This window comes from Sylvia atricapilla, chromosome 2 (assembly GCF_009819655.1).
Source record: "Sylvia atricapilla isolate bSylAtr1 chromosome 2, bSylAtr1.pri, whole genome shotgun sequence".
Lineage (NCBI taxonomy): Eukaryota > Metazoa > Chordata > Aves > Passeriformes > Sylviidae > Sylvia > Sylvia atricapilla.
The window spans coordinates 11,384,556-11,528,734 of record NC_089141.1 but is presented as its reverse complement, the minus strand read 5'-3'; the positions used below and the strand labels follow the sequence as shown (position 1 = coordinate 11,528,734).

General features: G+C 40.7%; 4 protein-coding genes across 9 annotated transcripts; 2 read left to right on the top strand and 2 right to left on the bottom strand.

The window, feature by feature from the left end:
• Positions 1 to 36,305: 36,305 nt before the first annotated feature.
• Positions 36,306 to 49,917, bottom strand: NSUN3 (NOP2/Sun RNA methyltransferase 3). The gene is made up of 6 exons (XM_066338178.1): positions 49,539 to 49,917; positions 49,040 to 49,211; positions 47,838 to 48,181; positions 46,471 to 46,625; positions 45,822 to 45,943; positions 36,306 to 36,944 (listed from the first exon to the last, which is right to left on the bottom strand). The coding sequence occupies exons 1-6, from the start codon at positions 49,915 to 49,917 to the stop codon at positions 36,674 to 36,676; spliced, it is 1,443 nt and encodes a 480-aa protein (XP_066194275.1). The 3' UTR covers positions 36,306 to 36,673.
• Positions 49,918 to 52,715: 2,798 nt separating this feature from the next.
• ARL13B (ADP ribosylation factor like GTPase 13B) lies at positions 52,716 to 82,934 on the bottom strand. Of its 6 annotated transcripts, none has more exons than XM_066340819.1 (11): positions 82,776 to 82,934; positions 81,714 to 81,784; positions 79,628 to 79,877; positions 63,411 to 63,516; positions 60,952 to 61,154; positions 59,864 to 59,957; positions 58,666 to 58,882; positions 58,198 to 58,314; positions 57,695 to 57,763; positions 53,324 to 54,711; positions 52,716 to 53,293 (listed from the first exon to the last, which is right to left on the bottom strand). In XM_066340819.1, the coding sequence occupies exons 1-10, from the start codon at positions 82,832 to 82,834 to the stop codon at positions 54,635 to 54,637; spliced, it is 1,263 nt and encodes a 420-aa protein (XP_066196916.1). In that variant the 5' UTR covers positions 82,835 to 82,934; the 3' UTR covers positions 52,716 to 53,293; positions 53,324 to 54,634. The 6 variants fall into 6 exon arrangements, with proteins under 6 accessions (XP_066196916.1, XP_066196917.1, XP_066196921.1 ...); XM_066340820.1 differs by lacking the exon at positions 52,716 to 53,293 and adding an exon at positions 56,923 to 56,966 and having other exon boundaries at positions 54,618 to 54,711; XM_066340824.1 differs by lacking the exons at positions 52,716 to 53,293; positions 57,695 to 57,763 and adding an exon at positions 56,923 to 56,966 and having other exon boundaries at positions 54,618 to 54,711.
• On the top strand, positions 66,061 to 76,434 carry STX19 (syntaxin 19). Its single transcript, XM_066340825.1, has 2 exons — positions 66,061 to 66,353; positions 74,623 to 76,434. Exon 2 carries the CDS (start codon positions 74,738 to 74,740, stop codon positions 75,614 to 75,616), a length of 879 nt encoding a protein of 292 aa, XP_066196922.1. The 5' UTR covers positions 66,061 to 66,353; positions 74,623 to 74,737; the 3' UTR covers positions 75,617 to 76,434.
• Positions 82,935 to 86,121: 3,187 nt separating the features above from the next.
• PROS1 (protein S) lies at positions 86,122 to 107,996 on the top strand. The gene is made up of 15 exons (XM_066340818.1): positions 86,122 to 86,189; positions 89,767 to 89,924; positions 90,345 to 90,369; positions 90,740 to 90,826; positions 92,168 to 92,290; positions 92,505 to 92,627; positions 94,440 to 94,565; positions 96,673 to 96,794; positions 98,323 to 98,441; positions 99,865 to 100,054; positions 100,714 to 100,881; positions 101,899 to 102,067; positions 102,521 to 102,669; positions 103,384 to 103,597; positions 105,634 to 107,996. Exons 1-15 carry the CDS (start codon positions 86,129 to 86,131, stop codon positions 105,777 to 105,779), a joined length of 1,980 nt encoding a protein of 659 aa, XP_066196915.1. The 5' UTR covers positions 86,122 to 86,128; the 3' UTR covers positions 105,780 to 107,996.
• Positions 107,997 to 144,179: the final 36,183 nt, after the last annotated feature.

Sequence of the window (144,179 nt, the reverse complement as noted above, 5' to 3'; positions counted from 1 at the left end):
AAGCTGAGCAATTCAGGTCCCTTCAGGGACAGTGACAGGGGCGGGTGGGTGTGGAAACTCTGCTGGCCCAGCAGACCTCCATTGGCTCTGGGGATAGGGAAGACACTCGTGTCTGAGCACGCTTATTTTTCGTGCTCCAGTGCCCGTTTCCCGACAGAGGCTGGCCATTCACGTGAACTGTGGCCTTACAATCATTGGCCATGTGATTTGGCCGTCCACACTGTGCACAAAGAAACAAAGGTTTGGTCCCCTTCTTCCCTTTCTTCCCTGTCTTCTTGCTGGCCGGAGCCTTTGCCTGCTTCGGCTTCCCACCCCGCTTCCCCTTCCAGGTCGGCTGCAGGGTGGTAGCCACGGCAGCCACTTTAGCACGTACAGTGCTCAACTTGGCACAGGCCTCGGCCATTTGCAAAAGTGAGGGATCACCTGGAAGGGCCTCAATGATCCTTCTACACTCTGCATTGCAATTGCTCCTTGCCAAATGTTTGAGCAACATCATTCTGGTATTAAAGTCATCCACCTGTCGCTCAACCGAAGCTGTCAGCCACTCCGCGAATTGCAGAAAGGATTCGTCAGTCCCCTGAAGAATCGTGGCAAAAGACTGTTTGGGTGCAGACAACTCCATTGTCTGTACCAATGCTGCCATGCCAACCTTCTGGCACTGCTCCAGTACCAGGGGCTCACAGGTGATCTGCCTATTAACATCAGCAAACTCACCTATACCCAGCAGCATGTCTGGCCCGACCCCATACCTAGGGTCATCTGGACGAGCCAGCAAATTCTCTGCTGCAGTCTTTTCAGCCAATTGAGACCACTTGGACTCAAAGAGGTCATATTCGACCGGCTGAAAGAGAACCTTGCCCAAACACCGAATGTCATAAGGAGGCAACACGTCTGTGTCTATCAGCCGGAGTACCTGCATCATCTCCGGAGACCCCAGACCATATTTACCAACCCTATCTCGGAGATCAACCAAAGCCTGCCAAGACAAATGGGCATGTTTCTTGCGACCAGCTTCCCGAAGCACAGGGAAAGCTCGCAGACCGCCCGTGGAGGCATCATCCTCCAAATCCTGTCCCCTAGACTCCATGGGGACAGAGTCAGGTGCCTGTCTTGCAGGACCTGCAGAGCTGGGGAATTCATCCCTGCCCTTCAGGGGGCGCCGTGCCGAACCACGGCTACCCACGGCATCAGCCTTGGATCGGACATCCTCCCAAAAACGTGCTGGATCCCGCGGCCGGACCGTCACCTGACACGGTGGCAGTGTCCAATGGGCACCCGAAGGTGACCTGGTATCCCGGGACCCCTTGCCATGGGAGAACACCGGCCTGTCGCCAGCTGCGCCGTCCCCCCTAAATGTAAAAACTGCGGAGCTGCTCCGGCTCAGCGCGGGGGGGGAACGCAGCGCCTCGGGGGACTTGCCGTGAGGCAGCGCTGGTCCCAAGGACACGGGCGATCGGGGGGGGGGAAGGCACGGGGGAAGGAGGGGGGCTCGCAGGGGGTGAAAGACTCGCTGGAGAGCCAGGCTGTACAGCCCGAAGGTCACCCGAGCGCCACCTCCCCCACGCATCTCTCGGCGGAGCCGCAGCTGCGGGAGGGGCTGCCGGTACCGCTCCCAGCATCGTCCCCCCGGCCGCTCGAATTCCAATGGTGGGAGGCCCCCCTGCCCTCTCCGGGGCCGTGCCCCCCCGGGCAGATTTGGCTGGCTGCCCGGAGCCGCACCCAGAGCCGCGGGGGGACTGCGGGTCCCCGCCGCGCGGGTCCGGGGCCGCTTCGCTCGGCCCCTCGGGACGGCACAAACCCACGCCGTCCTCCTCCACGAAATATTTCGTGGAAATTCCACAATGAGGGCAGTCCACTGTGACCGCCCCCCCTCCCCGGTCCGAACGCGCTCTTGGCGCTTCCCGCACCGGGAATGCACGGGGAGGGGAAGGGACCTTCTGCTGCCGCCTCCGCGGCACCGGAGTCGGCGGCGCTGGAAGCGCCGGTCCCTCTGGGCTTCCGCAAGCCCTGAGATCCCCCGCACTCCATCGCCTGCGGGGTGCGGGTACGGGCGGGGTCCGGTCCGCGGGCCCCGCGCCCTCCTCAGCTGCTGGCATGAGGGAGGACAGGCTTTCCCCACTCCTGCGCCTACGTGGGGCGGGAATCGGTGTTCCCGCCGGCCCCGTGCGAGCGGGGGTAGGGGCTAAATCCCCTCCGCTCCAGCGGCGCGTCCGCGGCGCCGGCACAGGAGAAAAGGCACCACCATCTCCTCTGGCACCTAGCCCGGGAGACAGCATCAGGCTGGAGCCATCCTCTGAAGCCCCAGAGGTGGGAGGCTGCATACCAAAAAGTACGTTTTGCAGCCTTTTCCAGGTTGTTAACAACCGCAAAAGGTCCACCCCAGAATCCACCTCAAACTCGTGCAGGAGGCGGGACCCTAAGGCCCGCCACTCCAATGTGGAGAAAGCAGCCTGAACGGTAGAGAAAAAACCATGCATTCTAGCATAATAGAAAAACTCTTGGATATCCTCTCTAGATACAGAGGATCCCTCCTTCGCCAGGACCTCAAACCAGAGGTCCATCATGCAGGCATCTTCCGAGGACGGGGTAGAGGTCATCATCTCTTACCACTGTTACCTCAGACACACAGAAGGCTGAATTCTGGTCCACCGAAGGGGTCACCAATTGTGACCTCAGACACAGACGGCTGAATTCCTTTCTCACCGTCGGGGTCACCAATTGTGACAGAGGGTCACAAGTGCGGCTGCTGTTAGGAGCACGAAAAGACGAGGCAGGCCAGCAGGAGGTGAAGAAGGAAAAGCTTTACTTTATTTTTCTGACTCCATATATATACAAATTTACAGACAGGTCAAGATTGGCTACACAGGTAGCCACCTCTTTGACCTCATTGGTGAACATCACCTTCAATCATTCATTCTCCTCCTAGAGAGGAAAAATGCAAACAATTCTAAGAATAACCATAGTTTACTTGAAGCTGCGTGAGAACGAATGCAAGAAGTGAAAAACAGGCCAACTTGAGGCAACAATGGAGTGTAATACATTATGGTGGGCTGCATTACTCTCATAACTTACTCTTGTTTTAGTAAATGTAAATTATCCTTCAGTGCCTTCTGCGAAGAGTTGAAAGAACTGATCAACCACCAAGGAGGAGTCCTCCTGTGCGTGGGGAGAGATTTCCTACAAGTGGGAAGGAACAAGCAGCTTGTGCTGGGAGCCAACTCACTGCAAAAGCAGCTTGGCAGAAAATGAACTGGGGGTCCTGCTGGACAGCACAGGGAACATGAGCCAGGAAGGTGTCCTTGCAGCAAGGAAGGCTGACCCTAGGCTGCAGAAAGCTCAGGGGAGAGCAGATTAGTGAGGATAAATACCTGAATCATAGAATCATTTGGGTTAGAAAATGTCTTTATGTCTTAGAGTCCAACCCTTAACCAAACACTACAGAGTCGGTTGCTAAACCTCTTTAAACACCTCCAGGGATATCAGCTCAACCACTTCCCTGGGTAGCCTGCTCCAGGGCTTGATGACCCTTTTGGTGAAGAAATACTTCCTAATATCCAACATAAACCTCCTCTGGGGCAGCTTGAGGCTATGTATTCCCATCCTATTATTCATTGTTTCCACCATCCTGAAGGGAGGGTGTGGAGGAGACAGAGCGATGCTCTTCTCAGCAGTGCCCAGTGACAGAACAAGAGGAGATGGGCATGGGCTGAAACACAGGAGATGCTGCCTGAACATCAGGAAACACTTTTTCACTGTGAGGGTGACCAAGCACTGGCACAGGTTGATCAAAGAGGTTGCAGAGGCATTTATGGGCCCTGGAGACATACAAGAGGCATCTGGACATGGTCCTGGGCAGCAAATATATTTTCACAATCCTATGAACCTGTAGGAAAATCTCTTCCTAAACACAGGTTATTGCAAATTGTCTTATGATCTAAAGCATGAGGGTTTATATCCTTCAAAGTCTCACCTCATTGCTAACTCTTGCACTTTCCATCAGGGATGAGGCCAGAATAAAGTGAGTTAGCAGAGTCCTCCTCAGTCTGGTTGTTATATTCAGCTTAAAATAATACAAAGATGAAGATCTTTGTCAGCTTTGCACATCTGGGGAAATGATTTTTTTCTGATACAGGTCTAAGCAAAGAGAAGGAAAGCCTTAGTTTACAATGTTTTAAAACTACCAGGAATGTCCTTTTTTTTTGTATGCTACACACACACACAACTGGGATCAACTACCATGCGCATTTCTACATATATATTTTATTACTTTTTCTCACTCAAAGATTGCTAACGTTTTAAGAACTGCTTCAGTTAAGAGTGCAGCTACTTTGGCTGTTGTAAAGCCACTGAGATATCTGGTTTGGTCATCAGAATTGGCCAGCTTTAGAGGCTGCCTCATACAGAGCATTGAGAGGTAAGGGGAAAAGCCACCTTCTATGAATCCCATAAGGTCTTACAGTAAGTCATATCTGACATCCCATTTGTCATCCTGAAGTCCTGAGAGCAGAAGACAAATAGCCCTCAAAGTTGAAGGGAATCCTTCTGACAGAATTCACTTAAAAAGTAATAAGTTAATAAAGTCATCAGGCTCATGAGCTGGGGTTTTGCTCAGACCTCTTTAAATAACTCCCTAGATAATGAAGAGAATTTAATTTTCCTGATAAAATTAGACCAATTAATCAGACAGCACAGCAAAGGATATATTTCCCTTCTATAAGGGGACAACCAGCTATGTTAAGATAAAGAATTTATTACCAAGAAGAGTTCTCGATAGACTTCCTTGGGAAATGAAGGGCAAGCCAATAGTAAAATATTTTAAAGCTCATTGAGGGCTTTTGGAGTACTGGTGAAATGTGCACTATCTATCAAGATTATTAAGATGAAACTATTAACCCTCTGACAGTTTAATAACCATTCTTTATGTTAAAATAACAAAGGGCCCCTTCGGGATCAAAGTTCCAATTTTGGAAGCACTGTCCATCATTTGTCGAGAAAACTGAACTTTTTTGTTGAGCAAAAGAGCAACAGGACCAGCCTACCCAAACTTTTGCTCCCTAAAGTACAGGACCTTGCAGTACAGGTCCAGGTTTCTCTCTTTCTAGAGACCTTTTAGGGTAAATAGAGCCATGGGGTCAGCTCACTTCTTGGGGGATCACAAATCACTGGACCAAGGGAACGAATCTGAAAAAAGATGAATGAAGTGTGGCCCCACAGATCTCAGCACTCCCGCAGCTCAAGGAGGTTTGGGTCATTTCTAGAGTTGACGTGTTGATGTTCCAAACTAACATCCAATCCAGCACAGCCATCTGCAGGGTAACATGCCAGCATTGCCCAAAAGATTGCTACCATAACAAGGGTGAGAAAAATTCCTCCAGACAGGCAATAATTAGTCCTGACAGAATGCAAAGATTCCACTGAAATCTCTCTTGCAAGCTTGTTAATATCCTTGTAGCTAATGCACACTCATAGTGTATCCTGTATGTTTTGCTTTATCCTTGCGAATATTAAGGTTTGCAATGCAACCAAGAATTCTGCTCCCCTAAGAAGTGGCAATGCATGATTGCCCAGCAAAGGAGCCTTTTGTAGAAATGTCATTGCAGCCATGTTAAAGTTTCAGCCAGATTGATTCCCAGGCTGTTTCTGTATTAAAGCAAAGTGCTTTGCTGTCAGCTTGGTTTCCTTACCCAATTCATCCTCAGCTGCCCCAGCTCAGCATTTGCAATATAAGTCTTTGAAGGGACAGTGTTCTGGTTTTGGATGGGATAGAGTTAACTTTCATCCTAGCAGGTGGCGCAGCACTGTGTTTTGTATTTAAAATGGCAATGATGTTGATAACCCACTGCTTTGATTGTTGCTGAGTAGTGCTGGCTCCCCACCCCACTGGGAGCTGGAGCTGACACTTTGTTGTCCGGGTTAAAGCACCACAGACAACGCTCAAGATTCTCCTTGGATTTGGATCTGAGGTTTACCTGAGCTCACCAGAAAGACAGTGTTGATCTGGAGGCTATGCAATTTCCAAGAAGGAAAAAGAAGTAACAAGAACACCTATACTTTTGCTCAAAAATGATATTTAGATTTAGTATTAGATAGTATTTAGATATTTAGATAATATTTAGTATTTAGATAATAGCTTTGTTTTTCTCTCATCCCGCTCACCCCTTTTCTCTCGCCCCTTCAGATTTAATTTTCTGCCTCTGTTATATCAGGAGGGTAGGTTGGTTGGTTTATCCATTCAGTCTTCCATAAATGTCTGTTCTTGAAACACTTCCAGCCCCATTCTGCAAACCAGCTGTACCTGGGCATCCTTCAGGTGGTGAAAGAAAACTCTTTCTTTCACCCCCTGAAAGAAACACTTTCTTTCACATTCCAGGCACTAAAGTCAGCAATGAACAACGTAAGGATACCCCTGCATTTTTTAATACAGTGGCAACCTCCAGGTGTTTCTCCAGCATCAATCACCAGCAAACTCTCAGCAAAACCTGTGCTAGCAGTCAAGGGAAGAGCTGACAACAAATAGTGGGAAGTAAAAGAAATCAAACCTGAATACTCCTGAACACCGAAAATGCCAAGGAGAGAGGGGGAAGGGAATGGGGACATACACAGGGCAGGAAGGATGAAATTAGAAAAACTTGGCCCAAAACCAGAGGCCCAAATAAACAGAGGTGATTATACTCACAGTCTGCTGGAGATCTGTAATCAACAGTCCTCAAGAGGCACCTTTTTTCCTCCTGTAATTTTTGCTGACTTGGTTTGTGTTTAAATGCAGAAATGACTCCAACTTTCATAAAAATTTGTGCATACCAGCATTTCTAACGTGCACTTTTGGCCCTGTGCCTAATTTGATGTAGTTCACATCTGTAACCTTGCTACTTTTTGAGAATTCCACCCTGACCTTCATCTATTCCTTCTCCAATGCAATTCAGTTTTCTATCCTACCCTACACTTGGCAAACCTGTATTGTGTTCCTGACTGACAGTCCCACCAGATGTCTTTGGGTGACCTCAGTACCCTTCTGCAACTGTCAACTCTTCCCAAGTTTCTAATTTGAAACATCTCCCCCCAAATCTCATCAGTGTTCTGTGTCAGCAGTCTAGGAAAAAAAAATTTAAAAAACCACCACACATTTGCATAACCTTTCCTTTCTGCAAGGATCTGAGTGTCTGATAAGATACTGAGGATCTTCCTAATGTCATCTTCCGTCCTCACGTTTAGGCAAGGTCAACTTGGGCTTTCCCACTGAACTGGGAACATTTCAGAGGAAGATGCTGATGTTTCCTCCCTTCCCCTCCACCCCTGAGAGTTAAGTGCAGCTCCCCAAAACCCTCGCCCCAGCTCATCACCCTAATTATAATCAGAGTTCCTTAGAATCCTTGCAAATCTAGCGATTTTCTTTTTGATGTAGTTACTGAAATCACTCCCAGAAAAATACTGCATTTCAAACTTGATGTCATGTGGGAAGTCACCTACAGCATCCAACTGGTTTATCAGTGTTTTCAAATTTAATGCGAATGCTCAATTTTTTCATCAGAGCTCTTGATGACTGCTCTCTTTTGATCTGAATTTTTAGGCTTCAGACAAAAAATGCCAACATAAAACTTATGCCATTGCATCCCACACTGGATGATGATGCTAAAACGACTCCCTCTCAGTGCAGTCCACTCTCCTTACATCAGAAGTAAAGAAATCTGATGCAGCCAGCGCCTCTTCCTCCCACCAGCCTTTTCTCCTCTTCCAGGCCCTGAGAATTTCTGGAGTTTTGCCCGCAAGATTAAAGGAAGAGAAGGAAGATTTCTCGTATTCAAAGTTTTGATGGGTTAGGTGTTTTAGTAGTTCTTTTCTTCAGCATGCTCTCCAAGAGTTCGTACTTTGTGCTACTCTAATTGACAAACTTGCTCTTAATTAAGCTGCATGAGAGCTTTGGCTGTGAGGAACACGGGCACTTATTTTAAGTTTCCCTTTATTCCAAGCTTTTAAGAAGGTGTTTTTCAACTTGAGACAGGCATTTAAGCTGCATGAAGCTCAATGGCTTTTAAGAACCTGTGTTCTTTGCTGAATACAAAAGGATTTGGAGGCATCCTCAATTAGTCTGATGAAATTGGAGCTGGAAAGAACAGCTTATGCTAATTTACTCTGACTTTCCCTAAGTGTGTACATTTTCCATGAGAGGCACACGAAAAACTGCAGAGCCCCTCATAATTTGCCATCCTGGTGTGTTTTAAACTGTCATGATTTATAAAGTATCCTTGGAATAGAAATCTGGATATGACTTTTAGAATAGGAATAAACGTTTTGCAGATTACAAGACATTAGGGCACCAAGAAGCCCACAGTAAAGATCCCATGGGTCAAAGACCAAACAACTCACATTCCTTATTACTTAAATGCTGACCATGTCTATAGCTGAGCATCACCAAGTGGTGTAAAAAAAAAAAAAAAAACAAAACAACAACAACAACAACAAATCAAACTGTATACAGTTCATTAAAGCAAAGAATAAAAGAGGCAAATTACGTTGAAGAGGCAGAGAACTGAAATTAGCAGTCTAAAAAGAGCACTATCAAAATGACCCCAGTTCTATATAATAATGTTTTGCAGCAAACTCCAAAGCATTTAATTTCCTGTGAAAACTTTCAGACAGCCTGCAGGCATTGTTTTACCAGCTGTACAATATATCAGCTAAATGTCCTCTGAGTGAATAGATTCTCCCAGCAGAGGCACCTGCAGGATGTGTAACTTGTATTTCACACATTCTTTCAAAGCAGCCATGCAGCTCCACTGCCTCATCGTTTGTGTTCTCAATGGACAGCTGGCATCACCCAAATGAAACATTACATTTGCTTTTGATGACAAAGAAATAAAAAAGCCACCAAAAAAAACCCCCCAAGAACAATAAAAACAGCAACAAAAAAAAGAGGAGGGGAGTGTCTTCAAAGATTCTTCCGGATTCTGAAATGTTTAATTGGACTTTCAAATGACAACAAATCAAAATATGCAGCTTTTCATGTATAATAAGAACTAAGGAAACAAAAAATAAACCCTTGCAATACCCCGGAATTCCAAATAGATGAGCTTGCCAAATCAGGAAGTTTGAAGAGGGAAGTATAATTATCTTAAGTGTCTGCTTCATTAACAGACCACGATGCAACAGGAAAGTTAACCATATGTTGCACTTGGCTGAGGGAGAGGAGAGAACAAAACAGAAAGCCTGACACAGTCTCCTAAGCATCTGCTGAGCTCTGCAGGGTAAGAATCCTCCCCTTGCTTGTGTGAGTGAAAACACATCTACTGACTTTTAGATGTGGTCATGGACTTGACACCACACAGGTCCCAGTCTCCAATCTGAGGTCACCCAATGATGATGGTGCAGACACCACTGATTCTTGTTCTTTTTAAATCCTGTTAACCTGCAAGGCTGGAATTTGTTACTAACACACACATTGTAAGTTCTAAATTTGGGGAATTGCATATAAATAGGATGTGGGAAATTCCATTGGTTCAAGTGTCATTTCCAGGGGTCACTTCACAATAGGAGAAATTGCAGCAAGAGAGATCTCAGCCAGCAGTTCTGACTTACCTTGAGTGCTCCTCACTCTGACAAATGCTGCCTGAAAATTTTCAGCTCCAAGGCTTCTGCACCCAGTTTGGTGTTGTAGAACAGTTCTCCAATTCTGTCTTTATCTCTGTGCCAACAAAAAGAATGTAACTTCTCCCCATGATCCTTTGGTGGAAGAAAGATTTATGACAATAAAGAACAGGCTTAGCTGATTACACCAAGCAATGCAGCTTTCATACAGTGAAGGTGTTTCCCTCCTTTTGATGGACAGGCACAATGAAACAAGAAGAGGTTTTAAATAATGGAATTACTTCAATGGATGTCTATGCAATAGAATGCATCTTTAAACAGGTAGCCTGATAAAAAGCACAATTACATCCACAGTGAACAGAAGACACACTCCAGCTACTTCTTATCCAGGTGTTTCAGTGCTTTTATTTTTCTTACCTTTTTGCTATAATACTTCAAATGCAAAAGTGTCTCTATACTTTTATTCCAAGAAATATTTGTGAACATTTCTTGCCATGCTCCCATTGCTCTGCTCATTATTCTTTGGTAACTCCTCATCAGGCCACTTTTGTGATCTCATCTTGAATCTAGAACTTGGAGCTAAACACAGTTTCCTTCTCCAGTACTGATCCCTTTAATCTCATATTTACCCCTCTGACCTAAATCACACCAAAAACACTGGAGTGTGGAGATGAGGGAAACTAGACTGAAGCTAGACTGAGTGTAGCATTCAAGAATAAATGCTGCAGGCAAGCTTAGAAATGTGATACACTCAAATAAAAATAAAAATTAAAATATAAACCAGAAAAATAAAAAAATAAACTGTCTTTTTTTTTTTTTTTTTTGCATGTCTGACAAATCTACTGAAAGCAGCATCTTTAAAATTAATGAGAAGCACATACTGGAAATATTTAACAGCCTAGTGAGAGTTATGCATCTTTCCTTTGGATTTTCAATGGAGCATGGAATCCAAAACCATTTTCTGCCTTGAACAAAACTTCAGTATTATTCAAAATGCTGAGATCTGTGGAAATCTTGGTGCCTTCTTCTTCTTCTCCTCAGCTCTGATGGCCACATTTATCAATGGGTAAAGAGACTTGTGGCTGCACAGATCCAGCAGTTCTCAGTCAGCTAATGCAGATCTAATTTCCTGGTATTGTGAGGAACTGCTAATTGTTGTTATCTCTCCCTTCGGTGCTATTAAGAAAAGGTTTAAACTGCTTCAAACATCCGGACTGGTGAATCTCTTTTAAAAGCCACTTATTTAATCCTGGAAACATCAGGGAAATGCTACCAATGATAAAGTCCTGCTGTTAAAATAAATATTGAATTCCGGTTTGCATCTGTATTTATTTTTAATGTGAACTGCTAAGGACTTGTTCAGCAGTGAGAGTCTATTTATCTGCATAATGCATGCTCTTGTTTACACATTATCACTTGTTAAGCGTTATGTCTGCATAGAAACAGACAAAAGAAAAAGCTGGTCTGAAACCACATGAATCTGACGGGAGCGCTCTTGACAGAACAGACAAGGTTATGGGGTTTTAGCACACCCTTTTATGAATTGCCAAGTGATGACAATAGCCAGAATTTTATTAAGGTTTATAAAGGCACTGCTGCACTCTGCTCTTAATCAATGCGGTGCAAATGTTTGCATAAATAACACAAAATCCTACACAGGCTGATTCTCAGCACAAATCAGTTCTGCCAGAAGAGAGAGAGTTTTCATCCAGTGAGAGAAGAACCTCTGCATTTTAGCAGGAATTGCTAAGCCCATGTCTAACCCTTTCTTGCCATGACAATTTTGGGATGGGATTTTCTAGCACGTTTATTATTGACATGACACCTTCAAAACCCATGTCTCAATTTTGCCCACGTTTAAAACACAATTCTGAATTCTCCAGGAGGCCACATATACCTGGATGCAGCCACAGCTTCATACCTTTCATCCATGTGATACTAAATCACTCAACAGGCACCTTCCACTGGCTGATTGTGACGACTTCCAGTAACATGTAATTCCTCATTTCATATAAATTTTACAGGTAAAATATTAATTAGGATTAAAGATCTGCTCTTAATCTCAAAGGAAGATTTTTAATTCTTCTGTAGCTGGAAAAGAGACATTTTAATTTATACCATCACTTTTCATCATGTATTCTGCTAAATGTATTGCTGTTATTTTATTATTGTGTTATTTATGGACACACTATAAAGCATAGCTCTGAATACTCTGTTAGGCTTTGCTGAGAATCCATTTGCATGCAAAGTTTTTTTCCATCACCCCTACAACCCAACCCAAGTCTGAAACAAGCAGTAGTGAAATTTTCTTTTGAATTACCTAACACTATTTCAAATTTTATATTAAGTGTAGGCTTCTTTTCTTTTTATATGTAGTTTTTGGTTTACATTGCACTAAGTCTGAAAACCAGTCTTCTGTTTACCACGGAAAAATAGATATAATGTTGCTCCAAGGCAGAAACATATGGCCCAGTTTTGTGGAATACAACAAATATAGCTTGAAAGAAGCATCTGAATGAATTTGTATAAATGGCCACCTCACCATGAACTGCAGTGTGACAGGGTCACGATCTCCAAATCTTGCACTTCCCTTCCTTCAAGCACTGCCAGTCTGAGCTCCTTGTCCTGGCTAAAGGGACAGAACTGGAAAACAGAAAAAGTGCAGTTTCTGTACCAGCTATCCCATTTCACACAGAAAAAGACTCTTTTAAATGCCAAAGAAAGAAATATGCATGAAATTTATGCCCCTCAGGTACTAGTTCAGCCAATAACTTCCAGGGGACTCTTTTTGTCCATTTGGGGAAGGCATTTACTACTTTAAGTCTGCCAAACAGGAATTTTTTTACTTTTCTATTGAAAATCATCAACATTTCTATTTTTGGTCTGTTCTCAAGGAGCTTTATGAATAAGAGGATTTATTACAGTGTAGAAATCCTATGTTAACAATTACATCATATTAAGCACATAAGTGCCTATTAAACACAACTACCAGCATCCTGCAGACACGGGCACATCCATTACAGCCTTCAGCTGTGTTAATACAGAACATTAACTGCAAAGCAGAACATTTCTGTGTAAGGCAGCAGATGGGAGCTCAGCGCCGTGTGTTCTCTGCTCTCAAATGGAGTTTGAAAATCCACCTCCTCTCTGAGGGAAATCCACAAACCACCTGTAGAAATGCAAAGCCTGCAGCCAACCAGTCTTTGTGCCAAGAGAGGCTGATGTAACCCCCCCTCAGCTTTCCAGCTCCCTGCAGGTGGGATGGGTCCAGTTGTCCCACAGGAATTCTGGAGCCTTGGTGGGTGCTCTCCTGGCTCCTGGGCCAACACTCACTGTTGGAACCCCGGTCACTGGGAATTTCAGACTTTCTGGGCTGACAGGCACTGATCCCCAAGAAAACACTGCATTTGACCTGAGGCTGTGGAGAAGGCTTCCAAAATTGAATGATAAAACTGGAATTATGAATGTGTAGTTTAAATAGAAGTGTGTACTATCAGATGGAAAACTTAAAGTTTTAAAATATAATAATATATATATATAGCAAGAAGAAAGTTTTAGGGCAGAAGCCAGTCCTTCTTTTTCACCTTCTTCTTCATGAGTCTAAGTAGCATTTTGTAATTAGATAAAAAAGTCCACATTGCAGACCATGGGTAGTTAGTTATTAAGTTAAAAAAAAAAAATTAACTGTCATTTCTTATTGGACAGCTTATCATTAAAAGTCCTTGTAAAGGGAGAAATAGGACTCCATTTTTAGTTTGTTAGCTAGAAGTGCTGTAGAACTCACAGCTTGTGAGACTGTAATGTAGGTAAAAATGAATAAACATCTGAGTCCAAACAAGAAATATTGTTTCACTCATTTAATCCCAACTCTAGCAAAAAAAAAAAAAAACAAAACAAAAAACCCATAACAACTCCTCACCTCAGGAGCTGCACCCCAGACACTGCTACTCTTCTCTCTCCTCTCTTGGGTGGAGTAGATTTGGTTATCAGGGGAAATTATGGAGATTTGCTCTTTGCCGTATTCTCGGACTGCCTTAGATGTTTTTACCATTTTCATTCTCTTCCCTCATAAACCAGATTAGATTAGTCTAATCCTAATCTCTTAATGTTGGGCTCTTCATAGAACAAAGGACAGGGAAAGATCTCATAGATTCCATCTCACTTAATAACCACTTTCTTTCTCCCTAACATTAGGGTGAAGCTGAGGATGAAAAACCTGTCACCCTTCTGGATTCATCTCATATTCCTAGATTCTTTGCCAGTTTTATTAATTGAACAGATTTTTTTTTATATAGAATAATTTGACGAGGTGTTTGCTTTACTGTTTCTTCTGTCTTATTAGCATTTGGGAGACATTTGATGATAGTCTTATTATATCCATCACAGACATTGCAAAATCTGACATTTCCTGGAGGATCAGATGGAAATTAACTTTGGAGTACATTGTGATAGGCAGCACCCTGTGACATGCTGCATAGATGGGAATCCTTTCTGGTGCAGATTTGCCCACCTCTGGTGACACCAGTGAATTTAAGCAGACCAAAATTTGGCCTTTACCTGATAACTGGTGTTGTGGTTTGAAAAAAAACCAAGTGAGAGGCTCTAAGTCAGAAATAAAATTTAATCAAAAGAAAAGAAAAATAAAATAAAATAAAAGCAACAATACAAAAAGAAAAACCAAATACAGAGTCAGAATACAACCTGATCAGGGTGATGGAAGCAGTCCAGATGAGGAGCTCTTCCTGAAGCAGTGATCTCGTAGAAACGTCTGGTACTTCCAGTCCTCTGGGAATCCAGTGGGTGAAGGCTGCTTCCACTGTCCCAAATCCCAGCTTATATCCAGGTGAGAATGCTTGGCTCCTCCCCGTGGGCGGAGCAGTTCACGATGGGATGATGAGTCATAGAGGAGGTCCTTGATGGCCCATTAAATCTCTGAGTCATGCACAAGGCATTGATGGGCCATTAACTGAAGATGGTGATAGAATACATCCTAAACTACAACCCAGGACACGTGGCTAAGGAGGCAAAAGGCTGTCATTCTGAGCATAGAAAGCAGAGCTCAGGCCAGCCCCTCACAGTTCCCTGTGCTTCTTGTGTGCCACGGGGCACAGAGCTGCCTTCCATGGTACCCTGCAGAAAAAAGTCCCAAGGAAGAGCCCAGCTGTGCAGAAGGGTTCTGCCAGAGCAGAGGTCTGAGGACCTTGTACAGCCTGGGAATCCACTCCATTCCCTTCCCTTCTTGGGGAATGCATCTGTGGACATTTCAAATGGGATGCCACCTGCAACATCCTTGAACCGCCTCCCAGGCTGGAAAGGAAACCCATCTGCTTTGTGCTCCATTCTCTGCCCAAGGAATTGCCAGTGGACTTCACACCTGCTTCCTCTCTGTAAATATTTTATTCCCAGGAAAGCCAGGTTGTTTGTTTTTCTTGACTGTAACAGTGCTGCTCTAGAATGCTTTTGAGCAAAAACACAGAGTTACAAAAGCTTTAGATGATCAGAGCAACATAAATATGGCTGATTCAGAAAAGCTATGCAAGATATCTTACTGCATCACTGTGCTGAGTGATCCAAATGTTTGCAGCTTTTATAATTTTCTAAGTTTCTATCAGTTGTTTGTAGATTTTATCATTAAAAAAAAACCAATACAGATGAGAATAAGTCAGTGCAAACACATGGAAGCAGTTACAATAGCACAGGACAATGGAAAAGAAAAAAGCAATTACTGGGTTGTTGGTTTTGGCACATGTTTGAGAAATGTCTAATACCATCACATCTCAAAATTACACGTAGCTAACCCCTACACTGAATGGAAGCTCCAGAAATATCCAGCATCAGCTTCAATAACTGCTGCTGTGCAAACATATATGTATACAGAAGCACACAAATTATTTAAGCAACATTACCTTAGAGTTTAATGTGTTTGCATTTCTTGCTGCAGGCACACCACAAGGCTGCTCTCATAAAATATCCCACACCTACCAATTCCTTCTCAGCAGCTGGGTAGTTCCTTGAATTCCAATTATCTAGGCAGCCTTCATGTTGAAGGTGCTACTCATTTTTGCCTTATGATTCCATATTTCTTCTTGTGACATGAGCAGCAAAAAAGTCTCCCACCATTAACTGTAACTATCCAGGTTGGATCAGCACAGTACTTCCCTCTTCTCCAGGTCAAAATTTTCTTTGTTTTAATATTTCATGTGTATGGTGGTGTAAGTTTAAGGTAGTTTCAGTACTAAAGTCACTCCTATCATTGAAAATTATTATGTCAGGACTAAACATTCATGAAACATAAGCCACAGAGTTGACTGCAATAAATGCAGAAGCCAGTGGCACTTTAAAATTATTTTGGTGAATTATCTAAATCTGTGCTTGTATACACATTTGACATATTTTCGTGTATTTGTCTCGTTTACTACGGATCAATCTCTTTGAAGTAAAAGCATCAGGAAAGATAGAGACCCAACATGAATGATCACCTTGAAAATTAAGATGGGAAATCCCTCAAAATTATCATGTTTGTACAAATTTCTCATTAAAATTTTTTGTTAAATGTTTCGTGTTAAAAATAAGTCCATGAAAAAGTCAGAGTAGGCCACTATGTGGCAGTCACTGTATCTATAGACCATTTAAGGGATTCTTCAAGCTTCTCATTTACCAGTGAGAAGAAAAGGAAATCTAACATATGAAATGTCATCATAAATGAATGTGATGGTCCTTTCATCACTCTTTTCCCTGAGCCTTAAACAGAAAATAAGCCGACCATCTCTCCTCTGTATAGTGGGGGAAAGTGGAAAAGGAACATCTGAGGAAAAGTGCACCCAAGAGATAGAAAGTAATGGGAACAGATTTGTTCGTTTGGGGTGTGCCTGGGGCCAGAACTATGGCTTTGGGGGAGTATTTGAACACATAGATAGTCAAAAGTGTTGCAACTTTTGAGGCTTTGCTCAGTGATACTTTTAAAGGACTTAAAATTCACCAGTTTATACACTCAAATCTTCACCAGCTTAGCTAGAGTTGCCTAGGACCCATAACTTCCCCACAGATTGTTTTTAGAAGTGTTTTCCAGATGCTGTGGACTTTTCTGGATTCCCTTACTTTGATCCCAAAACCAAACACCCAAAATATTCTGAAAAATTCACTGCTACATATAATTAGGAAATGGATGTTAGATACAGCTCAAGGCCTTGCAGTTCAAACACAAACCCTGGCTAAATCACTCCTCTGTGCCTCAGTTTGTTTAAGCAGGAAATCAGAATAAAGCCTCTCCCTCCACAACAGCTTAGCCAACAGGTTTGCAAAGTGTTTGGAGATCTCAGGGGGCAAGTCAAGCACATAAAAACATAATATTTTGATTGCAAGGGGCAGGTATATTTTATCACCTGCTGGAGAAGTCAGAGTGCAGAGGATAAAAAGCAAGTGCATCAAAGGAAAAGTCTCCATGTCCGTGAGCTGCGGCCCATGTAAATGCAGGTAGCCACAGTCTCCTCACGCCTCAGCTGCTTTATAAAAGGCACACAACCAAGGCACCACTCTCAGCTGAATGGCTCCGACTTATTAATTGCTCACGGACAATATAAGGAGATAGGAAACCTCTGAAGCATGTCAATGCCATTGTTTGAAAGTGTAAGGCTGCCTAACCCTGCAGGAGTCGTGCCAGATGTTTGGAGCTCTCTGTCGCACAGACACATCCTAATTTTTTGATTTGGTTTGGTTTTTATTTGTTTGTTTGTTTTACTTCAGTTTGCCTCGAGATAAGGAAGAACTCCCCTCCAAGAGCCAGCTAAACAATTTGGTGGTGAAAAAAGTGGAGGAAAAAAACCCGGTAACAATCCACACTTCAGTAGTGGTAGAAACTAGAAAGAGCAGTGGCCAGCTTTGTGAAGCAGCTGTGAACAGGACAGGGATTTAGAATAATATTTTTATATTTGCCAGAATTGAGCATGAAAAATCACACAGTTTTCATAACTAACCAGGAATTGAGAGGATGTGTGATCCCGCTATCAGCAACTTGTGTCCTCATGTATGCTGGAGTCCTTTCCAAGGCAGGAGAAACTGTCTCTCTTCCCCCGGTCCCACACAACATCTTCAGAGACACTCCAAAAGTTTGGAGCAATCTTTGCCCTTCCTCAACAAAAACTGTTCATTACAAAAGCTGTTGAAAGCTCACAGAAGTTGAAGCTTGATTCTGATGACCTTGGGATAGAATTTCAGAAATCACAGAAGATTTACTGGCCTGAGCAATTTTACCTGGATCATTCTCTGGACTTTCCCTAAAGCAGCAACCAACCATCCAACCCAATTGGAAGCAGCAGTTCATCCAGAAATAGTAATTTGTTGCTGACAGCCAGAATTACTATGCAATAAGCAGAATTCTTTTCTCATCTGCACTGTTTTTTTTACAACTCAAGTCACAAGTTCAGTGAAAGAGCTTCTGATTTACAGCAACCAGTAACAGAACCAGGAGAAAACCTCTTTACAGTAAACCCCTCAGACTGCTAAGTGCAGCTAACAGAGCCATAGAGGAGCAAAACAGAGATAAATCACACTCATGTTCTCTATTTCAGTAAAAACACATCCTGCTTTGCTCCATGACTTCTCCTCACCAGGTGCAGATGTAGATGAATTCCACTGATAACCACTCCAGTACACTGGTCCACGGGAAGGTAAAGCCAATTCTTTGAGGGGTGTGGCTTTTTTTGGATGTTTTGTTTTGTTTTCTTTCAGACTGGTTCCTTAGGCTCCCCTATTTCTCTAAAGCAGCTGCTTTAGCAGTTCAGCCACCACTGCGAAGACAAAGTGGTTCTTGAGGAGAGCCTGAGGAAGAAATAGGTGTGTAGCTTCCTGAAATGTAATCAGGGGAATCAATAGTTCTGGGGAATCAATACTATCAAAACAAAACAGTGACTTGTTAACAGACAGTCTTGATTCAGGATGGCAGATCAAGTGATGATTACACTTTTTAGGTTCATTCTTTGGATAAGCAGAGCATTTAAACTTGTGCCACGGCTGAGTCTGTAAAGGCACTCACCTGCTAGAATTAACTCAAACCAGATAGAAATCCCCTCATTATAAAAACCTGAACACATAAGGGCATTACAGTCCTCAGAAAGGAAGGAAAAGGGCTGGAAAGAGAAAACAACACGTGTTTCTGGGTACACCACGAGCTGTTGAAAACATAATAACTCTTCTCTGACACCACTGCACGCTGAAAGGATTTGGGATTTCTATCATTCAGTCAAACAGGAATCACTCAACCCATTTTGATTAGAAACACAGTTCAGTGCTCCAACAGGCAAAAATTCAATATATAGAAAATGCAGTAAACCCATGGATGAACGAAGAGAAAGAAGCATCTCCTTCACAAGGTAAGTAAAGGGTGGCAAAACAGACAAAATCTTGTGGACAGAGAGTAACTGAGGCATACGTTGGATTTATGTCAGCATATCTTTGCCAGTGTTAGTCCCACCCACCAGCTGATCATCAATTTATTTTAATTGTGAGGGGCAGAGGTGACAGATTCAGCTGTCACATTCTCAGAACAGACATCTTTCCTTAAAAACAGTTAGCAGGATCATCTATCCGTGCATATGGTCTCTCTTCAAGCAACATTTACTTCTGCAGATGAAGCATGAGAGAAGCAACAGAATCTTTTCACTTACAGGACACTCAGCTTCACTTAAAAAAAAAAACCACCAAAAAAAAATTAGGGCTTCCAAATAGCAAAGATACTTTTGGAAAGCAAGCATTCTACATCTTGTAGGTATTATTTTAAAAAAGGAAAAGGAAAGAATGTAGTTAGTACCTGATGGTAGGGAAATTATACACGTGCAACAGAGATGTGAGAGTGCACAAAAAGACAGCAGAGAAAAGTATTGGGGAGTTTTCTGAAATCAGAGCAGATTTTGCAACAGAGTAGAGATTCTTAAAACAGAAACCAGAAATAGCAGGAGTCTCAGCATTACTGTCCCTACCAGTCACTTCCACATGTGACAAAAGCCACACAACCTGCTTTTGCTGCTGAGTAAAAGAGTGCAGGGGGTTAAAGAGCACGCCAAGAGAGCCTGAAGCTCCCAAAATGTGCTCAGTGACCTCCCTGGTTGCTCCTGCAGATCAGGCCCTAGTGCTCAGTGAGAGCACATTGCCTTTAAACCTTTCTCTGCTTGTACAGTATAAATATCTGCACCCTCTGCTTTGCTGGTGTCCTAAAGATGAACCTGGCCAGGATAATTGATTCTCAATCTTCCTGATATAGTTACTGAAAATAACTTCATCTAATGTAATCTCTTTATTACTACTGTAAAACACTTCACTCCTTCTGCAGGTCACAGGCAGAAGGGTGAGCTCTTTGCATGCCTGGCATGGACTCAGGAGCACAAAACTCCAGCAAGCACTAATAGAGCTTCATATATAATCAGCACTGTTCTCAGCTGCAAGGAAATCTGATTTACATCAGGCTACCACTGCAGCAAAGCCAAGAAAGGTCCTGCAGAGATGCAGGGCTCCAATAAATTCAGATGCCATTTCAGAAATTAAACTGAGGGTCCCATTCTGCTCCTGGTAAGGCTGGAGAAATGACCCTGCATGCAGTGGAGTTATTCCTGAGTTATGTCATACCTGGGAGCATAATCTGGCCATCAGTCTCCTGAACCAGGCTTCATTCTCTGGAGAACTTTGAAGTATTTTTAAGGTTGTTATTTTTTAAGTTTGCAGTAACAAAAAACAGAATATGGGCTTTTTGGAAGCAAAATATTTCCTTCTCCCTAATGAAGGTGTTAAAAGCAGGTCTCCCTTTTTTGCCTCTCAGAAATATCCAAAGCCAAGTTGAAAGCAGGAAGGAAAAGCAAAATCTGCAGGAGTCTGATGGGCCATAAGCCATCACTTTTCAGATTATTATAGTCAACTTCCACCAGGGAAGTTAGAAAGAAGAAAAAGACAAAAAAAATAACTTATAAACAAAACCCCACCCGCTTTCTACATCCATTTACCACCAACAGAGATGCTTGGGAGTGGCTGTGAATTGTGCAGGGTCAAAGGAGCGTGAAGTGACTGCAAAGTTCAGCACCTGAAATGCTGATCTAACCACAAATATTAATCCTTACACTCATTTTATGGTCTCAAGTTACAGTGGAGAAACTGCACTAGTTGGTTGCCTCCTGTCTATTGATTACAATAGCTGGCATCTCATCAATGCATCATTTAGAATCAGATAAATCACCAGGCAAGGCTATTTAAAACAACCCAAACAAACACAAAAAAAAAAAAAAAAGAAAAATAAAAATCCCTTCTATGCTATACATTCTTGTGGAATATGAAAAGTGTTATAAATATATATTATAAAGTTGACTTTTCACAAGATGTGTGCTATATGATTAATAATTTTCTGGTAAGGATGTAAGTTTTTATTTCTGCTGTTAGTAAAGAAAATTAGGCATAGTGGTAGTAGTGATATAGTATGCTTAAACTGTCTGTTTGGCTGGGATAACATCCAGTGAACATGTAAAGAAGACTCTGCTATTGATACACCAACTATCAGCATCTCCCATCTGAAGAAAGCCTGGACCAAGGCCCAATCTGGAGGTGATAATGAAGACACAGCCAAGAAACACGCAGTTCTAAAAAGGTGGACCCAAGAAGGGGCCTGGAAAAACAGTCCCTGGAATATGGAAACTAGTTTATGGAAAAATATGAATATGCAACAGATTGATACAATAGAAAGGGTCTTTAAAGAAAGTCTCTGAAATAGCAGGGTGTGGACTTGGCTAAGTGCCAACTCACCCAGGCTGGCCGTACTTTGCTTTTTTTCTATCTCCTAATTGTCCTATTTTCTATTAAATCTATTTCTTAAAATTTACATAGAAAGTAAACCTCGTTTTTCACAAAAAGCAAGGAAGAAAAGCAGATTGCTGCCTGGAGAGCAGAACTTTTTCTGTCCCCATCCCAGCTGCGCCCTTGTTTTCCAGAAGCGGGACAGGTCTGTGTCCTCCTCTGGTGCTGAGAACTGGAACAGCCTCACAGGGTCAGCCTGCAGCCAAACGAGGTCAGAGCTGCAGCAGGATCTATCCAGACCATCGTGGCTGTTACACTGATGGGCCACTTCTCATTTCCTATCTCCCAGCCAGAGCCAAACTCACAGAGCTGCTCTGGTTACATCCATCCTTTCCTTGGAAAGGCAAACCTCCTTCCCTCCAGCCACTTTCATCTGGAACACTCTGCCCTCAGACTCTTCTGACACTTAGGGCTTGGGACTGGGAGCTGGGTCTTCTAATCAGAGATAAAACAATTGGGAAGTCAAACAAACAAGCAACCAACCAACCATCACCTCTTCAGAGGTCAGAGCTTTCCCAGCACACAGGGGAAAGGAAGCCACAGAAAGTGTGACTCATTTTATGTTTACTGCTCTAGTGCAGTGCCTATCCACAGGTGATGCTGGGCTGTATCTAATATCGATTTGTGCTGGATGTTTTGATCTCACCCCATTACTCAGAGGAAGGAAAGCCTACATTTATATCAGACACAGCAGAGCAAGAGACCTCCACTTGCTGTGTTACAAATCACAGTGCAATTAAAATGATTCATCATAAGTGATCCCCAGGATTTCATCACAGACGAGTCAAAGGAAAAAATAGAATTATTCTCACAGAGGCACAAGAAAACCGCTGTGCCAGGACATAGACGCAATATGTTTTAATCAATATTTTATATTATCATTTTTATGGTAAACCTGAACGGAGAGATACGAAACCCACTGAATACTACAGCCAGGAGTTCAATCTGAAGGGGACAAAGCTCAAACTAAACTTTGTTCCTATCATAGACATTAGTAGATGCCATAATTTAAAAAAAATTAAAAACTTAAAAAATTAATGTAGTCAAAATGCACACTGCATGCAGACTGAAAAAGCAAAAATTTGGGTGTAATCTAAAATGGATGAAAAATATTTTTTCCTAAAGACAACAAAGCCATAAAGCAAGATCGATTATAACAGTGTAGCCTGAACTAATTGTCTGAGAAAGATGATCCAGAAGAATCCTGTCCTTACAATGACACCTTGGCAAGGAACAACTGCACCTCAACAGAGAGCTGCAAAGGCAGGGAGAGGAACCTAGAACATGCCTGATCTTTAGGGTGGAGGGAGTAGGAAAAGTGTTCAACCCCAGACTAATTTTAATGAATAAAGAGATTTTTTTTCACATTCACAAGTCAGATTTGAAAATGGGGAGAGATGGATGCTTTACCTGACTTTCAGTAAAGTGTGTCCTCTCAATTTTCTACGCCCAGTTTCCAGGAAATCACCACAAAAATATTATGGGTAACCCTGAGCATGGATAGGTGTGCTGGCTGATAAAAACAGAAAGATTACAGAAGCAAGATACTGTGATAGTAATTGTTCATTAACAAAACATAAAGATGGAAAGTGGATTGAGGCTGAAAAGGAAAACAATACAAAAGAAGAAAGATGTATAAAACCAGGAGGAAGAGAATATCCAAAGGAAACCTCACAGGAAAACCTTGTTCAGGTACAACTCTTCCCTCATTTCAGCAACTGGGTTTCGAGAACCATCTGGCATCTACAAATGGGAACCTCTCCAGCCACAGAATTTCAAGGACAAAGTGCCACCATTATGATGCCAATCCTGTCTTTTATTATCTTAATAACATCCAATATCTTAATCCTTCTAAGGTAATCGGATACGAACACACAACCTTATATTGATCCACATAGGGCTAAATTTATGTTTACTATATACCTGCCTGACAAGCAATTTTTTTCTGACCTTTTTGTTCAACTGTCTCTCACATCCAGTATTCCTTCATCCTGCAAATTACAGAGAGCCTACAGATAAATTGATTTAAGATGCCTAAAAGAGCTGCTGGTGGCTCTCAAACCACTACTTATAATCTTCTGCCTCCCCACTGAAAGAGTTAGGATTAAACGTGGGGTGTCACTGATGCTAAATAAGTTTCTTTTTACCAGGTTGGAGGTAATGAACTGCGTGGAACCCTTTCAAACCAATCTGTCAGGGTGCAATAGGCACAGGTTTTATTTCCCTCCACCAATAAGTGCTTGCTGTACTTGCAGCCATATGTCTTGCATTCCTCACAGAAGCAATTTCCCCCTTCTACCTTTAAGAACAGCACAGAGAGATCCTGTCAACACTGGGGTGACATTGGCCCAGGGGACTGAGGCAGGCAGCTTTCCTGCAGTGCTGCTTGGAGTAGCACTGTGCAGGCTGCATGGAAAAGTGAGGAAAATTTACATTTTAGAAACCCATTGCTAAGTGTAACCTTAAATGTTTTTCTGTGATAAACAACAGGCAGAAAAAAAACACTAAGATAAAATTATAAAAGCAGCATGCAAGATTAAAATCTGGATTATTAGTGCTGCACCATCTGAGTTTAGAGATACAGAACTTGGTCCATAGTTTGAAAACTCTTATAGGCAATCAGGTGTTAGAGTTCCAAGTCACTAATGGCAAACCACTCTGCATTTATGCAACAATAAAAATACATGTGGGTATTAGATGCTACTGATCATGTTCTAAAACATTAAACATCCCAGATAAACAGCATTAAGAATAATGGAAGATTTTGTGTAAATGGATATAAAGTGGATGTCAGTGGGAAGGGTTAAATAGTGCTAGGGGACAGGGGGTTTGGGAAAGGGGCGGTAAGTAATTTGGGAGTGACCATCCCAGTGGTGTGAGGGATGTGACCACGAGCTGAGAGTTTTCATCAGGTGAGAGAAGGTGAGGGCCCAGGCAGGCAGGATGCAGACAGGGAAGGAAGAGCCCTGGATGTCTGGGGCAAAACCACTGAAATGTCATTGCTCCATTCTGACTCCTGCCCCTGGGCATCTCTATCAGAGGAGGGCTGTAGCAAGCAGGGGAAAGGCGAAGAGCGATGCTGTTCCCTCCTCACAGGCTCCGAGAGGCAATCACAGCTACTTGGAGTTACAGCTACCTGGAATTACAGCTCCTTGGAATTACAATTAGTATTAAAGTGAACCTGGCTCAGTGCAGGTGAGGCTACCACCTCCCAGTCTGGATTTAGGCCAACCTTTCTAAAAGAGAAGGCAGATGGTTTTTAGCTTAATTCTCTGACAAAAGCAGAATCTTTAAAAATGATGCTGTGCAAGAGCCCTGTAAGGCATTTGTTTATGAGCACTTTCCTAAATAACACTGCTTACTGTTTGGAGAAAACAGCATTTCTGAACTGTTCTCACCTTTCAGAGGATACGTGCTGCAGTCATGGTTCTTCTTATTGTTGTTTTATTATTTCTGCAGACAGAGGACAGAACATTGGATAGTAAATGGTGAAACATCCGAAATAAAGATGAGCTAACACTCACAAAAAAGAATCAAAGAACAACAGAACACCGTGTACTGAAGCAGTAGCCTTGCATCGTTGCTAGAGCACAAAGTTGACTAGGGGACAAGGGGTTTTTTTCATTCACCACTGCAAATTAGCAAAGACTTCTTGTTCTGATGAAGGGCAAGAAAGTTATAGATTTCCAAATGAGAAAGGAAAAGCTTTTCTTTTCAAAAGTGCCAAACCCCCTCACATTTACACATCAAAGCTGATGCCTTAAGTCAGTGTAGTTGTTTCCTTGATTCAGCCAGCTCTGGATCACACATCATGTGTTTGATTTTCTGAAAGGCAAAGCACATATGTTTAATCATTGATGGATATGAAGCATATACATATGTATATTAAAAAAAACCCCAAAATTAAGAGCTCCAGCTCAGATGGAAATCACATCTCAAGCTGTGATCTGTATATTTGATTCAACACATTCAAAATACAGTTCATTATACAGAATAAATAGTTGTAAAGATTTGTGAAGTAAGCTTCTTCAATTTGTATTGCAAATTCCTGTTTATAGGGTGATTCCTTCAGTGAGGGGCTTTGGTTCCATTTAGAAAGTTTCATTCAATATTTATACCCTGGAGTTTTAAAAGCAGGACATGCACACTCATCTTTTGTTAGACACACATGACTGCTTTCATTGTCTTTTGACTTCTTGGCTTCAATTTACCAATTTTCTGACAAGATGTTTTAGTAATAAAATCTTTTTCCAGTTTAGCAAATGAATTATCCATTATCACGCTTGAGTAGAGCAGATTGAGATCAAAAATACCTAAAAGCCTTCGAGCAACTCTACCTCAAAGCAGTGTATCCTCTTTCCTAATTCAATTTTGCATGCTTAGTTCAGAATCCAGAAAAGAATTACATGAAAACAGATCCTGATATGGGGAATAGCTGTGCATATCCATGTTCTCCTAAAAAATCTAACCAATCAACTAACCAACCAAAAATCCCAAAACGACCAAACAACCCCAAAAAATCATCAAATGAAGGAGTAAAGCAGCCTCTCAGGCTCTGTGTTTGTGTCCATTCCCAAACCTGTCGTTTACTGATAACCTGCCTTAAACATTGCTTTTCTAGAGCATGTGAAATAAGCTGCAAAACTAAAGTGTCTTTGTCACACTGCTGTTAAACTTTAATTTGTTACCTATGTGAAATCAATTGTTCAAGTCTTTAGAAGGTGTGTGTGGAGGCAAAAAAGGTTAATTCTTTCTATGCCCTTACTTAGAAGGCTTCTCTATATTTAAAGAACAACCATTTAGCTAATTACTTTCATCATCCTGAGCTTGAAGGATCAGAGGCCCACGGAAAACAGTGGGGGAACACTGAACACAGAGACAACTGTCAAACCTTACACAGCAGGTCTGGATCCTGGCTGACAGCTGGAAAAGGACAAGGGTGTTTAATCACAGCCAAGAATGTGCAGAACCGGGTATGGGACAGTGTTTAGACTTTAAAGATAAATATTTCTTTGCCATGACAAATTGGACATTTCCAGCCTGCGTTTTTTCTGATTTTAGAATTATTATCTGAATGAGGTCATTCTCTCAGGATTAAAATTCTGCTCGATCTCTGCTCTCAAATAGCAATTCTCATCTCATTGGATGTCAGGATTAGATATGTTCATTCTTAGCTACAGCCAGAAAGATACTTTTTTTCCATGCAACGTGGTAATCTGGGGGCAGATCCAAGGAAAAAAAAAAAAAAAAAAAAAAAAAAAAAAAGGGCAGCTTATTCCAGCAGTGCTCGCCTACTTCCCCATCGGCAGGAATATATTTCACCAGGTGTGCATTTCCCAATATTCAGATGTGGAGCTGTGGGTCAGAACCCAACAAGGTCAGACTTTGCAGATAACACCAGAAAAGGAGGACAAAAGGTGGCAATTGCCCTGGAAAGCCCCATACAATGAATGGTTTGGCCTCAAAACTTCGACCTTTTTTCTGGTGTTTCCCTTCCAGCTCCAGATTTATTTGCATCCCCTTCACTGCAAAATTCTTGGATGAAGGGAAATAAAGCCATGATTCAAAATATTCTGCCACAATCTTCTGTGAAAACACACACACACACACAAAAAAAAAGCCCTCAAAAAACAGCATCAATAACAACCAAAAAGAACCTCACAGAAATACAATACCAGAACTTAAACTAAGTAATTTATAGGAGAATATTTGCAGCATATTTCTAAACCACTGCAGTAGGGAAATTCATGAATAATATTAGGAGCATTTATGTGATCCACTTTCCTCCTGTACAGTGTTTGTCCAACATAATGAGATCTGGATTGGCTGAATATAATACAAATTTGAGAGTGTTGTACTTGAAATTGATCATGCATGTTAGAAGGGGGGGAAAAAAGGCAAATGGAGCATTTTTAATGCATATAATCACATGTGTGAATATTGACACTCAGCTGCACTAATACAGGTTATTGCTACTGAATTAACAATGCTCACAAATTAACAGCCAGAGAAGCTCCATGGATTACACTTGCATCTTCTGTATAAATATTTTTTTAACATTTGTCTCTATTCAGGTCAAGGCCATGACATTCTAATTTCATTGGAAAAATTCAAGTCCCATTTTCTGAGGCAGGCAATGTGGGGGAACTATGACCAACAGAAGACGGGTTTGATTTATCTCCGAAATTGAAGTGAAAATTACTTTTGTGTCATTATATTTTAAGACAGTCTCCTGTGAATATACATACCAATATACATCTCACTCTCTTTATTTATATATATTCAACTTATTACCATTCCAGACACTAAAAGTTGAGGTTACAGCTGCAGGAATTCAAATAGGATTAGACAGAAAACTTTTACTTGTTTGCAAGCCCTGCATAAATTTTGAACAGCAGTTTTCACCAGGAAGAGAGCATAAAAGCCTCTTCCATTCTGAGAAGAAAGCCAAAAAATATTAGGTGGGATAGGATGGGTAGGTAGATCTGAAAAATTTCACCCCTGCTCATGCCTGATCCTACTTCATTCTTTGTAAAAATAATCCATTAAATAGTGTAAACCAGCTGCAGGTCTTCCAACAAAACTTTACCTTTGCTTTTCCAATACAGGTCTACACAATATTTTTATTAAAATCACCCCTAGCAGAACAATGAGACTTTTCTCCACCAGCAGTTGTGTACTTGGAAATGTGTCTTACAAAACTGAAACTTTTTCCATTTTGAGCATTAAATTTAATATTTTCAAAGTGCTGAAATTATTTTGAAGGACTTTGACAGGGTCACTAAGCCACTTGTTAACCTTGCAGACAGGCTAAAGGGATCATGTAAAGAGGGAAAGGGAATTCTCATTTTCCTTTTAATTCAACAGAGGATGTGATTTCCTGAGAAGTTTTTATACTCTCCTTCTTTTACAGCCTATTTCAGAAACAGCAGTTTCCCACTGTCTTTTCCTCAGCAGAAAGAAAAAGGGAAAATAAGAAACTTTAGACGATTTAAGAACTTTAAGATACTTCTCCCTAGCATAGGTTTGTTTCTTTCCAAATGTTCCACTTATTCAAAGTCTATGAAGACAAATCAATAATCAAACAGGTTCAATAAAACAGGCAAACCAAAACATACCCAAATTTTAATGACAAAGAACTGCTGCTTGCATATTGTTAAAAGGCCACAGCTACAAATTTATGCAAATCAGACCATTGAAAGGGGACAAACCCAGAAGTTCAGAGTTCTGTTCCAAATACTCTTAAGACTATTTTTTCAAAGTTTTCTGACACTTGAAAGCACCTGGAAATAACTGGAAAATAGATGTTCGAGCCATTATTATAATTACCTTAATTTTCTTCTTTATTAGATCTTCTCAATAGCTGTTTCACTCTACAATATTTTGTTTCCAGCACGGGAAATCTGGGCTCAGATCACATAAAAATTCCATTTTATGTGTAATTTTCTATTTCATGGGTCAAGCATCAATAACTTTAAAAAGCAGCTTATATCTTAGACTAAAGCAAAGCTGAGTTCAGAAGCTAAAGCATTTTGTATTCTGCAAAAAATAGTAATTAAAAAAAAGGAGGCAGGCTTTTGTCAGAAAGCCAGGCATCTATGCTTTGAGGTTGGTGATTGTTTTGGTTGGTTTGTGTTGGTGGTTTTTTTTCTGCTGTTTTTATTTTTTGTCCAAGAAATAACATTTTATACAATTTTTGTTTAACAACTTGGACATATTTTAATCTTTGTCATCTCTGGACATAGTGTATTGCCAACAGCCACTGTGACATCTGCTAGGGAGGGCAGAAATGATTTGCAGGTTACTGACAGCTGCTGTGGATTGCCAGACTGTCATTTGAGAGCATACATTGGAGAAAAAAAAAAAATGTGGTAAAAGCTTTCTTCATCCCCACCCTCTGCTATTAAAGCATTGTACATTCTCAGCAAAACCAGTGAATTCTGTAAGCACAGAATAGGAATAGCCTTGTAACTTAGAAAATAAACTCCCAGATCAGCTGTCTTCTGAAAACTGGTGGAGTCGAGCCAGACCTTTGCAAAGGTGTGAATTGCAGCAGGGGAGGCTCAGGCTGGAAATCAGGAAGCATTTCCTCACGGAGAGGGTTGCCAAGCGCTGGAACAGATATTTCAGGGAAGTGGTGGAGTCACCATCCCTGAAAGTGTCCAGGGAGTGACTGGATGTGGCACTTCGTTGAGATTCAGTCAAAGTTTGGGATCTGTGATCTTGGAGGTCTTTTCCAGCTCCAGTGATTCTGTTAAAGTTAGCAAACGCCACTGGGGCAAGCGTGGTTTTGTTGCTCCAAGATCTGTATGGCTCACTTGTGTGCATGATTATCAGGAGACAGAGGAAAAAAATCAATCCTGGAGACTTTGAGGGCAAACCACCATACGTGCTCCAGTAAGTCTTGACTGTTTCCAGGTAAGGCAACGGGAAGATCTGATTTTTGATAGCACTTAGGCCTACGCTAAGTGCTTTTAAAAATCCCCAGAAACAAATTGCCAAAGGAAATAATAGAAAAAGGGGACTGAGCTCTGACCCACCGTGAGCCTCTCCACAAAACCCCAGTGGTGGTTTGCAGGTGCTGTAGAAGGAATGGTGCTGTGCTGCACAGCTGAGCACTGGGGACACAGCTCCACCTGGAACTGGAATTCAGCACTGGAATTCAAGGTCTGCAATCTCCTGAGAATCACTGAGGAATATAAACCCCAGCCTGGCAATTTTGTATCTATATTTTAAAACAACCAACCAAACAAACAACCACCCAAACAACCCCTCCCAAGCAAAATAAAAACCAATAAAGCAAAATATCCTGCTATTTACATATTTTTTAAAATAAACAATAGAAACAAACCAGAAAACATGAAGATGGTGAAAACCAGCCCACCAAAACCAGTTAATTCACATGTCCTAGATCAGGGCTGTTAAGGACTGGACACAAGAGAGCTGCTTGTGCATTGAGATGATGCTCCTGCCTCAGGACGGTGACATTTGCCTGTTCAGTTGTTGTGTCACCCCCTGGCAGCACAGCCACTTATAACACCATTAGAAAGAGGGACACCTCCATGTCCAACAAAAGCTGGGTGTGTTCCTGTGTACATCCAGCTAAGCAAAGAATTCCTAAATCTTTGCATAATCCAATTGCAGGAGCTGTGAGTGCATCGAGCACTAATTGGTAGAGTGTTGTACAGCAAGGCCTGCTGAATTATTTACTCTCTACCAGCACATAACTCACAGCTACATCCTAAAAGTTTTAGTTACACTGCAAACTTCTTGTCTTAGTCTTCTGCAAACTCTACTCCTGCATTAAAGTGGGAATGTGCTGCTCTCCAGCATACATTAGGGTGAGGCAAGGAAGCTTCCTGAGTGAAATCATCAGTCTGGCAGGTCATTCCATTTCCACTGTGCACATGTTGAAAGCTGCTATGAACCCAGAGCTTTCAATGCATAACCAACAAGATTTACAGCCACTAAACTGTGGCTCATACATTGTGCATTTTGTTTAAAGAGGGTCAACAATGATGGGTTCTGCAGGAAGCAGGCACCTTCCCTCTGTTCAAAACATTTCCCAATTAGAACGTTAGTTAAAATACTCATCCAATTAATTTTTTGGTTTGTTTGTTTGTACCTTGTTGATTGAGTGAGTTGCTATCCAAACAGCTGCTTTTCAAAAGGGACCTTTCTTAGCCTCTGGTTCTGCAGACTGCTGTGTTATGTACTAACCCACTGATCCATACTGCCTTCAATTTTCTTTGATGCTTTCTAGTTTTTAAGTGCTGTAGCATAATGTTAACCTTGCAAGTGCAGCAAGTGCAGCATCTATTTCTAACACAGTTACCTCCTGCAATTTATCTGGGCAAATTTTTCAAAGGCAGTACTCCACACAGGGAGACGTTCTGTGTGCATCCTGTGCCCCTAACAAATTAAAAACCAGGTAGATAAATTAAAGTCAACCTTTAAATCCTGTTTTTGAAGGCAGATCACATTATCTCATCAGCTGGAGACTACATCAGTGGCTGCCACTTCACCACTTTATAAAACACTCTCTGAACCTCGGATGAGGGGCACGTTATACACAAAAAAAATTGTGTGTGCAGGAAATATCCATTGTATATCTACAAAATGGGCCATATCCCACTGCCATTAAAATTGATGGGAGTTTTTCCATTGCTTTCAATGGGATCAGCAGCAGTATATAAAGATGGATTGGCTCTGAGCGCGCACGCTGGCGCTTTATGGGCGTGACAATATAAAAGCCCTGTTGAAGTAATGGAATGAATTATAACAGTGCTGGGGATGTCAATTTGCCTCCTTCTACCTTCACTTGCTGTACAAGGAACATTAAACATTTCCCTGGTTAGCCACAGAATCATAAAAATTACAGATAAAAAAGTACTATTAAGTGTACTCCCTGCCAACACAAAATGACTCCTTGCACCTTTTCTAATCCTCTCTGCAGCCCTGTTTTTCACCTTTCAAATGTTCTGGCATGTTCTCCTCCCTGTAAAGAATTATTCCATCAGCTACTTAATCACACATTCAGACAAGACAGATTTTTCCTGGAGTAAATCCACAAAGCAAAATACTTTCCTATAAATAAATAAATAAATAAAAAATACAATTTTTTTTCTCTGAATTTGCATTTAGCTTCTTATTCCACTTTGGGACAATTAGAAAATACTTTCTGAGAACTTTATCAGTGACGTTTGTCCCTGCTTTTCACGGCCCAACACATCCAAATGCAGGCAGGAGGAACTGCTCATTTGTTAATGGTGGGATGGTTCTAAATAAGGCTGAAATTATAAAAAAAGGAAGCCACCTTTCTGTTTTTACTCTCATTTGCTCCTCTCCCACCTTCTCCCTACTGCCACATCACACTTCTGGGCTTTACCTGTTTTAGTTAGGGCAGAGAGCATTCCTCTATTTTTTTAGGGTAGGATGTTCAATAAGGACTTGGTATATCAAAGACTAAAAAGTGGATCTAAAAAACATGCACCCTCAGATCAAGGGTATTCGAGCAGGTTAAGGTGCTACAACAACATTCTGGGACAGAAGTCTTGCCAAATGACATCCAAAGGTGGCTTGAAAGCCATTCCCAGATTCTCACTGAAGAAATGTGACTCTAAAGATCTCCCCAGCAGCAGTAAGGAAGTTACTGAGGATGGGGAGAACCAGCAGGAATCGTTTCAGGGCCCATCCCCAGCACAGATGCAGCTGGACTCGAATTACCCCAGAGCAACACAAGGGGCTGAGACACAGCAGCATCAGCCTAAACCTCTTGTGGATGGCTGCAGGAGCTGCTCTGACATTGCATGCAAGTGAGACTCTTGTCTGTTTTGACTGCTTTATTTGATTGGCCTTGTCAGAAGTGAGGTCAGGCCAAATGCTTGTGGTCCTTAAGGACCTTAAAGCCTCGTGTCAGGGAAGCATCATTTTGGAAAGAACAAGGTGAGAATGTCACTGACCAGCTGAAGTGCTGCCTCCATTCAAATTTGGAATGCTGTGTTTCCTTCTAGTGCCTTAATCATCTTTAAAAAAATAGTTCTGCAGCAACATTTGCGACACCTCTCACAATAGGATTTTTACCTGTGGGTTTAGGGCAGCAGACCCATTTCTTTTTCCTCTGACACCATGGGCAAAAGGCCATCTCAGAGAGAAACAGCAGAAAACACTGATGTGAAGAACCTCCTTGGATGCAGCTGTAAGGAGCAGAAATTCCCCAGTGGAGTACAAAAACTGACCCAGGTTTATGTTCCATCTCTTCCTCCCAAGTGAAGCTGTGACACTTTGATCCAGGCATTTTGTTTTGGTAGCACAAAGAACATTTAAATGGAGCTGTGGAGGCTGCATGAGGATTGCCCCTGTTGAAAACTATGTACAACTACTAAGACAATAAAAAACTTCCAAGGTCGTTAGACCTTGACCTCAAATCATAGGATGCAGACAGGAAGATCAGACAAGGAAAACATTTTCTGACAAGTGGCTGCTGTGATCTGTCTGATAAAAACCAGTCTTCAGTCAGGGATCACCTGGTGAGGTGACATCTAAAAGCTGTGACCAGTCACCATGTGTGCCCTCTGTGCTCTGACCCTCTGTGGCAAACATAGAACTCCAAATTTCACTTTTCCCTGGAAGTCAAGATTACCAGTGTGTGCTGTTCCAATTTCCCCTGGAATGAAGAATCTCATTTAGAGCCAATACCGCATGAAGTTACATCAGTTAGAAGTAAGCCATATTCTACTACAGCCAGGCCTGATTATCCATTTTTCCTCCCACTCACCAAATCAATTTTTCTGATAGGAACACCTACCAGTACAGCCAAGAAACAGGTAGACACATTTGATTTAAATGCTTATAGCTAAGTTAAAGACCCTGCAAGTTTAAATCAATCCCACTGCAGTTTTCATTACTGATGTCCTCATTTCTCCTTCTAAGACAGTCAAATGAAGTGAGGAGATCCTCCCAGCCCAGTCCAGGCACCTGTGGCTCTCCCACCACTCTCCCTCAGAGGAACTCTCCTCTCTCCACTCACAGAGCTCCTCCTAAATAGGCTGCACCACCGCTGCTCTTCCATGCTAAAAGCCAGACTCTCTTCTCCAGTATTTCACACCTTTCACCCACTGCTGTAATCCGGATCATTTTGCCCCTTCTTCAAGGTGCTTCACCTTCTCTTGGCACACCTTACTGAGAAAGGCAAGAGTTCATTAGTCCCCTGCTCAGCTGCATCAGGGCATTGTGTAATCTGTTTTTCCACTCCACTCCACAGTGGAGAATGCTTTTGACAAGTCATAATTGAACTGTGTCAGATGCCACTGAATAGAGGATAAAATTTGGTAAATACTGAAATTGCCTTTAGATAAGGCGTTCCAGTTTCTTATTGTGCCACCCTCACAGGAACAGGGAAGTGATTTTTTGGATGTTGGAAAAGGGGATGGAAGAAAAGCAGGAGGGCAGCTGAACTCCAGAGATCTGTTGTCTCTGAGCTGCTGCCACTGGTGCATGCTACACCTACAACTGTGGGCATTTTCATTAGAGATCATAAAGATTTCTCTGGGACTCCCCAGCTCAACAAAATTGGTCATTTTCCTGCCCTCATCTTGCTTGGGGCTGCAATTTCTCCTATGATAGAAAGGCTGACTTGTTTTCCACCCCATCTCCTTCAGCATTACTCAGGAAAGGGAAGGACATAGCTAGAAATCAAATTACAAATACCTGGGGAAAAAAAAAAAAAGGTGCAAAAAAGAAAGATGATGCAGGCTTGTAGTAAAAGGGGAGCAGAAGTCAGAAGTATCCAAGAGATCTTTCAATGGCCAAGAAGCCTCTTTAAAAGTGCCTTTGAGTAGACACTACTGCCAACATGTGCAAATTTTGCCCCTCACCTCTACAGGCTGCCCCCATCCTTTCTGGTTTTCCCTTCTCACTCCACATGTGCTCACCAAATTTCTGTCACCAGCCAGAACTGATTAGAACAGAAGAAAAAAAAAAGAAAAAAAACCACAACTCCAGAGCACTCAGGAGAAGAGCACAAACCAAAAGTCATCAAGCACAAACAAAAATAAATATCACTTATGAATTAGCCTTGGTTTTACCTCTCTTGTTGGTGCATTTTTAGTTGGAAAGGGACTGCAGGAGATTAGCAAAGGGTTATGCAGAGCTCAGTGCAGCTTTTAGACACACCAGGAGGCCTTGCTGCAGGGTTCAGGTCTAAAGCAGCTCTCAGAGATTTGCCCATCTGCTGAGACTGAGAGAAGCTCAGCTTTCAAGGGTCTCTTTGTTCTTCCTGTGATTACCCAGTCCATGTCCTCCTCAACCATCCAATTCAAGCACACATTTCAATTCCATCCCTGAGCAAGTTACATTCTTGCCTTTCCATTCCAATTTCCACAGGGCAAATGAAACTGATGGGAAGCTATTTGCCAGAGGTATGGTTATTTCATCCAGTAGCCTGACAGGACTCCAAATCTGGATATTACATTTACTGCTCCTGGGACAGATGCTGTCAGGCCATTTCATAGCATCATCTGCATACTCAAATTGCATGAAGTTTACAGCCTCTCAAGTTTTCAGAGATATTGCTGACAATTTAACCCAAAAGGGCCACCTCAAACATTTTGCATCCCAAAGCAGGGGAGAGGATAACTGTGAAAGCACACACAGCAAAAGGTGAGGTTTCAGAACCTCTGATGCATTTGTTTGCCTCAGCAGAAGGTGCAGCAGCGTTTTGAGGGCAAACTCTGTAATATATACATATATGAAGGAAGGCAGGTTTGGATTTGATATTAAAAAGAAATTCTTTACAGTGAAAGCAATGAGGCACTGGAACAGGCTGCCCAGAGAAGGTGTGGATGCCCCATCCCTGGAAGTGTTTAATTTAAGGATGGGACTTTGCAACCTGGTCTAAGGTGTCCCTATCCACAGCCAATCACAGTCCCTCTGTGATTCTGTGAAATTAATAAATGTACAATGCCACACACCCCCATTTCCATACAAACAACTCATCATCTACCTCTGTTCTTTAAAATGTTTTTAAAAACAATGATGATCACTTTCCATCTGAGAAAGTGATGCACCCCTAGGGAAGAAAGGGTTCCACTCTGCTTCAAGACAAGCACAGGCTGGAATATGTACACCATTACTCTTATAATTTGTATTTTTGTAAACTCAAAATAGAAGAATATTAACAAATTAAAAAAAAAAAAAAAAAGCTGGTGTTGATCTAACAGATGCTGAAATTTGCATCAGTAAACAAAAGACACCTTTGTTTTTTAAGTAAACAACTTAGCAAATATGAGACCTGTTCTGCCAGTGCTTGCACATGACACTGTACATACAAAGCAGTTCTTGTAGAAACACAGATTCTCTAAATGCCTTTAGAGAGAACGCAGGATTTCCATGACTTCAGACCACTGAAAACCATTTATTTAAAAATTATACTGTATTAGAACCAAGTTAGTAAATAAAAGAACCAAACCCAATGCAAAACTACCACATTAGGCCTGTGTTCTAGAATCCAAATCCCTTTAAAAGCAGCATCTTGAAAACAATACGAAGCTCCCCTGATTTCCTGAGAACTTCTCAGAGGCCCACAAGCTCACGCTGGAAGGCACATTCAATATTTTAAGTTAAAATAAGTTAAACTTCTTGCTTCCTTTTGATCAGGAAACTGCAGCACTCTAAATTCAGTTGCCTTGGACGTGTTCATATACCCATACTGTATTTAAATCATTATTAATTTATCATATAAATTATATACAACCAACAGGCATCAGGTGGAGGACACCTTCTTTAACTTAGCCACGTACATGGGACCCCAGGGTCTCCCTTTCTCTGGGAGAACCAGCAGTTCATGCTGCTGTGTCCCACTGAGGAAAGTGAATTCCTGGGAAACAGCTCTGGCCATCCCACTGATATCCACAGGCATCACATTGCTGCAGGAGCTCAGGATGAGATTGATCACATCACTGTTTTCTGCCCTAGACAGGGTACACGTGGAATAGACCAAGGACCCACCAGGACGCAGAGCTTCCACAGCAGACCTGCGAAGAACAACAGGAAAAAGGGGGAAAAGATCAGCATCAAAAGTGACAGACTGCTAGTGGGAGAATGTGCAGACTTATAAATCCAGAGTATAAATAAATATGACAAAAATAACATTGTGGAAATGTCTTAACTGTATATAACTGACAGTTCAGGAAACTACCAACACAGTCTCGCTTTTCATTTATTATTATATTCTCAGGTAACTGAAGGTATTTTTTACACCACAGTGACAAGTAAAAAGCAGCATCCATTCAGAATATACATCAAGCATTCCTGTGCTCAGCACTGCTGTGAAAATGCTGCAACTGCACACAAAATGGGTTACCCCACATCAAAAGGACCAGTCAGACTGTTGGCAAGATGCTTGTGTGAACCTGCAGTAACAGCCTGAATTAATGACTGGGCTGCAATTTTAGAAACATTCCTGCTAATTCTACAACTTATTTAGCAGGTAAGAGGATTTGGGGGGTGTCACTGAGCCGCTGCTTTTCAATCTCATTTTTTAAGGATCATATATAATTTGTTTATGTGCCCATCACTTATTAAACCATTGACAAATCTGGACTAAACAAAGGCAGAATAGTGGCTTAAAGCCTGAAAGTTTCACAACTATGAGGGTGGATGGAGGGAACAGAGGTTCTTTATCACTTTACCACTGAAACTGAATTTAAATGAACTGTTTATTTCCCATCACAGTAGATCTGCCAAGTCCTTATTCAGACACATGAAATGCAACCTGTGAGTATAGAAATGAGATATGCAAAATATATTCACTTACTCCAAATTAAGAGAGTAAGGAGAAAACTCAAAAATCTTGCACCACAGAAGAGTATTCTTCAAACATGGCAACATAACATTTCTAAAAGAAGCAGCTACACAAAAGATTTATTTGCTATTAAAACACTGTCTGAAGATAAATCCCATTAAATCATACATTTTTGAGCCATTTTTGGCTCAAAGACTGAATTGTAAGCTGGTATACAAACAGATAGTACAGGCAAATACCACATTAAATACAACTGTTTCCTCAATAAGATTTCTTTTATTTGATAACAAGAAACTCAGAACAGGTGAATGGTGTAAATGACACTGAATAATCAGAGATTTGTACATAATACTGACAAAACTGTGCTCACACAACCCCCACAGCCCAGGGAAAAAAATATCCTGGACAAATAAAAAGAAGAAAAGAAACAACCACCTCCTCAAACCAGATGAGATGAGCAGCCCTCAAATGCAGAAAGTCTGATTCCAGCCTAGATAAACAAAGACAATGCCATGGAAACAGCAGTTCTTCCAGAAACCAGCTGAGGACTTCCCAAAGGGTGATAGCTGACCAAAAACAGTTGAGAAAGGAAAGAAGAAAATACAAGGGGGGAAATGATAAGCCCTTTTAACAGAATTGGAACTTTTTTTGGGAAAATAATCAATAAAGAAAAGCTTCAGCACAAGGAGGATCAAAGCTGCTCAGAAAGTCTTGTCCAAAATAATGTGGGAACACCAGGACAAAGATTGCTTCAGACAGTGATAAGAGCAGGTGAAAACTCCTGAGAATTATACCAAAGCTGTTTCTCTTGGGAGTGTACACACTACCTTGCTCAATTCTCTTATGAGTCTTGGTTATGATGATCAGCAAGCCAAGTATACATTTATGATTTTACTTAGTGTAAAAGGACAGAGCTCTCTTAACTGATGGTGCTCTAAGAAAAATACGTTTTTAATGTCTCTGTCACATCAGCCTTCAACAAAAAGATGGAGAGATGGAGCATATCCAGCCTTAATCAGGGAACCATTCCAAGTTCAGCCTGTCAAAGGCAAAACCAGCTTACAGTGCACTTAGGTTTTCAGTTTAACTGGGCCTAGTGGACTCATTTGAGGCTACTCTGAAAAAAAATCAGTAAAGTCTGTTAATCAGTTAAAACTGGAAGCTTGTCTCACACTCCTGAGTAGCTTTTTAAAGCCTGCAGAAATGTTTGAGAATGCTCCTGCCACAGGCTGGTAGAGCACAACATTCACACAGCCACCTTGAGAGAGTGAAAGGTGGAAGCCTGATATCCCTCTCAGCTCTCATCTTCTAAAATTCTGCACTTACCAGTAGGCATCTGAATTGCCAGATATTCATCTTGGCATCCCAACACACATTTACTCCTTAGAGGGCTCCAAAAGGAGCAGCTCTGGACCCAAAAGCTGCCCCATTTCTCTCCAGCTCCTTTCCCTGCTAGCAGCTGCCCATCTAAAAGGGCAGGGCTCACTCATGCTGCTGCTCTTGGCCTGTCTGAGGAACCACAGTGAACCCACATATATGGAATTAACTAAATTAAAGCAATACAGGAATGTGCAACCTTCCCTTCTTGTGAAAAGCCAGCATGATAAGAGACCCTGCTGCCCTGTCTCTTGGCCTCACATCCATCTGGGGAAACTTGAAATCAATTTTCCCCCCCCATATACTGGATCTTGCTTTTTATCTTTCACATTAGAACTCAAAATGAACACAGCTGAAGTTTAAATGGGCTCTCATAAAGTCGAGCTGATCTACAGATTATCAGAATCCACCTACATAACTCATTTTTGACAGATTTTCCCCTGCCAGCTACACCTTTTCCATGCATGCTGGAGTGCCAAGCCCTCAGGGCAGCCAGTAAGCTTGGGAATGTCTTAACGTGACAATTGAGATGTACTTTTAGCAGACCTGAGAATTTTACTCAGAGAAGCAGATAATGGCAACCACTTTCCTACCTCTAAGACAGCACCTAGACAAGAGAGAAAATTCTTTTACCATGTAAAGTGGGAAAGATAAAAGATAGAAAAAGTAGATGCAGCTACAGGTTACAAGGTTAAAAGCCTGGACATTTGCTAAATGTCCTTTTTTCCCATAGAGAAAGCAAGAATGCCTCAAGATAACATTTTCAAGGGCACTATGCTCCTCCAACTGAGTCCATCAGGGGAAGACCAGCACAGGGCTCTGAAGGAAAACCTGAAAATGTCACCTCAAACCCCCCTCCCCATATCTAAACCTCAACTTGTGCATCTTTACTGGCCCATGACCCGAAAAGGTCAGTGCAGCTCTCTTTATTTGGAACCTAAACCAGGAATTTAAATATGTGAGGAGAATGACTTCAGGCATCAAGGTTAATCAATGTATCTATCCATCTTGTCAGGTGCAGCAACAGTTGTTTCAGTGCCTGTGCTCAAAGTCAGCCCGCCAGCCCTGATTAAGCCGTGCTCAGCTGCTGATAAACCTGCAGGGAGCTGCAAAATTCCAAGTGAGGAAGTGCTGGGCTCAAAGTCACACAGGGTGACACTGAGCTGGGCCAGCAGAGCCAGGGAGTTTGGTCCTCTCCTTGTCAGCAGCACAGAGAATTCGTTCAGGAAAGGATCTGATCGTCAGATAATTTGTTCATCAGAGAGTTGCTAAAATACATTTAAGAAACTTTCTCTCTAATCACAGGAAGAAAACAAACTCATCCAAGGGATAGGTTGGAGATGAAGCATAACTTAGTTCCACTATAGTCCTACTATAACTCCACCATCTAGGAATTAAGATTTCTCTTTCATTAGGAATCCTAATTATGGACACTTTGCTGAAGAAGTCAGTGCCTGACACTTTGTGACTCCCAAAAATGGGAAGTCAAATCTAGAATGATTCAGATGCCAAAATATTTTTCACCTTCTTCTTATTACAATGCCTTATTTAAAAAAAAAACCCACATTATTTAAAGGTCGTTAATCTGCAGTTCTTTTTCTCTTAGTGGCACACATGACATTTGTGTTTATTAAAGAGCTAAAACTTTCAGCTGAAATAAAGATCTAGTTAATATCCTAATTTTATTTCAGGTACATGTATTTCCTGTAATGCATTTTACAAGTTTACAGGCACTACTACTGCAAGGTTTCATGCTCCACCTGAAGAAACATCAAAACACACACAAGGAGCCCTGGAAACTTTCTGGAGCCTTTTTCTGTCCATCTCATTCAACAAGTTCTGTAAAACAAATTTAACATATGCAGATTGCTCCTCTCCTTTCTAAATAAAATGTCACAGCACTAACACAAGACAGGCAAAAATTACTTTCTGCCTTTGCAGAGTGTGTCTCTGGGTACAGGTTCACATTGCACTGTGGAAGTCAGAGGTACAACAGATGCATTGATCTATTCTTACTCCCTGGATACCAGAAGTAGTACCAGAAAAGACTTTGGAAAGAAATATATTATTTCAAAGATCTTTTTATTTTCAGTTTATTTCTCAAGATGTACTAAATTAGGGAAAACAAAACAGCATTAACTGTTTAATATCTCAGGGGAAAACATGATCATGCTAGAGCCACGTGACAACCCCAAAAATCTCTTCCTGGCAACTAAAGTGTAGTTAGCCAGAACTTAAAAAGGATTTTTCTCACTGACAGAGAGATGCCTTGGTGTCTCAAACATCCTTTTAAAAACGGGCAGACACAAAAATATATATTTCATACAACAGGTAGCACCTGCATGTTCAGCCTATCCTCCTGTACCTGGGTTTATGCTGCATGCCATGGGAAGGGGCAGCATTCATTATGTTAATCATTCAACCACTTTCTGCATTAAAGTGAAAAGATGACACAATTTTAGGGCAATTTTAAACTAACACAACACTTCAACAGTGCCATCTTTTGGCAACTACGATGTATTTCTGTTCAATAGGCAAGATAATGTCTCATCAGAATAAAAAAATGTCAATTCTATTCTTTTAAACTATCCACATTACCTTTTGCCTCTCACAAGAGTCCAGATACTTTGTGGCAATATGACCTGCATGTTAAAGGTTTTGGTTTTTTTTCCTTTGAACCCAGAAAAAATGATACAGAAAATCCTTCAGTGTCAAAAATATTTTTTTAATTCTCTGAGATGGGCAGTGACAGTAGTTCAAGCACTCCCTCTGCTCCTCTCAAAGTAAACTTTGCTCCTGTGGGGAAATACTGCAGCTCAGAATAACAGGAGCATCGTGATTTTTCAACATTAAACTGAATTATAAATAAAAGGAGACACAGGCATCAAAACTCCCTCAACAACCAAAACCCACAAAAAAATGCCCAGACAAAATTTGTCCTGAAAATCCTGATAAGCAGCATTTCTATTGGAAATAACTCTATAAATTATTCTAAAGCAAAGACCAAACAAACAGCTTTTGATTGTAGAAGTATTGATCTTTCTCCTTTAATGCATGGTGACTTCAGGAATACTCATCCTGTTAAACAAGGATATGAGACAGCCCAGAAGGGAGAATGAAAGACCTTTGAACCCCACTAAAGAGAACTTTGGGGTTAGTGGTTATCCTCAGAGCTCAGAACACACACACAGAAAGGGCTCAAGGTGGAATTAAAGCAAAATTTATGCCTGAATTCAAATATGTGATCCCCAAAAGCTGCTGAGTAGCTTATTTGTTTAGTCATACAGTTATATATTCAATAAACCTGGATTTGCAACATATCCTAAGGGATCCGTAAGTTATTCACAGGGTGCTGCCACACTTAAAATGAGAAACCATTTATTTTAACATCTCGGACAGAACACCTGGAGCCACAGCAGTGGCCACAGCACTCACTCTTTGGGAAGAAATTCCAACCAAAAGTGTTGTGGGGAATGGCACAGCACAAACACACACAAAATATTCAGCTTTTGTAAGATAGAAAGTGGCTAAAGAATCCTATAATCCACAAAACCCACAGCAGATTTGTTGGTCCAACAGTTGGAATTCTTAAAAGTTCCCAGTGGAGCTAATTGAGAAGATGGTTTTGGACAATAAAAGGATTAACTGGGCAGCAACAGAGGAGCACAAGGAAAAGATCCAGGGGTAAGAGCTGAAGATGTGATGAAGCAATTCTCACAAGAATTTACTCCACACATCAGAAATGGTATTGTGGTGACATATGCTAAATATGTGATTTTATATTTATAAACACAATTTTGGCCTTCACTCTATAACCACAAAAAAGCCCAGCTAAGAGCACACAATTCCTCTCCTGCAGAAAACGCCACAATTCAGTGAAAATACAGAGCTGTTTAATTACTCAGAGATGCTGTGCATAGAAGAGTTCCAGCACTCTGAATGCCTTTGCTGAGTTTTCTAAATTGCATTCTGTTGAATTTCTTTTTTGCTGAGCCCTAACACAAGTTCCTTTCAGCTGCAAAAACCAGCCTAAGAATAATTACAACATCCATAACAGTTTAACCACTACGTAATTGGGCATTCAAGCTTAGCCCAAAATTTAATTTCTTTCTGAGAACTGATAACATTGGTAAATCTGCTTTTGGGAACCACCGTATTTTGTGTTAGCGTTTAGCATCAGGAAATGAATATTCCTTTTTTTTTAGTTTGCAATTTGTTTTCTGCACGAACACCAAATAATAACAAGATCTGCACTGTGTTCTTGGATTAGAGCACTCAGCAGGGATGCTTTGCTTTGGGTACAAGCAATCATTACAATTTCAATTTCCTTCAAATCAGTGGCGCTCTCATTGCTTACAACATTTGCTGTTCAGCATTTATATCACTTATTTACATTTCAGATTTTATGCAGGCTGCAGGAGGAAGACTGTTGCATCAGTTTATTCCAGATCTTAATTCTCTGAAGCCTCTATGTACTTAATTAATTACATTCTATTGCAAACCATACTTTTCCCTCCTTAACTTCCCTCTTTGATGACCCCAGCTTCCTCCAAAATAGATCCATAAAAACAAATTAGTGATGAAGCATTTCCTTAATTAAGAAGGAGGGAATGTCAAATTTTAGGCTCTTGCTTGACAGAAATAAAACCAGAACTCCACTTTGCATTTCACTCTTCTCATTTTTATGTTACACTTAATCCTCCTGCTAAACTGAAATTATGCTTGGTCCCTCAAGCTTCACATTCAAATCACAGGATGGTTTGGGTTGGAAGGACCTGATGATCATCCATTTCCAACTCTGTGCCATGGGCAGGACCACCTTTCACTATCCCAGGGTGCTCCAAGCCCCATCCAACCTGGCCTTGGACACTTTCAGGGATCCAGGAGCAGCCACAGCTTCTCTGGGCACCCTGTGCCACGGCTCACAACTCTCACACGGAAGAATTCTTTCCTCCTATCCCATCTAAACCACTCTCTCTCAGTTTGAAGCCATTCCCCTTGTCCTGTCACTCCCTGCTCTTATACTGTATTTCTTACCTTACTCTCAATAAAACTGCTGGGATTCAGCCTCACACTTGGTTCTGTTTACAGATACAGGAACCAAGGTCAGGAAGAGCTGGGAGCACAAAGCACCAGGAAATGGGAGCCAATGAACCAGACTGAGCCCTGCAGGAGCTGCCTCGCGTAAAAAGCAGTACAGCTGGATTGATCCATGGAGCCCTCCTGAACACTACTGGAAGTAATGGAGAAGGGATTCCAACTCAACTTTGGATTTATAATCATGCACTCTACTCCTTAAACAGAAGCTTGAAAAGGGAGGCACTGCAGAATTTTAGTTCTAATGCACCTGTCATGAACCATTCGGCCTTTTCTGATCTTATTTTATCATTTCCTTTTTCCCCTTTCATGTGGCATCTGAGATGTCCTTAGAACTGGGAATTCATTCTACAGTGATCAGGTAAAAAGAACATAACCAACCAGTGGACAACTATTCCTCAAATATTTTACCCAATAACCCGAAGAACCCAATCAATAACACCTATATCCTTTACCAATAACCCTTTTATCCCATTACCCTCATAGACTCTAATTCTTGAAAGTAACCCTCCTTTTACTACAATTTATATAGCAAAGGTATTTTGTCTTTACAAATGCTTATTACTGTTGCTAAAGTAAATAATATTTTCAACAGAAAGTTCTCTCTCTGTTTAGGAATAATTGAATTAAATCTGATTTGGGCTGACAGGAATGTATTTTTTTTTTTTTTAAACAAGGTTTCTGCTGTCATGAGTTTTCCAGGATTACAATGTGGAATGATTTATGCAAATTCTGAAAATTTCTCTGCATGATGTATGCTTCCTTTTGCTACGGGTTCACAAATTGGATTTTCTATGTCAGATATTGAAAAGGGAAAACTGAAACAGGTCAGTGTTTTAAATGTGATTGATTTCTTCAAAGGAAATGGATGACATGATGCATTACTGCAATAAGATCCTTATATTTCTGTTATAAATCACAGGCTTCTGCCAGGCCTCATTCAACTGGAAGTCTTGCAAAACTATCTTGAACTGCAAAGGGAACTTTCCATAAAAAATGTCCTTTTTTTTTTTCATAATATGTTATTTTTCTCTCAATTTGCTTTGACAGATGGACTTCAGGCACGACTGTTACTCCACAAATAACACTCAAGTTTAGAAGCTTTTATTGAAAAGTCACTCTTTTTCTCCCCCCCTTGAGAAAAACTGTGCAGTTTGAAATGCTTCACAAATGCCAGCCCATGGCTGGTGGCATTAAAATGTGTGATACACAACAGTCTGGCTTTGGATTATTGGGGGGATGCTCTCAAAAATAAACAATCCTCTCTTTCCCTCACCAAACTTCACATTCTTTCACTTTTTTACCCTATAATTAGGAGTGGGACCCTTTCTGTGCTACAAACAATCAGTATGGAATATATCCAAATCCATTTTAGCTGGGTCCACCTAAAATATTTGATTTTACACCAGACTGTTGTGAATCATATGCAAATGGACATTTCTGTCAATGAGTTAAGAGGACCAAGGCCTCACTGCTGATATCCTCAGATCCACTGGTTATTCTAAACAGCATCACAACAACATATTCCTGACATCATTTTCAGAGGAGGAATCCTGGGTTCATTTATTAAATCTTCCCTCCATGTAATTTTCATTAACTGCAGGAAGCTCCTTTAACTTTTTGCACTTCTCACCTTAGAAGCTGGAACTGCAGGGAAGACAACTCCTTCCTTTGCATGAGCCTGAGCACAGCTTGCTGAGAGTCAGCAGAGAAGAGCCAACTTCTGTCATTTGAACAAGGAGCATCAACCAGTACCTAGACAATTAATAGAGTCAAATAAAAAATAAAAAATCTCAACAAAGACGGTTACTTTTTGAACACCACGTGCCAAAATATATTCAATGTTCTTTTGCAAGTGTTAAGAAAATCTTATTTTCCCTTTTGGGGGGTGAAATGATCCCACTGCTATTTTTAGATGTTTTTATCAGGTTAGCAGGTAGGGAGAAAAAAAATCAGTATTCCAAAAGAAAGATCTACCTGAGCAGCTCCCTCTTGTTCTCCTCCCCTTCCTAATTACACATCTTTCAAAGATTACAGCTACAAGGTCTTCAAGAATTTCCTCCCAAGGCTGAATGGCAGCATCATCCAACACAGGAATAAATGCACAACAAGCTTCATAGTTTCTTGATGCTCTACAAATGCTGTACATTACTTTATTCCCCTTGATAGGGCAGGTATTTTTGTGGGGAGCCAGGGGAAGAAAAAAGAAAATTAAAAAGATAGCAGTATAGGAAGAAAAAGAGTAAGAATGCAGAAATACAATTTGCCAATAATAATGTTACCTTGTCATAAAATTCAGGCTGAAGATCTCCAATCTGTCGACCATCCAGTTTAGAGACAGTTATCAAGTTAACCAAAGGATCTGGGATGAAGGATTCTAATGTCTGCTCCAACCATCTTGACCTCAAATCATCATATTCATTACAGTGAAAATGACCTTAGAAAATTAAGTAAAAATAAACAAACAAAAAGTAAACACCCAAAGAGAAGTCTTTATAATTTTTTTCCTGTTTTGTTTTCACAAATACAAGGAGTTAAACTCATTCTGAAAGTTCTACTGCATTGGACTTTACACCTTACGTGTCTGTGTTATTGCACATTTTAGAATACTACTGAATTTTTACAAACCTAAATAAATTTCAACATGCTCCTGCAGAGCAAACCCTAAATATTTACTAGAAAATCCTCCTAGCGATAGATTTCCACAGTGAAACAAATGTTCATCATGAGCCATATCCAAATAGTGAGTGCCTTCCTCGGCTCCTTGAGCCACCATCCAAATGATGTGCACACTCTGTATCATTAAACTGCCTTTTAAATAAACAAAGCATCAGTTTTGGTATCTTAAGGTACACCTCAGCATTCACTGAAGAATTGTTATTAAGAATCAAATTCTTCACATCTTCCATTCTCTGCAGACAGAGGGTGGAGTGTTAGGTTTTTTCCTAAACCTTCTGAAATGACAATTCCTATTTAATCTATTTCATTAGCATCACCTCATTCCTCCAGAAGAGGGAGGGAAACCAGTTGTCATCAGCTGGTGCAGGTGGCTATAGTAATGTTCTCAGCAACAGCATAAGGTGCTGTCAACAGTTTGAAACAATTATTACCCAACCCAGAAAATAAACTTGGAAACAGCAATCCCAGCTTGCTTTAACTCCTTGGCCCAAGCTGCTGCTTGCTGCTGCTTCTAAACACTCTGATTATCTCAGAATCCTTCTCCAACCAATTCCTGCTCCCTTTGCAGGCTCCCTTCGCCCACACCTTGCACATTTCATTTCTTATGCTCTGCTTTGCATCAGCACACTTAAATTTACCTGCAATATTTGCACAGCACTGATAAAAAAGGCAGCAGAGGAAAAGAAACAAAAAAAGTATTCTAAGATTGCAGATTACTTACATCCCTGTGGCAACAAATTGCCATGGCTTTAAGTAACTTCTGGAGAGGTAACAGTGGAAAAAATAATCCACAGTGCTACCCCACTTTTGCCTGTCACTCTGCAGTAACCTATGTTAAAGTAACGACTGCATTTGTAATCCTCCTTTAGGCAAAATGATTTCATAAAATCCTTATGAAACAGCATGGAACTAGGTGGAATACAAACTGCTGCTTGGTTTTTCATCCCTCACCAGCACCTGGCTCCATTACCTGGATAGGCACACTGCAAGATAGCCACAGATTTTCCCCCTGGTGCAGCACAGAGATCCAGAACATCTTCCCCATCCTGCACCTCCAAGGCCAGCACAGGCAGCAGCGAGGCAGCATTGAGAAGGTAATAGTCTTTCAGCCTGCCAGGCTGGTGTTTCTGAGCAGGGAATCTGCCAGGAGCTGCCCTGCTGTAGCACTTGAAGGCTGCTGGCAGGTAGGGCAGAGCTGCTGGGAAGGCAGGATAATATCCCTGCTCAGCCAGGCTGCTCTCCAGGCCGGGGCTTGGGCTGAACCTGTTCAGCAGCAGGGCGTGCTGCCAGCACCACGGAGAGGTCAGAACATCTCTAGGGTGAAAAAAGGAAAAGCCATTCAATATCCCATCAAATAAAACAGTGTAGGAAGCCTTTACTCACAATCTCACCACTGGGTAATTCTGGTGTAATCAGAAAATAATAATTTTGGCTAAAAAATTAAACAGGAAAATTATTTCAGTAGGAAAGCAAGCCATTAGGTTTTGTAATTATTGTATTTTAAACACCAACTTCTTCTGCAACAAGACATTTTCCATTTTTCTTATTTTATGTAGAATATATAAATGATGAAGCATAATGCTGTCCCTGACTATAAAGTACTTCCCTAAGGACAAAGCATAACTGTAATATTAGTTGTAAACAACAAAAATAATCACACATACATTGGCTTTACACTGCTTATTCCAGCCAACACTAAAATGTTGTTTTCACAAATGTTCTTTTTTACATTTTATGTTCTGCAAACACTGCCCCAGTAAAACTAAAATCAATAGGTATTTTTGGAAGACAGACAGCAGTGTATGTGACAGAAACACGATTGCTTGTCTTTCAGTTTGCTCTTTCAGGCCTTTCTTACACAGATTTTCCCCCTTTCTGTTTGAATTCCTATTCGTAATTTTTCATTTAACCTAAAAAAAAAAAAAAAAAAAAAGATTCCTCAGTACATTCACTGCTCAAAGCAGGAAAAACACATTGATCCAACTGAACAGTTTTTACGTTGACTCAATTAAAACTAATGCTATACATGTACACTTTTTGGTTTTTAATAATGAAGTTCCTCAGCAGCTGTGTGATCAAGACCCAAACTAAGTGACAGCCCTTGCCATATGTGTCACTGCTAATTCAATTCCTTATCTCTCTCCTTCCTTCCATCTCCCCAAAGCCACAGACCTGACACTGCTCCACGCATCTCCCAGTTCTGCTGTGTACTGCTTCTCAAAGTGATCCAGAACCACCTGACAGATTTGCTTCTGCACCTTCCCTTTTGTTTTCTTTTCCAGCTTCAGAGAAAGGAAGAAAGAAGAAAAGTAGTAAAGCCAAATTAAACCCTCTCTAGTTCTCCCTAGAATTATAAAACATTTTACTAATTACATCAACTTGGTATCAATGATATAAGAATACTCAAACATTAAGACCACATCATCATGTGATCAAGATGTAATAGACATTTCAGAGAGCAAAGTTAAGCTATAAGGGCACTCTCCTTCCCTGCTCAGCTGGTTAATAAACACCCCTCCATACCCACTGTGCTGATCATTCAGTTGCTCCTGGGGCTCTGATGGAGTTTAACCGAGGAAAGGAAAGGAAAGAGCTTTTGGTTTCTAAGCCACCCCCAAGGGAAAACGCTGACTTTCCCTCCCTGAGGGCACCCAGCAGCGTCCCGTCCCACCGCGCTCCTTCCCAAGGCGGCGCAGGGAACGCGGCAGGACCTTAGCTAGGCCCTCAGGGCCGGGAATTCTCTCTGCACCGGAGAAGCCGCCCGCAGGAGGAACAGCAACCCAGGAGTGCGGGGCGGGGGGACGCAGGGAGCGCTCCCGGGACGGGCGGAGTCGCACGGCGGCGGAGGAAGGGGCCGGGGCTCTGTCACCGCGCTTCCGGCCCCGGCTCCTGCCCCGGCCCCACCTCCCCGGCCCCGGCCCCGGCCCCGGCCCCACCTCCCCGGCCCCATCTCCCCGGCCCCGTCTCACCTGGCCCGTGTCCCGCCCGGCCCGGCCCGGCCCCAGCGCGGCCCCGGCGCGGCGGGCGAGCGGCAGCGCGGGCCCCCTCATGGCCCGGGCTCCCTCATGGCCCGGGCTCTCCGGGGCGGGGCAGCGCCGAGGCCCGGCCCTCCGCCTCCTTCCCGCCGCTGTACGGCGGGCACTGAGAGCTTTCCGCAGCGCCGCGGAACGGCGAGGGGCAGGGACGGAGCTTAAAGATCAGCTGGTCCCAACCCCGCCGGCCAGGGGTGGGGACCCAGCTCCGCAGAGGGTGATCAGGTCCCCATCGAGCCCGGCGGTGAACACTGCCACAGTTAAGGCATCCCACAACTTCCATGGGCACCTTGTTCCCGTGTCTCACTATCCCCACAGTAAACAAACACACACACACGCACAAAAATCCCCCCCAAACCACCACCACCACCAACAACAACAAAAAAAGACCCCCACAAAAAAATCAAATAAAATAAAATATTAAATCAAATAAACAAAACAAAACAAACAAACAAAACACCACCAAACAACCACTTCCTAATTTTTTGCCTTTTTTGGTTTTTTTTTGACCCTGGGAGGCTGACTTGCCATCCCGACCCCTCTGCTTCACCAGTAGGCAAACCAGGATTAGACAGCACCTGGGCTCTCACTTCATCAATTTCCAAAAGTGACCTTCAACCCAGCGCCTGCTGGAAGGTCTGATCCACACTCCCCTCACCATCGACGCTTGTGCCTTGTCCCAGACCTTTATTCCTGTCTGGCCCGGGCTTTGGAATGCTGCTCAGCTCACCTGAACCACACCGGAGATCAGCTTAACTCGCTGCTACTGCCGTGAGAAACTGCTGGAGGCTTGAGAATTCTTCACAGAAATCTCTCACACACTTTCAGATAAAACGTTCTACAGGGATGGGAATGAGGAGGACCACTGTACCCCAGTTCAGCTGTCGTTGGTTTAGCAGCACTAAAATCTGAGTCTGCTCTCATCCGATCCCTTCATCTGGACAGAATTTGAGACCTGCGAACTGCTCTCCAAGGAAGGGCATCCTGCTCTGCTGGCCTGCTCCTGCTGCAATCACTGCGTCCTAGCAAAACAAAACAAATCCTCACACACCCGCCCTTTCGTGCCCATTTGCCAACTCTCGCTAAGAGCAAGCAGCAAACTTGTTTAAGAGTAGTTTTAATTAAAGCTTCTGCAGGTTGACCTCAGCCTTTAAAATCCAGACTGGAAAGGAGTGCAAAGGTAAAGGCAGGAGTGCTACTGTATAGATAAATATTTGAGTTTCAGGCACCAGCTAATGAAGACTAAGTGGTTTTGCTCACCTCATGCAGATTAGCACCAGGCTTGAAAGCTTTTTTATAATGCTTCTGTCAGGGTAGTGACAAAGGGCCTGGAGGCAAAACAGAGACCTCTTACATCTCAAACGTGAAGGAAACGTGGAAGGCGTTTTGCTAAGTGAGTTTTACCAACAGATACAGAACAAAACTGGTATAAAAAGTAGTTCTCTGTGGCTGTAATTCTGCCAAGGCCAGTACCATACCAGCAAACTTACATGAGAACTGAAATTTACCGTACCAATAAAACAAAAAGGTCTGCTGAATGAGTCACCTTCCCCTACATCTATGGCTATATTCCACTATATGATACATGGTACCATTGGTGTTACTGTGTTGAAACCAGATTTGCACCAAAGCAAAGAAAGGACTCTGCCTCATCAGCACCATCACAGCCAAACTGCAAACAGCAAAAATGCATCTTGTATCTCTTTCACGTGCCACTGTGGATAAACTTATTTCAAACTACATTAACAACAGGCTCTGTTACTTATTCCATCTACAAATGCATCTTTTGAAATACTAGTGGGCAAGTTTTATTCAAAATAGTAAAGTATTTCAAATTGAATGAACCCCAGGAGCCAAGAAGTTAACATGATGGCAGTTGTTGGGTAGCATCCTGAAGTTACAGTGCTAAACTTTCCACTAAAATACTGGAATGTGTTACTGAAAAAAATACTGCTTCAATCTTACTAAAAGGGGAAAAAAAGAATCTATGTTGTTTACCTTGTTACAGTCCATCAATCCTTTCCAGTCTCACACCAGAGACCTAATGGGACCAACTATGTGTATTTTTAAAAATTTTGATTTTAAGACCTCAAAATCTGTGAGTAAGGTCTTTCTGGGGATTCTAGGATGTAACTAAAAGGGAAGACAACCTGAAAAACTTACTCTGAAGCACTGAGTCTCTCACATTAATTCAGTTCATGAACATTACTATTCCTTCAAAGAAGATACTTTTAACTTACCTTTAAAATATTTTGTCTGAAATGTATTTAAGACATTACACACAGATAATGCAAAATGTTCTGCTTAAAAAGTGAATTTTGTTCTTACCACTCCAGTATTTAAATAGCTGCATGCACTGATACATTTTGAAAGTGATGCTACGTGTGACAAAATCTAATTTGTACTCTCAATTTACAGCTGCACAACTTTTATCTCTCAAATATTAAGTGCACTATCAAAGCTCTTTATAGGTATACATATACACCCAAATTATTGCCAATCTCTTAATATATTCTAAATTAGATCACATCTCTCCTGCAAAAATATGCAAAGATTCTGTCTATAAGGTCTCTAGTTCAAACATTTTAGAAACGTGAGACTTGCAGCCCTTAAATATTAATGTCTAGACTTAGTTGCAAAAAATTGTAAATTTATGGTAATACAGGCAACATGTTGATGCTTTGCATTAGTTTTATTCTATACATAAATGTCATCTTGAGCAAATAAAAAGTGAGAGCAGTATAAATTACCGAAAAAAACCCCCACCATAGTAAATAATTACAAAGCATATTAATAAAACAAAACCTTATAAAACATTTTTGAGTACCTTGGTCACATACTGATAAAATTTATTTTAAAAGCAAAAACCAAAAATAATACATGTGCCCACACACACAACACACAGAACACACAGTTCATATATAAGCATCAACATTTTAGTTTCTCAAATTTTTTTTTACCACAGCAGTATTTAGCTTTACTTTTAATAAAGACTTCCACGATATTATTTTAGGAAAGAGGGAAAACAAAAGGCTTATAGGTTCCTAGAAACTGAAGCTGTAAAAAAGTAAGTCTGCAAAAGCAGAGCCTTTAAGCCATAAACTTAAGTGGTAACAGAGCTAGTGTTAGTAAAGTAGAGATAGCACATAAAAATTTTTGTGCAATCTCCCCTCCACTTATTACTTGTGTTGTCTGAAGGCAAAATGACCAAATCCTGAGAATAATTCAACTGAATCATGTTACAATAGTAGAATACAACAAAAGTATTCTCATGCTGGTAGTCACATAGACACTGTTTCCTCCTTTCTCTAAACTAGCAAACACAGAAGAACAAACCTTGACATCTATTCCAGATTTAGTATCCTTAAGAAGCTAAGTTTGGAATAGATTCCACCTTAGATGCTAAGTTTGGAATAGATTCCACCTTACTTTTTAAAAATCTCAATCATTTCATTTGAATATGGCAGATGTTTGTGCAACTCCTTGCTGCAAGGAGAGTATGGCAAAGATTTCCAATACCAAAGTGCTGAACACGTAACACACCACATTGTTTCAACATTTAAACTCCTTTGGTAAAACCACGTTATTGACAGAGCATAATATAAAATTATCAAATTCTGCTTCTCCAAAAACCCCCTGAACGGGGGATTCATCTGTCATTAAGTGGCAGAACAATAAGCCTTTACAAATACACCACTAGTTGACTCCAATGTAACAGTAAGAACATTTAAATAGGAATGTAACGAATTGTAACCCTTGGTGTTTAGGTATCACTTGTATGTGATTTTCAAAACATTTTAAAGAATGTTATATAAATCCTTAAAATCCTGTGGTTTCTTTAGTTTGAAATATGGTATTTTAGTATTATTGAGATTAAAAACTGGGAGGTCATCTGCACACTGGTTGATTTCCCATCAAAATGGATGATTTAATTAGTGCAAATTCCCCACTAGTGCAATTTTCTCATTTGTTGTAGTAGACAATACAGTATTCAACTCTATTTTTTTCCACAGAATTTATTACCTATGTCAAACCCAGTTAACAAAATGATAAGAAAACTTCCAGACAATTCAAATAGTATTATTTTGTATAAAGTGTATTTATTTTAATTTTTTTATCTTACCCTCTGCTTCAGATTGCCGGAAATATGAAATATGTAATGTAACACCTAAGAAAAGGTATTGGTACTGTAAGAGAAATATAAGAGTCAAACACACTTGATTTTTATGCACTTGACTATCAGCTTTCTAAGGCTCCCTAGGTATCATTTTATTGGTAGTAGGTACACAGCTCCATTCAAACTTTCAACTCATTTTATAAAAAGGTAGAAAAATATATTCAATATTTGTTTAACCTTTCTATATTCACCCTATCATACAGGAATCTTACAAAATGCTTTAGAATCATTTATTCCCTGAAAAAATACCAACACCTGCACAGCACCTGGAGAAAGGTCTCGGTGGGAATGTGCAATCCAGTATTATGGATCTTGAAGGTGTTTTTCTTCAGGTTTACAGCCATGTCTTTTCACAAGTAAACCAAATAAATCCTGAAGAAGAGCTGGTGATGTGAAAAGTAAATTATAAAGTCTGACCACCTAAGTACAACAGGATGAACTCCATGTTTAGTTCTCATATGCTGATAAAATGTCACGTAAAAAAATTTCCTTCAAGGTTAAAAAAAAAAAGACAGGATTTTTAAATGATGCTTTTTTAAAATTCTCTTTGTGCTCCAGTTAAGCAATGACATCATGGGTATCACTGTTGGGTCTTTGGCGTAGAGTCAGCGGGGGCAGAGGCTTTCCATAGAAATCTGTGGAAGAAATTCCAGAGGAGAAAAACACATCAATCTGTCACCTACCACCCTCCTGGCTCAAAGAAGGTTTACTAAATTCTTGCTTTCTTAATTTTAACTTTCTTATTCCATGAGTTTAGACCTAATTCCTCCAAGCAAACTTTCAAACCTAGTGCTAATTAATGTCTAGAGATGGATTGGCCAAACGAGGGTTTAATTACATTTTGTTATACATGCATCAGCATTTGCAAGATGAACCCCAAAGGGGATCTGTAAACATTCCTAAAATAGGAAAGGAAAAATCCAAAGTGTACAAATAGCAAGTGAAAAAATGAAGCACTGAAATTTGTATGTTGCTGTAGTCAAGGCTGCACTGCAATCTAGTTTTAAATGACAGTAATACTGGGCAGAATCCAAAGTTTTGGGACCATCTATGCATGGCATTTATCTTGCAAGCTCAAATAACTTTCTAAAAGAATTATTTCAGAATTTTTAGATAAAACTGCAACATTTCCTTTTGTCAATGAAGGGATTTAAAGTGGTAACATTATACAAGACAAAGTTAATAAGTACATCAGAAGAGAGTAAAAAGTGTTCTCGAACATTTGTAATGGATATAAAAATAAAAACCCCATGCAGACTGGAACATGCAAAGCACTTCGCAAGCAAAATAATACGAAACATGATAAGAGGAAAGAGGTAGAAATCAAGAAACAAATAAAAGCAGCTTTTTGAAGCATTCAAATCTTAATTTTGTTTATACAGACCACCTCTTCCCCAGCAAAGCCTTGATGGCCTGCCAACACAAAATTCAGCTTTAATAAATCATCATTTTTCAAGAAGAATATATCCCTCTTGTTCTACAGGTGCAATAACTTCTGTTAAAGTTGCATTCCTGAGCTAAGCTTAACAAAAGCAAACAAACTGAACTGCACTGCTTTAAGAATATGTGGACTGGTCTGTAGGATCAAGGTTTTAATTATCCTTACATTTAGTCAGCAAAAGAAGAACACTTTTATATTACTGTCATAAATGTTTTGATTTCTATAGCACTAATTACAGCAGCAAGAAAACTGCAACAAATGATTCTAAGGTCAATGAAAATCTGTCCAATGGATGGCTTTATTTATCCATTTTTTGAGATCTGGCAGAACACTTTAGGAGTGGCAGAGAATTTTACCTCCTATAGTGAAAGAGGTTAAACATTCTTGCAAATGTATCCTCCACTGACAATAACCAGGTGCTCATCACCTCGTGTTGTGCCAAAATTATTAACATGACTGGAAAAATTGCAGGCTTTATTGAATATAAGTGTGTAATTACAAAGTTTGAATGTCTGAAAAAACTTTTAAGCCCACCTTTGAATTTTGGGCAAAGCTGGGGGAAGGAAAAAAAAAAAAAAAAACCACTGATTTATTTCTCTGGTGAAGGGACAACCAAAAATAAGTTGATTTTCAGAAAGATGCAATTTAGGGATTATTGTAAAAAAAGAATACAAGGTAGTAGACTCCACTGGTCTTAGGGAAACACTGAGTTTCCACTCAGGAGCAGATTCTCAGTGTGCAAAATATGTAAAAATTCATTGAGAAACACAGTTGGGTGGGAGAAAATGGGCAAGGCCAGATGGGAAATTAAATCAGTTCAAGATGGACTTGGCAGTGCTGGGTTAACAGTGGAACTCAATGACCTCAAGGGTCCTTTCCAATCTCAATAATTCTCTGATTCAATGGAACTCAAACTGACAGAGATAAAACCCCACAGCTGCTTTACGCAAAATAAATGATGGTTTTGGAAATCAGGACCTGACTAAAGGTTTGACAGTGCCAGGCTATGTATGCAAACAATTTTCATTTATAAATAATGCTTTTCTAATAGCTGCTTTCTTTGCTAGGATTTGCAAGTGTGAATCTTGTGAGCAGTTCAAAATTCCTGAAAAAAAGAATAAATCTCCCAAAGAGTAGGCAATGCCTACTGTAAATCAGGCAATTCAGCTGTACATTCTGAGTACTTCAAGTTTGCTCCTACACCCCTGCTCAAGAGATAATTTCCCTACCAATGCATTTACCATTGTTGACTTCCAAAATTATTTAATAATTATACTTATTTTACAAATTAACACCTAGCTTAAGCAGGTTTTTTCCTCTTTATCCCACCCATGCTATTCCTACAGAATGCAACACCTCCCTTGGGCAGAGATAAAAATTGAGTTCCTTTTCTTCCCCTCCCTACCTCTTCATCTGGCTTTCCCTTCTTGTCGCCTTCTCTCTATTTGCCTTAAAAAAAAGAGCAAGATGGGTTTACAATTAAGATTACAAATCACATTCTAAGCACATGAATTTCATTCCTGTGAGAAATAAATATTTTGAGTTTAGTAATCTAATTTCCTCTTCAGGCATTTTTTGGTTCTCTGGCAAAAAGCTCCTTGTTCTTTCTTGTGTTCCAGATGTCTCCAAATAAACTTTTCAAAATTTGAAAAATAAAAATAGTAAGAAAAAATGAAGAAGCTATCATGTCAAACTCAGGAAAAAATGTAATATCAACTTAAGAAAAACAGTCTTCTGCAATCTTCCAAAAATAAAAAATAGTCATTAGTGAAGCAAGAAATCAAGACTCTGCCTAGTGCACCTTGATATTTCCAGTTAAAAATTTTCATTTTAAATGCAGTATGTATTTGGACTCTTCAAGTAACTGGTTCCATTACTCTTTGTAATGTGTCACTTTATAATTTTTAGGTGCAAATAACTTCAGATCATTAACAACTTCTGATATTTCATGCCATTATAAACTTTATGAGGGAATCAGAGAGAACTAATTGTTTTTTCCAAATAAAAAAATCAGACTTGAAAAAATCAAAAAGATGCTTTCTACTTAGCAAAAGGGAAAGCTTTTGGTCAATGAAAATTGGAATTTAGAAATGAAAAACAGATGAAGAATGAAGTGAATGTAGAAGTGAATGGAGAATGGTTTAAAAAGGTACAAAACTCCAAATACTTTCCATTACCAGGATGATGTGTTTCACCAAGAGGCTCAAGTTTTCCAAGTCTATTAAGTTTGGGAGTTCCCCATCCAACTAAAGGGAAACAAAAACTGTCAGAGCATTCCAGGACTGCACTGAATTATTCTGAGCTGTACAGACACCACATCTCCTTGGGAGAAATCAGGGTGTTTAGAAATGTCCAAGCTATGCACTACATTGCAACCATGGTGAAGAATTATGAAATATTTCAAAAATAAACTGATTCACCTTAAAAATATTGATATTTTTAATCACTTCAGTGAGTAATCAAATTTCTGGCTCTTTTTTGGGAAAACAATTTTCTCCCCCCATGGAATAGGCCAAATCAACACTGCTGGAAGTTCATGAAGTGGGAAGCTGCATCAAAGATTTTCTAGAGAGGAAGGTTTAGTAGCTCCTCTCTCTATGAAGTTTCATCATTCACAAGTGAGGTTTTTAAGGGATTACCAGCCACAGACTGAGACATCAATTCTTGTTTTTACACTTACCTGGTGGAAGAGCTGCTGGTGGTGTAGGATTCTTGGGAAGAGAGTCCTCTGCATTAACAGGTTCTACTCTGTGGCCTCTTTTTAATCTTGGTTTTTTACTTTTTTTCTTACTGTTATCTACATCCAACAGAAATAAAATATTACATATCTTGCAGTTATATTCAGGTAACATCCTGCAATAGATTCTATTACAATTGTTGGGTAGCTACAGGAGAGTTTTCAGTCCAAGCTTAGACATAAAATTATGGGAAATGTAAATCACACAACGTTTTGCTCTAGAAAATAAACTGTGGGCATAAAATATATGCAAACTGTTTCCATGAAGAAATATAACTTATACAACCTATTCCTGCATTTTTGTGTTTCCAGAAGATGACATTGGTATGGGGTATGATGACAAATAATATGGACAGAAGGAAGAAGCATGTGAAAAATCCCATGGAATGATTCAAAAGGCAGCAGTTTTACCTGAGTCAAGGCTTTCTGAGGCTGGTTGGTCACTCTCCTCTGCATTCTGCAGAAGCTGGGCAGTTGTAGAGTTGCACCTTTCCAGCCTGCTGTCATTTGTGTGTTGGCTACTGCTACTGGATAACTGGTCCTGCTCTCCTTGGGATTTCGAGACAGTTGTAGTCTTTTCAGTCTCCAACTTTTGCCTCTTCTTTTCCTTTTCCAGCTGTTTTTCATTCTAACAAAAAGGATAAGATTTTTTTCATGACTTCTAGCGTTGTAAACTGATTAGCAAGACAGGAAGGTTATTAAAAAAATGAAAATATTCCCCAAATAGCCTACATTTAGCATAGAACTTATTTTCAAATAGATGAAGAAATTAAATTTCCAATATCCTATCCAGAGGAAGGGTGGGGGAAATATAAAACAAAAGGATCTTTTGATTTATTGCCTGTTTTCTTGTTTTATTTTTGGTCCTATTAAAAAAACCATAAAAGCCTTCTACTTTCTTTCTCCTCAATTACTTTTTTTTTAATGTGTCAGTTAAAAAAAATACAGATGCACAGAGCCTAAGTCTCCAGAAAATGCTAGTTTGGATAAATACCTATTGTGGCATACAACCTCAATGACAGGCTGAAAAGCAAATGTTTGAATTACTTGCTGGAAAAGTTTACATGTTTCTTTAGATTGTGTTATCTCCAAGCAACTGAATAAAAAAAAAAATATGACTCAGGAATGTAGGTTAAGAAAACTTTAGTATATGAACGCGATTTACATATTTCAAAATTAATAAAAATTCTCAAAAGTCTATTTTCAACTGGAAAGAGGTTATGCTTACAAATTGGAATAACTGAAGGAGTCAGGAAGATTTGATATGACTCACCACATCACTAAAACACTTTAGAAGAAACTAATAGACCCTGAATATTTTCCACTTCTGAAGCCCTGGAGTTTAATTAGGAAACGCTTTCAGTCGTGTGTTTACATTTATTTTACTGTGTCTACAAAACTTTTGCTCCCCAGTCAATAATAGGTGTTTTCTTATCACGAAAACATTGATTCAATGCACAGAAAACAAGGCTGCCAAGATGAAGGTAAGAATTAAGAAAGTGCTGTGCAGACAGAACAACTCTTTCAAATGACCATTTTTTCTCATTGCCTCTCAGACATTTGTTAGTGGTAGCTCTAAAGAGATCCAGATTTCCACCTGTTCTCCTACCTCCGAGATTACAGCAGATATAGGCTGGAAAGGGTTGCCACATTTCCCAGGGTCAGGGTCTTCCTCCTCAGGTACATTTCCTTCTTCTTTTTCCCTTTGGCATTGTTGTTGGGTTTATGTTGTTCCAGAGGTTTTGGTGTTTGGTTTCGGGGGTGTTTTTTGGGGGCAAGGGGAGGGGAAAGAGTAAAAATTAATAAAGAATAATGAGGACACCGTACATTTTATAGAGAACAATGTCAGCCCTCCTCACTACACCTCTCAGTGTGGCATAAACCCAACACAATCCAACATGGTCAGGAGGTTTGTGTGTGCAGACATGTGGCAGATTAGGAGCAAACCAATTTTTTTTAGAAATTTATGAAATATATATGAAAATCATGTCAAGTCCCAGCTGTTTAAAAAGTACTTTAGTAATTTACTTGCTTATTTGAACCAAAACAGCCAGAATATAGTCCAAGACACTTCCCAGCTACTTCTCACAGTTAACTGAGACTCAAAATTCTCTGCCTATATAAGGCAGAGCACAGGACAGAGGTGCTCAGCAAATATTTTAAGAGCGACCCAGCAAAACTATTCACATCAGCTCTTCAAGTCACCACAGCAGGCTGCTAAAGACCAGAAAAGGCTTTGAAGGGGAGTAATAAATCACTTATCCTGCCTCCCCTCACTGCATCATCTTTAGTTCCTTCATGCCTCACCTGTTGGATATTCTGAAGTTTATTAAGCATACTGTTGAATAAATTTTCATATCAACTCTTCGATATTTACATATAGGTTAAAGAATCTACCTTAATACTTTATTTTAAAAAGTAACTTCAGATTAAATCACAGGAATTATTTTTTAGGTCAGTCTTCTGTGAAGTTTTATTAGTAAGGCCAAATTTATTCCACTGTTCTCATTCACAGTCCATTTCCAGCATGCAGCAAATCAAATAAAGGGGATGAAGAGGCAAAAAACTTCAAGAAAGACTCTTGGCCTGTAAGCTTTAAATCCTAGATAACTGGTTCCCATAAGATCTATGCACAGGAATGAACCAAGTATCTTAGAGAAGGGAGGAAGGGATGGAGTAGGAAGTACAGGAAAATACCTCTGTTCTCGTATCCTCCTGACTCGCTCAGCTCGTTCCAGTTTCTCCTGCTCCTCAAGGGCTCTTTGCTCTGTGGTGTCTCTCTGGATACGCTCATTTAAGGCATCGAAGTCTTTTGCTATGATATGGAGAAGCCAAAATAACCCCTTTTTTATTGATTTATCGATTTTTTTCCCACAGCCCATGATGGCTGAGCAAGGTTCCTGTAAATATACAGAGAAGGAGGGAAAAAGTATTTGTGGTTCAGACCACATTCCTTGACTGGAAACAAGAAATTAGCTGAACAATTACTGTTTACTGTGAAGCTTGTAAAACACTGCGAAATGTGGATTATAAATAGCCCACGCTAGATTTTTCAATCAAAATGAAAAAATCTGAGATGAAAGAGAATCAGCTTTGTTTCAGTTCATGAAAAAAAGTTCAACAAGTTCATAAGCACCTCGGGGATAAATAAAATCTGTGAATTTGTCTAAAAAGCTGTCAAACCAATTCATTTTTCAGAACAGGCACTGCACCTCGATTGGAGTAAAACTTTTTGTCATTATACTCTCAGCAGCAAGTGAGAGAAACATGATCTAGGCAAATTTGTTAAAAAATAAATGCAAACATGACTAAGAAAATAGTTCTGAAAATAGTTATGAAAACATATCTGGTAAGAAAACATTGAAGGACCAAGAAGGCTTCTCTTGAGATTAAAACACTTCAGGGAGATAGAATAATAGCCTTCAAAAACATAAGGTGAAATTGCAAATCGGAAAAGAATAATTTCCTCTTAATTTTTCATGTTAGGAGGACAATAAAATAGGCTTTAATTGGGACAAAAGAGACATGGCTTGATTCAAGCTTGGAATAGGGAAAAGATGTTCTCTCAAGATCTCCTGGGAACTGTTTTCCACAATGTTTTGGAGTGCTGTATGTCTCTTTTAAAACATTCTCTGAATAACAACTGAATAGATCCATCTATGTGTATGGCATGTAGAGATGATATTTCACACTGATCATGTTTGGGATTTGTGTTTGTGAAGATTAAATGAGACCAACACTCCAATGTCAACATCTGAAAAACTCTCAGTGCTCTCTCCATCTGACAAGCATTTAAATGGCACCACTCTCAGATATGGAATGTACAATTTACAGCAGAAGAAAAATATTCAGACCAGTTATGTTTAAATTAAGGTTCAAATAGGAGTCCTTTTCACTAAGGAGCCCTGCAATACCCTGCAGCAGAACCTCCTACTCAAGAAGGAGATGTATAGAAAGAAGATGTATGCAACTTTTTTCTCTGAGAAAACTGAGATCAGCCAAAACTGGTCAGCACTGAGGCAATGCTCTTCTCAGTTTGAGCCAAGATTATTGTTGCTGCAGTTTGGTTACAAAACATAAAAATTTAGAAATATGGAATATACAGACGTATTAAATAAGAGGAAGGTCGTTCTCACTGAAACTGTCCAACAGCAAGACAAATTACTCCTTCCATTTGCTTTAATACTTTCTGGGGAAATTTCAAGATCCAGTGGAAAACTAACTAAAAGAATAAGAAGAAAATAAAGGTTTTTTGGTCCTTGCCTAACATTTTATCTTGTTTCTCAATGCCTCTATTTAAATTGTCCCAGGAGTCATCCTACTGAAGGAATTTGAGACCATGTTTATCTTTAAAGAACCTGGTAAAGAAGGTGTCCATTAGAGTATGAAACAGTCTTTCTGGAGTCTTTCCTAATCAAACAGAAAATATAAATAAAATATAAATAAATAATCAATTCAGCTGTACTGGAATACACTAGTATCTTTCAGGTCTTTTTTACTGAGTATTTTTCAAGAAAATATTTTTGGCACAGAAGTTCCTTGGAAAAAAAACAAGGACAAACTTGCAATTTTAATTTTTATGACTCCTGTATGTGCAAAGTGCACTAACTGAAAGAAAGCACTCAAATAATCATGACATAATAAACAGAGCTAAACCCTGCCCTAACTCAGCTATTAGAGAAAATAATAGCAATACGCAGTGCTCTATAAATTTTACAAATCTCCCTATTGAATTAAAATTATTTTTTAATTTTAAAATCCAAAGCTGAAATGGTTTTGTAAAACTGCCTTCTTAATTTGGTTAATAACAACATAACCTGCACTGTCTTTCAAAATGTTTTTTAGTGCCATCAGAAAAAGATTGTGGAAGTAAAGCCCTACCTAAGACACTACCTAAGATTAAAACAAAGGCTTAAAGAAAACTTCAGGGACTACTAATTTGGATATATTATCTGAAATATTGAACAATATTAATTTGCTTTCATAAAGATTTCTGGTTTTGACTCCTCCTACAATGACTTCCTGCTAGGTTTTTTCTTAACAGGACAGTGAATACTGCATTTAAATTTCAGTTTTATGCCATGTAGCACGATTTCCTACCTTAATGAATGCTTTACACAGATATGAGAAAATACAGCATCTTAAAATCTACTTACAATTTGACAGAGACACTTGTGTTCATTAACCAGCTTTTCCAGAGATAAGGACTCAATTACATCTGCTTCTGACAGAGCTCCTTCTCTGTCCTGCTTGTTTGCCAGCCTAGAGGGAAGATGAAGAGAAACACTCATCATCCTGCCACAAGACAGACTCTCACATTCCAAAACCTGAGTTTGTGACAAAACTAGGAAGAAGAAGGGGAAAACTAAGAAAGAAAAGATTAAATTCCTTGTTTCAGCTTTATTTTTTCTACTTAATAGCCATGTTAGTCTATGCACCATTTTCAGTAGATACTAATGTTAGATAATCACTAAGTTGCTTAGTGATAACTTACTGTTATTTCTAGAGAAAGCAATCCTATTTACAATTAAGAAAATGGACATAAAAGACCATCCTGCTTTAGACCTGAAGCAACACAGGACAATCTGTTGGAGACTCTAGATGGAAATTCACACTTTTGCAACTTCCCAAACTGAGCATTTCCCTGTGTAAAACTGCTTCAGGACCATCTCAGCTCTGCCTGGTACCCAGAGTTTCTCTCTGATACTAAACAATGTTTTGAACTTGCTCTTCTTGAGTAAAACTTAAAGTGTAGAGGGAGGAACTTGCATGAATGGCTCTAAACCCCATATTTTATTAAATAAAGGAAAGCAAAATAACTCCCACATAACTCACAAAATAACTATTTTATAAGATGAAGATAATTGTCTTGTCACTTATATATTATAGGAAACAGGGCTCTAGAAAACAGACATGCATTTAGGAGTATAAAAATACAGTCCAACCTTATTTTGCACTTTCTACAACATTATTAATCCAAGCTAAGTGCTGCACAGCATTAGAAAATCAGAAGTTTGTACTTGCTTCTCTCTAATAAAGGAATTTCGCTTAAATAATGTTCCTCTAAAATTTAGCAATATTTCAATGACATAGGAACTCTGACTCAATTTTCTGGATAAGAAGACAAATATTTGGCTTCCACAGGCTCAGTGGCAGAAGGTTTTGGAACCAGACATCATAGTCCTCCTCTTGAAATCTCAAGTCATTATCATTAACTCAAATGACCTTTAGGGAACTTAGGCCAAAGCTTGTACTTTGAATTTATGTTAATTCCTTGCTGGGAAGAAACAGTGCTAAGAATTCACTCCATAGTTACTAGAACTTGTCAGCACTTTGATCTTCTTCTTCCATATTCTCCAGAATGCCAATGTGAGAGCTTCAATTCTTAATTATTTTACTCCCAAGAGATTTTTTTCAGCATCAAAAACATTAGGGAAAAAAAGCTTTGTTGCATGTACAGCCCAAACCCCTACACTCCTTGTCACCATTACCCTCATGAGCTATGATTCATTACCTAATCTTTCATCTTCCTTTGCAAGAAGAATTTGTTTATGAAGGAGGCCATAGAAAAGCAGCATCTCAAATGTCCAATCTCTCTCAATCTTCACCATTCTTAACTATTTGTTAAACCATTCAAACCATCCACTTATTTATCATTGTCCTGGGAGTAAAAATCTCTATGTCTTACTGATAATCCAAACTTCGCTGGTTTGGCCTGCAAAGCTAGAAAGAGCATAAAGCTCTTCTCCCCGCCCTTCCTTGATAATGAATTCCCACTTCTTAAAGAGAGAACTTCTACAGTGCTTTGCATGATGTAGTGCAGGGATCCCCAAACTGCTGCTCAATGCACGTACAGAACCTGGGATATTTTCAGTATGTTTGTAATATGCTGGCACTGCTTCTTTTCACCAACCAGCTAGAACAAGACTTGTCCTCTCAGTATTTAGCTACGAAACCAAAGCTAGGCCAGGGAAAAACTCAGATGCAATACAAGAAAGTAATTAAAAGGCTAGAAGCAATTACTTCCACTTTTTTTCTCCCCCACATAACCTATTTTGTTACAGTCTGAAAAATCCTACTGTGCTGCCTTAGTCTCAAAGAGCATTCCTCAGCAGTGCTGTCAATTCATCTAGATCTAATTGAAGGAAATATTTCTGAGCAGTGTTTGTTGCCACAGCCTATTCCTCTCTCACCTGAAGATTAAATAACTGCATTGTTTCTGCTGTTCTTGCTCTGCACAGCCTACAAAGCACAGCTGAAGCAGAATGAAATGGTGGTAAGCTGCATAGCTCAGTGGCAGTCTGACACTAACATCCCACAGCTCACAGTAGCTGCTGATTTTTAACCTCTAACACCTTGAAAGGTGTCATATTTGTCTTTCCGGTCAATTAACTTCCACTTTCTCTGCAGCAATACTGACTGTATTCCAAAAATACAACTGAGGTGCTGTACATGGAAAAGCAGCACATCCAAACAGTTGGCTCTGCCTAATCTCCCCAGGAAATGAGGTGGTTTTGCTGAGGTCCATCTACTGCTGGACATCCCTGCCCACTTCAGACTTTAGGTCAAACTTCTAAACGGAGTTTAAGTATTTTGAAGATACTGTAGCAAAATGCATTATTCTGCAGGGCCTTTTTTTTTCTCCCCCATAAACAGATCCATCTACCTTCAATAATTCCTTTTCCCTCCATGCTTTGGCGCAGAAGAAAGCGAAGCACTTGTGCTTACACTGCTCCACTTGCAGCTTTTCAGGGGAGCAGCTCCAAGGCACTTCCTGCTCCTGGGCACTGCAGAGGGATCCGCCTCCCAGCAGGGCTGGCTTTCAAACAGGCACAACCAGATTCCCCAGGCACAAAGTAATCAATTTGCCTGTCTGCAGTTGCAGAAGGCAGTTTCTCTCTCACTCTACCACTCCTGAGGATGATCACACTTTGATATAAGAACTAGAAGCAAGAAGAATGAAGGAAATACTTCATGGAATGTTATTCAAGACACGTTACTCAGGGAATATTCTGGAAAAATGTTTTTGGGATTATACTGAAGCTTAACCTCAGGAGTTCCTGTGTAAAGGGTAAAAGCCACCAGCACAGGATTCAGAGGTAAATACTCTTATTTAATGTTTCTAAATTTGCAAATATCAGAAAAGAGGCTTTGTAGTAGGGTTTAGAATGGGAATGTGCCTAAGTGTCAAGACATAAAAATAATGTATGTCTGCCTTTCAAAGAGTTAGGTATTTCTTGTGGGTGAGTATGGACTCACAGCTCTGCTGCTCTTGTACATGAACACCAGGGTTTCAGGCAAGTTTTATGCAAAAGCCCCCCTTCTTTAGGAAATACATCAGTTACCTTAAAAGACAGACTTGGATTTTAATTTTCCAAGTGAGTTGAACTTCATATATAGCAATTTTTCGTGTTTAAAAACCTGTAGGAGGTATATATCAAAACATACTTGAAAGCACAGCAGAGTGGCTGTTAGTTTATCATATTAAGTTTGCTGAGTAAGAAGCTTTCATCTATAAAATCATGCTCGGCTTATTTCAGTTTCACATAAAGTATATTTGAATTGTCTTAGTGTAACAAACGTACGTCATGCAAGAAATAAAGAGAAAGTTGGCACCTACTGCTTTTAGATCAAGTAGGATTTTTCTAAGCAACTGGAGAGCTTTTGAACTTTAAGAGTCACGGGAAACAATGTGGAAAGGGAGTGTTATGTGTGCACTGGCACAACTGACATCTACAGCTCAGTGACAATATTTCTGTTAGAAGTCACTTCTGCCAGAGAAAAACAAAGTCTGAATACTATGGAAGTCCTTTGACCTGTCTATAAAATCTCAGTTACTGAGCAAAGAGGGAAAAACCCGCCAACAGAAACCAAAGCAGTATTAAAAGTTTACTTTGCAATACAAAATCTGTAAAAATGTCTCAGGTATGCTATTTTTGGGGGTTATATTTACTCTGAATCAGTAATCAAAACCCCAAAATTTTGGGTCAGATCTGCATAGAGTGCATCAAAATTCAAAGAGCAAAGCATCTCTGAGATCAAAATATTACAAACATAAGAACGATCCCCATGATTGAAAGCAACTGTAGGAAAATGAATCTTTATGAGAATTGTTTACCTAAGATCAAGAATTAGTCTTTAAGGCTACTTCAAGAAGCCATAGCTTTGAGGGATGGAATTATCTGGGAAAACAAAGACAGAACCTTTGAAATTAACAGCAGTCTAAACAAGGGGAAAGAACAATGCCATATTCTTCACACTACAGCGAATCTGCTATTTAAAAACACTGCTCTGCTCTTTTTCCCTTTAGATTTTTTATCTCTCATCCATTAACCTTTTTCTTGGGCAATCATGTGGACATCAGAAGGATGTTTTATTGCAGAGAAGTGAGGCCTCAGCAGATGCAGCATGAAGAGCTTTGTCTATGCTTTGCTTTTGTTAACATCCATGAAAGTCAAACTCCCGACCCACACAGAGGCAAAAATAAGTGACTTGTCTGCTTGTTTTGCTTGTTCCTTCTTCAATTATTGTCAGTTCACGAGCATTTTGAGGAAGTCATGGAAAACAAAACTATCCATGCTTTTAACAAACAAATAGGAGAACAGACCAACAGTTTCAAGTGGCCCACGAAAGGCACTCTTGATGAAGTTCTGAGTCTGCCCTATCAGGTGATTTTGGCAGATTGCCTTCCAAATGGAAGTGTTAACAGATCTTCAAGTACATTCCTCTTTAGCATTTCAAGCCCCTGCTCCCTCTGGGTTGCTGACAACAATTACAAACCTATCAGTAAATCTGATGGTTGACACGTGGCTCTTTCTCACATAAAGGGACTTATTTAAATTCATGCCTTCAATTCTTATGCAAAATAATACTTTGGTTATTACGGCAAACTATTGGGGGGGGAAGGTGAATAAAGTACTACAAGATAATCGGCCTGCTTTCATGCAATTTCAAGGAGCTCTACGAGACATTTCTGTAACTCGCCATTTTCCCTAGACAGTTCCTCCAGGTCACATTTAAATGAGAGAACAGTTAAAACTAAGATTCTGAACTCCTTCTGTTTACAGTATCTCTAGTCAACTCCAGTCTCATATTAGCTTTTGATCTGGTCACAAGAACACCAGCAATTATAACTGGTTTCATTTTGTTTAGTGGCCCTCATTCTCACCACAGGTCTGAATCATATTCCTATTTACTGAAAACGGGTTCTTGATTTACTGTTTCTTGACACACGCTGCTCTGCTATCAGTTCGGTCCCACCTCTTAGTCAAACAGGCTGCAGCCAACGATGTCTGAGCTCACCTAAAGCAAGTTATGTTCAGCTTCCAGATGTGTAATTCCAAACAAATGGTAATAAATGATATAGCAATATATTTTTGGACAAGGTTTAAAAAAAAGTAAATTGCTTTCTTCATCTCTATTTCAGCTTGATATATCAAACCCTAGGCAAACTAAGTATAGTCAAATTGCCTATATGTTTTTTAAAAACCCTGCCTTATATTTATTACAGGTGAGTTCCAAGGCTGTGACAGGCAGCTCTGTGGTGTGACAGAGATGAAATGTGAATGTAAAGCAGGCGGGATGGTGCACAGCACAAATTCTGAGTCTGCAGTCCTATTGTCAGGAAGACAAATCTCTCACATCACTTAGAGCAATACAAAGCTGTTGAGTTCAAACTATATATCCTATTAAATGGAAACAATTCCACCTGCACTCTGTCCTGCTGCAGCCCTTTCTTTTGCTCCTATTTTATTTTCAAATACAGATTTAAAATATATCAATATTTGGACCTTAATGATGTGATCTTTGGGTAGAGGAGATCATCACTTTCTTTCTAGGTTTCTGTGACCTCTAGGTTTGTGAGGACTCTTAACTACTGACAGCAAATCTCTGGTTCAAGAGGTGAAAAAATCTCCATCAAAACATCAAGTTCTTACCCATTACAGAGGATTAGCTGCAGACTAGACCACTTGCAGAGTTGAGATCATTGTTTTGTCAGTGAGGTGCAGTGTCCATCACCCTCACTGGGATTTATGTCACTGCAAAAGCATGAACTCCTCACCTCCTATTACCCAAAGTATCAGCAGGAATGTCTGCAGATATGGAAACGCTGGTAGATGCTTTTCCTCAAGTCTACACCTGCAGCCACACAATCCTAAGCAAGATTTCAAAACTCCCAAGGAACAAGCTCAGATTTGCAGCTGATTCACTGTATGTAGCTTCGAATCAAATACTTCAAAAATAGCAAAACACCAACACAAGACAGCTACATCTCCTACAGCATGACTGTGTTACAGATTTGTGGGCAAAGGCCCAAAAACATCTTGAAGTATTTTAAGTCTGTTTTACCCCTCTCCATATCTCTTGGAAAACTCACTCCAGAGCAGCATGATTTGGTTACACTTTTGCAATAACTTTTGCCTAATTCTTCCCCACCTAATGAATTCTTTGAATACTCAGATCTGCTTTACTACATTTGAATTTCTTGGGTTTACTCAATATCCACATTTCTCCACCTCCCATAGTCCATTTCACATTAATTAGAGAATTCTCAAGCTACCTTTCTTCAAATGGAGCATTTCTATTCTTGTACGTGCTGGTAATTTTGGTCTCCCTGGGGAGTCTTGGGGCAAGTTTTTACACTGTGATAGGACAAGGCTGAAGTGTTTGAAATGCAAGAGGAAAGATTTAGATCACATGTTAGGAAGAAATTCTTTATTGTGAGGATGGTGAGGCTCTGGCACAGGTTGCCCAGAGAGATGTGATCATCCCCTTTGCTGAAAGCGTTACTGATTTTGCATTATCATCTCATCTGTGGCCTATTTTTAGGAAGGGCAAGCTCTCTGCCTTTGGTATTTTCTTGTTGAACCACTCCCACACTTTCCACAAACAGAAACTTGAACTTAAAACTATTTTTGAGTATGTTTTTCTAAGGACTTATCTTGCAACAGAGATGCTTAAGAGGGTATTTTCATCCAGCCACTTTGTGTCTCATAATCCTTAGTTTATGCACGTTTGTTTACAGTGTATTTAAGTAAAAGGAAACTTTTTAAACAAATGAGAAAATAAAGGTAAATTATAACAAGATATCCTACTTTAGTTACCTCAGATACATCTTTGAGTAACAGGGCAAGATTCCAAAATGCTGCCAAACAAGTTTCTTCTTTCCTTGTGAGAACATGGGAGCACAAACCGAATTTCAACTCGAACCACCAGTTTTCCCCAAAGACTACTATAATATACTATACCATACAAAGACTACTATAATAATCTATATATAGATTTTGAACTATATCCATTTACTAATATTTTATATCCATATATACTGTTTTACTTTTTTATTTTATATTTACTATTTTTTTATATCCATCATTAATTTTTTGTTGCTGACTTAAGACACTGAAGCAGTAATCAAGCTCCAGAGTATGACTCCAAGATTTACTCATTGCCATTGTGCTTGCAGAAACGTTAGATGGGTTTCTTGGCATCACATGACAGAGCTGCCATGTAATTTCACTGCAGCTTGGAAATGAATAAAAAATAATAATACAAAACCAAATGTTTAGGATTACATGTAACATGAAATTCCTTTGGGATATGTTGCCTGAAAGCATCGTCTACCCAATGCCCTTAAGTGACTCATAGCCAAGGGTCTGGAAAACAAACCTATCCTTATTTTTGGTGCAATCATTAAAAAAAAAACAAAAACAACAAACTAAACAAAACAACAAAAAAAAACCACCCAAAAACTCGAACAAAAAAATCCTTCCAAAATCAAAAAGAACCACTAACAAACAAAGACCCATCAGTTTCAGTAGAGGTAAAGAAGGCAGTAAGAACCAGAACACAGGTCATACATCTCAAAGAGCTCTTGAAGAGAGGATTCTGTTCCTTGATTGCCTGCAAGTCCTCTTCTCTGCAGGATGTTAAAACCAAGGTAAGATGGCCAATGGTATCAAAGCTCAAACAGAAACAGAGCATCTGCTGTCAGGCATTTCAATCAAAATGCTGAATAACCAATACTAACCAAAAGCAGAAATTAAAATTAACAAGAGGCTCCGGTAATTTGGGGACTGGGGAGGAAATAAAACAATCCAGCAAAATGGCAAATAAGAAGCCATTAAACCCAATTACAACCAGAAACAAAAGAGTTCCGTATGATTAACTTTCCTACCTTACATATCCAATTATGTCTTTTAACTTAATGTAGCCCAGATCTTAGTTTTGGATGTAGGCTCCATGTTTCCTGGGTCTACTGATAAATTTATCAGACACGTGGAAGCATATTCTATGTGCTTGATTTGCAATTAAGCAAGTGGACCTTTCAACTTGCCACGTTTTGTTTGGTTTTTTTCTAAAAGGAGATGACAATTTAAAAGATTTCATTTCTGTCAATCTCATTATCTTTGAATTCTGGACATACTTTATCACCATGAGAGATTCTAATGGTGGTCCAGCTGCCTGGATCCATTATTTCCCCAGTCTATGTGCTGAGGTAATTGTCTTTATCAAGACTTCCCAAGTCCCATATGGCATCTGTTTAAATAGGGAGATTCATATAACCCTGTTCCTGAGGAGCAACACAGCCAAGTTATCAGAGGGCAAAGACTCTTCCAGTAGCCATACAATATATTTGACAAGGATGTGAGAATTGTATTTCTGAACCTGTCTACTATTTATAACTACATACAGCTATAAATAAAGATGCTTTAAGAAGAACAAACTTAATCACCAATGGGTTTGCATGGTAATAACACTGCAAGAGGCAGTGAATGTAGGGACCACACTAAGTCACTGGAGTGCTTTCAGTTCACATATTCCCTTCACTCCAAAGAATAGGTATATTTGCCCTTTACCGAAAAAACACTTCAAGGAAAGTGCTTTCATCTCAACCAAAAGAAAAACAGGATGTGCCCCTATACACAAACATGTAGGACAAAACAAGGACTCAGTAAATGAACAGAGCTTGTTGTGGAACACTCAAGAAGGCAAGCCAACAATTTCCAAGGTTATCTCTGTCATGAAGACATCCTCATTTCTTTGAAACCAGCATGTGTTCCAACTGCCAGTATAATCAAGCACAATTATTGCCAAGCCTGTTCAGTGGCAGGCTTTGAAGGCAAGCCCAACAGCAAAGAAGATATGAAACTAAGATTCAATTGCTTACATTCCAGTCTTTTGTGAGACTGATCTTTAAACAAGAAAAAAAATCTCCAGTATTTTCTGCTCACTTCTTTGATATTTAACAATATTTGCAGATTTTTTTTTGCAGTTGTGTGAGGTTCCTCCCTCCAGCCCCAAGGAACACAGCTATTTCAAGAGCAATGCACCAATTCTCTTAAACACAAGAAATTCTTGTCATCTCACAACATAAGTATTAATGGTGCCCTTAGAATTTGATTTTAATCCCAGGTTTCCCCAGCCCTGCTAAATTAATGTGGGTCAGCTGATGTGTTAGGCTGGACTAGAACAGATTTTCAGGTCACTTCTCTGAAGCCTTGTTCTGCAGCCCTGGGTCCTTTCACATGCCCCAGCTGAACTTTCTCTGTTGGTGGTACCAAGCAGCTCTGGAAAATTCCTGAAAAATGTTACCTGGGAGAAACTGCCTGGCTTTTGCCATGGGGACATCCACAGAAAAGTCCAGCAATGGAGAGAGTCATTATTGTCATGAAATTAACACATTTTGCATCTTCCCCACCCCAGAATAACATCCTCCAATAAATAACTTGCCCACTTGTCTGATCACAAGTCTCAGCACATTACTGTAACTTCTGATGATTGCCAGGCTTTTGAGATTGTCTTGATGTGAATGAACAAACACTAAATTCAAATATTAAGGTGTTAAAGGTGGGGGTGGGGAAGAGCGGTAAGGAAAATCCACATTAGGGTAGAATATCAACATTCTTTCTCATGACTGACCTCTGAAGCATTTCAAGTTTTGTTTTTCAGCTAATCCTCCTTCAGAAAGCCAGATTTAATTCTGTGAAGATGTGTCCACACTGATCAACTCCATGACTTATACAAAAATCTATTTAGATACTTTAAATATGCAAAGGGGAGCAGAGACACCACAGCAGTTTCATTTGGAACTGTTCAAACACAAGAAAATCATTTGCATGTTGACAAGTTACTGCATAAACCCTTTGCAGTTTTTAAAAATGCATCTTTTGGATACTATTAAGAAATCCTACATTTGCTTGCTAAGAAAAAATATCTGTAGAATCAGGGTATAATAAGAGTTGCACCTATTTCATGCTACTGTTTCAGAGAACAGTCCTAAAAGCTCTGAAACAGCCAGAAGACACACTGTCATGTTTAACCTTTCTGCTTGAACGGCCCTTTGAAAGATACATCTGACTGAACCAAAAGACCCTTAGTAAAAAAGCCCATCATCTTCTAGTCCTGAACATGTTACTTCTCAGTGACATTTTCCATTCTTGATCACAGTCCAAGGAAACAATTTATGTAGAGTTTGAGAAAAATATTTTCTTCCCTATAATTAAAAATAGTTGAACTTAGTTTCCATTGGGCATGTTTTAGAAAATATCTTGCCCTTAATTATCTCTCCAGCAAAGCTTGTGCAACAGCTAGGGAATAAAACAAAACTAGATCTGCTTTCTGTTAAATAGGAAACAGCTCTGAATTGTAGCCCACTATGGTTCACAATGCACATTTGCATCAATGGTATGAAGAATGTAAATGGCAACGTAACAGTAATTCAAAAAAGGCTCAGAAAATCTTCATGCTGCAACATTAGTGATATGGATTCAACTACCTAAAAACTCAAACATAAAAAATTAATTTATTTTCATGTTAAATTATTAAAGTGCTGAAATGATCAGAGTTCTGTTAGTTCTGTTTTGTTGTAGCTAACTGCTTCAGTTGCTAACTTCCCAGGCAAGAAAAGGCAAGGGAATATGGAGAAAAGTTTGAGTGTGGCCAAATTAATAATTTAAATTCATGCCAGAACACTGTTTTGTTACAAAGTTTGTCTCAATCTGAAAAACTGAAATGTTTACTACTGAGAATCCAAAACTGGCACAGCCACACTCACTGCTATTTCCAAAAATATTTATAGGTTGATTGGTTTTCATCAAGTAAAGAATAATGATAAAATAATTGGAGTTACTTACTTCTCTCCTCCCCAAAATAAAAGTCCTCTCCACACTTCTGTTCTGTGCTCTGCATCACAAATTCACCACAAAAACAGCCTTGGGCTACAAATCACAACTTGTTGAGAACACCCTCCACTTCTAATTCATTGCTACTTTTACTTTGGTGCAGAGGGAAGTGGCTCTAATCTCCAAAACTACTTTTCATTTATACATATAACCCCTAACATTAATTATTGTTACCTTTTGATTACAGTGCGATGAAACAAGGCAAACAAAAAAGACACTGGAATTAACTTCCTGTGTTGCAAGAGGGAAAAAAATAAACAACAAAAAGCAATAAACAGGAAAGAATCCTGACCACAAAAACCATGAGAGATCGTCTGCAAGAGCTCAGACTGAGGGCAAAGGAACTACAGATAGCTGGGGAAAACAATGGTGCAACTGTACAAGAAGAGGAGCAGGAGGAATTTGAACAGCAGGCCATTATTTATGAAAAAGAGCCCATAACTGAAAGGCACTTGCATGAAATCCAGAAGCTCCAGAATGAAATTAATAACCTGGTGGAAGAAGTCAATAAATTCAGCCAACAACAAAAAAGCCTCGTGTCCTCAATGAGGAGATTCAGCGTCCTCAAGAAGGAATCTAACATAGCAAGGGAAATCAAAGTTCAAGCAGAGCACGTCCGCAGATGTTTGGATGAGTTGTCAAAGACGGTGAGGAAAGCAGAAAACGAGCAGGGGCCAGCCCGGGCCACGGTGAGGATCCTGGCAGCCCAGCACACCTTCCTGTCCCACCGCTACCTGCAGGCCATGCTCTCCTACAACCAGGCCATCACCGCCAAGCAGGACAAGTGCAGGACCTTCATCCTCCGCCAGCTCGAGGTAGCTGGGAAAGAGGTGTCTGAGGAGGAAGTCAATGACATGCTCCAACAAGGAAAATGGGAGATTTTCAATGAAAATCTACTCACTGAAGTCAAAATTACTAAAGCTCAGCTGTCAGAGATTGAGCAGAGGCACAAAGAGCTAATCAATCTGGAGAATCAGATCAAAGACGTGAAAGAACTCTTTATCCAGATCTCAGTTCTGGTGGAGGAGCAAGGGGAGATGATCAACAACATAGAAATGTGCATGAACAACACTCAAGAATATACTCAAGTATCTAAAGAAAAGTTTGGGCTTGCAGTCAGGTATAAAAAAAGAAACCCTTGCAAAGCAATTTGCTGCTGGTGTTGTCCATGCTGCAGATGACACAAGAAATGAGCTGACTGAAATATGGATCATTCTTCCACACCAAACTGATCTGGGAAAGCACTCATGGGATCCCTCAACTGCTTCACTTTTCTTCCCACTTTCCCTTCAGTAAAGCTCTCAGGAAAAACTGCAACCATTTTTCAAAACAGAGTAAAGACTTTTATGGTTTGCACAGAAACACTGAAATGCAGGAAAGGATCAAAGGACAAAAGTGACGCTTTTTGGTTCTTCTGAACTTATTCAAAGTTTAGAAGTTCTAAAGTTTAGTTTGCTTCTTCAAACTAAAACAGTGTGGCAACAAACTCCCTGTACTGCTGGGAATCATTGAAAATACTGTTAATCTCAAAGACAGGATTCATAAAAATGTTTTATTTACTTTTCACAAAATAATAATAAGTATTTTTAATTGCCTTGTGGGTTTTTTACCATTTATACTTACTTGCACTAATTCTAAATGTTTTTTTTTTTCCCCCCAGGAATCTGAAACTCTATAAAACAAGTCCACACATGAAGCAGACACCATTAGTAACAATCCAGAATAGAATGCCTAAACAAAATAAGTGGTCAGAAAACTTATCAGGAATGCTTCAATACTACCTCTATAGAAAAAGTTCATCAACTTTTCATAAACAGAGATACTTATATTATTCAGATCCACAGGCAGACGCCTACCAGGATAGGGGAATATGATCCTTAATTGCACACTCACAAGGCACATTCTCAATGCTGCTCATCCTACCTAAATACACAGTCACATTTGCAGTCTCACTTTTGCTAGCACAAAAATTAACAAAAAAATAGACTAAAAAAGAAAACTCCATCTTTACACCCCCTACTCCTCCCCCATAATCTAGAACCAGAGAATGATTTAGCTTGGAAGGAGCTTCCTGTAGCTAACTCCTTTTGGAACTGAATGAGAAATAGCTCTCCACACAATTTAACAGACAATAGCAATGTGACTTAGACAAAAAAGTTATTTCCAAAAAGAAACTAAAAAAAAATTCCACAGTAAAACCAAACAGTAAACTAGAAACGTCCTGAACTGCTTTGTGCTGTGCAAAGATACAATCAATACCACTTTATTTGGATAGTCAGAGAAGGCAGAACAAACTGCACTGCAACTCAACAAGACACCAAGTGAACTGGATATTTTTTTTCCCCACATGTAGTGGGTAAAAAAATTAATCTACTATCGAACTAATTTTCATACTGTGATATTTAGAAGTAGTTGGATTCCTTCCATCCCAGATTAAAACTGCAACTGAAATTAACTCTTGTCAAAATACAATCAAATGCCTGAATCTTAAAGTGAAAAATATTATTTACCCAGTAGCAAGAAAAAATAAACTTAAATGATAAAAACATTGAAACTAAATGAAACTCCCCTTAACTGCATATATTAAAAATACCTTTATATTCCAAGGGCAGAGTAGAAATTAGCCAATAAACAAGAGCTGTACTTTCAATCATGGAACAAACCTCAAGTTTTCAAAATCCAAGTTTTAATACTTAAGAAAACAGTTACCTGAATAGACCACCTCCAGCTGTAAAGTGGTTAGAAAAAGGCAAAATACATAAAGCACACTGGAGAATTGGCAAGTGAGAAAGACTTGTGGAAACCTTCTCCTTGATGGGGGGTACAATTAACTGAAAATAAACAGTATGAAATAATAGTCTGAACTACAGAGTACACCGAATTTGATACTGAGCATTCAAAATTATTAATAGCAGCAATTTTGCAGTAATCACTAAAGTAACTTTCCAGTGTTATCAGCAGTAACATAAATATGCAGAAAACCAAACAAATTAAAGCCCAGCTGCAAGTGTTCTATGAGAAAAACTGAAATATTAATAGCTATAATCCCTTATCACCAAAATAGCAGGTAGAAAGTAGCTTTCTCCTAACGAAATACCTTCCCAAAAATTTTCTTGCTATAAAGTATCAGTCACAACACATGGACTTGCATTTCCCATTGCACATGTTCCATGTCAACTTAAAAAAAAAAAACCCCAAAACCAGAACAAAGACTCAAAACAAACACAACTAATCCCAAACAAAACCAGAATTTATTTGCCTGCATAAGATAATGTCTGTGTGCTCCTTTCTGATAAAGGAAAGGACAAAAATAACCCTAAGTAAAGAAAATCTAAAACTTGCGTACCTATGTAAATCCTGAGGATGCTGCCAGAAGAATTTCCCCATAAACATAAATTAGGTGATAACACTGAACAGTAAAAAACCCCAAATGACAAGTTTAACATCTCAAAGTAATTTATACCGCAAAAGACAATACTATCAACACTTGAAGAAAATTGTCTTAAAATGATTCTGTGGGCAGAATCCATGTGTAGCAATCAACAACAACATGGGAAAGCAGCAATTAGATTTGTAGAAAATCTCACACTGAACATCAGATTTCTTATATTCCCATATTTCTGTAAGACAGAGTACTTAGTGCCAATTTTATGTCCAATTTTATGGGCAATTCAGCCTATTCTGCATAGATTAAAATGCACTAATTAAAAATGTAGCAAGTTATTAGGGAACTTATTGCTACATGGGTAGCAAGTATCTCATTATTTAAAAAACCAACAAAACCAAAAAACCCACAAACAAAATCTGAACATCAAAATCAATGCAATACTAAAAAATGCTAACTTTCAGCATAAATTCAGAAATCTGACAAGACAGGAGAGGGTTCTTAAGAGGCAGGCTCACACAGGGAGCATAAACCAAAAAGCTGCTGGATCTCTCCACAGAACTGGGACACTGCAAAAGCAAATTCTGATCAAAGGCTTGATGTTAAATCTAATAAAAAATAATAGCATCAACAAACTTAGTCACCATGACAGCAATTAATAAATACACTCTGCCTTCTGATTAGCCACTGATAGTGTTGAAAAAGAAGCATCAAGATCCAGGAAGTGAGTGATTCTCTGCAGGTCCAGTCAGCCACCCAAACAAACTCCACTATAGGATTAGAGCATAGACATTGCTACAAAGAAAAACCCCATCAGAACAATCAAACAAAGCCAAAATACAACTCAACCCCCGCTCCAATAAAGCTGTATTTCATTAAAAAACACAGCACAGTTTTCCACTGTCACAGCTGCATTTTCAAAACACATCTGAGTTAAACCAAGTTGGATTTACTGCCTTCTCTGTGCCAGTAACATTCAGTGCAATGAAAGGTGAAATCTAATCTATTTTCAACATATACACCATTACTTTGTTGAACTGCCCTCAACTTCATCAACACAATTAACCAGATTCAGCTTCAAACCAGCAGAGCGTCACTATTTCATGAAAATAAGAGGCCTCTCCTCTTACCTGTACAGATTCCTTACGACAGCACAGGAATGATGTGCAATTTATGCATTCTGGAGGTCTTATGCTCACCAGACAAAGATATTGACTTGATAAACCATTTTAAACTTCCAGAGTTTATTTTTCAACTTCAAAAGAGCATTTGTTATCAAATATTTTTGGTGTGGAATTTAATAAAATAAGTTCTTTCCAATATTTTTCAAACCCTATTAAACAGAGAAAAAGCACGTGGCCAGTACAATTAAAGCAAGCCTCCTTTAAAGGGATTTTGCTGATCATGTACCACCAGCACCATGTGATAAGTGAACAAGACATTTATTGCTGAGAGATCACACTACTGCTGAGTATAAACAACCATTTACCATTTAATTAAGTAGCAACAATATTTTTACATCATGTTGTCATGCCAAATTTGTAAAGCCTTTTCACCTGGCATTTCAAGTAATATTAGAATTTCAAAGCATTAAAAAAATCCCACCTTGTTATTTTTCTATGGCTAATGGAAGAGGAGAGAAATAAATATCCCTGAGAAGGATTAAGTAAAACATAAAACCATAAAATTAACTGTAATATTGGCTAGTGCTAAAGTTACATCAGTATTAGTTACAACAGAAATAGTTCTTTAGGTCTAAATTCACCCAATTTCAGATTATTAGGAGAACACTTATTACATTACTTACACTAACACAGGTTTTCCTGATATCTTAGGGCTTTTTAAAACCTCTATCATGGCCTGTTTTGTTTCTTCCATTCTTTCAATGTCACTGGAATCCACCACAAATATGACACCGTAGGACTCAGCATAATAATTCCTCCAGATATTCCGAATTCGTTTTCCGCCTCCTAAATCATAGATGGTGACTTCAAAGCGTCCCTGTTTAAGGTCAATTTTGGAAAACCCAACTGTGGGAGCCACATCTTCAGGAGACTCTGTCAAATAAGAAAGCTTTCAGTTTAAAGAGGATTTTATAGTGAGATTTTTGTAGCAAAATTTGTATTTTAAAAACAAGGAGCGAAACCTCCCTGTTAAATATTGCTGACCACATTTTTGCCTACATGGAGATTTTCCCTCTCTTCTTTTAAATGAACTAGTCTCTCAGCTAGTTACTTTACATCAATTTAAATAGGAGCACTGGGGGAGTGGGAAGAGAGGAGAAGAGAGAGAGGCCCAAAAGGCAGAGTTTAATATTTCACACCACAGTTCCATTGCAGTGGTGGTGACTGTACTGCATCTTCACTTCCACTCTCATTTACATGGCAGTAATTCAACTTGGAGAAGGAAAACAACCAAAACAGTTAATGCACTATGACTTGGAAACTCTTGTGCTCTGCCCAATTTATTTTTTTAACCCTCATGGTTGCCAGAACAGCTTCAGAAATTCAAACCAAGGGCTGAGATGCAATGACTGAAACCATGTTCTTCTGAGATGTAAATTATTTGATTCGCTTCATTCAAGGCCAGGTTTTAGCCTTTGTTTGTTTGCTAATTTTTATTTGCTGGGTTTTTCTAATTTGCCATGCAATATGTTAAAAAATTATAGATTTCTATTTAATACTTTTCGACTTGCTGTCTCTCTTTCCAGAGGGCAAAGAAAGCCTGGACTCACCACACACCACTAAGCTGTGCCTGTAGGGCTTAGTGAGATAATTGTATCTCTGGTTTATGCAGCTGGGTAGCACAAGGCAAGAGAAACATGGCAAATTCAGCTTGTTGAGAAGAAAAAAATGAAGGCCTGGCTAAAAGCACTGAGCTCAGAAGAGCAGTGCAGAAACTGAATCCCCACCAGCCTTTTGCTCCTACCCTTCAGACAGCCAAAAGGGGCATTCCCCAGGGCTAAAATGTCCTGAACACTCAAAGAAATCAGAACTATCTTTTCCCTTGAGTTTCCCTCTAGAAATACACACCTTTATCTCATTTTTTCCCCTGAAAAATAAGACTTTTAGAAATAACTGTTATATTTAGATGGTAAAGATACTAAAGGTGATTTTCAACTAGAATGGAAAGTTAAATAATGGAACACTCCTGTTTCCAAGGCAAAGATGGAAGATTAGGAGAGACTACTCATGATTTTATTTGTGCTTTAGCAAGTCTGTGAACTTACATAACACAAATAAACAAACTCGAGGTGGAGTCTCTAAGTCTGCCAAAACACTACTAAGTAAACTCTTGCTCTTGCACAAGATGAAAGTTATTTAGAAAGACAATCCCACAAGTGGAGGAAAAAAAAAATACAGAATTTTTGTTTTCATTAGCACAAGTTTTATCTCAAATTATATCCTGCTTGCCTGAGCCAGGGCAAAGTACCCTTCAAAACTGAGTGGTCTCTTAGTGGCTGTTTTATTTATCATCATTTTCTGATTATAAATAATGATAAAAAATATGTAACACTAGAACCATCCTTAATGTTATACACGCCAATTTCCTTCTTTTAAACCTTTTCTGCTTATGTATGCTTGGTTACAACACTGATTTTTACATAAAGTTTACTGCTGTGTGCACATTACTGAAATAGTCACGTGAAAGCAACTTCAGCACATGCACACAAGGAAAAAAGAGAAAAAAATTCAAGGCCACTGAATGTATGGTCCATTGTAATGTCTGTGTTAAGATGTGATATTTGGATGGTACAACCACCAACATTTTCCTTCAACAATAAGGGAGGGAGGGATACATGAAGAGATGAAGCAATATCTTCAGATTTAAATTACTCAGAATTAGGAATGAGACTCTCAGTGCTCCATTTAGATGATAAATTAGTCACTTACCTCCTTGAATTCCTCGGACTGTAGCAGTTTTCCCAGCATTATCAAGACCCACCATTATTAGTGTCACCTTCCTCCATAAGGAGAAAAAAAAGACAAAGACATTTAATTTTTTTCCCCTCTAGCTACACATCATTTATTCTATTTTTTAAACACATGCACAGCAAATTTACCACCAAATACTAGATGGAAGAGATAACCAAATACCAAGGCACTGTTACTATTGTATGCCTCGTGTTTAATAGGTCCAATCATAAGATTGGACAGAACAGCAGAACAAGGTATGAAATAAAAAGTCTCAAATCATGGTCTAAGTGTCACATGAGGCAATGATTCTGCTTTCAACTGGTAGTTGCCTGCTGCAATTTAATTTCACGGTGCTTTAAATTTTATTTGATGTGGTCATGATCCTTTTAACAATTTCCGGAATTGCAGTTCCATTCCCCTGTATTTTTACCATCTCTCTGCCTTTAAGTTTTTCCTGTATTAGAGAATTACTTCTGTCTCCATCAGTGTGTCTGAAAAACACCACACAGTGCACAACACTCGTGTAGACAACACCAGATGCTGGAAATATATGGGACTAACCATGCCTTTGTTTCTAGACTCTAAATGTGCAAACCAGTGGTGCTAGGAATGCACAGTTTATTAGCAAACTGATATATAGGTTAATATTTTTACTAGGAGAGGATTTTAAAAGCCCCAGGAAAACCGTATTTATGTGTATATACCTCAGTTCTTCCTCCTACTCGCAAAGACTCGGTGGTCAAATCAATTTGCTCAATTTTATGCCTCTTTAAGTGATGGTATTCTAAAACACATTGCTATTTGCAAACTTGAAACTGTAATAGTATCAAACACGAAGTAGAATTTATACAAGTTCTTCCAGGAGAGCAAGATACCTCTGAGAAAAGAGCCCCAAAAATAAACAAATTATACTTTAGAAAGAACTTGGGGTGTTGGTGGGTGAGACGCTGGACGTGATCAAATTTGAGACAATGAATAAAATAGAGGTGAAACACAGTTTGGGAAGGTGAGAAATGTAAAATACTTTCCCATGTTTACCTGACAGGTTCCCTCCACCGTTTTAGCCAGTTGCAGCAATTGGCCATTAGATTGAACATCCCTCTTCACCAGCCATCCAGAGCCACCACAGCTACAGGAATAATGTGGGCAGGCCAGAGCAACCCAAGGAGACTGGCAAAGAGACTTCAGAGCCAAGGTCTTGTCACTCCTAGAAGGAAAAAAAAAGGGAAAAAAATTCGTTAGAGTACAGAGAAGGCAGCAGCCTGGCTGTTCAGTGTGTTGTGTTCAGTCTCATTATCTTCCCCTTTTCCATCTTCTCACACTTGGCCCACCCCCCTTTCACAGATCTGGACAGCCACCACACACTACTTATCCCAAATAATAATGCCAGGCCACAGCACAGAAGGAAACTTGCAAGTTAGAGGAGTATGACACATCCAGCTACAAGATTTCAGTGCTTGTTAAACCAACAGCTCCCACAGCCCTGCTGATTGACAGAGAATAAGGAGCAATTTCAAGCATGAGTAAGACTTACAAGGACATAACAGGATAAGGCATTAAAAGCAAACAAAGAACATCCCTACCTGCTAAGTGTGTTCATTTAACTGCCAATTTCTTTTGCACAAAAAGATCCTACAGCAAGGCAACTGTGGCTCTCTAGTGAGTATTTTGAGGAACTGGCAATGATATCTACTAATAGTCACTAAATTAAATAGGAGTACGAAGTACTTCCATCATTCCACAACTCCACTTTCCACTCCCCAAGCAGAAAAACCAGAAAATTCCTCTTTTCAAGAATTACCATAGCAGATCTCCTAAAGCTTGTATCTCAAAATTCCCTTCATATTTGAAATTATAACTAACCACAAACTAAGGTGATTTTAAATGATGCCAAAAAGCAAATCATTAAATATTATAACAATCCAAATAAACTGTGATGGCTTAAATAATTTATAGAGGTAGGAACTGAAGTCCTGATCATATGAAGCTCATTTCCAAAAATGCCTTTGCATGGATCTGCTGTCATTCAGTATCAGAAACAGGTCAGGTTTCATCCAAAGCAGAGACAACAGACACTCTTTAAACATTTATATTCCATTATCCACAAGAACCTGAGCTTCTCCACAGGAGAGCTGAGTGGATGGAGAGCAGAGAATTTCTTAAAAAAAGCAAGATGATTACAACTGTTACAAGTATTAAAAGCAGAATACCAATTTCATTTTAAAAAAGAAAAAAAAAACCCCACATGCAGTGGGCTGTGGTGCCTCAGCCCACGAGCAAGTCTGAACAAAGCTCTCTTTGAGAACAAAGCTACACAAGTTTCAAGAAAGAAAAATGTAACAGCTCAGTGAACAAAATGTGTCATTGTCATTTTGTCAAATGACAAAAATGTAACATTTTCAGCGCCTGAGCATCCCCACAGAACAATTCCCTCCCATTTGATACAGACTATCTATGCAAACCAGCACAAAATTGCTCTTGAGCCTACATATGGCCCAGAGCAGTCAGAAGGAATTCATGGGATGAAGAGAAGTTATTCACGAGTGAAAAGCAGGGAGCAACTCTGCCCTAGCACAAGCACTTTGTTTAAATACAAAACCCTAAAAGGGGGTAGGCAGGAATTGACAAATTAGATAAAAAATTTCAGAAACAAGCTGCTCTGGGAGGAAAGGACACACAACACTGCTGAAAACATTACGGTAGAGAGGCAAATGCCATTCTGATATGCCAGTTGGGAGAGACTTGATGGCTGAAATATGTATGGAACATGTGACAGGTATTTTATAGGCTGCACTAATGACATCCCAAACCTGTTCCAGGTATTACATCCGTCAGCTTGCTGAGGTCAAACCAAACCAACAAGACCAGAAACCCATCAAACTTAGCAGTGAAGCCTTCACACCATTTAGCAGAGTACATTTAGTACACCACCTTCAGCAAAGCCTCTTACAATAAAGAATTTATTTCAGTCACATCGAGCTTTCAGGTTCTTGGAAACACAGCTAAACAAATCATTCAGAGCTGACCCTCCTCACACAATTTAATTTTTTAACTTCCTGCTGTAATGTTCCTTGTCTGAATGATAATTACAAGAGCAACTTTACTGTGTTATACTTTGAACAGTAGCAGCCAAGTAGGCATATACAGCAAAAACTTGTGAACTCCACCCCCTCTGCCAGAACTGCAGAATTGAGAGCTAAATAAGATGCAACAATTGTAAAGTCCTGAAAGCCCGAAGCACTCAAATCTCTGTGCGGAACACCTTCAGGACCCTCATATTTTCTGTAAAGAGATGCTACTACAAGTCCAGCAGTTCAGGAGAGCATCTGCACTGTCACGGTGCTAACCTTCGTTTCCCCTTTCCAAGAGAGCACCAACTCCTAAATCCCGGCTTCGCTTCCCGCATGTGTCACTTGCTCGTCTCTCCCACTGTGGAAGCACTTTTTTAGTTTGAAAGCCCAACGCTTTCTGTAAAATGCCCCCTCTAACGCGGGAGAGTCAGCCCTCAGGCTGCCGAGCCCCCGCCACCTCCCCCGGGCCCTTCCCCTCCCCGCCCCGCTCACCGCTGGCTCCGCCGAGGCCCCGCAGCTCCACGGCAGCGCGGGGCCCGGGGCGCTCCGCCGCGCGCGGCCCGGCCCGGCTCGGCCCCGCCACGGCCACGGCCACGGCCACGGCCACGGCCACGGCGGCTGCCGGCGGGGACCGGCGTCACCCCCGGGTGGCAGCGGCCGCGCTCCGGCTGCGCTCGGCCGGTCGCGGCGAGGGGCTCAGGCGGGGCCGCGGACCGGGAGCCCCACGACCGCAGGGACACCACACCGAGCCCGTCACCCCGGGAGACGGCCGACGGCGGCCGACGCGGGACACAATTAAGGGCGCGCACGCACACGCCAAGGGGCGTGACCGCGGCCGACCAATAGGAGGGGGCGGCTCACCCGGCGCCCGCGGCGGACCAGCCAATCAGGGGCGAGGATCCGCGCCCCCCGCACCCCCGCGCCGTCCGGGAGTAAACACCGCGGCCATGGGGGCGACCCCGCGGCCATGGGGGCTGTCCGTGCTGACACGGGGGGTGACCGTGCAGACACGGGGGCTGTGGGCGCCGCCCGCCCACCCCGCTCCGCTCCTGCCCGCCGTGCGCCCTCCGCTCCCGCCGGGGCTGCCCGCGGAGCCCGCTGTGTGCGGCCGCCGCCTCCCACCGCGGGGCGGGCCAGGCGCGACCCGTCCGCGGCCCCGCGGCGCTGTCCCCGGCGCCCTGGTGACGCTCCCGCAGGGCAGCGCTGCCCGGACACGGCCCAGCCTCCCCCCGCCGCGCCGCTGCCCCTCCCTCCCGCCCCCACAGCCTCACCCGGCCCCGCAGAGCCGCAGCCGCGCAGTCCCGGCTGCCCCCGGTAGCGATGAGGCCGCGGAGCCTCCCGCTGCTGGCGCTGGCCATCGCCCTGGCCGAGGCGGCGACCTGTGAGTGAGGCGAGGCGAGGCGGGGGAGGCGCGGGGCCGCGGCGTGGGGCGAGGGGCGGGCGGCCCTTCCCGGCTGTCCGGGGCATCGCGGCCCCTCGGTGCCGGCGGGTTCGGCGGCGATTCCTGCGGGAATGAGCTGGGGCTGGGGGCTGTGCGCCGCTCTGGGGCTGTCTGCGGCTCAGCCGCCCGCGGGTGTGCGCAGGGAGCTTGGTTCCCTTGCAAGAACACCCTTCGGGAGATCGTGGTCTGCTCAGAAAAGTGCCTTTATTGTGTAGTCCAGGCAAGCGGCACTGATCCTTTTTGTAAGTTCAGACCTCTCAGCCTAGGTAAGAGCTGCTTGCTGTCACGTACAGATGAAAAATAAAGTATTCTGTCTTTGACACAAAAGTCTTTGAGCTTAATAGTGAAAGAAGACAGCATAGCTGAAACAAGCAAAATTGCAGCTCAAAGTAAGCCTGGTTCTGACCTGTTTTACTAATGATTAAACTGGCAGAAGAGAAACCGAATGTTTACTATTCTGCAAGGTGCTGGAGTTTCTGACTTAGGAAGGGAGCAGTATCTAAAGATGAAAGTTAATTTTATAACGTTTTTAACGGTGCCTAAAAATAAACCTTCTAATAAATATTTCATAATGATCTTTTTCTCCTGTTTTTGTCACGTTTTCGTTTCCATTTATCTCCTTGCTGCATGCCTTAGGAATAGCAGTGCATACCACTGCATAAGAGCAGGAAATCAGCTGTCCTGCTCATCCGGAATTTCAGTGGTCCATATCATCCAGTTTCCTATCCCTGGCTCTGAACAGTGCCAGGGATTTCTGGAAGGAGAGGGGGAAGAAGAGAAAACAGCCTAATAATGTAGCTCATACCATTCGGTAATCATAAAGTTGCCTCTGCAAGCCTCAGTGCAGATGGATTTGGTGAAATATCAGGTGAGGGAAACATTTTGGAGAAGTTGCAGGTAGATATTAGTGACTAACAATTTTGTTGGCTGTATAATGTCACTGAGGAGCTTGTCAGAATACTCTGATCACTGGAGTTATGGAGCTGTGCAGACAAGATTGTGCCACTTCCTACAGTGGTGTCACTTTTTATTCAGTTTTATTTAACTGCTTTCCTTGGCTGGGGTCTTAGGTGAGCAGCTCGAAGTTGTGTTTAAGTTAAACCACTTTAAGGAGGTTTGTGGTGACATCTGCACAACACAACAGCTGGAAGAAACCACTGAATCTCATCTTCTCCCTCAATTTTTTTCTTCATTTTTAATGGCATCACTTTTAGATGCTTGATAAGCATTCACTACACAGTGGCTGCACACCACATCTGGAAATTGGGTTCTGGCATTGTACAGGGAGTCAGTGATCACCACCTGAAGCACCCGGAGTGCAGTGAGGGTTAACTTGGTTTGCCAGGGTCAGAAATGGGCGGGAGTTTCCTGTAATCACACTGGCAGCAGCAGCAGCAGTCAGGATTTTTTGTTTTTAATAAAGGTCCTATCATAATCTTTGTAATTGAAATAGAGATTAATAAATACACTGCTAATTCTGTTCATGGGGACTGAAATATTTGCATTAAAAAAACAGGGAATTTGCGCTGAGTTGCATGTTCTATTTAAGGTCAGAAGTTTCAGGAAATCAGCTTTAGAGAAGGACAAACTACTCTGATGTAGGGGAAAAGACTTGTTGCCATTGCCCCGCTGTATTGAAGACATGAAATAGAAAATGTTACATCTGTTTGTAAACAACTGAAATTTTCTTGTCTTTTATTTACTGTGAAACCTGTGAAAATGAGTGATGTAGCTAAAAGTCAAAACAAGATGCTTTAAAGTCAGCTGTCAATTAAGCCTCATCTGCACCACAGAGCCTGTGCACAGCTATCTTTGTGGGGGTAGAAATCTCCCATGGAAATAGACCCAGCCACTATAATACACGATTTTCCTGGTTTTATTGCCACTCTTTTTCCCTCAGGAGGGATGCTCTTTCTGCATCTTTCTTACTAGTGAGAAATAAAGCATTTAGTCTAACTAATTGACAATTCTTTTATTTCGAAGCAGCTTGCTTTCTGAGATAGAGGTGTGCTGTAAAACCTTGGAGGTGAGCTGTGGTACATCCACCTTATGCTCTGGAAATCTTATTTACTGCCTTGCCAGGATGATTAGTTTTACCAGAATGAAAGCAAATAGATTAGTTTGTAGCTACAAGCTCAGCCTCATGTCAAATTCACTCAGGAGTCTGCAGCACAAAGGTTTCTTCAGGTCATTACCCCATGTTGCAGCACTTCAGAATGTTCCCTGCCACTTGATAGAGACCTTTAGTGTGTTTAGGTTGGTGTGGTTTTAGTTAAATGTTAAATCTGTCTCCATTCAAGCTCTGGGCCTCATTAGCTGCTCTTTCTAGTCAGCTTCCTTGATTTTTTTTCTTTCCTGCTAGTGCAGAGAAACTGGGAGCTCTTCTCTGGTCCTTGGCTGCTGGTGGGGCTCACAAAGGTGCCCTGGGTTTGAGGAATTGTCACAGGCAGATCTGGATTGACTTTGTATGCTTGGATGGCTCTTTGTGTGGAGCTGGGATGAATATGGATGGCCATCACCCCTGATTTGCACTGCGGGTGTGCCAGCCCTCACACAGCCAGGCAGCTCTGAAAGGTTTAGTTGCGCAGAGGCTGAGGAATGAGGGGCAGGTATGGAAGTGTGATGCTCTCCAGTTAACATCTGTCATCTGCACTCTTTAATCCCAGTCAGGCTGGACTTCTTCCAGTCATGCTCATCCGTTTTTCTCTTGATCACAAGCTATATCCAAAAATTAAACCAGGCAGTCTAATCTGGACGCTGTTCCTAGAGTGTTGTGTGCTCTGCAAAGAACATTGGAGTAGACATCTTTCATTTTTAGTGTCATTTCTCAGTGTTCACCACTTGTTAAAAGTCACTGAAATGACAGTAACCAGATACATGAAAATTAAATAATGACTCATGCTGGGTCTAAAACATGAAGGCTGCCTAGGATTGTTTTACTTTGTAAAATGTGAATGTATTTATAGATTGTCTGCCTTGGTATTCCCAGGATAGCATTCTCACTTTTGTCTTGTTCTTCACTGTACTGAAAAATAAAATGACATTTATATTAATTACACATAACAGGTAGCCTGATTTTGTAAGACATAATTTTGATCTCACATAAATTAAACAGGGTCAGAATATTTACTTGCAGATCACTGAAGCCAGTAATATAATCAGCTTTTTTTTTTTTTTATCTACTTGTTGGTTACATATCTCGCTTTGTAATAACTGGAATCCAAAAAAATATAAATCTTGTCATGAGTATGACATGTAAATTATGCTTCAGGCATGGATGCTATTAGGGATTAATAGCATAGATTAAAGATTAAGGATTTTTTGATCAGAAACAGCTCCCACACAGAATCCTAGAATTTCTTGCTTGCATTTTTCAAAGCAATAACACCAACAATGCTGACTAAGCATTTAATTCAGAATTTTGTGTTGAATTCTCATGTTTCCTCAGTGTTTACAGAATTTTTCAGCTGTTGCAGAAAGAGATAAATAATAACAGAGTTGCTTTGTTTCTCCCCAGTTTTACCCCAGCAGTATGCCTCTCAGTTCCTGCTCAGGAAACGCCGAGCAAACTCTTTCATGGAAGAAAGTAAGAAGGGAAATCTGGAAAGAGAATGCATTGAAGAGTTATGCAATAGGGAAGAAGCCAGGGAAATCTTTGAAAATAATCCTGAAACTGTAAGTATTTTATGAGTATCTATGACATAGATAGTTCTTTGCAGAGGGAAAGACAGAAGCACGTGGAATTCACAGCTCCCAATAACAACACTGGGCAAGATCCTCCCACTTAAACAGATGATTTTTAAAGTAATTTTGACAACCAACTCCTTTGCATTGCCTTCATTTTGCAAGTGTCCAGTTCACTGCAGTATTTTAATCTCTGCACAAAGTCTCTTATATATTAAATAAACTTCTGCTTTAGCCCTAACAACAGTCATATAGAAAAACCAGGCTTATATTCTGTCACTCAAAGTAACTTTTTTCTTCTTTTGTGGTTATAATACCAATATACCTCAGAATATATTCTGTGATGTATTTTGCTGTCATTTTATCTACCTGAAATTTTTCTTAGCTTTTATTTTTCTTTTCTTTCTGCAGGAATATTTTTATCCCAAATATTTAAGTAAGTACAAAAACAAAATAAAACAAACCAAAAAAATACCGACCTGAACAACTGTAGTGTATGATTCAGCGATGCTCTCATTCGGGTAATACTGGTTTAGTATTAATAATACTGGTTTAGTTTTTCAGCCCCTAGCCCTGGGATGATTTCCATGTTGATTATAATGCAGAGAGTGTCCTATGTGCTGAGATCCCCACAGAGGGACTCTGAAGGCTGGGCTATGATCAGCTGTCCTTAACATGCCCAGACCAGTTTTACAATTCAGGCTGTGAGAACAAGCTCTTTGAAGATGCCATGCAGCAAGTGGTATAATTTCAGTGTAAATTAGTTGTTTGGACCCTGAGCTGATTGTCTGGCTTTGCATTTGCAGGCTGCCTTGCCTCTCATCGAGCAGGGGTGTTCAGGGTGGCTGCAGTCACTCCAGACTCTCCAGCTGACCTGAGGGCTTGTGTCAAGGGTAAGTGCTGATGGTGGAGCACACAGTGCCTAAAAAGCAGTTCACAGGGACACAAAAAGAGACAAATAACCATTTAGCTCAGGCAAACTCAATAATCTAAACCAGAAATTGACCAAAAAAATGTGAGGTGAGACAGAGCATTTCCAGTGAAAGCAGTTTCAGGGACTGCTTTTAACTTTTTAAAGTTAAAGGAACACAGCCTGACTACAACATGGAAGGCAGAGTTCTTCTGCAAACAGAGATGTCCTACACCAACTCAGCAATATTTCCCAGTGTGTCCTCTGTACTCTACCACATCTTTAACAGTTATGCCAAAGCCTTTGCCTCTAGCAAGTCGTGTTCTGTCAGGTAGAGTGAGAGAGCCTCTTGTTAATTGTTGTTTCTACCACTCTTTGGCCCATAGTTACATTACCAGCTGAAATTTTTGAATTTTCAACAACAAAACAACAAACAAACAAGCAAACCCAAAAAAACCACCAGCCAACCAAAAAAAGATCAAAACAAAAATCAAAATATTATCTGGAACACAGTCACTGATTCCAAACAAAACGTCCCAAAGCATGAAACTTGGGATGTTTCTCAAATGTTTGGTTTTTATGCCTGTACATTCACAGGTCCAGTATGAATTTATGTTCTTTTTTGTAAATTCATAGCAAGCCCCTTTTACCATATTTCCTATTGTAGCAGTTTAAACATCTCTCTAAACCTCCTACAGCCTGGTTATATCAAAGACACTTCCAGTTAGTTTGAGTAGGAGTACTTATCCTTAACCATCTGACACTGTTTTTATCACTGAAAGCAATGGAAGGCAAAAAAAAAAAATCCTTAATAATTACACTACACATGGTCATGACTGAACATGTTTTCCAGATCACTTTGTAGTAATGCAATAAATTACCAATTTGTCAGACCACTCTTGAACAGAGAAACTCAACTCTCTGATCTTAAATTCTTGAAGCTTTGATCTTTCCAGTGAAATTTGTAGTAGTATGATGGGGGCAGAGCACTGCTCTTTAAAAAACTGAAATACATCTTTTAAATATAATAATACAAAGTCTGGTCACATCTTGCAGGAAATAGCTTTGCAAGTAATTTGTCTTCTAGTTGTTTTCTGCCTGACAAAGAAAAAGTACTGCTGGCTCTGTATGTTCTCACTCACTTAAAAATTCTTGCTGACAGAATGGGTAGCAAGATTGTTGTGGGGGTGCTTCATGTTATTCATCAAAACCTTTCCTATTTTGTGACAGGTACCTGTAAGGAGGAGAAGAAGAAAGACTAAAGTGATTCTTGAGGAGAAATAACCCCAAATAACAAGGATTTTCCATGTTTTCCATCCCACAGAAATTTCAAACCAGTGCAGCCCCCTGCCATGCCATAAAGATGGATATAAGGATTGCATAGATGGGCAAGCCAAGTATACCTGTGTCTGTAAGGCAGGATGGAGAGGAGAGAACTGTGAAGAAGGTACAGCCTTCAGTTCCATGTGATGTTGGTTCTCAGAAGCACGGTTACATTTCTGTTATTGAATAGTATTTGCAGCTGGTCAGCTGATGCCTTCCTCTCAGCAGAGAGTTTTACTCCCTTTTCTTTATAGATATAAATGAATGTGAAGGCTTCAGTGAGCTGGTCAGCTGATGCCTTCTTCTCAGCAGAGAGTTTTATTCCCTTTTCTTTATAGACATAAATGAATGTGAGGACTTCAATGGAGGTTGCAGCCAGCGCTGTTCCAATTTCCCTGGGAGCTTCCGTTGCCTGTGTGAGGATGGCTACTTCATGCATTCCAACAAACGGGATTGTGGAGGTAGGGAGGCTTCAGGGGAACATCTTTCCATGCCACCACAGTGCCTGCTGACCAGAGAGAGGGAAGAGTTTGATCCAATAGTTCCAGAAATGCTCTTGCATTGCCTCTGAAAGATCCAGTCCTGGTTTAATTTGGCTGCTCATTCCTTACACGCTGTAGGCATTTGGGCAGCCAAATAATGAACCTGATGAAGAAGTAAAGAAGGAAAGAGGGAATGGCTGCAGATGAGATTCTGCTTCATTACTGGAGCTCCATAAAGCTCATTTTGATCTCTCACCAGTTTCACATGTCCTTTAAACATACAGAAGCAAGAATCTAAAGTGAAGGGAATAGCTGATACTGTTACCATGGAAATCCTCTCTGGTAAACACTGATTTAGGCTAAATCACTCCTAATTAGCTGTGCTGCTCTTTCTGCAGTTTGAAGTTCATTGGAGAAGAAACTAATAATGAATCCAAAAAAATCTCTTAATGGAGAGAAAGATTTTTCCTTGATTCACCCAGCATAATTTTTTTCTGTACATGCTTGTGTCTACCATTGTCCACAGCCTACAGGCTTCATTCTGTTCCAAATAAAGACTGTAAATTCACATAATTAGCAGTTCTTACTGCATAGCTAGAAAAAAATTACAGCTTCATTGCATTTTAATGTCATATTTTATTACCAAATTATAACAACAGTTTTGGAAAATGTCAGATAATTTTAGAGGCTCAACTTGATGGCCATCTTCCACTCTCACTTTCTTTAGTCTAAATATTTTTCTGAATTAATAACCTCCAAAGACATGCCAGAATGACAGAAAACTGTGGGTTTATGAAAAAGGGCAAGCAGATAAATTGGTTAGAACCTCTGTAATTCTTGAAAAGATAGTGGAAAATCTGGTAAAAAAGTAATAAAAGATAAAAATAGACTAATGTACCTTAGTGCCTTGAGTGTTAGTTTAATTATTTGATAAACTGCATTCAGGTATTTTATTGCATGCAACTACAAAGTTAAAACAACCAGGAATTCAAATACACTTATTAACTGTAGAAAAGTAGTCTGAATTCAGGGCAACTGTGACTACTACAGTTCCAGGACTCCAAGCAAACCAATGGCAGAATCTCCAGGCAGTGCCGTTTCCACAACTGCTACAAAACCACTGAGAAAACCAGAATGATCCCTGCATTCATGAGTGGGAGCAAAGTACTCGCAGGGATCTGATATTTTCTGTCTCAAAGACACTTAGTAAGATTGATACTATACCCTAAATCCCCTTGTGACACCTGCATTGTGGGAAAATGACATTGACAAATTGGAAACAAGACAGAAGATAGACACTAAAATGGTTTGAGAGATAGAGAGACAGTGAGGGACTTGAACACCTCTCAGCATAGCCAATTAAAAGAAAACTGACATGAATTGATTGTAGCATGGAAGAACCTCTGATTGGATTATCTCCTGTCTTTCTGGATGTTTTTTTCTAAGATGGAATTTTACTATGCAGTCTGGTTCAGTTTATGGGAAACCTGCAGCCAGTTTCTCTCTCTGCCTTCCTAGACATGCATCCCTTTCCCTGTTACCCACAGAAGGCATGAAGAGATAGGAAAGAGAGGCAGGCAGAGAAATTTTTCACTGGGGGTGTGCAGAAGTGTCTTTTACAGCCCTTTGGAAATCTTTCTTACCGTAGCTCTAGTCTGCTGTGACAGCATGGCAGAGCTACCAAGAACATTTTCCAGCCTCACTCAGTTTGTGCAATGTTGGATAAGGTTGGGAAGAAAAATGGTGTGCAATAATGGGAGTTGTTTTTTAATAACTTGTTTGTGTTTCTAGATATAAATGAATGTGTGCTATATCCAAACATCTGTGGGGCAGCCAACTGTAAAAACACCCAGGGGAGGTATGAGTGTGAATGTCCAGAAGGCTACACATATAATTCAACTTCCAAGAATTGTGAAGGTGGGTCTTTGCACCCAGCTCCCCCTTTTTCATATATTTCATCTTTCCCTTCCCCTTTTCTTCTTTTAATCCACTGCTATACCAAACTCAGCTCCTCATCTACTGGTGTATTTCTTAATCTTCATATTCTTTATTAAATTAATTGTTTATTAGGTTGTCAGGCTGTATTACATGACAGCATGGCAAGTTCACTAAAGATTTTTTTTAGGTTTTGTTTTTTTTTTTTTAAAGACTTCAAATGTCAAATAAAACTATTCCTAAATATCCAGAGAAAGAACTGTGAAAAAAGGAGCTGCTCCAGAAGAGTCTCTCCTGAAATGAAAATCTGAAACTAAAAATTTCCAAAGTTCTGTAACAATTATAGCACACTTGAAAAGCATTGATAGCTAGCAATGAAATAGCAAGAGGTCACTCATATAAAGACCATAACTTCTCCAGTGCTGAAAATATTTGCATATTTGCCTTAGAATATGTTTTATTTCTCTCTGCTTGTTAAAGTTTCTGTCTACTGCACATCAGAAATTAAATTTCAGTTATAAACAGATAGGAAAGCTCTTAGAGTTTTGCAGTGAAGACTAATCTTCTACACTGTCAGTTTAAGAAAAACCTATCGGTGTCTGGTTTTTATTTTAAAAGCTGCCTTATATTACTGCTCAAAGGGACACAAAAGCAGCTTCTTGGTGGCCACGAATCTTTTGCTCTGTGGCTTTTCCTGGAGTCTCCTGTGACAAAGCTCTGCACAGTGGCAGTGATTACATATCCAGGTGTCAGCTCTTTGTCCAGTTACTATGGGATTAAAGCACTACTGACAGTTTTCAGCTCCTGCATGCACCTAAGTGAGAAAAACTCCACAGCAATTAATTCTTTCTCCTCTTAGGGTTTCCTTCAGATAAATTCAATTTGATGCAACCCACCTAAGTGTTTTGTTTCTACTGGAGCATGGATTCAGGAGGTTGCAAGATGACAACATTCCAGCAGGGAAAGTCTTACCTCCCTAGCAGGAGGATTATGCTGCTAAGCTTTTAGACCTTGTTGTAACCACATTAAATGAGTCACCAAATCCTGTCTAAGGACAGGATTGTGCAGCCTGACAGGAATGTAGCCTTACAGAAATACTAAATGACATGAGCTTTTCATTGTCACATTGCTTGTAGGTGGCTAAACTCAATTATGCTTATTAGGAAAATTGAATTTACATACATTTATGCACAGCTATCTCTATGATGACAGATACTATTAGACTGAAGGGTTTGTTATCCTGAACAGAATTATATTCTGAACAGAACAGGGTTTGTTATCTTTTTCCTAACCTCTCTTCCTCCAAGCAACATTAAAAAAAATATTTTAGTCTTAAAACTAAAGATTTAAATGCACGCATTGGTACAGAATTTTTTCTTCCCTCTAGAAGGGCTATTTGCTTCAGAATAAATGTTGCAGTTTCTTTAATCTGAAGCCCATATCACCCTCATTGGAGTCTCTTGTCAAGGAGAGATTTTGTTTCTATATTAGAAATGTAAAATTTACGTTGACTGTTTAAATGGCCTTTCATTTCTAAATTACTTATTTTGCACAACCTACTGAATACAAAATGAAGTTCTTTTAGTTGATTCAGCTTAAATCACAGCTCAAATCAGACTGTTCTTCTTCACAAGTAGATGCTGTCTGAAACTTAGTCATTAGGCGATCATTGTATGTTATTTTAAAAGGTATTTTGCCCTGAGATTATTTGGGGTTTATATTTATAAAGCGCATCCTTTCTTCACGTATTTGCCATATATACTTCTAATAATCTGAGCTCTCATTGTATCTTACAAGGAAAGGAAGAGACAAAACCCAGAATGAGATTTGTTCCATCTGTGGTAGCAATTTATGAGGTCTCTCACTATCCAGCCACCTTGTGCCTCAGAAATCAGACCAAATTGTCTCCAGCTCTGCACTCCAGGCCTCTATCAGATTACTAAACCACCTTTTGGATTCATGTTATTCCAGAGAACTTCTCTTGTCCGTTATTCCGTTCATTTGTGCTAGTTTTCACTCCATGCCACAAAAAAAAAAAAAAAAAAAAAAAAAAAAAAAAAAAAAATCTGTCTGCTTTAATTTCCCCTAGATATTGATGAATGTGCTGAAAATATTTGTGCTCAACTCTGTGTGAACTCACCAGGAAGTTACAGATGCTATTGTGATGGCAAGAAAGGGTTCAAGCTCTCTAAGGACATGAAGAATTGTGAGGTAAAACCATGCTACGTAAAATTCCATATGGAAAATCAGCAAGTTGGGTCTTCCTTGATGAGAGGATAGCTTAGATTAAGGAAAATAGGAAGCTATTTGAGAACTGATTAAAAAGTCCTGAGAAAATGCTGGGGATTCTGATCTATGTTTTGGCTCACAAAGCCATAGGGATTTGGATTCCATTCAGTTCATGCATGCTCATTTACAGGAGTCCTGTCAAAAGCAGCTTGCTTTAGCCAGGCATCTTTATTCCCTGCTGCTTCCAAAATAAGCCTCAGCTTTCTCCTATCAAAGAAATAATTCCTGTTCAGCCTACTCAGAGACAGAATGTTCCTTTTGTCCATATGTTCCCAAGTTTTCCTAAGGCTGTGTAAAACTTTTCACTCACTATTTTGGAATTACTCTGTTTGGATTGAAAAAAAAAAACCCATTGGATTGTTTTCCACAGTTCTCATCTGCCATAGCTTAAGGAAAAGCAGTCAGTGATTCTTGCCCATTGGAGAACATCCTGCAGCCAAAATTGGCTGCTCTTGATCAGTTTGAAAATTTACACTTCTTAGGAGCAGAAAGTTTGGAACTCCAGAGAATCCAGATTCAAGGATTGAAGTCCAAGGATTTTTGTGTCAGTGGTTCTCTGTATACTTTGAAAAGTTCAGGCAGTCTGAGATTTTATCTGAAGTGAGCTTAGATAACTGCCAACAATAAAGCACTTGTAACAACAATAAAACACCTCTAACAGAGTATAACAAAATTTGGCTTAAACTGCAGGAGCAAGATCTGACACAAGTTCCAGCATCTGTGTGTTAGGTCTTGTTTGTACTTTCTGAAATTTAATGAACAACACTTGGCAGTCATTCTGTTTCATTTTGCTCATCTTTGAAATGGTGAGATGTAATGAGGCTGGAAGATGCTCTTATTTTCAGTACTGTTGTTCAAAAGTGATTAATTCTCTATCTGGAAGTTAATTTCATGCCTTTTAATTGGGGGAAAAAAGATTCAGTCTGCTGAAAATATGTTCAATCTAAAGACTGGTGATACCAACAGCCATAAAATGAAGTAGCCATAAAATTCAAGAAGAGCACCTGTATATCTAATGGAACTGCTGCATCAGAAAGAGCAAAGGCAGAGTAGAAGACAGTCACAGAATGTTCTGAGGGATTCAAATTTGACCAAAGAGACTTTGAAATTCCTACTTGTCCATAAGCACCGTGATTCTTTAATTTGTCTTTAACACCTGAGCAGGTTTAGATTCTGCAGAACTTCAATAACAGAGCTTGCTATTTGAAGGTGGGTGTCATATATCCCTGGTGAAAGAAAAGTGCCTGATGGAAAGTTGGAATTCTTAATTCAAAAACTAAATATTTAATTATTGGTTTCAATCCACCAGAGCTGTGTGTCAGCCTGGATTATGCTCCAGCAGTTTAAATAATGGAAGTTTCAAGCAAAAGCAAAACCACACCATTTCATTTGTATATAGGTATTCAAGTTCAAACAAACCAAAAAAACCTTTCTTCTTTAACATTTTCAGTCTGTTACTGAGTGTATCCCACTGAATCTTGAAAAGAATTATCAACTGCTTTACCTGGCAGAGCAATTTATAGGAATTCCTGTTCTCTACTTAAAGTTCAAACTGCCAAATGTCACAAGGTAAGCATTTGCTGTTGATACAAGTATGCATTGGAATGACATTTGTTTCCATTAATTTTCTGACGGTTTAGGAAGAATGCACTGTGTGCCTGAATTATATCACCATCTCCCCCTTGGATAAGATACCTTTATATGATGAATGAATAAACAGGGAGGCATTTAGAACTATCAAATCAGAAGTTACACGAAGATTGTTACAGTATATGCAGCTATACATGGGAATGGCTTTAGTTTGGATGCTGCTGCTGCTTCACCCCTGCTCTGGGTAGAAGCTGGGACGAGCTCTGCCCATCCTGCTGAGCAACAAAACCAGGCCATTGTCCCCCTGCCCCTCCCTGGGCTTCCTTTCACACAGTGTTCCAAGGACACCCACAGAGGCACCTGTCTAGGGCACCAGCTGGAGGATTTGCTTTACAGCTGTCAGAGCGACTGCCCGTGGCACTGAGCCCTTTATTGCTCCTGGAGTTCTTTGCTGCAGCAGCCGGAATTGCAGCGTTCCCTGACTTAGTGACCAAACAGTTGGAAGGTAACAGCAGCAGCAGCTATTGAGCTGGTGATCCCCAGAGCCTCAGAACCGTACAGATGGACATAAATACCGAGAACTCTGTCCTCTGCCACTGTTCCAAGTTGACTGGGCACTAACGCTGTCCTGGAAGAGCTTTCTGAGATGATAAACGTTTGAAGTCTGGTGTAAATACAGAGCAGTTTTTGGTGTGTCTGGCGAGGGACAGCCCCATCTAAGGGACACAGAGCAGCACTGCGAGGGGCAGCCACCCCAGTTCTGAGTTACAGCTGCCTTGGCAAACCCTAGCTTCTAAATGCTTTCTCCTTTCACCCTTAATCTGTTTTGTCTAGTCCCAAAGTCTGTTTTTTATTCTACTCCCCTTTCTTCCACTGCACAGTAAATCCTAATTTTGCTACATACACGCATTCAACCTAGATCCAGCCAACAAATCCTCAAATGAGAGAATAGCATATAAAAGGCAGAGTGAATTTCTAGGTTATAATTCTTTCAGGACAACACTTGGCAACCCAGTTGTACTGAATCACATCGTAGATCTTCTACTTTGTCTGCATTGCATCCCTACAAAATGCAATAGGAATGTTACATCTCTCTTCTTACTCAGAGGAGTGGGATATCCTTCACAAGTAAAGCTCAGAGTGGATTTGGGAGCTGCACCAAGGTTCTTTCAAATTCCAGGTTAGAGTGTTAACCTGAAAACTTTCTCACTGGATTTGAGTGAACAAGGCTTATGTTCCATTCTGCTTTTGACTAACTGCAAAAACAACAACTGCTCAGATACAGAGACACCGAAAGTAATTATCTGTGAACCTTTCTCTACCCCTACTAATGAGTTATCCTAGGCTGTACAGTATTTCACCTTTCCTGTCTTCTTATTAAGATTCCTTCTTCACCACTCAGATTTACAGCAGAGTTTGATTTCCGGACGTATGACGCAGAGGGCGTTATCCTGTATGCAGAGTCCCTGGACAACTCAGCTTGGATCCTGCTGGCTCTTCGGGAGGGCAAGATTGAGATCCAGTTCAAGAATGAGTTTGGAACAAAGGTCACCAGTGGAGGCAAAGCCATTAATGATGGGCTGTGGCATATAGTAAGTCGGATTTCCTTCTCCCATTCCCTTCCTTGTACTCACTGTGGGAAGATGCTGATAAATAAAGTAGAGAGGAACTGAGCAACTACTAAAAGGCTTAAAATTATGCACTCAAATCCCAGATTTAAAAAGCAACCAAGAAATGCACAGGAATGCCTTGCATCAGGAACTTCTGCTACCTTTTAACAATCGAGGAAAAGATAATTACTCTTACTATCGATGTAGCAATTTAAACATGAAAAGGAAAGTGGCAGAATATTCAAAACTGTGATTGCATGGTCAAGTGCACAGTCATTGGAAACTATATGCTTAGAGAAAATTTTACATCCACTAGACCAAAATTTCATCTTGCTTTTCAAGCCTTCACACCTGAGATGAAAATCATGTCTCGCTTTCACGATCTATAGAGCACACCAGATTCTTAATATCAGTTAGATTTTGTTTGTTACCCTCCTGTGCATGTCCCTGGATATGGACAACTGTCCTGTATCAAGTTTAAATACAGTTTAAATAGTGCCTGCACTAAAACTCTTTTACAAGGTAGATATTTAAAGAAACATTAGTTATGCTTCATAAGGCTTACATGATTAGTATTTATTTTTTAAAATATTCTACATTTTTGTGTGTGTGTATATGTAATTGTTTGTATTTTATTCCAGATATCAGTTGAAGAACTAGAACACAGCATCAGTGTAAAAATAGCTAAAGAGGCTGTGATGAGTATTAACAGCCCAGGAACTCTGTTTAAACAATCCCAGGGTTTCTTGGAAACCAAGGTGTACATTGCAGGATTACCTCGCAGAGTGGGCGGTGCTCTTGTTAAACAGGTAATTAAATAATAATAAAAATAATACTGATTGATCATGCTTTGTTCAGTTTTACACTTCTGGGAGTCACAGAAGAAGCAAGCCAGGCATGGAAGCCATTTAGAAAATGAAAATGTGGTTGTTAAACCACTGTTTGGAAAATAAACATGTGTGAAGCTTTTCAGTCTGCCTTCACTGAGGCTTCACTTGTGAAAACACAGCACTTCTGGTCTAATCTTTGAGGATTCTGTAGCTTGTTTCCTAATATAGCCTTAGATTCCCTAAATCACCCCCACTGCTGTTGCTGAGAGTGCATTTCAGGGTGATTCATGTCCTGGTCCTGCCTTTTGCTAAGCTCTAAATAAATGCAGCATTCACTGTGCAGGCAGCACAGGGAGCTTTCGTTTTTACAAGGTTCTACAACAGCCTGGGCTGGACAAGGCCCATGATTCTTTCAGTCTCTCAGTCTCAGGAACAGGTACAGTCAAATTCTTGCAACTGTCTTCTTTACAGTCCAGGAGCCTTCAAACTAATGGGCAATTTCAACAGAGAGTTTAGAATTTTTTTTTAAATTAATTTTAAAAATCAATTTTTGCTAAAAAGCAGAGAAAAAATTATGGAACAATACAATAACATCCCTTTATCCAAGAAAAAACAATTCCAGAAATTTCTTTGTACCTTGGTATAAACATAAAGCTTTGAATAAGGAGCATTGCTAGTGATCATTTTCTTTCAGCTACAGAAAATCTGCTGTCCTTTTGTCTAGGTCACAACACCAGCTTTAAAAGTGATGCAATCTCTTTTTGTCTAGATCCCTGGCAGCAAAGTGGGAAATGTTAAACCAGAAATACCTTTTGAAGGCTGAGATACCAAATACCTGCCCTTTGTTTTCCCCCAGCATTACTGCTGTAACCTGTAGCATTGATAAGACTAGTACTGACTACACAGAAGCAAGCTGATGTGTAAAATAATGCCTCATTATTTACATTTTGAAGCCAACTTTGGACTCAAACCCCCAATGCTGTCATCCTGCTACAGATTAACCCTCGTCTGGATGGTTGTATCCGGGCCTGGAACCTGATGAATCAGGGACATTCAGGAGTAAATGAAGTTATTCAAGAGAAACAAAGCAAACACTGTTTAGTAGCAGTGGAGAGAGGATCCTTCTACCCTGGCACTGGAATGGCAGCATTCCAGATAAACTATAGTAAGTATTTTTCTATCCTTGAGTTTTTTGTTGGACTAGTGGAGCTGATGAATTTTTAAAAGGAAATAAAAAAGGCACACAAACTAAGCTTTACACTTCTGCATCCACTAACTGCATCCCTTAACTTCTGTGAGGAATTTGCTTGAATGAGAATTGTGATCCCAGCAGTGTCATCTGTTCAGTTTCTGGAGTGCTTTACTTTCGGAAGTTTATTTGCAAAGGTTGGACACTATTGAACATCCAGGATTAAAAGTCATTAAAAGGGTGTGGGTTTTTTTTTTTTGTTTGTTTGATTTGCTTGGGTTTCTTTAGAATTATAGTTCTTTTTGTAAATTCAAAAATAAGCACTAATCTTTCCACAGTAGGGAGGAGATTAAATACTAATTTTTAACCCCATATTAATTTTTCATCAGCAGGTGGATTTACTAATTTCAATTATTCTCTTTAAAACAGATAATCTTGACAGTGCTGAAGACTGGCTAATAAATGTGACTCTGACTATTCGCCCATCCACAGATACTGGTGTTATGTTTGCCTTGGTTTCTAATGAAACAGTGCCTCTTGCATTGTCCATAGTGGACTCTAACTCCTCTGACTCACAGGTGATCTTGCAATTCTCCTAGTGGCTGCCAGGTGAAAAATCAAACTAAAAGAAAAGCTACTCACACTTGCAGTGGAGCTGGTTGCCTCAGGATTTTGAAAATTAGGCCGTGTAATAATGTGCAGAAAATCTCTCTATTAATGATTGCTGGAGTAGTGACTAAGCACTAATCACTCATGCCAGGGAGATTACATTATATAATCTGAGCTCAGATCCATTACATCATGTTTTCTTTAACCTTTCCTTCCAAATGCCCACAGCAGAAACACTGTGTATGACAGCAGCGTATACAGTAACGGCATCATGTTAGTTCCAAATTATAAACAGCTTTTGTTGTCCTTATGTTTCCATTTACATCCCTCTACATCAGCCATGATAGAGCATAATCATGCACCATGGCTAATCAGAATTTTGGCTTTCTCCCAAAATAAGAACCTGTAGTGAACACTTGGGTACCTTTAAAACTGTAGGTGAAACAGGATTTCACCTCATAACTGTGGCCAGAGTTGTTCCCTGTAAAATATTCTCACTTATTAATTTAGAGAATGACATTCAACATCAGAAGTTATGGTTACACATCAGCTTCTCCACCTGAAGGGACCAGTTTTTAATATTTTCTTCTGGTTGCAAATACAAAGTGCACCAGAACCTGGTGCATAATGATTTATTAAAGTTACATGTGACATCTCTGGTGACCTACCATTCTTCCATCTAGAAAATCACTGTGACCATTGGGAGCATCACTGTTGCACAGCTGGAATCAAAGAAGTTATGTACCCCCAGAAAAGTGCAGGTTGGACTCCTAGTGACCAGACAGGAACTTGAACTGGCTGTTGATTCACACACAGACAGAAGCAATTCCGAGCAACTCTCCACTCTGCATCAAGCAATGATGGCAAATGTTGTCACCTACTTGGGTGGCCTGCCAGGTGAGGCCTGTTTCTTTTCATTAATTTGATTGTTTCTACAAGCCTGATTGTATTCAGCCTTACCCATGCTAGGAAAAGCCTACAATTATAAAAAAAGCTTAGCTTTTTCCCCTCAAGTGTCTCTTGTTTCCTCCAGTCATTTCAGCTTTGGAGGCAGCCAGCAACAGTAAAATTATTTGGACATTAAGATATGGCTCTCTCTCTAGAGGTCTGAATTTGGAAATTGTCTTGATTTTTGAGTTGGGTGAGCATTGCACGTTTCTGAAATGCCACCATCTGGCACAACTGAGGAACTGCATCGAAAACGTAAGAAAAGCAAACATTCGCAAATAATCCAAGCGTCAGGAGCCCAGAAGGGGAAGTCAGGAATATGGTTTCAACAATTAAACTCTGCACAAGAGATGACTGGCAATCTTTATGAGATAGAATGTGTTGAAACAGCAAATATTTTGTTCGAACCAAGCTTCAAAATGACATTATTGGGACGTAATGTTAACATTATCCTTATTGCGAGGATTATTTTGTCCAGGAAGCGTGCACATACTTCTGTATAAATAATTTGACTTCAGGCTGAATCAGGAGGAAAAATAGCACTGCTCCAGGTGAGAAATACTCAAAACCTGAATTAAAACTTGAAAATTGCTAGAGGAATGGTGCCATGGTTACAGTGTTGCTACAGGTAGAGATTTTATGCATCCTCTATTATTTTACAGAAAATGAAACACAGTTCCTAAGAAAATGCTACAAATTTGATGACACGTCTTGAACTAACAAGGAATCAGTCAATGTTTACTTAGTGCAGGTGATTCAGCAGTTTAACAGAGGCACAGTAACTAAAATTTCAGTCATTTCTTGGGCCTCTTCATCTTTGTGATGATTAAATGATTCTTTTTTAGTACGTTGCCAGCCACAGAGAAATCGACAGAGCCACAGAGCTTTGCATTGTTCAGGTGTCTTAAAGAGATTAGAAGCAAGTAATAGTTACTTGCTGCTGCTTAATCTCAGTTTTCTGTCCTCTCTGTTTTAAGTTTTAAAAGGTATCTTAAACATGCAAATTAACACAATAAAAAAACCCCAAACCCTCTCCCAAAGCAAGCCTCTGTATTTAAAAACCCCTTGTGTAAGTCCCCATTTTTGATAACCCCTTACCACAAAGTAGTAACAGTGGTGGAAGTATTCCCCTGTTATTTCAGCACAATCAGTGCAGGTTAAACGAAACTTCATGGGTTTGTGACAGCAGTACTTCAGTTTACAGCAAAATAAAATAGCCAAATCTAACTCCTAAGGAGGGATAGGGTGATTAACACCTGAAAAAAGAGAGGGTTCCTTTGAGATCAGCTCCTAATCACCCTTATTCTAATTGCTGAAGGTGCTTGCATTGCCTTGCCTTAGGTTGTACCTAAGAAGTTAGTTGTACTCTAAGATTTGAGACCAATGCCTGCCTGATTTTATACTTCACATATTCTTTCCTGGAAGCACAGCTATGATCTGATGCTGCCCTAAGCCAAGCAATACCTAAATGAGGAGCAGATAAAGTGAGTCTTTCACAGAGAATTCACCTGGAAGCAGTAAAATGTGTGAAGTTCCCAGGGGTGCCCCAAGTGAGAAGCTGCAGATTTGAATCTAGAGTGGCTTCCTGGCAAAAGCAAGACAGTTCTTTGTGTGACCTCCAAGCCCAGAAACATCTGTTTGCAGCTCAGGACAAGAGCACTGGGCTCCAGGAAACAAAATCTTGGTTCACTATTGTTAATACAGGAAAAGCTACTATGGAAAACATTCCTGGAGTTCAGTTTCTGGATGGGAACAGCCATCTAATGCATATTTAACATTTTACTGGCCTTTCTCAGCTTTGCTGACTTGATCTTGATCTTAAAGAAAAGGGAGAGGAACTCAAGTGTTTCCTGCCAAATTGCTCCTTTTCTCCTGTGGCTAAATAATGGATGGGGAGTGGAGTATTCCCCATGTTTTGACTGATGTGAAAAATCCATAGGAATTTGCATGCCTTCGCCTAATAAACCGAATGTGTTTCTGTGCAGATGTTCCTCTGGGTGCCACACCAGTGACTGCATTTTATAATGGCTGCATGGAGGTGAAGGTCAACAGCAGACAGCTGGATCTGGATGAAGCTATTTCCAAACACAATGACATCAGATCTCACTCGTGCCCACTGATCATGCAGTAACTGTTCACATCTTAATTAAACTATTTTTTTTCTTTCAGATATAATTTGTGTAATTAGTCTCATGCCATAATGGAGCTTGCATTATTTCATGCAAGATGTGCCAGGGAAATAAGCATCAGCGTGGTTTTCTCCCTTTTAATACAGAATGTAGGAAAAAAACCCTCTCTGTTCAGCTGGAAAGAGACAATCAAGATCAAAATTTTGTAAAACATTCTTTTATATATCAGTGGGAAATCTTAAAGCTAGATTTATCTTCCATGTTCATGCTATGTCCTTGAAACACATTTAGCTTGGAGAGAAAGTTTAGGAATTTCTGTTTAGAAAGAATTTTATATTTCATATATTCCATATATCAGCACAAAGTTACAAGTTGCAAATCATTTTAATGTATTAGAATCTAAATGAAACCAGAGTTATTAAACTTTTTCAAGCCTAACATGCAAAGAAAAATCTCTACAGGTTTTGTTATATGTGCTTTTGGTAAAGGAAAAAAATACCCTAGAATCTATAGCCCAGACTCCCTGAGAATATGTTTACAGGTTGTATCTACGTTGGCAAAGCAACTTCAAAATGGAAGTGTTCTTAAAGTAGCTCAGTTTTTGAAAATAGTTTTGGTTATACTGGACCAGCTTTAATTTGTCTGTCTTTAGAACCCAGCTTTAGAGTTTGGAAAGAGTTCTGGATCAGGTCAGGCCATTTACTTTCAAAGTGAGTTAAAATACACCCCAGGCAATTTTGCAAAACAGAGGAAGTAGCTTGAAGGGAGGAGCTCTGCATCACAGGACATCAAACTGGAATTTGCTGAGTAAAACCAAGGAATTGCAGCTAATACTTCTTCCATCAAATCAACATAAGCAGTTTGATGATCCATCATAGTCCCTTTATTTAGGGTAACCTTGCCTTCAGAGAGCTCCAGAACAGATTTCTTTGTGAGCCTTGCTGCCACTGAAAGCCTGAATTTTGCCAGTAACATCAGAATGTAAAGCCATATTCTGCTCAGCCAACTTTAATAAACCAACGGGTAATTAGAAAAGTATTGCTTTCTACAGGTGTGCTGATTTTGAGCATTTCCAATATTCCTTGAACATCCTTTGAGTGTTCTTTCCACTTCCAAGCTCATTTTCACAGCACCAGAAGCCTCCCTGTGCAGCTCACCTGGCGGTTTTGTTAACCCCATACCAAATAAATAGCAAGAGAATTGCTGTGAGGTATAAATATATCCTCTCATCCATCAAGCACAGAGACATTTATCTGCCACCATTCCTGACCCCAGCTCTGCTGTCTTCACTTGAGACACTGAAGGGGAAACGTATGTCCAGAAGGATGGATTGTGACAATATTCATTTGGAGGACTGCCTTTCTCCAGGGATACTCTGAGTGACATCAGTGAGGTTTCTTCCAGTGTTAGATGCAAGGCTTAGTGCTGCAGAATCTGAGCCCATCTTTCAGTGTTATTATTGCTTTGGCTGAACTTGGGAATTTCATTTCCCACTTGGGTAGAGGAATACAGGATTTGCTCCCAACTTTCACCCAGTACAGCCTCCCAGTCTGCCCAGCAAGAAGCTGACACCCAGGGGCTCATTGCCACTGCTACTGGGTCACTTTTCTAGGAGGGCATGGAAAACAGGCTTGGAATTCTGACTCTATGGAGGGGAAATCCTTTCCTGCAGTCATCCTTCACCGCTCTTCCATCATCCCAGCACACACACTCTGCTTGCAGGTCTCAGCTGAAGAATAACTTGACTGAAACAAGCAGGTTTTTGCATGCAAGGCAGAGCTGAATTGAGACTTTTGACATCAAATAAAACGCATGATCACTTTATTTATAATCTGTCTGTGGCACCCATTAATCCTGGAGAGCCCCTGGGTTAGACTCTGCCTCATACAACAAGCACAGAAAGTAAGAGATGAGGAACACAAAGCAAAGTGTCATCAGTGTTCTAAATGCTTCTGGCCTGCAGGAACAAAAAGGTTTTTTGCTGGGGTTTTTTAGGTTTTTTTTTTTTAAGGTTTTGTTTGTTTCAATGTAATAAATTGTATAGAAATTAAAGGAAAAACCAATCACTTTGTCACACAGACACTATTTCTCTTTGTTTTCATGGAATAATATTTTAAGGTTTTGTAGTTAATAATGAAACCTCTGCACTTCTTTTTTAATGTAAAAGTGCCTCCCTATTGTAAGAATTAAATAAAGCAGCATTTGCAAGTTTCTTTTCATTTTAAGTTGTATTTGCATGTTTTTGTTCATTTTTGCTGTGCAAGGCTTGTTCTAGTGGCTTGTTCTAATGCCTTACTCAGGAGATTGTGATCATCTTCAGCATCAAAGAAAAGAACTGGCTGAAATTAATATGCTACCCAAACACACATCCATACTCTCTAGGTAATTAAGTTTATTAATTGTTTAAGAGTACCTGAGGCAATTAGACTTCACTTAAAACTACATGTGGAAACAAAGATCAGAGCAAGTGACCAATCCCTGTTTTTTCTCCTTCATCAGATGTATTTCATTGTATTCTGAGGCATAATCATTTCAGCAAGGGCCGTTTTGGGTTTATACAGATCAGCTGGACCTGCTCTGCATTTTCAGCTCCTGTGCACTTGAGCTACAACGCCACATGTCCCAATTTCCTTGAAAGTGAAACCCAGTCCTGAAATTGGTTCTCAATTACACTACAGCAGCTTAGTTTACATGCTTTGATGCCTGCATGTTTTCTGGGGGATTGGGGGCTCTTGATGCTTGATATTGGCTCTAGATCATCTTCAAAGAAAGGGAGGCCATGCTCATTTTTGTCATTTTAGTCCTGCCTGTCACTGACTGGGGCGTTGATGTTGGTCCTTTAATGTCATTCATCATATACACTTAGTATTTTATTGCCTCCTTTTTATATCAAAATTACTACCCTGATTTGGGGACAATTTCACATTTCATCTGCCAGAAATAAAAGTTCTATATCCGCCCCAAAAAAAGAAATACAAAGAAAAAGAAAACCATAACTGCTAATACCCAATGGATAAGTAAAGCACAACTTTGAGTAAGAACCAAGGTACTGAGATCTTCGTGCTTTTAAAAAAAATGCTTTCAGTCCACAGAATAGCTGTACCCTCCTCATTACACTGGGCACACGTCCTTCTACTCACGGGGCAGCTAAATTTCAGTAGGAATATGTGAACAAGTAGCTAAGTTGTAAGGGAGATGGTACATTGCTTACAGGCACTTGGATCAACTGAGTGGGGGCAAATTGATGCAACTTGATGTAATTCAGGACTTAACTACGTGGCTTTTAAAAAGAAAAGTTTTGAGGTTTTGTGGAGTTTTTTTCCAAAATTTCTAGTATCTCAGCAAATAAAGAAAAAAAGTCAGAAACTCACCCCACCTTGGTGCACTGGCTGCTATCCACTCCAACTGAGCCCTGGAGGGACAGAGATACACAAGGAACAAAAATGAATATTCAAAAATAATACTAAGCTTGAAACAACCTCCACTCCCAACCCAAAACACACACACAAAAAAAGCACCAGCAATGCTGCCACCCTGCATGAGGAAACTGAGCAGATGTGAGTGCTACAGAACTGGGGAGCAGTATTTCTAAAATTTATCAGTGGCCATGTTTATTATATCATAAATAAAATATTTAAAACGTATAAGACATGTACTAAACCACATGTGAATTGTTTTAAGGTTTGGGTAACTTACAATACCAAATAAAAATGGCTTTGCTTAAAACATGCCCCAAGAAAGAGCAATTCATCTATAAACCAATATTTCTGACTACCACTCAGCAATATCATACCTTTCCAGCATCATTTTTTTCCCTTTCTTTAAGTTCTGGTATGATTTCTGTCAACCAGAAGTTGACAAAAATCACAAAAACCCTCACCACAACACAGCTGTCATTAAAGCAAGGCTTGCTCTTTCCTAGCCTATCACAGAATGCTTGATCATTGCCGCCAGCTGGTGACAGACTCCTGCTAACTCAGCCCATGGAAAAGCAATCTGCTCTTCTAAACCTCGGTAAAATCCAGCCTTGTGCTTAAAGGGTTTTTTCCTGGGCCAGGAGGTTATGTGGATTTAACAAATCCATTTGCCTGGAGCAGGCAAACTCCATCACCTTGTAATTCCTGACTTTATCCACGCACCACGGGCAATGGAGGCATTACCCAAGCTGTACAGATGAGCAGCTGGAGTTTGTGTCTTGCTGGAGGTTTAAACTCTCACAATCTTCCAGAGGTTTCCTGAGTAGTTCACTGGCAGCTTCACAAAACGCTCCCAGTGAAGCCATTGTGCTGCATTTGCTGTTTCCAGGGATGGGAACCAAAGTGACAACAGGGTGTGCCCCAAACTGCCCTTGTGTTTTCCGGGGGGGTTCAGACCCCAGGGCTTGGGGTGCCCTCCCTGCAGGGGAAATGAAATCAGCCCGGGTCAAACAGTCCAGGGAGGGACTGATCCCCACAGGAGGAGGCTGCTCTTGCAGGCACTCAGCCTTTCAGACAGTGAGAAATGAATGAACAGCATTTCCAAGCATGCTCTGTTTTATAAAAGTCTTTGTCTTTAAAAACACAACCCATGAAAACAAACACTTCGCATAAGATGAGCACTTAAAAAAGACTGCCAGTCTTTTTTAAGCCTTGCACTATTATTTTCTGAACTTTATTTACACACAAAAGACTTTCAGCAAAGAGCCTGACAAGAATTTGAAATATAGGCTATTTTTTTTTCCCCAAACAAGTTAACAGAATCTAATCACAATAATTTGAGGTAGGAGGGATTGGTGAAATCTTTACATGTCACTGAAAAGCCCAACCACTGATGTGAATGCTGTGAGTCACCTTTCCATATTTTATTCCCACAGAAAAGAAAATGGTTTTTAGAGCTACTGCAAAGCACGTAACTTCAAAGATACTCTCTTTTTTTGTACTCTGTAGCAACTTTCTTCTCAATTGACTTACATCAAAAGGTGGAGATCCTAGGAGTCCCAGGCTCCTCACCACTAACAGTATTAGCAGTGGATGCATTTAGCTGTTCCTTGCTCTGTTTTGGGTGTCAGTGATACCCTTAGCTGAAGCTGGTGAAGCGGAGCTGTGATCTGTGATCTTGAGGGGTGAAAATGTAGTTTAGCTCATCTACAAGAAAGCAAGAACAAACTTTGCCAATACTTGAAATGTCGAGCTGCTACCAGGAGTCTGGAGAGATCATTGCTAATGAAGGATGAAATTAATTTAATCAGTTTTACTCTATAGTAGTTTGTTGTATGTCTTGATATAAAAAGAATCCTCCATCCCTCCACCCCACCCAAAACCCAACCAACCAACCAACCAACCAAAAAGCAACCAGTGAAACTTAAAAAGTGGACATTAATTTCTCAGAAGTTTGCACAGTGAATATTAAACAGAGCCCCAAGGCTCCTTGTGCCTCTGCCCAGAACCAAATGTGTTTTCTTCCTTATGTGCACTGATTTTTCTGCTGCTAATGCTGGGTGTAACTCCTAAACTGCAGAAACTGTTTTTCTAGGCAAGTGACAGAACAATAGACAAAGGAATGATCTCCAAGGGCACAGAAGGAATTTAGGCATTGAAAGTCAACCACCCCACCACCCTTCATACCTCTGGAAATCTGTCTTGTTACACTGAGGATGTCAAAGCCAAAATGTAGGTTATGCGCTGTTCACCAGAACAAAGACATGCCTGGATGCAATTGCAGAGGTTTATGTTTGCAGTCAGAGAAGAAAGGCAATAAGTCCAAAGATTCTCTGACTTCAAGCAAAAATAAAAGGTGTTTGTGGCAGTCCTACTTGGGGACACCAGCTTTAAGCTGTCCCTGCTGCATGATGTATACAGAGAGTGAGAAAGCAACTTTCCAGACAAGCCAGAAATCTGATGACTTCCCATGTCTGCTGTACATTTTGCTATATATAAATGCACAGTATAAAACCTTTTAAAGTGTTGAACATAAGCCATGCTGGCTTTCTGCAGCAATACCAAGTTTAAATTCCCACTAGGAACTTTCCATCCAGACTTTTAGTTCCTAAGGATAGAGGAAATTGCAATGACACCAATGCCTATTGCAAACTGCAGCTGGGTATATTTGCCACTGCCAGCCTATTTGTTCTGCTTTGTTCTGGGGTGAGAAGGCCCAGGGAGCTCTGGAGCTGTACTGTCCTTTGTCTCCACAGACACTGCAATATTCATGTGATGGTCTGCAAATGTACTTACAGGAATTCCATGTCCCCACATGACCTGCAAGGGTTTGTCTGCCCAAAGACTTTGTGCTGCTGGCCACAAGGTTTACTTTTTCACTGAGAGCAATGCCAGTCTTGTTACCCTACCTCACAGGGAAAAGCTAATCCTGCCTCCTGACTCTCTTAATTTTCAAGAAAAAGTTTGTCCAAACGTTGTATTGAGGTAAATTTTCTCTGTCAGTCCCCTCCTTTCGTGTATGAGGTGACCCATTCATCACCCACTCCGGAGAAAGCAGATCCCTGCATGTCCTGTTGCTCACTGAGTGCTCCCACAGAAATTCACCTGAGTGCAAACGAAGCATTTTGAGATCCCCGGGAGTGTTTGTGCCTGACCTGCTTAGCTTAGCAATAAAAGAGCTTTGTTTGCAGTGTAAAAAGCATGCTGGGTTCTGCCAGGCTCAGCCACATCTGTCCTACAGAGCCCACCGCTGATATTTAATTATCAATTCCCTTGCTGTTTCGACAACCAGGAAAGAAACTGGGTTGGTCATATAGGACTTTATCCCTTTCTCAACTTTTGTAAAATTTCATCTCTTCCACACAGTTTTTCTCAGCTCCAGAATCTCCAAATCTCCTGATTTGCCTCACATTTATTTTTCTGTTCCTGTTGTTGGGATTCGAAGCATCCCAACAGTTTCAACATTTTGGTCTTAATATTTTTGTTCGATAGCTCTTCAAGTTGTACTTCTGGGAGAACAGAGGCCCTTGCTGTTCCCCTGGGCCAGTCTGTGGTCTCTAGGGTTGTACTGAGATGTTGTATCCTTCTGGGACATGGTTTGGAAGTGAAAGGCGTTAGCTGTCATGGAGAACCTGGATTGTTGGCACTGTCAGGGTGGAGACAAGGCAGCAGAACTCCTTTCTAGCCCTCTGAGGTGACATGACCAGCTGCTGTTGAATTCAGTACCTGGCCTCATCTCAGGAGATGAACTGTCTCTCCCAGTGCAAGAAGTTGATGGTGCTGTTCCTGGGGACCAGGATCTGCTTCCATGTTCTCCATCACTGTTTTTGAAACTCCTATTTCTTTATGGAGCAGTTGTGCCCTTGTTTCAGAAAATACAGGTCCTGACCCTTCCAAAACTCCACAGCCCTGGCAAAAGAGACCCAATATCGACATTAGACAGATCCTGCTCAGCTCTGCGGGAGAGAAGTGTTTTCCTGCTGCTGCCCCTTTGGAGCCTGACTCTTTACGTGCTGTTAAGTGCTGGTCTTCAACAAATACCTGGAGAAATTCAGTGGTTTGGATCTATTACTGGAAAAAAATCTGTAGATGGTTAGCTGGTCATGCAAATTGTATTGTTGCTACAGTTATTAAATATCTAATTATCTCCTCTGGAACATAAGCACCAGACCTGACCTCTGTTTCTCCTACCTGCTGAGGGCAGAGGAAGAGAGTTAAACAAAATACTTGGATCCTTCCAGGAAATACACATCTGCAGTTGATGGTCTTGCAGAGATGCTGAGCAGCTGCTTGTTTATTAATTCTCTGGAAATCTTTGTCTTGTTTCCAATAAAACACTTTCTGTCACAGTTTCACTACATTTCCCTAAGACTGGGGCACTGTTTTTCATTTGTACTCTCTGTTTCCCAGCCAAACATTGCATTACAACCAGAGAAAGCTTGCAGGAATGTAGCAGCATATTGGGGTGGAAAACAAACAGTCCAGGGATATTGCAAGTGTTTCCAAAACAAGCAATGCACCCTCAGCAGGGTCAGAACCAAAGTTCATCCGAAAAGGAACACAAACACTCAGTGTTTGAGACAGCACGAGTAAGAAATCCCATGCAAAGCACTCTGAATTGTGGCGCAGAGGAGCTCACAGGATAAAAGAGGATGGCCAGTATTAAAATGTATGTGCCATTGTCTGCTGATATCAGCCACAACGGGGTGACCACTCACTCTACCTCTGCCTTCTTGGGCAAACGTGTTTAATCAAGATACCAAAAGCAGCAAGAAAGGGATGTTTCTCACATGGCTGACTATTGAAGTGGAGACTGTGTTTGTGGAGAATCCCATATTTTTGGGACAAAACACATCATCGCCCTCACTGGAGAATTTCTACCTTGGCTGGCAAAAATCTTTTCATGCCAAACTGCATTATTTTGGATAAGCAACTGCCGGTTTCTTGCTCAGTTCTTTGATATAATGTGATACACTAGACCTTGTTATGTTCATATGAGCTGTTAAGCCCAGCACAGTTACCTGCAAACACACAAACTTGGTTTATGTAAAATATTTGCTAATAATATTATCAGCCCAATAATATCACCTTGGATTTTGGTGATCTTTCCACGTGCTTCCCAGTGATGGATATTCCCCCTAGGGATCATCTATCCATCCATTTGCTGTTCCATAAATCGATTTTCCAGGAGCAAGGACGCCTTTTAAAGGTTTTTCTAGGTAAAATTTTTAGGTTTTTAAAGGCAAGATCTGCTGTAGAGTCAATCTATGTGCGTGTATTGCTATCTGTGAAAAACCTCTCTGGGGCATGCAATCAGCACACACGGTGCTCGTCCCTCGTCCCGACATCCCCGGGCAGCTCCGGCTGCAGGAGGGAAGGGACCAGAGAGCGCAGCTTCGTGCACCGACAGCTCAAACCCAACTGCAGCCCCCCTGCGAGGCTCTTTGGGCGGTCTAAAGGTGTTGGTGTCCCGGCTCCCCGCGGGTTGGGAGTGTCGGGGCTCCCGGAGACGCTCCCGGGGATGCACTGGCGGGGCGGGGACAGGAGGGGACGCGCGGTGGCGCTGCGGCACCGGGAGAGCGCCGTATCCTCATCCTTATCTTCATCCTCATCTTCATCTGCATCCTTGTCCTCATCCCCATCCTCATCATCATCCTTCATCCTCACTCTCACCCTCATCCTCACTCTCTTCTCATTCTCATCCTCCTCCTCATTCCTCTTCATCCTCCTCCCCACCCTCATCCTCCTCTCCTGCAGCCCCCAAGGCAGCTACGACCCTGTGGTGCTTCAAGGAAGAGAAAGACCAGTGCAAAAATGGTCAGTTCTGATTTTTTTTTTTTTTCTTCAGAAACACTTCCTGGGGAAACTACGCACAAAGTGATCCTCAGGAATAGTTGTGATACAATTAACTGAGTCCTGCCTTTTGCAGACTTGTGAAGTTCTGTAAACACAGATAAAACCTTTCGATTTTATTTCAGTTGATAGGCAAAGAGGACTTTCCCCCACCACTGTAAAAGGTGGAGATTTAGTTTAGATGAACATCTGAAATGGCATGTGAAGATTTCATGAAGTAACTGTAGCACACCTGAAGAAAATCTCGGTAAATTCATCCTCCCTCCCACAAGTCATGTTGTCTGTGAATTAAAGGGAATTAAGATGGTTCAGTCTCAGTTTAAAAAATTACAAAATTTGTAGCTATGCAAGTTCCATAAAATTGAAAATAAACTGCACCCTGTGAATTGCAATCAAAGATAAAAGCAAAAACTCATTAGTGCAGACAGCCATGATCATCATAAATAAAAAAAAAGGATATATTTGAAGTATATTAGAGAGAAAGTACTTACTTTTCTCTTTTAGCGAACCCAAAATATTTCACAAAAAAGTATCAGCAATATACTCTGAAGGCATTCTCAAGTAAGCAAGTGATCTGTTCCAGTTATGTGTTCAAGTGTCTCTGTCTCTGGTTTTGCAGGCAATTCCAGCGCCCAAAAAGTTTTGGGTCTGACAGTAAAGAGGACCAAACCCAGTAGCTCAAAGTATAAGAAATGCAGCAACCACCTGGAGATGCCCATTTACAGCTACTGTCTCCATGTGCCATTCATGACAAGAGAAAACCAAAACAAAACCTCAAATAAAAAAACAACCAACCAAATAAACAAATAACCAAGTGAGATGTGTTTAGGGATCAGAAGTCAGTGTTTAAGATCCTCTTAAGTACAGCTGGCTTCCAATTCCCCATTTTTGGTAAAGGTCATCTTTGTGTTCAGATAAGTTGGTCAAAGTTTTCCAGCGAGGAACGACCACCCTGTTTCTCAAAAGTACAACTGGAAAGTAAAATTAAACCTTGACCTAAACTGAAAGCAGCAAGCCCATTGCATATTACCGCCATCAGCATTCTCTGTATTGTTCTGTATTCACTGGGCTGGAATGAGCCCATCTGGTTTATATCAACAGGCATTTGGGGTTCATCTCCACACACACAAATGTCCCAGCCCTGCACCACACAAGCAGGGAGAGTTTTACTGCACAGAAGTGGGAGCTTTGTGCTATTACTGAGCACAGCCCTTACCCGCTCACAACTCCTAGGAAAGTTTATGTACAGCCTGTTTATGGCACTGGCTGTAAAAAATAGAGGGCAAAAAAGGGTCAAATAAAGTCATTTTCTGCTCAGAAGCTTAGCAGGTACAAGATGGCAAAATGGATTTTTATCCTCAAATGTACTTCAGTCCTCCATGCAGGTGGCAGCGTTTGTACCAAGGAATGGGAGTGCTCAGGGAAAGAGATGAAGTGCAGAGCTCTAGGATTTTTCCTTGCTTTCCAGAGCTCCAGAGGGACTAGAGGAAATTGGATATGAACTGCCTGTTCTGACTTACACTGATGATCAGGCAGGGACCAGGTGGCTCTTGTATGTCTTAACCAAAAATATCACTTAATCCGTATTTTCCCCCTGAGCACTGGGGACAGGGAACAGAGCTGAGGCCAGCTTTTCAAATCAGCCTCACTGATACACGTGGAAGTGGGAACACCAGCTTTTCTCCCATAAATATGAACCACCAAATGCCTCTCAGCCCGTTTGATTTTCAGAGAGAATTGTTTCTTCCTCTCCACTCCGGTTGGGCAGTGCATGAATCTGAACCAGACTGAAGGAGCTGGTGGGACTTCAGGCTGGAACAGAAAGTGGTCTCCAGTCAAAATCAAGCAAAGATAAGACCCCAATATTACCTTTCAACTGGATTTGGGGCAATTATTCACGCAAGACAACTGAGGCTGGAAATTTGAGCTGTTTTGCTCTGCAATAGGCATGGGCTTGGGTTGGCGGGTTTTTTTGTTGCTGTTTTGACTATAAGAAAGGAATATTAGATCAGTTTGGAAATATGAAAGTCAGACACGTATTTGTCATTACCTGGCTGTCCTGAAGTCTTTTGGAAAAGCAGAGTCAGACACAGAATATCATAAATCTCTTAACCAAGGCTGACTGAAGGGGTAAGGTGCCGTAAGAGGTGGCTGTCCTTTCAATTTCTTTTGAGTTTTTGCACAAATTGCACTGGTACAACATGGTCCTTACCCCTTTTGCTGTGTAGATTTATTCTAATCCACTTTACTGTCCAACTGCCAGTATCAGGAGTTCCTCAGGACAGTCTCCAGCAGTTGGCTCCAGCAGGGAAATCCCCCTCAATGAGCATTCACGTTTGTAATACTTTCCAGCTTTTCTTGTTATGGACTTGTCCTTCTAAAATGGTCTTTCTACTTTTCAGTAATATATTGTCCCCATCAACTTGCTGGCAAACTTCCTGTTTTTGATGTATTTAAAAAAAAAAAAAAAAAAAAAAAAAAAAAAAAAAAAAAAAAGAAAGAAAGAAAGAAAGAGGTTTTATCATTAAATTTTGAACCCTTACTCCTCAAAGTCGTTTTTGGCCAGCTTTGTTATGGCTTCACATTTTGCTTGCCAGAAGGTTTATTATCTTTTCTGCAATCTCCATTTGGAGTCCACTTATTGAAGGGTGTCTTTTATACTTCTAATAACCTCCTTAATTTGCTTTTAGCCATGCTGGCTTCCTTTCTTGTCCCTGGTTCTCTTAGACTTCAGGAGTGTTGGACTAGACCCTAAACACTCTCTCTCTCAAAAAAAAAAGTATGCAACTCCTTAAAAGAGGCCAGAATTATTATTTATTTTTGTAGTGATTTTTCAGTGAAACTAAAAAGTGTGCCCACCCTGTAGCAGAAAATAAGGTTCAAAGTAACTTGCTCCCTCTTAGACTCCCCCTTAGAGTCATCACAGTTTTCCAGGATGAAAACAGAAGCATCTGCAAAGCTGAGGGAGAGCATATTTCATGTAGGGAACACCATGAGCAAGATTTAAGGATGAGATGAAGCCCTTCAACATGCAAAATATCCACTTGCAGCTCTAAAAGGTTTAATCAGCTCTCACGAAGCTATGCAGGTTCAAAGGATTTAACATGCTTGGAAAAAAAATACTGAGCTGTTGATAGTGCAGGAAGCTCTGAAGTGAATAATTCTCAGAGCACGTGCACAGAGCTGGCAAAGACTGTGCCCACAAAACAGTGGTCAAGGGGGAATGTGTGATTCAGTAAATCAGCCAAGCAAGGAGCTTTCATCTTCAGAGCCCTGGTTTATGACTTACTTAAGGCGTTAATTATAAATGTCTTGGGTATCCATCCCTCACTTAATTAATCGCCACACTCACGTGAAGTGTGAATCCAGATCACAACCAAAAGCTCTCCCAGCACAGAGGGCCTTGCCAGGGTGGAGGAGAGGGAAGCTGCTGCAGGATTTATACAAGGTGGGAAGACAACCCGAGTCTGAAGGTGTGCAAATACCTCTTTGTATTAGAGGATTTGGCTTTTTCCTCCAGCAGTGCCTTCCAGCTCTCAGATTCCAAAACAGGCATCCTCCAAATGACAGCACAGCAGAACATCCCACCCAAAAGGAGGTTTTGCAGGTTTTAGTGCCCCCCTACTGAAATCCCCACAGATGAAAGGAAAAGGAAGCTGAAAACAGTAAGAAAGGTCACATGAAAGTGAGAGAGAATAGAGATCAAGAAAGAACTGGATACCAAGAAGAGAAATACATAAAATAGAATTAAAAAATATAAAAATAGACATAGGCATGTCAGAGGCAATTAGATTTAAATGTTTCAGGATGTGGGCTTTTCTCATAAAGTACATTAAGTGGGGAAACACTGGAAAACAAGGTTTGTTTCACTGCACTGCACAGAGCACTCACTAATTAAAAATAAATAAATCAAAACTTAGATCTCTCTGCACATCCTGGTCTTGTTACCTGTGTAACTTGATTTTTAAAGATTTTTGATGTCTTCTAAAGCTTTTTAAGTTACCATTCTTTTCAACCAGCTTCAGGATGCGCATTCTTCCTCTATGATTAGTGTTGCACGTGAGTTAAAGATCTAATTCCATAATGAACTCATCAAGTTATGGGAGCTTCCACATCTATCATTTATGCAATCCATTTATTACTTGAAAAGGCACACAGATTATTGCAAAGCATTACTAACCACTGTAACAAGTTCTAAGCATTTTTAAAGAACTTTTTTGTTTCCTTTTTCTGCCCACAGTCAAGCTTTAATTAAGATTCTAGTTAACTGAGGCCTCAAGGGCTATGTCTGGGCCATTTTCAGTTTGGAAGCTCATCTGTGTCTATATTCTCTATTGCTACAGCACAACAATTTTCAGAAGCGAAAATGTTCTAACCAGGGATTATTATATGGAATATCTGACCTCTTTTTTCACACCTGAAGGATGGAAAAACAATATTTCTCAGGTAATGCAATCTTTGCCTGCAGACCCACTGGATTTGGTCCTGAAACTCCAGGTGAAGATCATGCTTGATGAATAATCACAGATTTAACATCCTCAGTCCAGCTTCACTTCTGCTCAACATTTGCACCAGATAAAGTGTAGTTTAAAAATTAATTTAAGCGCAAAATATTTCTTCTGAATGAACATATGAATACTTTTATCATGAAGAGTGTTTTTCCTGACTGTGAATGCATAAGTTTTACTACTCAGGGTAAAGCTATGGTTTCACTATTATTATTATTTTAATAGAGACTAAAACAACATTTCCACATTCTGAGCAGAACCAAATGTGTTACAGAGGCATCTGTTTATGGCTGTCAAAGGTCTGGCTTCTCAGCAGGTGTGAAATCACCAATAACTAACATACCTGAAAATTCCAGTCACGTTTTTAGTATGGAAACAGTCTGGCTGATGATGCAGAAGTGAAACATAGACAAAAGGGGTTTTCCCCCAAAGACCTGGCTGGATTTCAACAGATAACCTAGAACAAATCTCTTTTGCAGAAATACAATTACTATCAAAGCTCAGTGAAATATATATTTGCCATATCACCCTCAGTGTTTTGAAAAAACTTGGAAATGTGCTGCTTAATAGCTTAGCACGGCAATTCAAATTGAGAGCCCCTCTTTTTATTTCATTAAGACTTCTGCTTTGGCTTTGATTTCCTAACTTTTTGTGACTAACTTTTGAGTAGTGAGCACTTGAGGATGCTGTAATTTTTTAGCTACTTATTTTTCCAGTTAAAGTTAACCAAAACTTATCTTCCTACAACTAATTTCTTCCCCTTGCTGCAAGATTTGCAGAGATAAAGGATCATGGCTTCATCTCTCATGGACCCAAAGCGCTGCAGAGGAACAATTTCACATGCCATTACCTTTAGGCCTCTTTGGACACAAAAGCATAAAGTTGCAGCTGCATTGTAAAAAGCTAAAAGGAATCTCAATTTTTGTTTTACTTGGAACTCCGTGGACAATCTTCAGAAGTCAACCAGAGGAAGGATCATACAGTGATAGGACAAGGGGGAATGGCTTCAAATGGAAAGAAAATGGGTTTGGTTTGGATTTTAGGAATAAATTCCTCCCTGTGTGGGTGGGCACAGGGTGCCCAGAGAAGCTGTGGCTGCCCCTGGATCCCTGGAAGTGTCCAAGGCCAGGCTGGATGGGGCTTGGAGCACCCAGGGATAGGGGAAGGTGTCTCTGCCCATGGCAGGGGGTGAGAATGGATGAACTTCAAGGTCCCTTCCAACCCAAACTATTCTGTGACTTTGTGATCATGAATTCATTGCTCTTGAGCCCCTTGTCATTCAACACAATGAGATAAAACAATTTTATCACTTCATCTGGATAGCTAACGTGGCCTCCTCCTCCACATGGGGAAAATTAAAAAAGAGACACTCTTACAAAAGTAAAATTTCATACAAACGATTTGTTGCTCAAAAAAACAACCCAAAAAAAAAACACTGAGGGATTTTTTCCCCCCACTCAAATAGATTTGAGATTTTGAAATATCACTCACCAAAATGCAATATTTCAAATAGTTCATACAGTCCAACATAGGCAAAAATTTTACAGTCCTCATGAAAATTTGCTTTTTTAAAAATCTTTTATGAGTCTGCACCTCTGCCTGTGTGGGGGCCCCATGATGCAGGCGGAGGGGAGTGCTGCTGCAGGGTGTTAAGGGTGACAGCTTAAATAAGAGCCACCACTATGTAAATACTTTGACAGTCACATCAATTGCATTTCTTTGTGATGGCGACAGACATCTGATGGCCTTATTTCCACATGAGAGAAACACATATTTTAATAATCCCAGCATTTCTCACCAGCAGGATATGAATATTCAATAAAAAAGTAATTTTCTAAAATATTTTTTATCCTGGCCTTTTTTCCTTCCACATGAAATTAAAATTAAAATGTCATAGTTGCTTGCTCTACATTCCCATTTTCTATCTCTTTTGCTGCGGACTTTCATAATACTAAAACTATTCAATAATCACAAGAAATCCAGGGTGGCAACCTCCAGATCTCACAGCTTTTGCTCTGCTCTAAACGCTCATCCTTAAGGAGTTAAAAAAAATCCTAAAAATTGGTAGCCACCACAGCTTTATCTGTCATGCTGTCCTCTCTTCTGTGACTGTTTGACACAGAATAAAAGATGGTATAACCTGTACACCTGACACCAGAAGAAGATTGAGTACAAAGTTAATCAGAAAAAAATTACTTTCATTCCTTTATCTGACTTGTAATCCTCCAGGATTGGAGGAGCACAGAAACTGGGGTCCCTGCTGATGCTCAGCTGCTGCTCCTTAAGATTTATACCTGGGCAATGATGACAGTTTTGTTGTGCCTCTGAATGCCAGCTGAATATATAAATAGATTAAAGCATCTCAATCCAGAATCCACCAGGAACTACAAATATTTAAGAATTATACAGAAGTCAATGGAAGTATTACAATTTTAATAAATGTAGTACAAGTATCAAGGACAGGGAAATAAAAGGTTTTGTTCCTGTGACTACCTTACACTTATTCTGACTTCTGCTATAATGTTGGGGTTTTTTTCTCCAAGCATTTAACAGGAACAAATATTTGTATAGGTGCTACGCAATTGTGCTATGGGGAAATGTTGAATTACAAACTAAACTTCTTTCCTGAGAAATTGTAATTACTGCCCAGGAGAGTGTGCAGCAAGAAGCTGCTTCCTCTCCCAGTGTGGGAACCAGGAGTGTGCTGTGCACCTGATCAGAAAAAGAGAAATAAATCCTTCAAATTAAAAAAAAAAAAAAAAAAATTAAATCCCACAACCAGACTACTCACACAGATTCACACCAGTGTGTTTGGGATTTCAGAGCTCTGCACAGATGTCAGACAGGGGACTGGGATAAGAAGGACCAGTGCCTGGTAATTATGGTTCATGAGCTGACAGAAAGGAAATTTGAGTTCAGAAACTCTCTCCCCCAAACCTAGAGGCCAGAAGAACTCCACCTCTTGTTTAGCAGAAGCAATCCCTTTCATTTCCACAGTATGGCTCCAGATAACACAGGGCACATGCAAAGCGCAGGATCATGTATCAAGGATTCCAAAGAGGTGTCACCATCATCTCAAAGCATTTTAAAACCCCTCAGCTATATGTCCAGCCTCAAAATTCCTGAGAAATGCTATAAAGTAGGCCTAAAATCAATAATTGCATAGGTTGTTTCATTTGCCCACCTGCACTCACAGTATATAAAATTCACATATTTCAAAATCCATGAGGGGGGGCAAAAATTCTTTTCCAATAAAAACTCAGGTGAAAAGCAGATTTCAGTCCATATTGTAAAACTGATGAAGCCACTCAGCTGAGGCAATGTGACAAACTCCAGCTGGATGAGAGCAAGACCTGTGTGGCCAGCCAGAATTTCTTCTTAAAGCCAGACCAGCCTGCAGTGGATCCTTCATTCTTCCCATCTTCTGCATCAGGTAAAGCCAGCCCAGAGAGAGCAAGACATTTTGGTTGCTGATGTAGAAACCACAGTTCCCTCTCTGAGAAAGTGCTTCCATGTGGGTGCATTCTGAGCTGCAGCATTTACAGGATCACAAGCCCTTGTTTAAGCTGCTGCTTTTCTCTGTAGTTCTATTGCAGGGGCAGCAGCAGAAGGGCTGTAACACAGCTGGAGACCCTTGGAAACCATCCTGATTTACTGGAGTAGCTGCACACAGCGCCGTGGAGCTGCCCCTCGTGCTCCTCTGAGGGCTCAGAAAATTCATCTTTCCTTTTCACACCGCCTGGGTCAGAGCCCCTGAAGGACTGTGGGCTTTTACAACACACTCTTTGGAGGGTGGAGATGTGCAAGGCCAGCTCCAGGACTCGGTGGGAGTGCTGATGCTGGGCTTTCCACCCAGCAGGATTCCTCTCTCCAGGCCAGCTCCAGCCTCATTAAGAACAAGTGCTGATTGTGCCCATGCACAATCACTGAGGAGGAGGATGCAGGCAAGCAAATACTCCTTAAGCCTTTGCCCCGTGGCTCACATTTCTGTAGAGAAAATTTGCATATTACCTGCCCAGATCAAATTCTTGAGAGGTATTTGAACTTTCAACCAAGCAAAGTTGCCCAAAGAGCTGCAATCAAGGGACTCCATCAGGATGTGAGGCACTTTCCACCAGAAGCTTCACTGATGGGAAGCAGATTTCCTGAAACATTGAAGCTTGTTTGTCCATGAAGAGAAGGAAAACCTGAGTTTCCAAGCACAGAGATTCTATAGAGAGCACCAAGTCACCTGTAATGGGCTTGTCCTCTAAATGTCACTGTAGTCCATCCAATATTGGCAAAGTGATTATTCTACTTTGGCCATGATAAAAATAAGCACAGCCTCGCTCATTAATTTCTTTTATCCATTTTTGATTCAGGAGTTGAGAGTTTCAAATGGACTGAGCATCTCAGGAACACAAATTTGCCACCTTAGGCAGCTCCAAAATCAGGGAGCACATCGAATTTCTTGCTCTGGAGGAACTGGAAGAGGCCAAGTCCTCGGTGCACTCTTTGAACAAGTGAAGCTCATTTGGCTTTGAGAGCAATACACTGATTTCTAACAGCTATCAAACTGTCCAGAACAGTTTTAAAATACACTGTAGAGCAACTGGATGAAAGTCACAATATATGCTCACAGAGCTGCAGAAGCTGTGATTTCATGTTCAATCTGTAAGTCGGAATTTCTTTAGAAGAAATGGATGTGAGTTCATTTCCTGGTCGTGCTAGTAAAGGACCTCTGTGATTATAAGGCACTGGAGAACCAAGGCTCTATAAATGTAAAGTAATAAAATTTCCTTACCTAAATAACACAAGGGCTACGTGTTCCTGTTTGAACTACACACTCCGACAGTACAAGTTAAAGCAGAGTATAAGTTAATTCATCCAGGGGCTGCTACTGGATAAATAATACAAAATAATGGCAAATGACACCTCACAAAAGGCATGCATTGAGTTGGACATTGTGGGGTCTCCTCAAACATGGAACTGCCTGATTGTAGGGAATCTTTAGTTCTGATCAATCATTTATAATTTGATCAAATGGAAGAAAGCAAGCTGCCTGGTGCTAATGACTATTTTCCCTTTCTTAACAGCTGACCCAACAATTGGCTACCCTTCTGGGCTGAGGAACAGATTAATATTCCTCAACTGACTTGAAGGCATTTAAAGACTGGAACAGGCATTTAAAGATTGAAACAGGCATTTAAAGACTGGAACAGGCTGTATATGGGCATGTAGCTAAAAGTACGTTAAGTAGTAAGCAATTTGCTGCAGATAAACCATGAATCGGTCTGGCTGGGGGATAAACTGTAATTTCAGCTTTTGCCTCTTCAGTGTGTTTCACAAACACAATAGGCAGGCTCACACTGAAATGTGAGCAAAATGTGACTCTTCTGTTGAGGGAACACATTCCTTCCTTCCTGCTCTCTAGGAACCAGGGAGAAAGTTTGGTGCAGACACTTTCTCAAGTTTGTACAATCAAGCCCTCTAAAAAATCCAAGGAAATTATTCCCATTACCATGTGAGTGTTCCATTGGGAAAGAAAAGACATCACCAGTATGATGAGCAGATCAGACTCTCTGTTTGATATTATGCATTGAAGCAGTTAACTGTCTGTCCATAAAATATGATTGATGAGTACTGAAAAGATGATGTCTTTTAACTACAATTTTTATTGAAACTAAAGCTTGTATTTCATATTTCTTTGTCAAGACTGGAGCTTCTTTAGTATTAAAATATACTAAATACTGACTTCACTACCTGAATTCATAAAGTTTCTACTGATGTTTGAAAAGGACTAGAGGTAACACAGAAGTTCAAGAAATACCAATTGAGGAAAACATTAATCTGAGGGATGCTAGAACAAAAGAAACACTAAAAACCTTCTCAGATTAATCTTAGGATTTCTCTTACAAACTATTTCAGTTAGAGTAATTTTAAAGTTCAACTCACTTGCACCTCTTGGTTTGAACGACAGTGTCAGAGGACAGGTCTACACCTTCATTAGTAACAAAAAATCTAATCAAACACCCTGGGTTACACTGGGATCAGTGTCAAAGGAAGTTAAATAAAAAGAAATATAGCCAGGGCTGTTTGAACCATTAACCACAACATCAGGCTAATCTGAGCAACGATTTTATAAGGATTGACTAATTTTTTTTTTTTTTTTTTTTTTTTAGTGGTGATTTTTATTCTTTGGATGCAGAGAGACAGGAGAAGTTCTGGGGGAATATGTTCACTGAGGCCCAGTGCAGGGCTGTAAATTGTGATAGATACCTCCAATAACTCTGTCAGGACTTCATGTGTGAAATACATCAGCAAACTGTGTATATTTCCTTTTGCACACACACACAGAGGAAAAAGCCCTTTCTGCAAAAATGAAATCAGGACTACAAAGGGAAACTGTTTCTCAGAGATGCAACTTTCACCCCTGCTTTTCTTTAGCCTCTCAAAATTCCATGGCTTGCTTTTGACCTCCAACTTCCTTATTACTCCTGCTCCCCTACATAAGTATGCACCTCCAAAACCCACAAATGAAAGTTATTTATATTTATAGAGCACTAGACCAAGTCCTGACCTCCTCTCAGAGCTTCTCTCTGCATGCCAATGCATGGGCAGGGCTGTGGGATTTGCTGCAGGCTCAAGCTGTGTTCCACCTTCTCTCTAGTCATGACCCAACATCTGTTTCTAAAATCAAATCTTCATCTAAAGTGGCTTCTGGAACACATTCTGGCAGTGAGATAGAGACAGGAGTGTTTTGGAGCTGCACTTCTCCTCACCACAGTCAACAACAGTGAAGATCACAGGAAAATTACCTGGAAGTTCAGTACCTTGGCTCTGGATGACCAATGGAAAAATTACCTCACCTAAATAGCATTTTAAAGAGGCATTTATAGAGAAACAGAATAGACAGAAGTGCTCTTTTTGTAGAAAAACTTTGCAAAATGTAATAAGCATTTAATAGATATATTTGTAGAAATTTACTAGAGTTGAATAGAGTTTACTCATAAAGGCCTGCAGTAACCAAAGCACTTCTACTGTCAGTGAAGAAAGGCCAGCTAAGAGACTGTCAAATAACACAGAATGAAATAATCTCTGGTTTTAACCATCCTATGGAGTCCTATACATGTGATGTAATTCCCAGTTCAATTCCGCAGAGAAGCTATCATTTCCTATTAGAGTCCACGGGGTGTTCACATGTAGGTTTCCTTTCACAGACTCCTTAGCATAGCCAGAAAATTAATTTTTTCTGTATAAACTAAATGGTGGAGGTCTTTTTCCTCTGAAGTCATGTGATGTCTGTCAACAAAAAACAGCCTTACTCTTGTTTTGGAGCCCATTTCCTTGCATATGGTTTCTGGATGGAGGCAAATATCCCTGCACTATTTAACCAATACATTGTCATACAGTGATTGATTTCTCCTTTATTTTCAGCATGAAAATCTGTGGCTCAGATCCCCATGTGGTAAAATAAAAGGCTGAAGGATTAGCCACCACCACTATCTCTTACCTGTACCTGACTTCACCCACATTTCAAGGGCCAATTGCAACTTCAAAATCTGTCACTGAATGAGTCTATTTTCTTTCACGTTATTACCTAGATGACTTCAGTAATTCTGCCTAAATGGGGCCTGAAAAAGAAATGCTGAGAGCAGTGAACACAAGTAATATATTTGCATAATGCAGTGGAAGAGAGAGTACTGTGAGAGGAAGTTCTCAAGGCTGGTGTCTCCTGTCAGTGTTTAAAGGAGGGTGACTCCATTCCCTGCTCTAGAGTCACTCCAGAGAGCCATGAGAGAGAGAAATGAGGTTTTCAGCATCCCACTCTTTACCAAAATCATCTATTGTGTACAAGGAGTGAGAGATAATACTCCAATTCTTCATTTAGTATGCCTGTCTATCACATGCTGGTTTTGTTAGATGGGTGGATGGACTTTGTTAAATGGACTTATCATGTCCAAAACATAGGAAAGTAAAAGGGATGGGGGAAGAAGGAAGGACAAGGAAACCCAAGCAAAAAGAAGAAACATACCTTAGGAAAACATGAAGGGAAAATCAATAAAAAAAGTATTCTGTGATCAATATCTCCATTCATTCATAGGACAGATTACATTAATGTGCCCTGTGAGTCTGGCATGCAGCCCTTCAAACACATGGCAGACTTTGCAGAGGAACCTTTGCCATCTGAGGGCTCAGCACGGGGGCACAGCACACTCTGGCTGCACAGAGCTCTGTGATAAGCAGGAATCACTCTCATAGATCAAGGTAAGGCAACCAAGCCTTGGAAGCAAACACACATTTAGCCTGTGGCAAATCCTACTGAAAGCAGCAAGAATCCATACTATCACCTTTTTTTTTTTTTTTTTCCCTATGTGAGACACTGCAAAGGCAGAAGCTGTGCCTCTGCATTTTATCACTGCTGTTCCCAAAACAGAAGTAGAAACAAATGGCATTTCTTATAGCAGAAAGAAATTCTCATACCTTTTTTTGTTCTCATTTGAGCAGGAAAATAACTCTCACCTTCTTGCCTTTAGACAAAGTTGTATATGGAGGTGGCCTCTTCCTTCTCCGTTTCTGTGTGCAAGTTCTAGCTGAGGTCCACCCTTAAGGCTGCAAAGTTTCCCTTGTTGAAACTTCGGAAATACATGAACAGCGTGGCATCAATAAAGAATGACACTTTTCTATGATATGCGTAAAATGCTAAACTTCTTGAGGAGTGAAGTGAAATTTTACCATCAAATTTTTAAAATTGAGAGAGCAATTGCTTTATTCCGAGCTATCTTAAATAACTCTTAGACCACAGCACCTGCCGATGTTAATTCTCTTATTTTTACAGAGGCAGAGAAGAATACTACCTACTGAAGGAATACTTTACTCAGCTGAGTGAATGCTGGTGTGTCATGACTGGCCTGCATTTTCTCCACAAGCTGATTCAAATCACACCTGCTCTAAGCCCCTGAGGTGTGGGCACACCACAACCACAAAAACCCACTGTCCCCCTTAGCCTGGCCTTGGGTTTCCCTGCCTGGGACACTCCCTGCCAGCTTTGCTTGCTCAGTTAGATTTGGGGCATCCAGCACCGACTTCTGCGCTCGCAGAGCACCGAGCGCATCATGGGGACAGCACAAGCAGAAACCCTGCAGAGGCACTTGATGCCACATGGAGGGAGCTTTGTTTTCCAGACCCATCGCTTGGATTGCTCTCCCTGGGACGTCAGGCCAGATGCCCGGTGGGAGTAAACAGCTCAGACAGAGCTGCCCTCAAAACGAGCGAGCTACTCATGTTTATGTGCAGGAACAGTGCGGATGTCATTCTCCTGTCTGGCTCACCATCCAGAAGACCATAACTGTTTGACATAACCCATGTATTTGCTGTTTTAGGGGGCTGGTAGGAAGGAGATGGCAAAGGTTTAGGAGTCAGTGATCTCCATCAGCTCTACAAACAAGACAAGACTGCTGGGCTTTGTTTTCTTTTGGGAGCTTTCCAAGCATCAGTACTTTGCAAGTTACCCCCATAGGCAATTCAGTGTCTGTTTCAAGTTAATGTGCTTTGTTTTTCAGGCCACAAATAAAATCAGAACAAAGCGAAAGTTCACGTTTGTTTGAAAACAACCCAAATTGTATATCGTGTGAAAAGAAAGGTAAAAAGAGGGTCAAGGAAGCTGGGAGTAGGGAGGGCATGGGACAGGGAAAATCTCTCCAGAGGAGGGAAAGTGGTTTTTAATACACAGATAAAGAATACACTGAAGAGACGAGAAAAAGAAAATGGTCAGAAAGTCTGCACGAAAATAACTCTGAAATATTGTAGCTCTCTTTTTCCTAGTGAGGTTCTGGTCTCACTCATAAGAGGGTCACAGGGACTGAAACTACTCTCGTATTTCCATTGTATTAGAGACACATGAAGTAGATGACATCAATAAACCCAAGATACGGGGCCAAATCCTGCCCTTGATTACAGTCATTCAACTAATTTAAGAACCTTGTTCAATGTAACCTTTTAATTCTCTGATTCCTGAGAAAGCCAGAGCAGCAACAGAGGACTTGCATTAATCAGATGTCAAACACACTCATAGCTGTGTTAAAACAAACTTTAACCATGGGAGGATTTAGAGGGATTTTTTTTCTTTTGTTCCCACTAACAGCAAAGATCTGTTTCCAGATCTGTGGATGTGATGCTGTGATAGCTGATTTCCCCCCCTACCTTTATGCTTTCATGCCACAGCTGTTGTCTCAAGGATGGCACCAGAGTTAACCTGCTCACCTGGTTCTTGGAAGACCTAATTTTTACAATTCTTGGGCCTATTTTCACAATCCTCCACCCCTTTAGAAATATGGGATGAATCTGGAGACAGTGGGCCCCACCTGTCAGGTGGAGATTACACTTTCCACAAAACAGGGATAGAGCAAAGGAGAAAGATAAGAGTCTTTTTCTGTGCTGAGATATTTTCTGGATTGACAGGTTTTCTTTCCTGTGTTGGATTTCTGAAGTCACCCTCAGAAATTTCCATTGACTACCATGGCAACTGCACTGGGCCAGTAGTAGCCATAGTGATGCCAGATGGTGAGAAGTTATGCATGTGACTGCCACAGAGAATTGCTCACTGAATGCTAAATTCAGATGAGTGCACTGGATCCAAAGCAAACAGAACTGAGCACAAATGCAGGCAGGGAACAACATCCCCCCAGTATAAAACCTGTTAAAAATAATACAAATATTTTGTGAGAAAATAAAGCAGGATCAAACCATGTTCAGTGGTACAACCACTGACCTATTCACTATCAGTGGGGTGGTTTCACTCTATCATTCACTGGGCAGGTTTATCTTGCCATGAGTACATGCAAAAGAGAGGAAAAGAGGAAAAAAAGGCCAGAGGAGCTGATCTGACTAAGGTGACTGCTGAGCAGTGGAACTGGCAAGCACAATGAATTCTCTAAATAAGAGATGGAAGCTTTGAAATTCATGTCACCACCTCAAGACTGGCTCAAACCCGCGGTGACCCATGGCCATCACAATTTATGGATGAGGATTTGGTACTCTCCTGCCTTTATGTTCTTAATCCAATTAAGAACAGTTGTTCACATCAAGCAATTAAAAACCCAAACCTGCACTCTCAGAGGGCTGGAAGACATGAAAAAAACCCTAAATCTCATTTGTGACATTGAAAGCAATTGTGTCCTTGTCAAAGGCCTGAGATTAGGAAGGCCAAGACTTCCTTCCTTTACAGCTCTAATAGTGAACGCAGTGCCTGGATATTACAAGGAGGATAGCCAAGGACAAATTCCATGGATGTGTTGTCACCTGGGATAAGAAAGGTGCAGAAATTTTTATTGCTCCTGTAAGGTGTGGGACTACCCTTTACACTATTTTTGTTCGTTTATTTTTTTCTCCCTGGAAACAACTCAGAAAACTGCTTATGCAAGTTGCTTATGCAAGTTATGAGTTATGCAGAAAGCATAATAAATATAGGCTTCAACAGGCAGGGAAAAAAATGGAATTGTCCAGTTATCTCCTTAACCAAAGATTTTATGTCCTCTGCAAGAGATAGAGAAAAAAAAAATCCTTGCCTTTCAAAATGTCCCTCAATAGAAACAACAAAGAGATGCAACTGAAAATCAAAGCAACATTTTAGACAGTTTTCTTTCATGACAAAGTTTCAAGGTTCTCTGTCAAGAAGCAGTGTCAAGCAGGGAGAAAAGCATGCAATCCTCTTCTCTTTGATGATTTAAAAAATTATAGAAAAAGAGGCATTTCAGTAAAGCTGCAATAGGAAAAAAAGGAAGTGTTTCCCACCGTGGATGCTGAGAGAGGAGCAGCCAACATGGTGAGATTAACACCAGTTTGAAAATGTTTCTCCACACACAAAATGAACACATGAGAAGATAAATTTTTGTGTTGCTTTTAGGATTAGCTGACAGATGATCTCCCCAGATGATCTGGTCACTTACCTGATGTCTCAATAAATTCATTTCCATGAGGAGGGATTCTGATATAACAGCAATTATGAGCAAAGCAATCACAGCAACCACTAATATTTCAACTTCAGCAGCTGATCTTGCATGGTTGCTAGCAAATGCAGGCAAAGAGACCACAGTGATTGCAGCATTGAGCTGAACTCCTGTCTCACCATGGCTTGAAGATGCAGTTTGACAAGTGCTGCTTAAGCAAACCTGAGCACATCAGTTATTTTTCCAATGATTTACTTGCCACAGTCACTCATAACATAAAATCCAGCAATCAGTCATTAGCACGCAGCAAAGGAAGCTTTCCCAGGGTATTATGTATCATGTTTGGACAGTTATAACTCACAGCTATTATTTATTCACACCACCATAAATTATTCTCATCCAAATGAACCTGAGTCACGTAAATGCTGACTTGGAAACTACCAGAGGCCTCTCCTTTCCTGCAACGTGTATTTTTCCTTTCTAATAAACTTCCTGCCTAAAAATGGAAAGCCAAAGTGAAGCTGAGGTGTTTAAAATCAATGCCCTAGAGGCACTTTGGTTAACATTTGCTGTGTCTCTTTTAAGTCTCTAAAATTGTCAAGGGCTAAAATCATCTCAACACTTCAAAACAGCACCAGTGGTGCCTGTGAGAAACTTTCATGCTGGTGTAAGCATCAAATTATTTTTCACAGACTTTTGCCTCACTCTTTTTTTATTTTTAATGAATATTTTGTCCTGTCAAGCAATACCCAACCAGGTACTTTGGACATGCACTCTAAAATCAGCGCAGGTTATGCAAACTTCCTCATGGGCACTGATGTCATCCCATGGACAGGTGTTGGATTTAAACCAGGGAAAAGTAGGACTGAAAACTCCCTGGGAGTCATTATAAAGAGCCAAAATCTGGTGCTGAATTATCACTAAATTAAAGCCATTTTACCATGTCTATGTGGTGGTGCATTTCCCCACACACGTGCATGGATAGCAGATGAAAAAGATCTCTCCTGTTAAGAATAGAGGAAAAAAATGCCAAACAACAAAACAAGAAAACAAAACAAAACAAAACACCACCAACCCACAAACCAACCCCCCCCAAAAAAAACCAACAACCAAAAAAAACCCCCCAAAAAAACACCCCCCACACGCCAAAAATAACCCCAAAAACTCCCCCACCAACCAAAAAAAAAAAACCCTCCACCCAAACAAAACTATAAAATAACAACAAAACCCACATCTCCCTCAAAATAAAACCCCCACACATACCCAGACTGCTTTCTACTACATTCTGGAATGACATGATTTTGAAGGAGAGGTACCAAGCCTGAACTGGCAGGAGAGAAACTGAGTTGCATCCACAGATCTAAGGGGGTCTTCCTGAGCTCCTCCCACTCCTAATGGAAATTAATTAATGACGCAGTGCCCTCTGAAGTTATCCACACTGCTGCAGAGATAAAGCCAAGCATTTTAATGGAAGGCCCTCAAGCACAGACCATGTTACACCCTTCAGCTTCCACAGCAGCTTTGGAGATATCCCAGTGTGTTGTTGGGTCCAGGTATCCTACAGGGAGGTGGTCCAAGCAAGGATCAGGTTGGAAATTTCAGTAGAAAGTTGAATTTATCACTGGGTTTAGTACTTCCTCCATCACTCAGCCTATGATGAACACAGCAGACCCTCTCAGCTGTAGTGTTCTCAGAGATATTTGTGCTACAACTCCTGTATCTGACTTATGCAAACACTCAGATCTGATGCACTGTGCTCTGAGGCCAACTGCCTGCTCAAATCTCTGACAGCTTTATTGTCAGGCCGTGGCAGAAGAAGATACTTCCTTAGAAAATAACTTGAAAATAACTTTATCGTTATTTTAGGCATCTCTGACACCACTTTGGGATTTTCTGTCTGCAGCTCCAGCAGACACTGCTGGGAGAGGAACAATGCTATTGACAAGCTGTCCCTGCTGTAAATGTGATGTTGTGCCTCACTTGCACATTTTGGAGATGTCTTCTTGTTTCATCTGTTTGGCAAAATTTGTCTCACACATGCTGGAAACATCCACGCTGAAGAAGATTATTGTTACTTAACTCACATAAACACTGCAGAAGGTATTGGCAAATAAAAGGGTCGACCTCCACTGATTGCTGCAGCCAGAAAATGTCTTTGGATAATTGTTTCTCCAGAGCTTTCCAGAGTATGAGACGAGCAGTTTTAAATATGTGTTCCTTTAACTGCTTGGATAATTTCTTTTATGCTTGGATACATCCATTTCCTTTTTCTGTTTCAAGACAGAACCAAAACCAGTTAGCCACTGTCCAAATCAGGTAAATCTGATGTTACCTTCACCTGTCATTAAAGTTTGAAGAGACAGAAGCTCCTACAAGCTAAAAACAAACAAGAACAATTTTTGCAAGCTCAATAAGACCAAATAACGTGAACAAGCACTGAGACAGATCTTTGAGTTATATGAATTGCGACCAATGGTGTACACAAATTAAGGGCATAGCCCTGAGCATTGGTATTTCTTCTGCAGGACCTTAGCTTTGAACTTCTGAGGTCCTTATTTACCCATTTCCTTGCAGAGAATGTTTCCCATTTAAATAAACACCATCAGGGCTATTCACATAGCACAGGAAGTCCAGGATTGGGATTCACTCAGAGTCTTGCTGAAGTGAGTCATTTATTATTTCAATTAAGTGTTCATCTCTACTTACATGTTTGCTATCTTTCTACCAGGTTTTGAACTCCTTTTTTTTCCCCCTCTCCTTCTCAGGGCATGATCTTTGCAGGAAGGGGCTGCACAAGCAAGGCAGCTGCTAAGGAAATATGTCACTCATTAGTTTCACACTGGAAAAGTAAATACGCTAGCAAAAATCTTACACTTCTGTTTATTTGTGAGAATGTCTGTGGCTGAGCCTCACGTGAAATAAACCAAAAGAAGACAAACGTCAACACCTCGGCTGACAAACCAATGGCTTTATCCTAAACTGAAGGTCCTTTTTTTGCCTGCGGGAGGATGCTGGCAGCCCCAGTTGTGCGGAGCAGAGGCAGGAGCACGGGAACTCAGGGGAGCCCCAGGCACAGCCCGCAGTTTGTCCTCCCGTCCCAGCCTGGGTGGGATGCAGCTGCCGAGATGTTTGTTTGTCAAACTCCCCAGCTTTGCTCATCGGGCTGTGCTGCCCGAGCTCACGGCCAAGTCCTCCCCTTGACCCATCCCAGGGACTCCTGCAGCCTGTGGGGAGCCGGCAGAGGAAAGGCTTTTCCCCCTGCGCTGGATAACAGCTCCATTTTCAGCACTTCATTAACTATTGCAGCTGCAACAGACCCACTGGAAGCGGGGAAATGAAAAACAAAACAAACCAAAACAAAAAACAAACACAAATCTCATCGATGCTGCATCAAGTTGCCACATCCAGCACTAAGGATAGCACAATTCACACCATTTTTCAACCTCTTAAAACCACACTTTTTGCGTGTTTACACGTTTGCAGCTGCCAGACTCACCAACTTCTCTCATCCCTCTGAGCTTCAGTATCAAATCAGTCACTGTGATCTGAGACTCTTGAAAATCTGAATTTCTGAATGGACCACAGCCTTCTGACTCTGCCTGTCCCACTGGCACATGGTCCATAAGCAAATCTCAAGGGATCTGTTAGCATCTCCAGTTTGCAGCTCATCCAACTTGGGTTTTTCCCACATCACCTCGACCTCAGGCTATAAAATATCACTAAGGGGTTTGCAATAGGCTCATGTGCATGGAAGAAAAACAAGCACAGAAAATACAAAGCTCTCAATTTCACTGTTCAGCAAAGAAATTTTAGTTTTCCTACAAGAGGAAGGTTTTTGTCCTTTTTTTTCTTTTTTTTTTTCTTAAAAAAGAGTTATCTCCTGGGCCATTTAATTTGCATTAGTTAATGAATTATGCACACTAGCTGAGAGTCACAGTGAAGGATGCTTTGGCTGGAACACAGGATGCATTGGATTACGGAAAATTTAGCCTACACAAAATCTCAGTTGTTTCTTTCAGTAGATTTGCTGCAAAAGGACTTTTTCCCCCTAATCCTACCAGCTGAGACTTTCTGAGTGTGTGTCCTTAAAGCTGTTTTTATAATTATATAGTAAGAATTTAAAATCTCATAAACCTTGACTGAACACAGAACTTAGACAATTCATGGATATTCCTGTCACTGATGAACTCCCATTTTTAAGCAGTTGGTAAAGCATCCAGCCCCCTGTGATACCAACATAGGAACATGATAAGAAAAGGAAATCCAAGAGGTGGTTCCCAAAGGAATTTTGAGTTGCTGCTCACCCCTAAGTGGTGCAAGTGTACAATGCACAGTTTTATACACATACACCCCTGAAAAATTAGGATTGGATCAATGAAATCAATGAGCAGGGACCATTCAGTGAATCTACCAGGAAGAAAGGTGAACATGGTGATGACAATTATGGAAATAAATAAAGCTTAATAAAAGATATACTTTAACTTGACAGAGACACAAACAGAAAGACCCTTATTGGAATGTTCTAAGCTGTGAAATTGCCTCCGTAATGGAAACTAAACATGTTCAAAACATATGCATTTTTACTCTCTCTCTAACAAAATCCTCCCCACTCCAATCAAACTGTGTCTATCTCTGCTAACAGAGATTTTGACAGTCCGACTTTCTTCATTTGACTTTGATATTTGCTAAGAGCACAAAACTGGCCACTGCAGAAAGGCAAATTTCCTGATTGCCAAGCAACTGGACTCCATCGTGTTGGCAATGGCTGTCTTGTCCACACTGACCTGGAAGGAGACATCTCGGGGGAAGAGGGTTGGACATAATGTCACAAAAATGCTGTATTTTTGCAGCTGAACTGCACATCATCCCCTGCACACTGTGTTTTTGCAGCTGGAATACCTAATTTGTCTTATTATCCACACCGTATAGAATCTCACACAGAACTCTGTCCTAGAGGTGCATTAACACAAATGTGTATAAAACATTACAATAACTTTTGCCTTCATTTTTATTGTCGCCACAGCAAAAAATTTGCCTCAATCAACCTGATGCAGGGCAGAGATTCGCCTCTTACAGGTACATTTGTTCTGCACTAACATGAGCTGAGCATGAGTGACATCTTCCTGAGCTCGTTGCCCCACTGGGTAACTTTTGGTACTGGCAGTGAGCTGCACATGCACTGGCTTGGCTTTTGGGGCCAAAACCTTGATGAGGGGCTCCAAACACAGGGTTAAGTTCTCACTAAAGAGCAACAGGGAGCAGGATGGTTGACAGCGAAGAGTCAGTGCTCAGACAGACCCTGAAGCTTCAGCTTTAACTACAGTGTGCTCCTCCAAATGGTGATGTGGAGCAGCACACTGCAGGAAAACTGCACGCTGGAAGGATGGGAGTTGGGAATTAGCTCCTTCTCCTCACCCTCATTTGAAAACAGAACTCCTTAGAAACCATGAGAAATACCATTCTTAAAGGCCAGAATATTTCTATGGACTGTTCAGGGTTTTTCGCTGGCTTAGAACTGTCCCGTTCACCTCAAACTCAAGGGCACCACCCTGACAAAGGAGAGCACAATGCCATCATTTTGGGGGAAAATCCTCTAATTTCATGTTCATACATGGGATTGATCTTCACAAAACTAGTACAGAAGGTGTGCTTTTGTATCTCTGAAGCTCCATCTGCACAAACAACCAAATGTTAATCATGATCTGCCCATGTCCAAAGGGACATGCATTGATCTGAGCTCTGTGCAAACATGTTATAGACTGCAATTTAAATGTCACATTGCATAAACCCACCTGCTTATCTAACAAAACTCAGCACTCCTTGTCCACACCAAGTCTCAGCACACTCTCCCAGCCCCTAATTAAAAAAACAAACAACGAGTGAAACAGGGAGATGGCTACACCTACTTCTTGCTGCCTAAACAAAGCCAGTTTTAAGAGCAGAGTTCAAGGAACTTTGTGAAAGAACAGGGTTTTGTGCTAAATGTATTTTCTGTACCAAAACCCATGTCTCTTGCTGCCTAGTCGTTGCCAGAGATCTTTCATGTGAGGATTACAGTTTACTGTTCCAAATATACCTTGAGATAGGGAAAGAAAAAAACACCAAAAAAAACCCACAAAAAAGCAAAACCCCTCAGAAACAAATAAAAACCACAACTAGTCAAGAAACTCCCAGACTCATTTAAAATATCTACATTGCTGTCTGTTTATCTTCACTTAAATCAGCTTGTCTTCACTCAGATTCTTATCTTGTTTAGGTTGCTATGGTAACTGCATAGTTTTTAATTTGCAAAGAAAAGAGTGTAGTACTAAATGCTAATTGAATATTGGGAGCCTGGGAGTCTCCCAGATGTCTTTTTACAGACTCCTAGAAACATTTACCAGACGTGGGAAGAGACTGAAACTTGTGGAAAATGGCAGGAAAAGAAATCACCTTACCTACTCCCCTGGTTTCCATTGGAGAAGATGAAATACATTTTACTTACAAACAGCTAGTTTGAGGAATATAATCATATTTCAGTTTGTTTTTTTCTAGTATTTCCCGTGGAAGAAAATGGGAGAGTCTCACTGGCATACATAAAAAACTACTAAAACATGGAAAGAACAGCTCCTCTTTTGTTTTATTTTTTTTTCCCCCTTTACTCCAACCTGACAGTGAATTTCTCTGAGGGCTTCTAGATTTAGCCTCATGCACTCTTTTCCCCCGGATGCTCTGTTATGTCCTATGTCTCATACGAATTCAGGAGCTGCATCTATTTCAGATGCAAGAAGAGGTTCTCTGAAAACAAAGTTGTGCACAAAAAGGGCAAAGCAGCCTCCTTTAGCCCTTGACAGAGGGATGACAGCTCTTACACTATCACACAGAAGGGCCGAGGGGTGCAGCCAAAGCAGAGATGCAGCAGCAGGATTTCACTTTCGACACTGCCCATTAATCTCTTTAATAGAGGCAAAGCTCTTTCAGGCCTGACACCGATATGAATTTTGCAGGACTCTCTGCTGTCCCTGGCTTAGCACCACTAATTAATAGTTCCTCTGCTGAGCCCCTGTGGTGATTAGCAGAGCAGCTCTGGCTGCAGCAGGTGATGCCTTTCTTTAGGTGCTGTGATGTCACAGCCTCAGCACCTCTGGGGCTCTGGCCCCGTCTCCAGGAGCCTGTCCTGGGGTGAATTTGTGGTGCTTGTATCCCCATTTCTCTGTTCTGTTCATGCTGGATACTAAGTTCTACCTCCAAGACTGGTTCTGAGAGCAAAGTGGGGAAAAGAAGCGCAGGGTTTGTTTTCAGAAACTGCTCTCACCCCTCCACATTCCACTCCTGGACTGTGTTGTCTGCAGCACAGGCAGCAGGACACAGATCTCTTTGCTTTTAGTTAGTTTAGCTAGCTGAGGCAGAGAAGCTCTCTCTGGACTGGTTTTTTTTTTTTTTTTTTTTTTTTTTTTTTTTTTTTTTTTTTTTTTCTTTTTCTTGAGACTGTTTAAACCTGTCCTGGACTGAAAAACTCAGAGAGACACCAGGATCTCACACCTGGAGCCTGGGCTCTGGCATTATCCAGTGCCAGAGGAACTGACAAGAGACTGAGTGAGCTGAGCTACACCCAGAGCAAGGGCTTTCTGAGTTTGCCATCTCACCTCAGAGCCATGAGAGGTTTTATTGTTTTGTATTATTCATTTTTTGTGTTTATGGGCACCGTGTTTGTTAAATAAATAGTTTTTCCACTTTTCTCTAAGAAGATTTTGTTTCCTGGACCTGTCTTTTTTCCTGGGGCTGTTTGGATTTGCTTCCCAGAGGAACCCCACTTGGAGGTTTCCTCCCAAATTTGCCCTAAACCAGGACAGAGCTGAAATCTGAGAGCAACAGAATGAGCAAGTCTGCCTCCTTAGCCCAGCTGCAGCACCAGGATGGGCTCTGAGCTTCTGCCTGCTGTGCCAAAGCCCTGCCATTGTCACAGGCTCCCTGGCTCAGCACTCTGCTCCTGCTCAGGCAAACTGCTCCTGGCTTTTGCTGGACACGTGTAGTGAGTGCATGGATGGCAGGAGGTTAACAAACCCTGACAGCTCAGCTGGTGCTCCCTGAGATGCCTTGGGAAGGCTGACCTGGAACAGAGACTGGGCAGAGCTGGAGAATAAAGCAGGTATTTATTGAAAGGCCTCCAGGATCCACCTTGGGCAGGACAGGGCCTGACCAGGGCTACACCCAAGGTGGACCCAAAATGGGCACAAAATGGCTCAGTGGTCACTTACACTTTTATAAGGTTTCATCCATTTGCATATTGGGGTTTCATTGTCCAATTCCAGCTCCAGGTTGTGAGGTCCCATCCTTCTTGTTCCTCCCTTCAGCCCAATGCTGTTTGTGCTTTTGGGGCTGAAAGTTGTCCTTGGTGTTGAGCAGGGAAAGGATTTGTTTTGTCTCCCTGCTCTGTGCAGAGCTGACTGACACTTAATGTGAGGCTCAGAACTGCACCCCTGGGCAGCACAGAATCTGAAAACATGAAAGCCAAAACTTAAGGCAGCACCTGGGACCTGCTGGCTCCAGGGGACATGAGTGGTACCAGCCCCTCCAGGGTCAGAGGGCCAGGCTTGCTGAGAGCTGCTGTGTTTGCACCCTCACTGCTTCTAAGGGATCCAGCCCTTGGGGGTTTCTAGGTAGAAAAATAGAAACAAGTCCTGTGGGTGAACTTCAGCCTTCACTGCACTCTCTGCAGCAGGATTACCTGAAAGTTACCTAGAACTGTCTCCTAAAATTAGTTCCACTTGAGGCTGAGCAGGCTGATCTCAGTACTCCTGAAAGTACATGGCCAGTGCCATGCCTGAATGGCCCAATCCTCATCAGGCCATGGAAAACCCTCTGGACTCCTCACCCATGTCCTCCAAAACCATTCCCCAGGGGCAACAGGCCTTGCAATTGGATTATTTTTTTTTTCTGTGTACTTATATCTGAGTTTACACATGCTGTATGGTGTAATATTTAGGGTGTAACCTGTATGTTCAAAGCAAAACATAAGATTTGTTGTGCTTACATGGTAGTTTTTAGAAAAAAAAAATGAGTGTCATTTCCCACTTAAACACATCAACAAATCAAGAATTCCAAGTACTTTTTCTGTGACAGCAGGGGAAACAAAAACCTGGAGCACCTTTCTCCTTGCTTGCTTCTATGTGATATATTTATTTATTCAGCCCAAACGGTGAGAAAATCTTTCTGCTTGAGGTCATTAGATTACAGAAAATCTGTTAAAAAGTTATCAAGACTTGCCATAAATATATCAAGGTAAAGTGAGTAAATGACACATCCAGGGCGGCTTCCTAATTTCAGATTTGAACCTGAATTTCCTAAACACTTGAAACTTGCAACTTGAAATACCTCTGCTAAATTAGACAGCTTGTTAGGATCACAGAGATCCTCTACCAGGATGGCATTACCTGCCATCTGCTGTGGAAAAGGTGGGTCAGGTATTTTTTAAGTGCTCTCTAGACCTGGAGAATCATGTCTGAAGCATCCTGCTTGTGCCCAGACAGCTAAAAGCAGGCTCGGGGTTACTGACATGCAACAAAGAAAGAAGATTTTGCAATGAACTGTAACATTTTGCAGCATTGTTCAAGACATTAATAGAGAGAAAGGATGAAAGGTGTTCTAGAAGTCTTTTTTTTTTTCCTTTTTTTTTTTTTCTGTGCAGAAGGAGATGAATTAATTTCGTTTCACCTACACATCTTTCCTGGGCTACAACTTGAACCTTTTTTTGACCCTATACTGGTCCATTCTTTGTGGTATCTTTCCAAGTAATCTAGACCAAATATTCCACACTGAATACCTGCACAGATGAAACACAAACCTGGAACAGCCCTGAAACTGTGAAAGGGAGACAAGTCTCCATCCCTTTTCCTGTTCAGCTGGAAGTGCATTGCATTTTGGGGGAGAGGGGGGAGAAGGCTTGAAAGTGGAAAGCAAAACAAAGTAATGGAAAATATTTAATGAATTCCAGATGATTCACCAACTGCTTGGCTAGAAACGCAGAGGAGAACTGACAGACAGAGAAGGAAATGCAAATTAGATAAGCAATAAAGCAGGAGAGCTGCACAGCCCCAAATTCTCTTCAGATTTCTCAGAAGTCGGTGTTTAGATTTGGCTTTGAATTGACATAATGGGCATATTTTACTTGATGTCTTACTAGCAACTGAGCCAAATCACAGTGCACTTTAGTTCTCCAGTGTTCTAATAAGTATTTGCTTCAAAGCAGCAGTTCAGATCTCCCTGTGAATTTTGTCAAGTACACATCATATCAAAGGATAAGCATTTGTCAAGGCCTTTATTCAGCCACAAAGCAGGGGGAAGGTTTGTTTAAAGAATGTCAAGTTGCACCTGCTGGCTCACACAGGGAGGATGAAAGGCACGACTGGAATGCCTGTCACTGTTGAATTTTTATTTTTCATTTCTTAAAGTATTTTTAACAGATGTGAAAAGACTTGTTGTATTACAAAAGCAGAATGTTGCCATAAGCTATTCAGAGCCTTTCAAATGAGAAGATAATGGATTTGTGGCTAATAAAGTGGTGCTTGTCTGTGAAGCAAAAGAGTGGAATTAGGCTGGCATGTTAACAAGATGTGCATGCTAAAGCAGCCTGAAGGATTGCACTGCCTTTACTATGTCAGACTTTCATGATATTAACCCATAAATTTGCAGTAAATGTGAGATTGTTCTTTTGGCTTCATGGGCAGAGAGTCAGGACCCACACCCCTTGTGGGGTTTGGCTTCCCTCTGGATACTATGGGGATGAGGAAGCTTTGTTTCTGTCCTTCAGCTTCCCCCAGAGTGATTTCCCCAGCACAGGGAGCTGGGGCAGACAGAATCCCCTTCCCAGGGCAGCTCTGGGGTAAAGCATGGCTGAGGCCCGTCCTTGGTACAAATAAATCCCAACAATCATAAACATATCATAAAACAATCTATAACGTGAGATGTCCACGTCTTCTTAGCTTGTAATATAATTTATGAGCATGTGCACAGGGTGTTTTTTTTTCTCTATGAAACAATAGTTTCTAGAGGAAAAAAAAGGAGAGGGAAACAACACACACCTACATAAGGGTAGATTGATGTTACCCTGAGGGTACTGCACAGACTCAGCCTTTCTGTGCCTCTCTCCATGTTGCTGGCCAGGGAGGACCTCACCCCTGTTCCTGGTGCAGGGCTTTGGCAGGTGAGCTCTAAAAAGAATGAGGTGCTGAGATCCTTTTGCAGCTGAGCTCGGCTCCACAGCCAGGAGTCACATGAAGAAGGATTGCCTACCAAGGGATGCAGACACCAGAGCCATTTAATAAACCTCAGCTATTATCACAAGAGCACATGGGCTGCCAGGGAGGAGAAAGCAGAGCTGCCTCTGCTGCAGTCCCACAACACTTTCTCCCCTTCTCTGCACAGCAAAGGATTACAGAGTGGGAAGTAACATTAGGCAGCACAACTCCAATCAGGCAGCCTGAGAACGAGGGACTCAGAAAACCAATTAGAGAGGCTCCTCTGGTTTTTGTCATCCACATTATAAACAACTGCCCTCAAAATTGTTTCCCAAGCTTTGCCTTTTGCTGTTCTGAAGTTAATATTCAAGTTATTGCCTCTTTTCATCTCCACACGGTGTTGGGAAAGTGCAAGTTCCTCCTGATTTGCAAACAACTACTTAAAAGCTGCTGATTACTTCAGAGGTTACCTGGCTTCATTTTTAGGAGAGTATTCATAGATGTGTCTCCTAAGTCCAGCGGGATTGGTAAGGAGAACAAGTTACCAAATCAGATAATGAGTTGTGGGTTTTTTTTTTTTGCTTTTCAGGTGTTAGACTGCTTTGAGCAGCCCTCAGAGACCAGCTGTGCCCTGGAGACTGTTTATCTTTCCTAAAGCCTCAGCAGAGAAGACAGGTAATACAGAGCTACTGTTGGCAACACAGTGAACATTTCTCTGTTAAGGTACGAGCCCTAATTAGAACTTGGCTTGAGTCGAGCCCTTGGATCAGGTACAGCAAAAACTCTGCTGCATCCTGAGTCCAGACACAGTGTTTAGACATGATCCAATTCCCAGTTCAGCCGAGCATTGTGCTCATTGGAAGGGGATGGGGCTCATCTCTAATTGGAGCCAGCCTGGTGGGAGGCTGTCCAAAGTTGCCATCTGCTGCCTGATCTGTGGCCTGATGGAAAGAGTTTGCTCTTCTGCCTTGCTCTTCCAGAAGGAGGCTGGAAGTACCAGCAGCTTCTGCAACCAGTAAAAAAACCCCTAAGATAAAACCCCCAAACCAAGCAGTTATACCTGCATCTAGTCTATTTAGCAAATTTTTTTAACTTTTTCATATTTATGAACTAAAGGCTAAAGTATATCCCTCACACCTCCAAATCTTGGTCCCTTGAATCCCTTCCCAACATGTTTGCATTTCTAATAATTCATGGAAAATATTACGGGATTCTCTCAGAAATTACTCATTTCATTCATCCACATCCCTTTCAGCTTTGAACAAAAAGAAACATTACTGCAAAGAACTGGACTGGAGGACTATACTCATGAATTTTCTTAGCTAAAAAGGCTGTGGACCTTCACAGGATGGACAGTTCTTGCCTACTGCCTAAATCTCAGCACAGCATCCTGTGCAACAGCTTCTGCAAGGCATCATCTTCCTCAGGCTTCCTCTACAGGACAAAAGTGATTTTCCATCATCACAGCCCTAGAAATACATG

Coding starts and splice junctions, on each gene's coding strand:
- STX19 (XM_066340825.1), top strand. CDS start 74,738: ATGAGAGATCGTCTGCAAGAGCTCAGACTGAGGGCAAAGGAACTACAG.
- PROS1 (XM_066340818.1), top strand. CDS start 86,129: ATGAGGCCGCGGAGCCTCCCGCTGCTGGCGCTGGCCATCGCCCTGGCC. Junction 90,827..92,167: donor CCTGAGGGCTTGTGTCAAGG/GTAAGTGCTGAT, acceptor TCCATCCCACAG/AAATTTCAAACCAGTGCAGC. Junction 92,628..94,439: donor CAACAAACGGGATTGTGGAG/GTAGGGAGGCTT, acceptor TTGTGTTTCTAG/ATATAAATGAATGTGTGCTA.
- NSUN3 (XM_066338178.1), bottom strand. CDS start 49,917: ATGAGGGGGCCCGCGCTGCCGCTCGCCCGCCGCGCCGGGGCCGCGCTG. Junction 48,182..49,039: donor GATGCGTGGAGCAGTGTCAG/GTCTGTGGCTTT, acceptor TTTTCACCCTAG/AGATGTTCTGACCTCTCCGT. Junction 36,945..45,821: donor CTGCAGTTCCAGCTTCTAAG/GTGAGAAGTGCA, acceptor TGTTCTTCGCAG/GTCTGCTGTGGAAGCTCTGC.
- ARL13B (XM_066340819.1), bottom strand. CDS start 82,834: ATGTTCAATCTAATGGCCAATTGCTGCAACTGGCTAAAACGGTGGAGG. Junction 59,958..60,951: donor AGGAGGATACGAGAACAGAG/GTATTTTCCTGT, acceptor ACAATGCCAAAG/GGAAAAAGAAGAAGGAAATG. Junction 58,883..59,863: donor TATCTGCTGTAATCTCGGAG/GTAGGAGAACAG, acceptor CCTTTTTGTTAG/AATGAAAAACAGCTGGAAAA.